Source organism: Homalodisca vitripennis, unplaced genomic scaffold, assembly GCF_021130785.1.
Source record: "Homalodisca vitripennis isolate AUS2020 unplaced genomic scaffold, UT_GWSS_2.1 ScUCBcl_2131;HRSCAF=6575, whole genome shotgun sequence".
In the NCBI taxonomy this organism is placed as follows: domain Eukaryota; kingdom Metazoa; phylum Arthropoda; class Insecta; order Hemiptera; family Cicadellidae; genus Homalodisca; species Homalodisca vitripennis.
In genome coordinates this window covers 27,434-149,559 of record NW_025778295.1, presented here as the reverse complement: position 1 = coordinate 149,559, position 122,126 = coordinate 27,434, and the positions used below count along the sequence as shown (strand labels likewise).

General features: G+C 37.7%; 2 protein-coding genes across 2 annotated transcripts; both read left to right on the top strand.

The window, feature by feature from the left end:
- Positions 1 to 4,565: 4,565 nt before the first annotated feature.
- LOC124371869 (kynurenine/alpha-aminoadipate aminotransferase, mitochondrial-like) lies at positions 4,566 to 66,933 on the top strand. The gene is made up of 11 exons (XM_046830235.1): positions 4,566 to 4,673; positions 26,979 to 27,148; positions 28,184 to 28,346; positions 32,694 to 32,883; positions 41,400 to 41,516; positions 49,483 to 49,630; positions 53,822 to 53,826; positions 59,612 to 59,782; positions 62,413 to 62,539; positions 63,202 to 63,413; positions 66,797 to 66,933. The coding sequence occupies exons 1-11, from the start codon at positions 4,573 to 4,575 to the stop codon at positions 66,848 to 66,850; spliced, it is 1,458 nt and encodes a 485-aa protein (XP_046686191.1). The 5' UTR covers positions 4,566 to 4,572; the 3' UTR covers positions 66,851 to 66,933.
- A 38,417-nt stretch (positions 66,934 to 105,350) lies between these two features.
- Positions 105,351 to 106,673, top strand: LOC124371867 (jerky protein homolog-like). Its single transcript, XM_046830234.1, has one exon. The coding sequence runs from the start codon at positions 105,351 to 105,353 to the stop codon at positions 106,671 to 106,673; it is 1,323 nt and encodes a 440-aa protein (XP_046686190.1).
- The last annotated feature ends 15,453 nt before the right edge of the window (positions 106,674 to 122,126 follow it).

Here is a 122,126-nt window from a genome sequence, read left to right as displayed (position 1 = left end):
TTTTTTACCAGTAATCTATGGAATGTAACAAGCTTCAAAACCGGTAAGCTCTCTCCATCATCTCTAATTCAAAAAAAATCATGGGAATAGGCTCACATCATGGGATAGCTGGTTCGTATATTATACTACCATCCTCTGCACGAAGATGTCAGGATTGTCTATCCATTGTGCATCTTCAAGTTCAATTGCACTTGTCGAGCCTTTTTCAGTCTTGGTGATCCAGAATGACTCCACTGGTATGATTGAGCCTTAATTTTGACGTCAAAAACCGTTAGTCCAGGGGTTCTCAACCTTTCAGCCTTTGAGCCCCCCTTCATACTTTGGTGTGAGGTCACGCCTCCCTTTATGGAATAAGTTAATTTAGGACTTATATATGATAAACTTTCTTACGTTATGTTTGCGTTTAAAATGACATTGAACTTAGGCTAGACATACTCTGGTAAGGAATATAAAATCACATTTATTCAAATACAAATTTTAATTACACAAATAATCGAAAAAACTACAACAAAATATCAATAATGTAACCAAAAAATTTTCGTTACTTGTGTAGTACTAGTGTGAGGGCTGGCACTGTTTCTCGTTAACTATTTTTTGTATGTTTGGTTGCAATGTTGACAAAGAACACCGCAGGTCACTTTCCACATCTAGTCTGGCTCGATATTTCGATTTTATATTAGCCAGGGCTGAAAATCCTGACTCGCATAGATAAGTAGATGAAAACTGTACAAGCAACTTGGCTGCCTCCATTGCTACTTCTGGGTAAATAGGAAGATATAGTAGCCAGAAATCTTCGAGATCCATGTTTGGGAAATCCACTTTAGCTTTTGAATCACATTGCAAGTCAATTGTTTGTTCTTGAATGTAACCAGGAAGTATATCAACGTTGATTTGAAAGGGGTCTCTTGTTAACTTGAATTCCCAGTTTTCCGAGCTTATATCTGGGAAATAAGCTTCGATTTTGTTCTTCAGAGACAACAAATGCTCAGATATTAGGTCCTTCATTTCATTTATTAGGACTTTTGGAAGACTTTGGGTTTCATCGAGGAGGTTGTTTAATTTTGGAAACGAAGAAAAGTTCGGCTCCGAATTCTGCAGGCGGCGTTGCCAAAGAGCTATCTTCTCAGTAAAACTCTTAATCGAATCATAATTCTTTAAAGTACTTTTCTGACCTTGTAGCTTTAGGTTCAGAAGATTTATTGTTTCAAAAAAGTTCTGATAAATATGCCAGGTAAAAGATAAATTTGTCATCTGTAAAATTTCTTGTACAGTTCTTCACTTGAACTCATCAAAAAGATTTCAACTTCTGATTTCAAGTTGAACAACCTTGCAAGCATATTACCTTTGGACAACCAAACGAACTTCGGTGTGAAAGAGAAGTGTTTCTTGATCACTGTTCAGTTCTTGACACAACACTCGAAAAAGTCTGGTGTTCAAAGCACTGGATTTGACGTGATTCACTACTTGAACTGCTAATTTCAAAGCAGTGTTAAGTGATTCAGGGAGAGTCTGGCAAGCCAAAGCTTGTCTGTGGATGATACAATGGGATCCAATTATTTTAGGGTTCTTTTTCTTAGCCAATTCAATAAATCCTGATCGGCAACCTGTCATCGCTTGAGCTCCATCAGTACATATTCCAATAACTCTCTCCCAGGGAAGGCCATTAGCTTCTAAAAATGTTTGAAGAGAAGAAAATATATTGACTGCTGTAGTTGTTGTTTCAAGATTTGTAGAAAACAGTATTTCTTCAAGGAATTTCTTTTCATCTATATATCTACAGTAAAACAACAACTGCGCTTGTTTTGAAATGTCTGTTGTTTCATCGCACTGCAATGCAAAGAATGGGGAGTTCTTTAGCTTTTGCACCAGTTGATTTTTTTAAGTCAATAGCCATGTCATCAATTCTACGTTTGACTGTATCGTTTGATAAAGAAATTTTTGCAACTTTATTGTAGCTGTCTTCACCGAGCACAGTGCTACAGGCAGTAAGCAAACAAGGTTTTATGAGTGACTCACCGATTGTGTGGGGTTTCTTGTCTTTAGCTATCAACAAGGCAATTTTGTAAGAAGCCTCAACGGCCTTTTCATTTTCCATTCGAAAACTTCCACTGGGGTCAAGTTTCATTCTCTTAAGGCAACGTTTCCTAGAAACGAAAAATTCAGTAGGTTTGTCCTTTAGAGCAGCGTGATTTGTATTCAAATGGCGTTCCAAACGTCCAGGTCGCATTGCATCGTTACTTAGAACTACATGACAAATTACGCACTGAGGTAAATGACTACCGTTTTTCTCAATAAATGTAAACCCGTATTTAATATAGGCATCACTGTAGAGTCTTTTCTTTGGCAGTGATTTAGCCATTTTAATAACAACTAACCACTAAAACACACAATATTTGTCAATGTAATGGCGATGACAATCAACAACACAATCGCTATAATAGTTACAATAAAACTACATTCACAGGCGAAGGCAAATGCGCGACTGGGACTGGATGATACTGTGTGACAAGTAGCGCTTGTGGTGGACAGTGGCAGACATGCGCACTACGCCCCGCGCCCGCGCTACAAATAAAGAAAGGCAGGGTGAGTCCAGACGGGGGGGAGGGTTGTATGCTGAGTCTAAGGCGCGTGGAATAGGTGGAATAGTCCTCTTCCACGCGCCTTGTTCTGAGTCAGCTAGTTTCTCACGCCTGGCCAGACGCTCACTTAAGCTTTGGTTTCCATGAACCCCGCCGGCGCGAAGCGTGAAGCGGTACTACGTCATCGCGCCAAAACTACTGCATGTTTTATTACGAGCGCGGTTTGTCATATCGGGCCGGCGTCCATTCCCGCCGGAAATTGGGAGCGCCAACACGACGACGAATCCCGTCAAAGTCTACCCACACTGGCGCATTTACCGCTGCGGCATTGCCGGTTCCGTGTGTGTATGAAATAGTGTTATCGAAGGAATCCAAGATTTTTTCACCAGAATTAGATGAAATGTTAATTGATTATGTGCTTGAGCACAGAGTGTTATTTGACCAATCAATGAAAAACTACAAAAATCTAGTTATAAAATAAAATGCGTAGAAACCATTTATTTGTGGCAGGAGTTGTAAGGTCATTTTGAATATATCCTAAAATTTCATAAAACAGTCCAACTTTACTGTAACTCTGAAATATTCTCTGAACTTCGTCTTGTCATCCATTAATTGTCTCAAAATTAAAATTTTAAAACACCTCTCTTTACTTCTTCTTGTAAATAAAGGTGAACGATCATCGTTAACAAATTCAGGTAGTATAACTTCTTCATCCGCATTTCCTTCGTCGAGAAGAAACACTAATGCTAACATCCTCACACCCATGTCTACAAATGTTGAATGACCGATCCCACGTTGAGAGCGTGGTTCACGCGGTTATAGAAACCACTTACTAACGGCAATCGCACTTGGCGCGATTCTCGTGAGCGTCAATCCCGCTTCACACTTCACGCCAGCGGGGTTCATAGAAACCAAAGCTTTACATTTTATTGAGTTAATAATTTAATAATTTCAATGATTGTGTGTTTTGTGTCCAGCATCAAATTAAATTTTGTTGTTGTTGTAAATATATATGAAAAAATAACTGTTTCAAAAACCACAACTTAAGTATTTTTTAAAAATTTGTTGACGCCTCCCCTGAAATTCTTCCACGCCCCCCCAGGGGGGCGCGCCCCCCAGGTTGAGAACCGCTGCGTTAGTCCATGTTTCATCACCTGTTATAGTAATACTGTTTATTAACATGTTTCAGTAATTCTGCATTGTTGTTGAATTCATTTAATGCCTCCTGAGCAACTTTCTTTCACCACTGTTTTTGTTCAAAATTCAACAATGTTGATACAAATTTTGCGCTACACATTTCATACCCAAAATGTTCAAAAAATGTAATAGCATGGGCCAATTGATATGTCAACATCATCAGCAACTTCTTTGATTGTAATACAGCAATTGTTCATAAACATGCTTCCCATTTTTTTCATATTTTCAGTGGTTATGGATATGCTGGGGCATACGGAGCGTTCATCATCTTCAATGTCTTCACGGCCATCTTTGAAATGTCTATAAGACTTGTAAGCCCTTGTTTTACTCATATCAGACTCATCATAAACCATTATTAACATTTTCCATACTTTGTTACACCTTATTTCATTTTCACACAAAATGTGATACAAATTCTTTTACCATTTTTTTAAAGCAAAATATTGCTAAGTTTATGAAACTTGTATAAATGATATAAATAATGATTACAGCTTTAAATTTTATTATACAGTACTTCAAAATCATGAGTACCAACAAAATCTTTTTAATCTTGACAATCAGACTCTCAAAACTTGCAAAACTTAAAAATGTCTGTTACTTTTTGAACACACCTTGTATACCTAAAAAAAACTTGCATTGCGAAAGAAAAATTTTAATTTTGTCTTCAAACTTATCCAGATAATTGTAAATACTAATTAATGTGAGCAATTGGAACTTATCAAGAAAAATTACGTATCAGACAAAATGGTGCTGAGGTCACAAGTTCATGGTGAACTTTGATCTGAGTTTTGTTTTCATGTTTGCAGTAGAAGTTCAACGTTCTTTTACTTACATTGCTGGTGAATTCAAAATGTCTTTATTATTCGTTAAAGTGGCAAACCTATGTAGTATTGACAGGTAAGTGGATTTACAGTATTCATTTACTGTGTAATTTAATGTTGCAGTATTAATCTTAGTTTCAGTGTACTGACTTTTGGACAGTGGGGATACTGTCAATGTGTGCCTGCTGCAATCATTGTTCCAAACTATGATACATCTCTAGCTATATTATATGTTGTTAACACCTTCCCTGCAACACGCATCATGTACCGACTTTTGGGAAATGTGCGTACTATCAGCCACAGCCAGTTTATTAATATAAGATAATAGCAGGAACTGAATTAGTATAAAATCTCTGATAATATTTTAATTTTTAAGTTTATGAAATTATTTATTATTATTAGCTAAATTTGTGATAGCTGTTTATGTGGTTGTAATAGTCATATTGTAAAATTAAATATATGATAGAACAAATATATTTATCATTTCTGTTATTGTAGCGACTTTCCTATATCTTTTATACATTATTTATGATCTTTTATTATGGATCCGGTAGGGCTTACTTAATACGTGTTTGTCCATTTTTATATCCGTCCATACATGACTGAAAAGTTCTAGAAGGTGGATATTTTGTACGTAGGCTCCTCCTGGACCAAGGAGGTCTATTGATATTGAGGGACAAAACGCCAAAATTAAAAATAACTCATGCCACATTAGTCTTTAGGGTAATTATGATGATAACAATAAATTCACAGAGTAAACAAATCTGTAACCAAAATGAGTTCAATCTACGATGTTTTATCTTGTGACATAGTAATATGTAATGAAGTTATTTTAATGGATTGGTTGGTAGGATTTATGTTACATTCTCAGATCAGGTTCTTTGATAATCCTTTTTATCAATTTATTCCATATGTACTTGTATAATATCCAGTTGTTAAGTTAATATTAATTTATTCGTAAACAAGTTGAAACTGGGGTTATTTGTAATAAATTTTTATTAGCAAAATAATAATGTATATTTTGTTGTTGCTTACAAAAGTGTTAGTTGTTATATTTAGATCATTATAGAGCAGATCATGATACTGAACATTATGTAATTAGAAATTATTGACAAACCTGATAAGATTTATGAACCATGTCATAAAATTTAATTCAACTACGTTTCTTTTGGAATAAATAAATAAACTAACTGAATTAATGAATGGGATTCATCTATATGCCAAATAGTTAAACAGAAAAAGAATTTTCACACCTTGTTAATTTCTTTTGGAATAATTCTAAGTACACAATCCTATTTTCGTAATCACTTCTATTTTAATACATTGTTATCATGACCTCTCATGAATTCTTTAGGTCACAGCCGGTTTCATTGACTACTAAATATAAAAAAAGTAGCATTTAAACATAACAAGTATGTTAAACATAGACAAGTTTATTCAATATCTAAACAATTTGTGGTGAAAATTAGGAGGAAAATTATGCTGAATAGAAATCTAGTTCAACTAAACTTCTTTGTACTTTAAAATGGAATTTGAACATTTATTTTAGAAAAAAATATTAAGTAAGAGAAAGTATAACGCAGAAAATGTAAATGTATTTTCTGTTCTCAGGCAATGTTTTTTATTAAAAGTAAACTGACTATTTTTAGAATGACTAGAGTAACTAACACTTATAAAATTGAGTGTGACTTTTAGTTTTTTATATTTTTATTGGTTATTCAGGAACAAATCTCAAAGCTTTATGTACTTTCCCCAAGTGTATAGAAGGCCTGGTTCTGTAGACAATGATGAAAGATTCTATTCATGGTTCTTGGGTTGTTATCTTTCAGGTAGTCAGGCAACTTGTTGGATAGCTTCATTCCATCATATGCCTTTTTTTCAAATAAGGCAGTTCAGTGAATAGGGAGTGTATAGTCTCCTGCTTGTCTGGTGAAGTAATTGTGCAGATACCTTTGTTTTAGGAGGATTCTTAAATCTGCAGTGCATAATGGTTTCCAGGTTGTAGATGGAAGTCATTGTCAATCATTTCCAGTATTTAAATAGGTTTCTGCAGCTCTCTTTGGGTCTTATTCCTGCCATTATCCTTAGTGCTTTATTCTGCATAATTAGGATACGAAGAAGATTTCCATCCAAAGAACCACTCCAGACATTATTCTATAGCCTAAGTAGCTTTCAAAAAGATTATGGTATGTAATTGTCATGGTTTAAGATCTGTTTAATTCTCTTCAGTGCAAATATAGCTGAGCAAGCTTAAGGCATATGTTGTCTAGATGACTTTTCCAGCTTAGGATTTCATCAAGTGTTATGCCTAGATGTTTAATATTGTCAGCTGCTTGGATACCTGGTAGATCATTTATAAGAGCTTTTTTACAGTCATTTATTTAGTCAGATATTTATTTTGTTTTATTCTCATTGAGAACAAGATTATTTTTAACTGTATATTCTTGGGCCAAACTGAAGACAATGAACAAGTCTATTTCTAGTTGCTTTGTATTCTTATTAGCACAGTGTCATCCACTTACATCAGCATTTTACAATATTCTCTGCATATTTTGGGAAGTTGTTAATGAATAATATGAATAGGGCCCAAGGACCGAGCCTTGTGAAACCCCTCTTCTGACAGGCAGAAGTTTAGACTGAATTAATACTTATGAGCCTGTTAACTGTTTGTTTTAGTTCCACTGTCCTGACTTCGTCCCTTGAGGTAGCTTTCAAACCACCAGAGAGATGTTTGTTGGATCCCATGTCTGTTAAGTTTAGTCAGTATGAGGTTATAACCTAGGTAGTCAAAAGCCTTGCCAAGCTTAAGGAGTAGAGTACAGTAGTTATGGTGTTACCAATTTCTATGTTGTCAATTATTAGCTCAATAAGGTCAATAATTGCAGTAGTAGTGGATTTACCAGGGATAAAACCATGCTGCTTGTCAGTTAGTAATTTGTTACTTTTTAAATACTCCAGAAGTCTAGTGGTTATAATTTTTCTGTGAGTTCTGAGAGTGATGGGAATAAAGAGATTGGCTTATAGTTGCTAATGTTTTGGGGGTCTCCTTGTTTGAGTTTTATATAGAGTTTACCTATCTTTAGTTTTGATAGGAAAATGCCTCGCTCCGTGGACATGTTTGAGATTTTAATGAGTGGGATTATTAGTTCATCTGAACAATACTTAAGGATCTTAGTTGATATCTTGTCAATCACTGCAGAAGTTAAGTTTGTCATAGATTTTATTGTCTTTATCACTTCATCAGCTGAAAATTGTTGAACATTTATAAGAGCCTCTGTAGGAACTGCTTGAAGGTTTTGAGTGGTTGTAGATGAAATGTTGCTTGTATTTGTTATGTAAATGTGTTCCTAAGCGCTAATCTCTGGAATGGCTGGGCCAATTTATGCTAATCATTTTTTTTTAATATTCGTTGAAATCTGGGGAAGATTTATATAAAGAAAAAGATCTAAAAAATTGATCTGGAATATTTTATAATTAGAAAACAATGGTAATATTTATGATTCATAATCCAAATTTAACTGACACTGAACAGCTATTGGCACTTTACAGTTGAAGTTCAACAAAGAGGTAGAAACATTTGATAACAATTTAAATTGTAGAGCATGCTTGATCATTAGTGATGCAGATAGCACAAACAAAGTTAGTCTAACTTTTACTCCAGATTGCATCAGTGACGAATTAAAAACACCCAATGCATTGTAAAATATGATTTAAACACTGTTATAAACTAACATTAATGAACAAAGCTGTAAAGGTATTTACATGTTCCAAACTGGTAGGCTTCCTTGACATGGTGATATGATATTTTAAGAGTGGCTTAAGAGAAAACAGTGAAATGAACACTAACACGCCTCAATGATTCATTCTTTCCCAAACTTAAGTCCAAAAAACAACATTACTTCACAACGTAAAACCTTATAAACAATTATTTTGGAAAGCTGCATAATAAGGATCCCCTTATACCAAAGGTAGATAGGAAATAATAGGATTCCCCCTAGACCGTAATAGGCTTCTCAGTCCTACATATGTACAGTGTGTATATTTTCTCTCATCAATTCTTCTTCAAGATAAACTCAACTATGGCATTGGAAATACCTTAGACCGAAGGTAGATTACAAGATCCGGAAGTAGTTACTTTTTTGACCAAAGTAGATTTTTAAGACCAACATGCGTATACAGTTTTTGATTGGGGCAATAAGGCAAACTCAATTGTGGCATTGTAAGTGATTTTATACAGTATACAACTTTTAACCGAAGTAGGCTTCTCAGACCTACGTATGTACATATTTTTCTTTGTTGGGACAACAAGGCAAACTCTACTAAGGCACTGGAAATATGTTAGACTGGAATCACATGACAAGGGCTAGAAGCAAACTGCTTTTGACCGAAATAAGGTTTTCTGAGACCTATGTATTTTGTATTTGTGATCGGGGCAACAAGGCAGACTCAGTTATGATATAAAAGTCAGGTTTTAACCTGACACTCTTAACCATGGAACACTGAAATAATATGTACCTGATATGTGCCTGCTTACGTTTGAAAAATGACTTCTATGAAATCTACCTCAAATATTTGTTATTCTAAATATACTAGTAGAAGCTCGGCAAGAAAACAAATATCCTTTCATTGACTGTTTGGAGCAATACGATGAAATGTTAATGAGTTTGTAATTGGAGAACAAATGAACACTAGGCAATATTTGAGAACATAGCACATGGTCTGGGTCTGAGAATCTCTAAAATACAACCATACAGTGTGAAATAGATTCCAAAGAACAATGGATATTGTAGTGTATTTAGTGTGAGAAGTACTAAGTTGGTAGGTATCCATAGTGATATTTAATGTCTGCACCAGTGATGTTGGCAGTATGTATTGTCAGGCGATGTAACATACGATGTGGTCTAAAAGAATAAAGAATGCTCATAGGCTGCTCTCCTGTGACGTCACATCACGCCACTACCCTACAACCAACGGTCCAAGCTGGCCAGCCAAGCAGTCCACCCGGAGTCCACCACCAGACACCGTCAATGTAACCTCCGCGTCCCGTCCGTTCCTTTACGAGCGGTCCTAGAGCAATGTTACTCTAAATGTGTAGTTTAATTATTCTTCCCGACCCATAGAGAGTACAGTGTCGACCCGCATACATTACAGTGGCGACGAGGAAAACAACTGCAACAGTGAATTACAGTGATTTAGTGCGGAAGGGCAACAAGCGTAATGAACACGTGCAAATAACCGCGAATGTGCAAGGACATTCCGGACATTCCAACGGTCGGGAGTAAGGTACGCCGATCGATATAAACTATTCTTGGTGTAAGCAGCGCACAAGCTGATTTTAATCGTTGCAATTAATGCCGTTAGACGATTATTTTTACCGGGGACATTTTAAACAGTTATTACGGAGTGTACAAGAAAACAAAATGGCAACTATCGGGTCTATGGGTTATTTTGATAGTGCGGAAGAATCGTGTGGCAGTCTTATATAGAGAGATTTGAGTTTTTTATTGATTGTAATGATATCGATAATTCAAAGAAACTAAGCACTTTGTTGACAGTTATGGGTGTAAGGACCTATACGTTACTGAAAGACTTAATTACACCAGACAAACCGTCTGACAAGTCGTACAAGGAAATTGTGGACACTATAGCGAATCATCTGCATCCCAAGCCTTCTTTTATCACGGAAAGATTTAAATTTAGTAGGCGGAATCAATTGGATCATGAAACGGTTAGCGATTATATTGTGCATTTAAAACAGTTATCTAAGTATTGTGAATTTGGTGATAAATTGCCAGACTACTTAAGGGACAGATTAGTCGCGGGTCTGCGAGACCAACAGATACAGAAAAGACTTCTCGGGGAGGAGAACCTCACTTATGAAAAAGCCGTGCAACTAGCTACTGCAATGGAATTTGCTGAGAAGGGGGCGGCCCAGATGACAACTGCAGGAGGACGTATTCACCGGATGCAGAGCAGCGGGTCGATACCGAAAAGGACACAGGCGGCGAGCGAGCATCGCAGCGAGACGGTCATCGGACGGCGGGAAGGCGCTGGGAGACATCACCTGCTATTGTTGCGGCAAGCGAGGATCACACACAGCATCGCAATGTCGGTTTCGTGAGTACACGTGTAATCATTGTAAAAAGAAGGGACACCTTGAAAGAGTTTGTAGATCGAAAAATTATGTTAACAAACCTAATGAGAACAAACCAAATGTTTTTACAAATAGGTCTAAGGAGCTTTCAGCTAAAGGGAAACAGTTTTACAGCAATAAAAAGCAATATGTTTATAAAGGTAGGCAGCACTATGTAGAGGAAAGTAAAGAATCAGCAGAGTCCGGTTCAGATAATCACTGGAAACATAAAGACAATGACGATGTGTATGACATTTCCAATCTATTTACGGTTAAAGAAATAGAAACTAAGATTAATAAAATTGAGCCAATAACGGTACAGTTATTAGTGGAAAGTAAGGAAATTGTATTTGAAGTCGATAGTGGAGCTTGTGTTTCAGTTATGTCAGAAAAAGATTGTAAGACTAAGTTAGGAAATATAAACATGTATCCAACTAGCTTAGTATTAAGTTCATATTACACATGAAAAGATCAGGCCTTTAGGTAAGGTTATGGTCAATGTACAACATAAAGGTAAAGAGAAACAATTAGCTTTATACATCGTAGCTAATGGGGCTAATCCCTTGTTAGGGCGTGATTGGATGCAAGCATTAGATTTAACAGTTAGAGTGCCTAGTAATGTAAACAATGTACAGTCAGCCGATCGCACGAGCATGGTGGGGGTTGTGCCAACTGCAGGCGGCAGCGCGGCAGACGCATGCACGCCTGTCAGTGGAAGCCACAACACACCTGTAGAGGTAAACAAACAAACATCTGTCAATCCGTCTGTTGTCAACAACAACAAACAAGTAGAATTACTGTACAATGAGTTTCCAAATGTATTTACGGATAAGTTGGGATGTTTCAAGGGTGCACCAGTTTAAATTAAAGTTAAAAGAAAATGTAGTACCAAAATACTTTAAACCTAGGACGTTACCTTTTACACTTAAAGAAAAAGTAGAAGCCGAGCTGACTAGACTAGAACAAGAGAACGTTATTTCACCAGTAGATACCAGTGAATGGGGGACTCCCATTGTACCAATTATTAAGGCTAATGGGAAAATAAGAATTTGTGGGGATTATAAAATAACTGTAAATCCTTTCTTGGAGGTAGACCGACACCCGTTACCGAAAATTGAAGAAATATTTGCCAGCCTACAAAACGGAGAAAAATTCTCTAAAATAGATTTATCTTCAGCTTATCAGCAGCTTAAACTAGATGTAGATAGTCAAACGTATTGTACAATTAGCACACACAAAGGATTGTATGCTTACAATCGCCTATGTTTTGGTATCAGTTCAGCACCGGGAATATTCCAGAGAATAATAGAAACGAACATTACAAGGTATCCCGGGGGTAACTGTATTTTTAGATGACATTCTAGTAACAGGTAAAAACAATGAGGAACACATGCATAGACTTAGACTAGTGTGTCAAAGACTTGAAGACAATGGGTTCACAGTGAGCAAGAAACAAATGTAAATTTTTCTGTGACAGTTTAGAATATTTAGGTTTTGTTATCAGTAAACAAGGGTTGCATACCGCACCTAGTAAGGTTGAAGCAATTGTCAAGGCACCTGAACCTCAAAATGTGACACAGCTTAAAGCCTTCCTTGGTCTTGTTAATTACTATTCACGTTTCATTCCTAGGATATCCACTATTTTAACCCCAATGTATCAGTTGTTAAGAAAGGATACCGATTTTGTATTTAATTTAGCATGTAAGAAGGCACTACAAGAGATTAAGCAAAAGTTAATCTCTGCTGAAGTTTTAGCGCATTATGATCCTGCATTACCACTAGTGGTAGCCAGTGATGCTAGTCCATATGGCATTGCATCAGTTTTGAGTCAGATTCAATACGACGGTACAGAAAGACCTATATCATTCGCAAAGTTGAGAGTGTTAAATAGCGCTGAGAAAAACTATTCACAAATAGATAAGGAAGCATTAAGCATTGTATTTGGTGTTAAGAAATTTAGTCAATATTTATATGGTACACAGTTTTTGTTAAAGACTGATCATAAGCCTTTAGTGGCTATTTTTGGACCAAAGAAAGGGTTACCTGCTTTCGCAGCCAGTAGGTTACAACGATACGCTTTGTTTTTAAGTGGTTTCCAATATGAGATTGTGTATGTTAAGTCCCAAAACCATGGCAATGCCGATGGTTTATCTAGATTACCTGTAAATAGTGAGATTAAAGATGAAATCTCGGATGATGACCTTAATATTAATGTCATAGGTACCTATTTGCAGTGTTTAGCTGAAAATGACATACCATTAAGCTATGTAGACATAAAAAGAGAATCAATGGTAGATAGTGAAATCAAAAAGGTAATATCCTATGTAGAATTAGGTTGGCCTATTGTAACTGAACCAGATCTAAAGCCATTTGAAATTAGACAGTCGGAATTAACCTTGGAGCAAGGAATCCTAATGTGGGGGTACAGGGTGGTAATACCTAAAAGGTTCAGAATAAACATTCTGAACGAATTGCATACTTCACACATAGGTATTGTTCGCATGAAGGCATTAGCCCGTGCATATGTATGGTGGCCCTAATATCGACCGGGACATAGAACAACTAGCTAACAGCTGTGCAGCCTGTTTGGAGGAACGAGCAAAACCGCCCAAGGCTTTCCTGCATCATTGGAATGTTCCGGAACGAGTTTGGTCTCGAATTCATATTGATTTTTTTGGACCTTTTCAGTCCAAGTTATTTTTGGTGGTAAAAGATGCGTACTCTAAGTGGCCAGAGGTGTTGCCCGTTGCTTCAACGGCAGCTATTCACACGATTGTGAAATTAAGGGAATTATTTAGTAGGTATGGTATTGTAGACCACATAGTGTCCGACAACGGACCACCTTTTACCAGTCAAGAGTTTAAAGAATTTTTGATGTCAAATGGTATCAAAACACACGTTTTCACCACCATACCACCCAGAAACCAATGGTTTGGCAGAACGGTCAGTCAGAACTATTAAAAATAAATTGAAAACAGCTCTTCATAATTCCAAGGATTTTAGAATTAGCTTTGAGTAACTTCCTGTTCACTTACAGAAATACAGTGCATTCTACTACCAATCTATCGCCAGCTCAATTAATGTTGGGCAGATCGCTAAAGTCTAGGTTAGATTTAATTCGCCCAAATGTTAAAGCAATAATGTCAGATAATCAAGAAAAACAACGATTGTACTATAGGGGTAGTAAAACTAGACAGTTAGCTATTGGACAACCAATCATAGCCAGAGATTACAGAGGTAGAAATAAGTGGATACCAGGTGTGGTAGTTTCACGATTAGGACCAGTCACGTATTTAGTTGAACTGAATACGGGCATGAGGTGGAAACGACATATCGACCAGTTGGTAGGTTTACAGTGTTAGTCCGGAAATGTCTGAGTTGACAACAATGCCTAGACTCCCAGACGCAAGCGTGGCAACAGAGCACACGCAGGAAACGATCGATATACAGTCGCGGGACAGAGCGAGCGCAAGGTCGCCAGTACTTTTAGCAACGACCTTGCCCCCCTCTCCGCAAAACCATAACAATAACAGAAACGCTCAGGGGCAAAGCCCCAGCCCACGTACAAATGTAAACAATAACAGTTCCAGCGTTTCACCACCAAACAAATGACACCTGTTAGACGATACCCACTAAGGGATCGTAAACCTTTAGTCAAAATGGACTTGTAATACAACCCAATTGTGACTTGTATATAATTAATATTGTTTAAGCATTATTATTATCGATTTGTTAATTGTGTTCATTCAATGTGTTATTAATTGCTATATTCTGATTTATTGGTTTTGATTGAAGTGTTTGTGATTTGTGTTAAATGATTATATTGAGTTTGTATTTTGTTCTCTATAATCTATACTTACAAAAATAAAAGAGTATAATGTCAATTTTCTTATTCATTGTAATTGATTTAAAATTGGAGAATTGTAAAACAAATTGTAATTGATAAATTTCTAAAATTGTAGGGGACTTATGTATTTTAAGGGGGAGGATTGTAGTGTATTTAGTGTGAGAAGTACTAAGTTGGTAGGTATCCATAGTGATATTTAATGTCTGCACCAGTGATGTTGGCAGTATGTATTGTCAGGCGATGTAACATACGATGTGGTCTAAAAGAATAAAGAATGCTCATAGGCTGCTCTCCTGTGACGTCACATCACGCCACTACCCTACAACCAACGGTCCAAGCTGGCCAGCCAGCAGTCCACCCGGAGTCCACCACCAGACACCGTCATGTAACCTCCGCGTCCCGTCCGTTCCTTTACGAGCGGTCCTAGAGCAATGTTACTCTAAATGTGTAGTTTAATTATTCTTCCCGACCCATAGAGAGTACAGTGTCGACCCGCATACATTACAGATATTATGAGAATACATGACTAAAAATCTAGACAAAAAGGTTGGTCTAAATTGTTAAATACATGATTATAGTATTTGATCCTAAGATTGTACCTCAAGGTTCCTGGCTAAACGGTGGTTTTCTAAGCTCGACTGTTGGCAAAGTGAGGTGTTGAGTGGTTGAGGGTCCAGAAATGCTGCAGGTTGCTGTTGTATACAACAGGACAAGGGTACAATGAGATTCTCTGGGGCCAGTTCTCGCAGTCGCCACCAAGATGCAGTGAAGTCATTGCCATTATCTATCCCACAACACTGAAAACTGTCCGACATTTCATTAAGCTTTCATCAACTGAGATATAATAAAGCAAAGTCTCTCTGTCTAACAGACTTTTATTCCTGGTATTGTAGTTTTTATAACAGGTTAATTGTTGAATCAAATAATTAATACATTATTTTATGAAACAAAATCTAGATTTGTGTTTGTGTCATCACAATAAAAACTTCAATGTCTGGTTGAAAAAGGAATAGGAGGAGACTAGGTACGTTAAAAGTTAATAATAAATTTAACAACAATTGAAGTGAACAATCTACAATAATATCTTTAGATAAATTATATTTTTGAGATCAATTTGACTCCAGTAGATGGCACCTTAGAGCGAAAGCCATTCTCTATCTAAATAAAATCTATGTCTGGGAGATACATGGATTTGAAAGCACTAATATGGATAAAATACTAACTCAGAATATTATCTAGATTTTTTTTGGAACAAAGTAGACCAGTGTGTTTGATATTTTATGAACTTTAACTAATACCATCAATGATGTATTAAGAATCAAATATTAACTCAGGGTTCAGCACCTTTAGAACAAATTGCTTGGAGCTTAATAATAACATAATCAATATTGAAACAGCATGTTTTGACTTTCAGTGACTGTTGAGGCAAGATCTGGTAACATCAAAAAGTTATTGATGAGTTTGGGACATACGATTTCATTTACCTCTTTGAGCCAAATTGGCCAAACTTGGAGATGTTTTTGTAAATGAGAAAAATATTCAAATAAAAATCAGTTAAAATTGTTTTTGTCTCAATTTTTCTTTTTTTTAAATCAGCCCATGATTACCTTAGTCTGTACAAGGTCAATGGCAGCAGTGTATTGTTCCCTGCCTGGCACTCCATACGTTCTCTGCCAGTTGTCCTTGATATCCTCCTTATCCATAGAAAGACCAAGATACTGTGGGCACAGTAATGCCAATACTCCCACTACACATTCAGCCACCAGAAGAATCAACAGAGAGAACAGATACTGTAACAAAAATTCCTAATGTAATACACCGGGTTAGGTATTGAAAAGAATGGCCTTCTTTATCAAGTTTTGTTGGAAATTCAGCAAAGTATGAGGCATCCTCAAACTTCTAAACCACTACTTAATCTGAAGTATATTTATGAATACTTCACTCCAATTGATTTCTGGAGACAGAGTGATCTAAAGATAATAAGATACATGAAAATTGAGCTAAACTACAGAAAAAAGTACTATTTGAATCCTTGATATCTTAAAAATTAACAATTAATCACTCAAATATACTTACAAAAGAAAGAATGCAATAATTATTAAGATGTGCAGACCAGCAGCCAAGCACGGAGAGCGCTGTAAGTATGAGTCCAAGTGACATGAGCAGCAGAGCTACGTAATAGAAGAGTGGCTGAGGCAGGGAAGTCAAGATAAGACGGGAGGTGAGTATACGCTCTGTGTCCTCCAGTAGCAATCCTCCACACATAACCAGGCCCAGTCCTCCACCCTGCATCAGAGAGAGACAGTGCTGTAAGTATGAGTCCATGTGACATGAGCAGCAGAGCTACGTAATAGAAGAGTGGCTGGGGCAAGGAAGTCAAGATAAGACAGGAGGTGAGTATTTTTTTTTCTGTTTTAGTAGTTTTTTCTGTTTATATAGTTTCAGCAAAAACTATATTTACTCTCTGCTCCTATACTAATTACTCACATGTTTTATATAAATATTTGATCGTAAATCTGTGTACACCTTATTTACTACTGGAGGTCAGGAATAAACATATCAACTGTTACCATTTCCTATTTTCCTAGAGTGTTGAAAAATAAAATGGATTGTTAATAGGATCAATTGTAAGATGTTTAATTGTAAAATGGATTGTTATTAGGTTGTTAATAATTCTTTAAATTTATGTACTCTGAGCCGTGAACTGATATCACATTTAAACACTCTTTCACAAGTAAACACAGTAATAGTGGCATAACCAAAATAACAATTTTTTGGGGGGGGGGAGGGAAGCGAAGGTCTTTTAGGTTACAACATTTTAAAGCAAAAAAGTGAACAAACAAACATTTTAAGAAACTCATATCATATGAAATAATTTATTGTCAGGACACTACAATAGTGTATAACAACGTCAACAAGTTATAACATGTGAAACAAGTTTAAGAAGCATACTATTACTAGTATTGTAAAATTTAATTACACTATATATAAACTTCTTAAGCAACATGTTTTTTTATGGAGGTTTCAAACCTAGGCCTAGATAATTTTTTTATATGTTCAGGTAAAGCATTGTACAATTTGATTCCCAGATACCTGAAGCTACTTTGCGTGTTTGTTATTCACACTTCATCAGCAACAGATCATTCCTATTTCTCGTAAAATAGTTATGGTTATCACAAAGGCTAACAAGGTCATTCAAGTTATCTTTAACATACATCAAAACACTTAATACATTAACAGATGGTAGGGTTAGAATATTAAACTTTGCAAACCAAGCTTTACAGTGATCTCTGTTAGGTACACCAGCAATAAATCTATCAGCCCTTTTTTGCAGAATAAAAAGTTTTGTTGCATAATGTGTATTGCCCCATAAGGTGATTCCATAAGTGATAAAGCTATAAACATAAGCATAGTATACAAGCAATAAATAATGAGTTGAAATTGTACCCTTTAATATATGATTACAACATCACTTCCGTGTTGTAAAGAAATGATTATTCAATTTAACCACATTTGTTTGATTTTGTTTTGTTTTCTCTCTTTATAAGCATATAACTATTGCTTTGCTTAGGGGAGCAGCTACTCCTTGCCTCTTGCTGGGTACACTCATGAACACTAACAAAACTGAAAATGGCATAAGTTCACCACAGCTAGAGAATGGGCATACTCATGTTATCAGCATTGTTTGACTGAAGTTACTTTCTGTACAGGGTTAGTTGAGTTACAATATTCTAGTTTATGAGAATTGATAAAGTTCAAGTTTAATGGAACTACACCAAAACCTCTTGTTTAATTTTTATGTATAAAAATGTGCTATTAAATTTATAGGCAAGTTTTAAAATCCACAAAACAAAACAAAAAGTAATTTATACATGGAAATTATTGTTTAATTAATTACCTGATATAGCACAGTCAGTTAGTCTTGTTAAATTTAAAAGTTCCATTATTACTTGGTTAAAATATAAAGCATTTTGTTCAATTATTGATGAGCACTTGTCTTGTGAGCATTTAAAATTTTATGCCACTGTTATTTGTTTACATTATTTGTTTGTATTATTTATTCACTGTTATTATATATAAATCGCAGTCAGAATTCTTAAACATTTTACTAAATATAACATTTTGTGTAAAAATCAATTTGGTTTTAAACCCAACTCATCAACAGCCTCAGCAGTTTTTGAACTAATTGACACAATTTTATATTCAATTGACAAAAAACATCATACTGCATCTCTTTTCTGCGACCTTTCAAAGGCTTTTGACTGTGTTGAACACAGTATATTGTTAAAGAAATTAGAATTTTATGGCTTAAGAGGCTCAGTTCACAGTTTATTATCTTCATATTTATTAAATAGGAAACAAAAGGTTACAATTAAAAATAGCTCTTCTATCAAGTTTTCTTCCCACTGGCAACTCAATGATCGTGGCGTTCCCCAGGGCTCGGTGCTGGGTCCATTACTATTTCTCATTTACGTGAACGATTTCCCACATAACCTAACTACTTCATCTGTAGTTCTGTTTGCTGACGACACCACTCTTACTATAAAAACAAAATCTCTTGATGATTTAGAGAATAAAATTAATCAAGCAACTGACGAAGCAGGACAGTGGTTCTCAGCAAATGGGTTACTGCTCAATGAAAATAAAAGCCAATTATTAATATTCTCAACACATCAATCGGCAAGCACATATACTAACTTTAACCTAACTAATATTAAAGTAACATCGTCATGTAAATTTCTGGGTTTAGTTGTGGATAATTCAATATCCTGGAAAGAACATACAGTCTTTATAGAAAAGAAGTTACATTCAGCCTGTTTCGCATTGAGAACTATCTCTCATGTGGCTAGTTTAGATACTGTGAAAGCAGTTTACTATGGTTATGTTTACTCGCATCTGAGGTATGGGTTGGTATTTTGGGGAAATTCTGTGTTATCAAAACAAATTTTCAAAACTCAGAAATATATCATTAGAATCATGTTCAAACTTAAAAAGAGACAATCCTGCAAACCATTTTTTTAAAAACCATAACATTCTCACTTTACCATCTCTATATATTCTAGAAATCCTATTACTATTTAAAACTAATAACAACTCTTTTCAAAAAAATCAAGTATTGCACCATCATAACATCAGAAATCAACCCTTACAATACCCCATACACAGATTAAAACTATTCGAGCAGGGTCCTTATTATTCAGCTCTTAAAATATATAATAAATTACCTCCAAATCTAAAGAAGGAGAATTCCATAAACGCATTTAAAACCTCCCTAAAATGCTACCTCATTAACCGGGCATACTATTCAGTTAATGAATACTTAAATGAATAAAAGTTGTTTACTAGTCCCTATTATTGAATTTTTTGACCAAGTTTACTAAGCTTTGCATATATGTAACTGTTTCTTGATTAGTTTAGGTTAGTTTATTAGTTTAGTTTATTTTTAACATTGACAATTCATATGTTTATCTTTAGCAATGCTGAAAATTATAAAACCTATGTGAAGCTTATAATAAATAAAATAAATAAATAGTTTTTAATTAGTGTTATGGTGAAGTATATTTCAATATTGTTGTTAAGTTTTCATTATTTATTGATTTTAGTTGTGTAATGTAATAATAGGCTATTGGACTGAGTTGTACCTTCTTTCTTATTTTTAAGATATGACACCATGTCAATAAATATCATATATACTTAATATATATATATATATATTGCTTTTTAATGAATTTTTATTTTATTACTACTACACCATTCTTCTTTTATAATTCATGAATCAACTGTTGTTTTATAATGAGTTTTAAATGGACAGATTTAGAAATACATATATTTTGACAGTTTACAATATTAGAAGAAAACTAGGACACAAGTGTAACAGACCAGAAAGAGCAGATTGGCGAGGACGAGAGAAACAATGTTGAAATCGATGGTGATACAGTGCATGGCTGATGATGACTGAACACCAGTGGACAGATAACAGGAAGTGGAGGAAGTAGGCTTCAGTGAGTGGAGCAACACCCCAGTCTGCACCTGTTGTTATCCACAGGCTAAATACATATCAATCATGGATCCCGTGGGAGCTTCTCTCTATCTATCTCTCTCTCTCTCCAGCATACAATGGAAACAATCTCTACAGTTCCTCTTGTGAACCAAACAGTGATAAAACGGTAAACAATATATGATGTTGTAAATTGAATAAAAATTATTACATGGTAGCAAACGATTTATTATAAGTTAATCAAATTAGTTATTATGATTAATTATCATTGAAACAAAAATAAAATTATGACCATTGATTTCAACATTACAATGAATATTTTTGTTTTTTCGTACAATTCCACATATTAACTTTATGAATTCTAATAGGAGTTTATTTTGTTAGACCGAAATCTTTAAAATTCCATAACAAATATTGTTTTTTTTTAACCTAGCCCTAAATTATCAATAAATATTAGTCTATCTGCAAAAGTGGGCTATTGTAAAATTTTAAATACCTGATACGAAATAATCAATACAAGTTGAAAGCGATTGAAGTTCAGAAATAAAAGTTTTATTTTTGTAAATACAGAAATGTCACTAAGCGAAATATGTAAAATAAAATTAATCACTTATGTAAGTTTCATATCACAACATACTATATTTTATATCAACATGAAATTACTCCAATATTATTGTTAACATCACCCAGCCCGTAAAAGTTTTGCATTATAATAAAAGTTTCCAAATAAAATTTATAAAGGAGTAATGAAAATAAATTCAAAGATATGTTACTTAGATGACTACTAGTACACACCAAAGTTAATTAATCTGAACTTAAATTAAAAAAACTTTTGCAGATATTGTGATGTTTATTTCACTTTTTTTATTTTGAATTTTAGATCAACTTTGTATTTTAATAACTAAATTAGTCACTATTGTTATTCCACTATTATCATTGTAAAAAATCTGTCAGTTAAATTTTAATAGTTTTAACTTTTTAAATACATTTCAAAACTTTGGTTAAAATAAATAAAATATTTATTTTTTTATTTCGACTAATGATTAAGAGCTCAGGACATTAGAATACAAACATTCACTAACATATAATTTTGAGGTCAAAAAAATTCATTTCTCTTTTAGCATCTGTCAAAAAAGCATTGTTGAATTTAGAACTATTAGTAATGTAAACTATATATAATGTGTTAAATAGTTATGTAAAAATTATGTTAATATGACCTGATGATGCCTATATAACAGTTTGAGATGAGATATGTTAAATTTTTTTACTGCTTAAAAAGTTATGGTTGCATGATATCAGCAAACAATAGAAAAAGTATTTAATTATTACTACAATACAGTATAATATTAAACATGCTATGTTGAAAAACTCTTATAAAAACAAAATAAAATACTCACCATTTAAATTTAATTAATCAAAATGAGAAATCATTAACAGAAGATTTAACAACTAACTATAAGCAAAGGACAAAAGATATAGCAGTTCTTCACATACCGTTCCGAAATTACAAAATATTTTCTATAAAATCTATATCAGAGATTTAACCAGGGCTGCTGAGCCATCGTAGCCTCTGGGGAAAAATACTGGCAAGAACCCCCATACATTGTAATCTACTCTTTTTATTTAACATTTCTTGTTCTACTGAAATAAGTGTACATACTAATTGGATATTAAAACTGTTTGTAAAGAACCGCAATTTCTTTGCAGAAGGCTATAGTTTTAATGTTAACCAATACTATTGGTGTAGCAGCTGAGAAAAATGAATTTAGCTTGAGCAGTCTGGCAGTTTGCTCGTTCAAGCAAATAGCACCGGCCGTGATAAATTGACATAATGTGTTTAAACTCAGTGTTAAAGTTTAAAGTTTTAAATTGTAATTATTACATTATGTGACTAAGATAATGACTTTAAACACTCCATAATGTGACCAATGCCGAACTTTGTGTGAACCATCCAGTCAAGAATAAAAGTTAAAATGGTAATTTGATATAGTAACAACTTTTTTCATATAATTCTAAAATTACATACTCAAAACAAAGTGCACTTGTATCTATCTCGTATAAAGACTTGGTGTTAATAGGATCAAAATTTTCAGAGTTATGCATTTTCATAGTTGCAGTTTGGTTGAAAAGTACAAAAACCTGTACCTATTTTCATTATTACCGATACAAAAACTTAAAAGTTACTGATTGTAAATAATTTTCTCTACAGGTCTATACTCACAAATAAATAAGCTAAATTTTAAAGTAACCATAATTTTAGCTTCACCAGTTATTATGTGGTTAACATTCTAACTCGTTTATCTATACTTTTTTATCTAAAAGCAGAACAAATCTTTACCTACAATCTTTAACATCGTGTTAAGGTTTGTGAAAGTGTGAAACATATAAAAATTCACATTACTAAACTACAAGAAAATTACTGTACAAATAGTGTGTCATAAAGTACATTATATATAATATATTAACATAACTGTGAAAAATGACAGGTATAATTTTTTTTACAAAACTAAAAAGTCAAAAACAACCTGGTACATTGTTGTTTACAACCTAGTAGATTGTTTTGCTTGCTTAATTCTTAAATTTCCATTGTCATAATTTTATTTTATTTAACTTTACAAAAAATTACTAGAAATAAGCATTGCGTTTCTTGCCAACTATAATTGTGTAGAAATTCACGATTACAGCACCTATTTGAATGTTTTTTTTATAAGAGACCAATTAGAACCCTGAAAAACCATTTATTTTCTAATTTTCAAATAAGACACACAAAAATTTAACTCACTAACTTGCACACTATATGAATACAGTTTACTTATAAGTAACTCATGAGATATTATGTCGAAGGCTTTAGGTCAATTATGGTTGCAAATGATGTTGTTTTATATTCAAAATTATGAATAATATTACCTTATGATCTTATTCTAGCTAAACTACAAAATTTAGGAATCCAACGAACAGCACTAAAATGGTTTGCAAGTTATCTAAAAGGACGAAGCCAAATGGTAGAACTAAAACACACAACAAGAGGATTTACAAATACTGTCAGATCTGAATTGGTACCGACTAACAGAGGAGTTCCCCAGGGCTCTGTCCTAGGGCCAATTCTGTTTGTGCTGTTTATCAATGATTTTCCAGAACATCTAGAGGAATACAGTAAGATGGTCATGTATGCGGACGACACTGTGCTGCTTACTGCAAACAGAAACGTAGATCAACTAGAAGTGAACACTTTTATTGCCTTCAATATGACACAAGACTACTGTATGAAAAATGACTTAGTTCTCAATGAAAGTAAGTCCAAGCAAATGTCATTTGGGAATAAAAAGTCTACAGTATCTGAAATGCCCAATCTGACAGCAGCTGACAAAATCAAACATCTAGGTGTCATACTTGATGAAAATTTATCCTGGAATAATCAAGTGGACAATCTTTGCCTAAAACTCGGGTCAGCTCTCTATGCCATAAAACGAATCAAGGCAACTAGTACCCCTGAGGCAACAAGGACTGCATACTATGCATTGTTTTGAAAGCCATTTACGCTATGGTATTACTGTCTGGGGTGGATCCACTATGGGCAATCTCAACCGCGTCCTGGGTATGCAGAAAAGGGCAATCAGAGTAATAGCAGGCTTAAATCCAAGACAAAGTTGTAGAGATGTTTTCAAGAACCTGAACATCCTGACGGTCACTTCCATCTACATCCTAGATACTGTCCTTTACTGTGTGACCAAAGAGCCCCCTAAACAAAGTGACGTGCATGAATACAACACCAGATATGCAGGAAACTATGTGCTGCCAGGTCACAGAACAGCCATGTATGAAAGGAAACCGTTGTATGCAGGAGTGAAGATGCTAAACAAGATACCAGACCACTTGAAAGCTGGAGGCCCTGTGCTGATGAAGAGGAAGCTACAGAGATGGCTGCTAGACAAGGCTTTCTACACCCTAAATGAATTCTTTACTTGGGGAGACCCCACATAACACTGAAGAAGCTTATCTATTATACTAATTTGACTTAAATTTGACGCTGTAACATTTCTTGAAGAAATTGTAATAAAGGATATTGTCTATTGTCTATTGTCTATTGTCTACCAACTAAAGTTTCTACAGCTTTTTTAGTATTCAATCCTGGTAAAAACCCAAACTGCTCTTTACATAAGAGACCATTCAGCATGAAAAAGGTTTGTAATTGGTTTTTAATACAGTATTCAAATATTTTGATAAAATAGGTATTAAAGACATGGGATGATAACTGGAAGGGTTTGTTTTATCAACCTTCTTATAAAGAGGAACCACTTTTGCTATTTTTAAACATTGACAAAATGTGCCTTCAATTAACATTCAATTAAATAGACAAGTTAGTAGTTCAGGTATGACACTGATAATCTGTTTGGTAATCTTATTCGAAAACCCATAGTAATCTTCACTACCAGATAGATTTAATTCAGAAACACACTTTAGGACATCTTCAACAACAATTATTTTGCTATATAACGTATTTCTTGGAGTACAACTATTTACATAATTATTTACTAAGTTAAGAGCTACACTTAAATCAGCAGGTACTTGTGTTTTATTCATATAAATCGATAAATTTATAAAATATTCATTCAAAACATTAGAATCAATAGGAGACTCATTAGATTGTGATCCTGTGTTTGTTTTAGCTTTGATAATATTCCATGCGGCTTTACATTTATTTTAGACATATTAATGTAATCCTCATTTGCCAATAGCTTTTCTCCCTTAATCAAGGTTTTATAGTTTTCTAACTTCCTTGTACACAGATTTAGCCAACAATTCTCTTTTTGTACCTTTATTTTATTTTTAGATTGTCATAACAAACTAAAATAAAGCTTCTAAAATTCTTAAGTTTTCTTTTGGAATTTTTAACTATAACTTCATTTAAATAACATGTTTCTTCATATAAACGAGTCAATAAATTAATAAAATGCCTCCTCAACTATATATAAAAAACTGAAGCCTAGTCCAGTCTAATTTAAGAAGTAGTTCTTTAAAAATTTCTATCACCACTCTTGTAAATGTTGTTAGTTTTTAGAGGACATTGTATATTTGTTAAATTAGATTTATATATAGGACTAAGATGCCAGCATAGTCAGACAGGTGAGGTTCTATTACTCTACATTTAAGATTTCCTGTACTTATATTAGTGATAATGTTGCCTAAACATGTCTCTCCTCTTGTTTTTTTCCACGTTCAAATCATACATATTGAATGTGCATAATAAATTAAGAAAGGACTCCTTTTCAAATGATTTTTTAATTATATTTATGTTAAAATCTCCAGACAAAAGAACAGTTTCTTTGTGTTTTTGATAAAAATTGTAAAAGTGTTTCTAGTAAACAGAAGACATTGTTAACATCGGAATCAGGTATACAATATACAGTAACAATAGGTATATCGTAATAGTTACAATTATGGAATTTTCTTTTTTTAGTAAAATTGCTGAAGCTTCAAAAACAATAGAAGAAAATAGTATTACAAACTAATTATCTGAAATTCTATCCCTACCCTGGCATATACACAGCTTACTCCTCTTATAAGGAGAGGGTTTCTGCAATAACTACTGACTAAATTAAAACCTAGTGGATGATATAAAAGTAATTCTTCTTCAACAAGCCAATTTTCATTACTTGTTATTATATCAATGGTTATATTAAGTTCGTTTATCCAAATATTTAACATATCTAGTTTATTTTAAATTGTTAATTCCAACCAGAGACTGAACATGATACTGGACTTCCTCAAATCTGATAAGATAAGAGAGGCCTGCCCTGCAGCAGCTGCAGGTAATAAATTGTAAAACAGGTTTGAGTTTGTAAGGAAAGTGGTTGTCTATCGAAGTCTATGTAAGTCAGAGTGTATCCTTACTTTTAACTCACACTGTATATCTATTAAAAAAACAATCCAGAGGCTTTTACTATAAGAAAAACAGAAAAAAAAATTAGTTGTGTGGGATCGGCAGAACTTTCTTTGATGAAAATACAAAGCCCTCGGAATATGTAGCCTTATTTTGAATGATGATCTGCTAGATCTTATTTGTAAAGAAGGTAATATGAATGGTAATGATACACAAGAAAGCGAGGCCCTATCTCCGTCTCAAACAGTCGATTCCAAATGGGAGCCTCTTTCTGTACTAAAACTCAGTAAGTTATAACTCTGCAGTACTCTGAACTATAGAACTCTGCAGTATTAAAAATAATACTTATCAAGGATTTAAAGGCAATCGAGATTTTAATTATCAAAATTCAATATTAATTTATAAAATGTTTTATTTTAATGAGAGTTTTATATATGGTCTAATATATATATATATATATATATATATATATATATATATATATATATAAATTGTTTTGATTTATTATATGTTATGTTTCAGAACGAATAAAAAATTGCTTCAAACACTTGTAAGTCTTTGGCAAAAATGTAACGATTCTTCAACCCGAATGGCGTCACATGACACTTCCCAACAGGGAAGGATTACTGACTACAACTATTTTTTCAACACTAAGGCCAGAAGAAGAATGCCTTCCATTCTAAGGGAGCTATGTAATTGCTTTATATAAGTAACTTTTAGTTTCTTGTTTATGAACAAAATATTATTTCTAGTGAGTGGTAAAATTATAGCAGAGTCAGGAGGAACAGCTCACTCTGTAGACTGTTAATAAGTATGTACTGTAAAAGGTGTTGATAAACTAGTTTAAAAAGAAATGATCATCGTCTACAACTATTCTTTCAAAACTAAGGCAAAAAGAAGAATGCTTTGCATTCTAAGAGAGAATTGCTTCATATGTACTAACTTTTATTTTCTTGTTTCTTTACACAATGTTCTAGTCAGTGGTAAGATCATAAATTACTTGTCAGCCATACTGAATTTGCAACAGCTTTTTAACATTCTATTGAAAAATATTGCATTCTGAGTTAAACTTTTTTGTTTGAAAATGGTAAAACATGTTTCTTTTATAACTGTTGAAAAAGACTTCCTGAAACTGTCAGTGCTTGTTCGATTTGCAACAATAAGTTTAGTATTGATGTTTTAGTCTGTTACAAACACATTTGGAGTTACGGCAGACTTTGTCAAAAAGTTTACTTTAGTGCTTCACTAAAAAATACTGTAGTTAGGTCAAATATCACTATTGCCATCTTAAATCTATCACCAGCAAGTGTAACATCTTTATTTCGTTTTGCCCTTAATGGCAACACTGTACGTATATAATAACTAACATAATAAGGTTACTGAACATAATGTATTCTATTAACATTAAAATGGTATGGATCCATACATTTTATGGAACGCTGTAGTCCATTAACACTTTGTTTTTGGACTGGATTCAAGATTCAAGATTCAAATGGCAGACCTCTATTCAGCCAGCTAAACAAAATGTAATAAACTTAAAATAAGTGTTGTACAAAGTATTTGTAAATTAGTCTATCAAACTTCACCAAACGATATTTCAGGACAAAATAAGTAAGACTGTGATATAAGTATAGTCTTATCTCACTTAGTTTTCTGTCTTTCTTTCTGCATGTGTTCTTTTTTAAATTATATCTTTGAATTGAGCTATATAACTATGTATATTTCAGTGAAGAAACCCCTTCCCCCTCAAGGTATTACATTTGGTGTTGGGGTGCCTAATGTTCAAACTTTTCCATTTCAAGAAATTTCTGTGAAGTTGAAGAATGGTTCAAGCTACAAAATTGATGGAAAAGATCTCGAGATAGCACTTCAGTATTTGCCAAGTCTTGGGTAAGGCTATTATTTCAACATTCACTACTAATATTGCTTTTAAAAAATTGGGAGGAATATATAAGTAAACATTTATTTAAGAGGGATATCCTCTCTTAATTAGGATAGAATGTAGTGTCTTTTGGTTTTAAGTTGCTTTGTTGTGCCCAAATTACAGATAATGAGTTGAATAACTAAGTATCCATACTAAAATATTACAATGAAATACAAAAATTTTCCATTGGCAGTTTTGATGTATTTCTATGGTAAGTCATAGTTATTTATTTGGAAATTAGTAGTCATAGCCATTTGCTATGAAAATTGTATATTTTCCCAATAATGAAGAATTATTGGTTATGTAAAAAAATGCAAAGACATAAAGATAACAATTTTTGGTGAAAATTTCAAAATAGAGTAATTTATTGTAAGTGGAAACAAATAAGTCTTCACAAAAATAAGACAACTATAAAAATAGTTAAAAACAGAGATGTGCAAGAGTGATCAAAAGTGAATGTTAGATTCATATGAGAGTTAGATATCTTCAAAAAACATGTACATTTTAGCAAAAACTAATACAGTGAGTAGGAATAACAAAAGTATCAAAGAAGGAAAAATATTTTTTTGGCAAGATACACATAAATTATGTGGCCAAATGTGCAAAAGAAATTTAGTCTTCAAAGTTTTCAATGTTTCTCAAAACCAGCAAGAGGCATGAACAAGTCAATGAACAGATAGACACAGTGTTTTGCCGTCTGTTTCAGACCATCTTAAACTTTGCTTTTGCTTTTCCATCAATTAACAGGTTAGCACTGATTTGGAGGTTGTTAAACAATGATTGAAAGGCCATGGCCTTCAATTCAATCCTAGCAAATACTCTGTTTTGAAAGTTAGCAAATCGGCTTATCTTCTAGGGAAGTAACAGCCATAGATAAAGATAATTCTGTGTTACTTGCTAGTGAACAAAGAAGTTTAAAATACAAACATAGTTCTTAAACAACTAAGCAAAGAATACTCAAAGAGGTCACTTGTAGAGGCAAGCAATGCTGAGCGACATTTACACACCCGCCATAAGTGTACCTGAATTGGTTGGGCAAGATGATTAAATGGCTTGCTGAGATGATCTGCAGGGTGGTGAGATGTGGTAGTGGTGCTCAAGCAATCTACCAAATCAATGCATATCATCTGATAATTCACTGACTCTGCATGGTTCATCGGCTCCTGACAGTTCGCCGGCCATTGTTAGTTCACCAGCCCGAGTAATCCATTACCACTTAGCAGAAAGCAGGGAAGAATTAAAAGGAAAATGTTGATGTCAGTAAACAATTCTTTTCTTTAGAGAACGCACAATCTCCCACACTGAACTAAAGGAACACACAATGTCAGCCCCTAGATTTGTATCAAATCAATATACTGTCCATCAGAAATATAGAAATGCCTTAGAACTATTTTAAAGTCTTAGTTGTAGTGCTATAACAGTAAACGAGCATTGGCTTAATATTTATAATATATTCCTGTGGGTTACTGACACTTTAGCTGGGATTTTTTTTATATAAGCCCACTACTTATCGGGAGAAGTTGTATTATTTATGAAAAGAATAGTATAGAGAATCAGAAATTTAATATAAAATAATTTTTTTCAAACATCAGGATGTGGTTATTATTAATATTTATCGAACTCCAGACTTATTTTTCAATTCTTTTTCAGTATTTGAAAGTCTTCTTGATCAACTCAATAAAAATTAATATTATAGTATGACAATGTTTGGAGATTTTAATATGGATATCAGTAAACAAACAAAATGAAAGTTATTCTTCTCTTAATCTACTGAGATCATTTAACCTGTACTGCTTAAATAAAGAATGAACCAGACAAAACATCTTATGTGATGTAGTAGATTCCAACTTATCTGACCATTGTGATGTGTTGCCTTTGATTATTTTATTGAGGTAATAACCTATTTTTCTTATATTCTACATTCTATTAAAAACTTCAAATTTACCTCACGGGTAGAAGATCATCACAGTTACTCCTTAAGAAAAAAAATTACTTATGTATACCTACACGTAGCTTTGCATCCTTTAAAAAGAAACTTACATTTATAAGAATAAAATATTTTAATAGACTTCCAAAGAATTAAAAAATACTATTACTAATACTGTTAAATATTATAAAAAAGTTTAAAAGAAAATTTGTTATCCAAGCCTCTTTGTTTGACAAATGAGATTTTTTATTAAAACTCCATTAGTTCATGATTGGTGACTAAAAATAAAAATTTCAACACTGGAGCTCAGTTATTTTGTATGTATTATATAATTTAAGTTTTTATGATGTAATTTGTGCCTTGTTATTGCAATTATGCTATTCACAAATTAATGCAAATTATGATGCTCTTCACTGTATCTATGTGTACAACCTGATGAATAAAGAGTGTTTTAATCTGAATACTATGATAATTTATGTGAAAAAATTAAAATAAAATCTACAGAAAGAAAAGAACATATAAAATGGTTTACACAGGATCTTAAAAATATAAGAGATTTTGTAATTATTTTATATGATTATATTAAGCATAAGTAATATATATGCTTAATATAATATGATTTTGAAATTAATCAAGTAAATGAAACAAACTTTCTAGGTTTGAAACTGGACCATAGCCTCAGCTGGGATGCACATGTCCAGAAGGTTATGTCAAAAATATCATCTGGTGTTTATGCATTGAGCAAATTAAGACACCTATGTGATCATAATACACTGAAAATCATATATTTTTCTTACATTCATTCAATTATCAGTTTTGGAATCTCCTTATATGGTGCAACTAGCCAAAAAAATCTTGATTATATTCTAAAAAATTCAAAAAAGTCTATTAGAATTATTCAGAACCTGAAACCAAAAACCTCAGTTAAAGAACACTTTTCAAAATTAAACATTCTTACAGTTTATGGCCTTTATGTTTACGAAGTAATTGTACCTTTAAAACAAAGATATCATGATCAAATATTTAATAGTGATTTTCACATGTATAAACACCAGACAAAGTAAAGATTTTTGCCATTCCCACTCATCATTCGGCATTTTTTTTTGCAAGAAACCTCAGTATGCAGGAATTAAATTTTTTAACAAAATTCCAGAACATATTAAGGCTGAACCATCATTCAATAAGTTTAAAAAAATACTTAAGGATTACCTAACAATCAAAGTATTATACTCTTTTAAGGAATTATAAATGCAATAAAGTAAAATTAGCTTAATTTTAAGAAATGTTGAATACTTAAGTTAATGACACTATTCAATGTATTGACTGTAATACCTATGAATAAAGAATTATCTGAATCTGAATCTGAATCTAAAGAGGAGTAAGATAACATTAAATATAGAGATTTGTATGTGAAAGTAAAGCATAATTATACATACAATGTTAGCCAGGGTAAGAAAATAGAAGTTGAAAATAATATAATTGTATTAATAAATTAGGATTATGTGTAGTAATATAAAGTTTTATACTTTAGTAACAGTATTCAATGTATTCTATGAGTATTTGTGAGTGGTGTGAATGAGTCATTGTTTAGTTAGACAGACAAGAGGCCAAGCTGAACCGATTAAAACATAGGAGCATTTTAACAAGGAAATCCCATGTAAAGGTGGACTCCACAATTTAAGTAAACCCAGTGTGTAAAACCGATCACAGCGCCTATTAAAGATTGATGTGACCGAACTAACCTACGTGTAGGTCAGCGATTCCGACCTGTGGCTTCCAGAACATAATTTTGTGAAACTAATATTTAAATGATGCTTTCTATGGAAACTATAACGTGACTGTGGCAGAAAGTCTGGAAATGCGGCAAATCGGAAGTCACAAGTAAAGTGGAGACTAAAGGTTGAAAAAAATTAATGTTTTAAATATCGAAATGAAAGCAACGCACAAACTCATGGTTAGTAACAGAATAAATATAAATCAAACATGGGGTGGAGAATAAAAGAACGCAAAAGTAAAGGTACTATTTAGGAAATGAATAATTAGGAAGAAGTTAGCTGCTACAAAATAATGGTGTTGATCGTATTTAATTAATCCAACCCCTCATGTAGTCCTGGCTATCGTGACTTATTACACTTACTATTCCTATAGCTGCTGCCTCAAACGATGATTTCTGTAAGCGTCTGAGATGAGAGACCCATGTTTACCAAGAACTCTAAACCAAATTTTGCCCTAGTATTAGTGCTTATTGTGTCATGTTATTAAAAAATATATGTCATTAACATAGAAGTAGCTCAAATACAAAGACTAAAACAATTTATTAAATAAATGTAATATAAATTTAATATTCAAATATTTACCGAGCGATCTCATAGTGGTATTTTTGCAGCTACCCTCCTCTCTTGAAGCAACTCCAGGACTTGCAGGACAAGATCCATGGACCGCAGGACTGGACCAAGCAAAGCCTGATGGTCACCTCAGGCTCTTCTGAGGCAATGGCTGCAGTCTTCGACATGATACTGACGCATGGCGACCCCATCATCATCGCTATCCCACTCTACAGTGGTGTGGCTGAAATGGTAAATGGACAAGATTGGTCATGTTCATGTATGTAACTCACAAAATATTCTAGATGGTTTTGCTGTATTATATTACGAGTAAAAGCTTTGTTTAACTTAACATTTGTCATCAATATTATCGTCTATATTCATCATTAATATATCATGCAATAGATGTTGTCAAAATTTATAATAAATAATACATTGAATTATGTATTATGTCATAATTATTTACAATGTAAAATTAGAGATCATCTTAATAAAACCATAAGCAATACCCTTACCAACAATAACAATTTATAATGACTTAAGCCTTAGACAGAAAAAACAGCCAAACAACAAAGATGCAACAACTTATAATAAACATTAAGACGGCAAGCAATCTGACCATAATATAACATTAAAATAAAAAATAAGACAATTTGACAATAAATACAAGACAATAAAATTTGTGTATACTGTAAAAAGGATTAAAAACCAACCACATATAAATTTTACACTTAAAGCTCTTAAAGTTGAGTTCTTTTATTCTCACAGGCAATCAATGTAAATATCAAGTTGTACCATGTAAATTTTTCAAAGAGGGTGAGGTTTTCTGTGGAATTTAACATAAAAGTTGGTAACCAGTCGCCATTTTAGACTTTGTTGTAAAACTTTTCAATTATAGGTCTTCATAAGTGAAAAGAATGAATTTTGGTTATAGAACCGTGAAAATAATATTTTAGAGGCTCGACTAAGAAGGACCACTTCACACTAGGCAGTGAAGACGCCGAACACACTGATTTTAACAAGAGTTCACTAGGTTACACATAATGAGTTTTATGAACAGTGCATATTCAAATAAAGTGTATAAAATAAACAGTTACCTTTATTTTCATGAGAGGTACCTAACCGTAGTCTGCTGTTGTTGAGGGCCAGGTTGTGATCAGTAAGTGTTGGAAATAGGCTGCTGTCTTGTAGGCAGGCGTGAGACGGAAGATGTCCTTCACGGATTCACTCACGCACAATACGACCGCAAACGAATAGTTCATAACACTGTGGCCAGTCCTGTAGAGCACGGTAGACGCGGGTGTCCGGGAGCAGAGACGTTCTGGTAGAGATTGCCAATCCAGAGCACTGACTTTAATGTTAATGTAAATGTACAACAAATAGAATAAACTAATATTTAAATGAGAGAGTAACCACATGGGGGAGAGAGTAAGTATGGTAAGCAGTGGCTAGAGAGTACATAAGTGCCCAGGCGGGATCGAGAGTATAAAGAGAGCAAGCGTGCCTACGCTTGCAAGGTGGGCAATTGATAAGTCAACCGTTGTGATTGGTTTGGTCAGTGTACAGTAAACAGCTGATTCGGGAAACAATGGTTCATTGGTCTGTCACTGTACGTTAGTGAATATTTTAATCCAGTAAGGAATGGTATTGTAGGCACTAGGCCGCAGAAAGAGATATAGGATTAATGTAAGTATATACAGTTTAGTAAACAAATTTCAAATATAGAGTATAAATTGCCCAAAAAATATATACATAATTATTATTCAATAAAAGTAGCCTTTTCATATTAGGCAATAAAAAACAAGTTATTTAATGCAATAATACTTAACATACCGGCCGCCTTGAATCACCTTGGGATTCAATGAGAGAAAGAGCAAACATAGGCTCAAATTACAAAGGTTATAGGCGGTGGTAGAGAGACAGTTAATTAATTGTAGAGGTGAGGTAAGAGAAACACCTTCACTGCTGGACGAGTGAGAGTTCCACTTGAGGTCTTGAGATGTACCACTCGAACTGTACCATCTTGTCCTGGAGTGACATCAGTGACCCGTGCAAGGGGCCATGAGAGAGCGGGAGTATCCTGATGCACCAGGACGAGGTCTCCAGGGTTGGAGGTTGCGGGAAGGAGTGCTCCACTTGAGGCGCTGCTGAAGAGTCTGGAGATATTTGACATGGACATGGTCAATTAGGAGGTCCACGACAGGGTGCTTCTTGGGCAGGATGCACGGGTGAGACATGTTCGGCGGGAGGTCAGCGTGGCGCAGTCTGCCGCCGACGCGGAGAAGTCCATCCGGACCCTGGAATGGGGCGAGGCGTTGAAGTCTGGTAGAACACGTCTTTCGGTCCCGCAGTAGAGCTAGATCTTCAGTGAAAGCTTCCTCTTGCACGGTCTTGAAAAATTCGCAGCTGGGTGGAGTCCCGTTCTGTCTTGGAGAGAGGTCCGAAGTGGCGGTTTGGTGAACGACAGTTGTGGATAAAACGCAAGACGTAGGCCATCACGTGCAACAATTTCCTCCAGGAAGAGTACTGGATGAGGAGGTCCCACGTAGGCGGTGCTGTGGCCAAGGCAATGGCAGGAGTGGAATGCTTCAGCTCCCCTAGCTCCTCCAGAGAGACCGAGTCCAGGCTGGAATCAGGATCTGGCCAGGCCGAGGAGGGGAGACGCAACCAGTCGGGTCCATGGCCACCAAAGGGGATGATCCACCAATTGAGAGGGAAGGATCCCACGGGAGGCGCAGTCAGCAGGATTGGAAGCACTGGGTATGTAGCGCCAGCACTCCACAGCAACAAGCTCTTGAGTTTGCGCCACACGATTAGCCACATAGGTTTTGAGGCGATAAGAAGGTGTTTTGATCCACGCGAGGGTCACAGTAGAGTCGCAACCAGCAGACAATAGAACCAAACTTGTGGGTGGGAGCTAATTGAGTAACACAATATTTCACAAGTTGGGCCAGGAGATGAGCTGCGCATAGCTCCAGTCGGGGCAGCGTCACTCTTTTGAGAGGAGCGACGCGAGTTTTAGCCATAACTTGGCTTACGTGCACCGTGTCATTGGAGGTAGAGCGGATGTAGACTACAGCAGCATAGCCTAGTTCTGAGGCGTCAGAGAAACCGTGCAAGTCCCAGTGAGTAGCAGCAGAGTAGGGGATAGCACGAGGAATTGTAATAGTAGCAACGTGCTTAAGTTCAAATAAAAATGCGTGCCATTTTTTGTATATTTCTGGAGGGAGCGGATCATCCCAATCTATGCCAGAAATCCATAGGAGTTGCATGATATTTTTTGCGAGCATTATGCAAGGCGCCAAAAAACCACAGGGGTCATAGACTTGAGAAATGAGACTTAACACTTTACGCTTAGTGGGGTTTTTCACAAGAAAAATTAAAATTAAACGTAAAACGTGTCAGTCAGAGGGGTCCATTTAAGGCCCAAAATAGAGAAATGAGGCTCCTGAGAGGGTTGCAGAAAAACTGGGATTTCCCGATGATCTTCAGGAAGGTGTTGCAGAGGTCTCGGAGAGTTCGAGACCCATTTCCGGAGCTCAAAGCCACCGAGCCGAAGGAGTTTGATGAGTTGATCTTGAAGTTCAGCGGCGAGTTCTTCAGTCTCAGCTCCGCAGATCAGGTCGTCGACGTAGCTCTGGTGCTTGAGAATCTCAAGCAGCATGGGTGGTAGCGGTGACCTTCGTCTTCTGCCAATTGATGTAGCGTTTTGATGGCCAAGTAGGGTGAACAGTTCAGGCCGTAGGTAACCGTCGTGAGCTTGAACGTGGACATCAAGTCGGTAGGGTTGATCACGCCATAATATCAGTTGAAAATGTTGATCGTCAGGATGCACCTTGATTTGGCGGTACATCTGTCTGATGTCGCAAGAGAACACTACGTTCTGAAGGCGGAAGCGCAGAAGAATGTCACAAATATTATTTTTCAGCTTAGGTCCGGTCAACAGAGTGTCGTTGAGAGAGAGTCCGGAACTGGTTTTGGCACTGGCGTCAAAAACGACCGCGTAGTTTGGTGGTGCTACTTTGTGCCTTAAAAACACCGTGGTGTGTGGCAGATAGTAGTGGGGAGTGCTTAAGTCAGGAGTAGGGCGCAGCCCTGCATATGGCCTAGAGAGAGATATTCATGTATAAAATCAGAATATAAATTTATAATACTCCACATTAGTGGGAGCGTGGAGCTTGCGCTCGAGTGAATAGAGTCTACTTTCAGCATGAACTTTGGAAACTTCCCAGATGAGTACTGGTGTCCTTGAAAGGGAGGCGGACCATATATCGACCCTCACGGTCCCTGGAGTGCGTGGTAGAAAAATATTCATCGCATTGAGTTTCCTCTGCAGACCTTTTACTGGGAGCAGGCAGTTCCTCTTGTGTCCAGAAACGCTGCAGAGAGGCGTGGAGGTCCACCTCAGCAGTCGAGAGAAGAGAGACAGCCATAGTAGAGACAGACTGCGTCAGTGGTGTGCAGGGAGCCGTCCCCATCAGCACGAAACCAAAACAGGTGCCCAGGGCGTGAGGTAAATTGAGACCAAGAGAGTAGGTCTCGTGAGTAAGAATATGTGGAAATAGCGCTCCACCAATAAGCACGTCAATGCCACCAGGGAGGTGGAAGGTTGGATCAGCCAGTGTAATGTTTTTAACCTTATTCATGACCTCCTGAGATATTTGCACTCGTGGGAGGTCTACAGTGATTTGTGGCAATATGTGGAACGACGTGCGGGGCGGCAACTGGGTGGCCAGCAAGAGTTTCCACGCCCAGAGTTTAAAAATCCGCGTGTGTGAGCAGAGGTTTGAGAAAGGCCGGCGACATTAATAGTGGCTGGACGACGCTGTGTACCCAACAGTTGGGAGGCTTTCTCGCTAATAAAAATTTAGCATGCTTCCTGAATCAATTAACGCACGAAAGACATAAGCTTGTCCGTTAGAGGCGGTGAGCTTGACAAGAGAAGTACCCAGAAGAACCGTGGTACTAGGGGCGAGGTCTCGATGCAGTGTGCCATGAGCATGTAGTGTGGTGTGTTCGGCCGGGGCTAGGAGGTGAGAGCGCTGTGGTCGCAGGCGGAGGGCGGACAGCAGGTGTAGGTGTTGCAGGCCGGCCGCCGTCACGGCCGTTTCTCCACAACGGGACGAACGCGGTCCGACGTACTAACACTGGACCGTGTTGGCCGATCAGTGAAGTGTAGCAAGGTATGATGACGACCACGACATGTTCGACACGTGAATTTAGACTGACATTCACTTAATCTGTGCGTCCCCAAACAAGAAGAACAGCGGTTATGCTGTTTAATAATCCCGTGCCGTTCTTGAGGTGTCTTTTGGCCGAAGCTGGGACAGCCATAAATTTTATGACCGCTCTGATGGCAATAAAAACATGATGGGCCTTGTTTATAGGCCGAGGAGGGGTAGAGAGGAAGCCGCTAACAAGCTCACGTTTTTAAGAGACGATTTGGGTTTATCAAATTTGGGTTTTGACCCAAAAATAAGAACTTGAAGCGTTCTTGGGGTCCACTATATTGTCATGTAGACTACTGTCCTCAATGTGGCTGCATTCCAGGTTGAGAAACTCAATTATTTGTTCAACCGAGGGGCAAAGTATGAAGCTCTTCCTTTTTTCGAAACTGTTCTAGGCGCGGTGACCATCCGATTATCAATCTTGCGTAATAACAAGGCTGAGAGAAGTGGGTTGTTACTAGTGATGTCATTGTTTAGTGCTTTAAGTGATTGCGTATGTTCGTGAAAAAGATTAAGGAAAGCACGGATATTCTTCACAGATGTGCTGGAGATGACAGGAAGGTCTAATATTTGAAATTCAAATGTAGTGTGAGTAGACGCCTAGTATTATGGTAGCGATCCTTCAGCAGCTGATAAGCGATTGCATAATTTTGCTCAGTTATATTTAGCGACTTTATCAGAGAGAGTGGTTCGCCTGAAAGCAACGCTCAAGAGATATTGAAATTTCATTACATCGCTTAAGTGCGCATTGTTGTGTACGGCTTGTTCATAAACCGTTGATGAACGTACAGAAGTCCAAGGCAGCTCCGTCAAAAGTTTTTAATTCCAATTTCGGTAGCCGGACGTTGACTTGAGGGGAGGCAGGCGGAAATAGTTTCGCTTTTATTAGCTTTAGCTTGTCTCTTGGTCTCAATCATAAGCACGTTAGCAGAAACGTAATCAACTAACTCGTCCACGCTCGCTAATGCGGAATAGTTAGGTGTATAGTCGGCATCTACTTTTAATTCCAACTCGTGGCACAAGTCTAATATTGCTGAAAATTCCTGTCTAAGTCTCTGAATAGATTTAGCTCTGACAAGCAACTGCTGAAGTATATTTGGATCGGAAGTCTTCTTAGTTAAATCATAGATACTTTGTATCTGAGAAAAGAAGGTGTTCTCGCTTTGCATTGGCCACTTTAAGAGACATCGCCATGTTGAAAGTGTTTGTAGAAAATTAATCAATTTCAGTAATACTTCAAAGGTGAAAAGTAAAACAAAATATTGTCCTCTTGAACTGAGACAGTGATAAAAAATAGAAACTAAATTATTTTCCTCTGAAGTATTTTCCCCAAGAAATAAGAAGTATCTAAACAATATAATACAATGAAAAACAATTTAAAAAATATTGTTTAGTTTTTTGAGGTAAAAACTCAATAATAATGCAATAAGTAGAGTAGGCTCGTATAGGCCTATAGTTATAGTTTTGTTTTGAGAAAATAAAATACACTGTTATTATGGCAAAACGTAAACAAGACAAGTTGTTATTAAATAATAAACAACAATTAAGGTTATTGTTGAGCTAAATTCAGCTATAATGTAGCAGAGGCTCTGGAAACATTATGCGCACGTACTACATGTAAACTGTCAGTGGTAAAGTATGGTAGTGTTGTGACAGTAACCATAAACCATGCATACATATGCGTGAGCAATGTTCAAATAGAAATTATAATAAACAATTGTGAGCAGTAAGTAGCTTTTTTTTCTTTTTAAGCTGAGACTAGAATATAGTGTTGACAAAATAAACACATTTAATTTTTGCAATAAGGGTGCAAGTCCTGCTCAAGGTAAAGTGTCAATAACCAAGATTGTTTTATATTTAACCTGCTTAGAATAATGCGTATTACAAGTAGGGCTGATAACGAACTAGTATTGAGAAGCGGTAACCATTAAAACACAGTAATCAGTTCACCTGTGCTGTAACAGTCTGAAGCTTGTTTGTCAACAAAACAATGCAGTCGACAGAGCACCACAGCTGATATGATCAGACGTCACAGCTGATATGATCACAGCTGATATGACTGGAGAGGGGATTGGAAAATCGATATGCACGGACTTTGCAATCGTGAAAGAACCTGAAACCACACTTTGAAATATGCACTGTATATAGCTTATAAGAGTTGAGATTGCACTGATATTCACCAATGGACTAAAGTTCTTATTATCCGGCTCGCTAAGGACCATGAAAAGAATGAATTTTGGTTATAGAACCGTGAAATAATTATTTTAGAGGCTCGACTAAGAAGGACCACTTCACACTAGGCAGTGTGAAGACGCCGAACACACTGATTTTAACAAGAGTTCACTAGGTTACACATAATGAGTTTATGAACAGTGCATATTCAAATAAAGTGTATAAAATAAACAGTTACCTTTATTTTCATGAGAGGTACCTAACCGTAGTCTGCTGTTGTTGAGGGCCAGGTTGTGATCAGTAAGTGTTGGAAATAGGCTGCTGTCTTGTAGGCAGGCGTGAAGACGGAAGATGTCCTTCACGGATTCACTCACGCACAATACGACCGCAAACGAATAGTTCATAACACTGTGGCCAGTTCCTGTAGAGCACGGTAGACGCGGGTGTCCGGGAGCAGAGACGTTCTGGTAGAGATTGCCAATCCAGAGCACTGACTTTAATGTTAATGTAAATGTACAACAAATAGAATAAACTAATATTTAAATGAGAGGAGTAAACACATGGGGGAGAGAGAGTAAGTATGGTAAGCAGTGGCTAGAGAGTACATAAGTGCCCCAGGCGGGATCGAGAGTATAAAGAGCAAGCGTGCCTACGCTTGCAAGGTGGGCAATTGATAAGTCAACCGTTGTGATTGGTTGGTCAGTGTACAGTAAACAGCTGATTCGGGAAACAATGGTTCATTGGTCTGTCACTGTACGTGAATATTTTAATCCAGTAAGGAATGGTATTGTAGGCACTAGGCCGCAGAAAGAGATATAGGATTAATGTAGTATATACAGTTTAGTAAACAAATTCAAATATAGAGTATAAATTGCCCAAAAAATATATACATAATTATTATTCAATAAAAGTAGCCTTTTCATATTAGGCAATAAAAAACAAGTTATTTAATGCAATAATACTTAACAATAAGAATAGTGTATGTTCAAAATTTCAACTTCTATTGGTTACCTAAAAAAAACACTATAATGTAAAAAAAAACATATAGACAGAATGATGTAACTGCTATGAGACAGTAAACTCTGATTATGATTCTTGACTTGAAAAAACTCACAATTGGAAACGGCTGAAAAAATAGTTAATTTTATTAAACTGGTTGAGTTTGTATTGTTAAAGAAGGGATTATAGAGCAACATTTAGCCATCATATAACATACTAAAGTGTACTTTGTTAAATGTATCATTTGATTTTTTTATGTATCACCAATTTATTCATATAGTGGCTACTGACAGATGCTAGCAGAATTTCATATAAGGTCACAGTATACCTTGTACAGTGTTTTATAATGCAATATGTCTGTTGTTATAGTTAAGGCCATATAATCCACAGTATATTGGCTTGGAACAAGACAAAGACGGAGTTCAACCACATCAACTCCGTCGTCTGCTAGAGGAGAGAGTTCAAGAAGACAAACCCCTACCTAAGGTATTGTATTAATAGTGTGTATATAACAACTTATGAATCCTATTATAAAAACATTTGGGGGGTTCTTGGTACTTCACACTATTAGTCCAGTGCTTCTGGTACTGTTAAAAAGTTTGGATGGCCTTTTTTGGTGTGTCACTTGAGTCATTGTGTAGTGCAAAGTATAATTTTTCTCACAAATTAAAAGAAATGGTAGTAAGAAAATATTTCTTTCATTAATAAACACAAACAGTGGTAATATCATCACTAAACAAGATATTGGTCAGTTGCTTCGTTGATCCGACCCGTTTATCTGACAGAAAAAGGTCCACTAAAGTACATCCATTTTTTAAATCATATCATTCCTCAGTCTCAGTAAAACCCTATTGGACACCTTTTTAATTTTCTGTATAGTTTTAATTCGAGAATCACCATGATTTTGGACTAAATGATGCAATATAACTGATTTAAATATTCTGTTACACTTGTTAAAATCTCGTTAAAAATGCGAGTAAATTTGTGATAATGTTTCCTACACACTCATGTACCTCATGAGTTCAGAGAAGATCCCAATACAAATCTGTAGTGTATTTAGTGTGAGAAGTACTAAGTTGGTAGGTATCCATAGTGATATTTAATGTCTGCACCAGTGATGTTGGCAGTATGTATTGTCAGGCGATGTAACATACGATGTGGTCTAAAAGAATAAAGAATGCTCATAGGCTGCTCTCCTGTGACGTCACATCACGCCACTACCCTACAACCAACGGTCCAAGCTGGCCAGCCAGCAGTCCACCCGAAGTCCACCACCAGACACCGTCATGTAACCTCCGCGTCCCTTCCGTTCCTTTACGAGCGGTCCTAGAGCAATGTTACTCTAAATGTGTAGTTTCATTATTCTTCCCGACCCATAGAGAGTACAGTGTCGACCCGCATACATTACAGTGGCGACGAGGAAAACAACTGCAACAGTGAATTACAGTGATTTAGTGCGGAAGGGCAACAAGCGTAATGAACACGTGCAAATAACCGCGAATGTGCAAGGACATTCCGGACATTCCAACGGTCGGGAGTAGTAAGGTACGCCGATCGATATAAACTATTCTTGGTGTAAGCAGCGCACAAGCTGATTTTAATCGTTGCAATTAATGCCGTTAGACGATTATTTTTACCGGGGACATTTTAAACAGTTATTACGGAGTGTACAAGAAAACAAAATGGCAACTATCGGGTCTATGGGTTATTTTGATAGTGCGGAAGAATCGTGGCAGTCTTATATAGAGAGATTTGAGTTTTTTATTGATTGTAATGATATCGATAATTCAAAGAAACTAAGCACTTTGTTGACAGTTATGGGTGTAAGGACCTATACGTTACTGAAAGACTTAATTACACCAGACAAACCGTCTGACAAGTCGTACAAGGAAATTGTGGACACTATAGCGAATCATCTGCATCCCAAGCCTTCTTTTATCACGGAAAGATTTAAATTTAGTAGGCGGAATCAATTGGATCATGAAACGGTTAGCGATTATATTGTGCACTTAAAACAGTTATCTAAGTATTGTGAATTTGGTGATAAATTGCCAGACTACTTAAGGGACAGATTAGTCGCGGGTCTGCGAGACCAACAGATACAGAAAAGACTTCTCGGGGAGGAGAACCTCACTTATGAAAAAGCCGTGCAACTAGCTACTGCAATGGAATTTGCTGAGAAGGGGGCGGCCCAGATGACAACTGCAGGAGGACGTATTCACCGGATGCAGAGCAGCGGGTCGATACCGAAAAGGACACAGGCGGCGAGCATCGCAGCGAGACGGTCATCGGACGGCGGGAAGGCGCTGGGAGACATCACCTGCTATTGTTGCGGCAAGCGAGGATCACACACAGCATCGCAATGTCGGTTTCGTGAGTACACGTGTAATCATTGTAAAAAGAAGGGACACCTTGAAAGAGTTTGTAGATCGAAAAATTATGTTAACAAACCTAATGAGAACAAACCAAATGTTTTTACAAATAGGTCTAAGGAGCTTTCAGCTAAAGGGAAACAGTTTTACAGCAATAAAAAGCAATATGTTTATAAAGGTAGGCAGCACTATGTAGAGGAAAGTAAAGAATCAGCAGAGTCCGGTTCAGATAATCACTGGAAACATAAAGACAATGACGATGTGTATGACATTTCCAATCTATTTACGGTTAAAGAAATAGAAACTAAGATTAATAAAATTGAGCCAATAACGGTACAGTTATTAGTGGAAAGTAAGGAAATTGTATTTGAAGTCGATAGTGGAGCTTGTGTTTCAGTTATGTCAGAAAAAGATTGTAAGACTAAGTTAGGAAATATAAACATGTATCCAACTAGCTTAGTATTAAGTTCATATACACATGAAAAGATCAGGCCTTTAGGTAAGGTTATGGTCAATGTACAACATAAAGGTAAAGAGAAACAATTAGCTTTATACATCGTAGCTAATGGGGCTAATCCCTTGTTAGGGCGTGATTGGATGCAAGCATTAGATTTAACAGTTAGAGTGCCTAGTAATGTAAACAATGTACAGTCAGCCGATCGCACGAGCATGGTGGGGGTTGTGCCAACTGCAGGCGGCAGCGCGGCAGACGCATGCACGCCTGTCAGTGGAAGCCACAACACACCTGTAGAGGTAAACAAACAAACATCTGTCAATCCGTCTGTTGTCAACAACAACAAACAAGTAGAATTACTGTACAATGAGTTTCCAAATGTATTTACGGATAAGTTGGGATGTTTCAAGGGTGCACCAGTTAAATTAAAGTTAAAAGAAAATGTAGTACCAAAATACTTTAAACCTAGGACGTTACCTTTTACACTTAAAGAAAAAGTAGAAGCCGAGCTGACTAGACTAGAACAAGAGAACGTTATTTCACCAGTAGATACCAGTGAATGGGGGACTCCCATTGTACCAATTATTAAGGCTAATGGGAAAATAAGAATTTGTGGGGATTATAAAATAACTGTAAATCCTTTCTTGGAGGTAGACCGACACCCGTTACCGAAAATTGAAGAAATATTTGCCAGCCTACAAAACGGAGAAAAATTCTCTAAAATAGATTTATCTTCAGCTTATCAGCAGCTTAAACTAGATGTAGATAGTCAAACGTATTGTACAATTAGCACACACAAAGGATTGTATGCTTACAATCGCCTATGTTTTGGTATCAGTTCAGCACCGGGAATATTCCAGAGAATAATAGAACGAACATTACAAGGTATCCCGGGGGTAACTGTATTTTTAGATGACATTCTAGTAACAGGTAAAAACAATGAGGAACACATGCATAGACTTAGACTAGTGTGTCAAAGACTTGAAGACAATGGGTTCACAGTGAGCAAGAACAAATGTAAATTTTTCTGTGACAGTTTTAGAATATTTAGGTTTTGTTATCAGTAAACAAGGGTTGCATACCGCACCTAGTAAGGTTGAAGCAATTGTCAAGGCACCTGAAACCTCAAAATGTGACACAGCTTAAAGCCTTCCTTGGTCTTGTTAATTACTATTCACGTTTCATTCCTAGGATATCCACTATTTTAACCCCAATGTATCAGTTGTTAAGAAGGATACCGATTTTTGTATTTAATTTAGCATGTAAGAAGGCACTACAAAGAGATTAAGCAAAAGTTAATCTCTGCTGAAGTTTATAGCGCATTATGATCCTGCATTACCACTAGTGGTAGCCAGTGATGCTAGTCCATATGGCATTGCATCAGTTTTGAGTCAGATTCAATACGACGGTACAGAAAGACCTATATCATTCGCAAGTAGAGTGTTAAATAGCGCTGAGAAAAACTATTCACAAATAGATAAGGAAGCATTAAGCATTGTATTTTGGTGTTAAGAAATTTAGTCAATATTTATATGGTACACAGTTTTTGTTAAAGACTGATCATAAGCCTTTAGTGGCTATTTTTGGACCAAAGAAAGGGTTACCTGCTTTCGCAGCCAGTAGGTTACAAACGATACGCTTTGTTTTTAAGTGGTTTCCAATATGATATTGTGTATGTTAAGTCCCACAACCATGGCAATGCCGATGGTTTATCTAGATTACCTGTAAATAGTGAGATTAAAGATGAAATCTCGGATGATGACCTTAATATTAATGTCATAGGTACCTATTTGCAGTGTTTAGCTGAAAATGACATACCATTAAGCTATGTAGACATAAAAAGAGAATCAATGGTAGATAGTGAAATCAAAAAGGTAATATCCTATGTAGAATTAGGTTGGCCTATTGTAACTGAACCAGATCTAAAGCCATTTGAAATTAGACAGTCGGAATTAACCTTGGAGCAAGGAATCCTAATGTGGGGGTACAGGGTGGTAATACCTAAAAGGTTCAGAATAAACATTCTGAACGAATTGCATACTTCACACATAGGTATTGTTCGCATGAAGGCATTAGCCCGTGCATATGTATGGTGGCCTAATATCGACCGGGACATAGAACAACTAGCTAACAGCTGTGCAGCCTGTTTGGAGGAACGAGCAAAACCGCCCAAGGCTTTCCTGCATCATTGGAATGTTCCGGAACGAGTTTGGTCTCGAATTCATATTGATTTTTTTTGGACCTTTTCAGTCCAAGTTATTTTTGGTGGTAAAAGATGCGTACTCTAAGTGGCCAGAGGTGTTGCCCGTTGCTTCAACGGCAGCTATTCACACGATTGTGAAATTAAGGGAATTATTTAGTAGGTATGGTATTGTAGACCACATAGTGTCCGACAACGGACCACCTTTTATACCAGTCAAGAGTTTAAAGAATTTTTGATGTCAAATGGTATCAAACACACGTTTTCACCACCATACCACCCAGAAACCATGGTTTGGCAGAACGGTCAGTCAGAACTATTAAAAATAAATTGAAAACAGCTCTTCATAATTCCAAGGATGATTTAGAATTAGCTTTGAGTAACTTCCTGTTCACTTACAGAAATACAGTGCATTCTACTACCAATCTATCGCCAGCTCAATTAATGTTGGGCAGATCGCTAAAGTCTAGGTTAGATTTTAATTCGCCCAAATGTTAAAGCAATAATGTCAGATAATCAAGAAAAACAACGATTGTAACTATAGGGGTTAGTAAAACTAGACAGTTAGCTATTGGACAACCAATCATAGCCAGAGATTACAGAGGTAGAAATAAGTGGATACCAGGTGTGGTAGTTGTTTCACGATTAGGACCAGTCACGTATTTAGTTGAACTGAATACGGGCATGAGGTGGAAACGACATATCGACCAGTTGGTAGGTTTACAGTGTAGTCCGGAAATGTCTGAGTTGACAACAATGCCTAGACTCCCAGAACGCAAGCGTGGCAACAGAGCACACGCAGGAAACGATCGATATACAGTCGCGGGACAGAGCGAGCGCAAGGTCGCCAGTACTTTTAGCAACGACCTTGCCCCCCTCTCCGCAAAAACCATAACAATAACAGAAAACGCTCAGGGGCAAAGCCCCAGCCCATGTACAAATGTAAAACAATAACAGTTCCAGCGTTTCAACCCAAACAAATGACACCTGTTAGACGATACCCACTAAGGGATCGTAAACCTTTAGTCAAAATGGACTTGTAAATACAACCCAATTGTGAACTTGTATATAATTAATATTGTTTAAGCATTATTATTATCGATTTGTTAATTGTGTTCATTCAATGTGTTTATTAATTGCTATATTCTGATTTATTGGTTTTGATTGAAGTGTTTGTGATTTGTGTTAAATGATTATATTGAGTTTGTATTTTGTTCTCTATAATCTATACTTACAAAAATAAAAGAGTATAATGTCAATTTTCTTATTCATTGTAATTGATTTAAAATTGGAGAATTGTAAAACAAATTGTAATTGATAAATTTCTAAAATGTAGGGGACTTATGTATTTAAGGGGGAGGATTGTAGTGTATTTAGTGTGAGAAGTACTAAGTTGGTAGGTATCCATAGTGATATTTAATGTCTGCACCAGTGATGTTGGCAGTATGTATTGTCAGGCGATGTAACATACGATGTGGTCTAAAAGAATAAAGAATGCTCATAGGCTGCTCTCCTGTGACGTCACATCACGCCACTACCCTACAAACCAACGGTCCAAGCTGGCCAGCCAGCAGTCCACCCGAAGTCCACCACCAGACACCGTCATGTAACCTCCGCGTCCCTTCCGTTCCTTTACGAGCGGTCCTAGAGCAATGTTACTCTAAATGTGTAGTTTTTCATTATTCTTCCCGACCCATAGAGAGTACAGTGTCGACCCGCATACATTACAAAATCCTAAAACATTAAATATAAAATATTTTAAACTTTTATTCTTGAGCTACTTGTGAATACTTCACATGGGACAAACAAACCTAACTTCTGACTATCTTATAACTACTTTCCCCTATCACAACCTCATTTTTAGAAATTTTGCTAGGGTTTACAAAAAACTCTTAAAGCTTCCAAATAAAGAGCTGTATGGAGATATATGAAACATAATTTGGAAGTGCATAATACATACAACTTTCCAAATTATCTTCTTGTCTTTGAACCACCTAAAAAATCTAAAAAAATATTAAATTTCATATTTTTATGTAAAAATGTAAATAAAGTATACCAGATATGTCAAATACCGTACATAATTTTGATCATGTAATACATAAAGAGCAAATTTGTAAATTAAAAATTTTATACTTCAAAAATTTCCCTAGCCTTACTATTTTTTTGTGAAGATGGATAAATCCATTTTGCAGAAATTGCCAGTTTTATAACCACAATAAAGTAAAGCTATCTTACTTTTATATGTTTTGATTACTTACAAAGAGGGCCGACTAGATGTAGCCTAGGGCAGAGTTTTGGATTGTGGCTCCCAAAAGTATTAAAATATGACTTTTGTCACAAACTCTACATTTCCAAATAAATAAAAGAACAATTTATCTGCAAACTCATGCTTAATATTCTACAGCATCATGTCATTCTCAACGAATGTTCTCTTATCATACAGACATGAGCATCCTTTAATTAAAGTTGAAGGGATATAATACTCTGTCCTTTTTATCAATTAAGTTGAGGAGATCTAGGTAAACATAACAAAATGACATACAAAGTTCAATTCAACTCTTTGTAAATTATAAAAAATAGAATTATTCACGAAGTGAATCCTTTTAAAAACAAGATAATATATTGGATTAGATATGTTTATAACATTCTATGCTTATTAAACAACCATAATAATGGAGCCAAACAAATTCTAGTTTACTTAGGTTCTCTTTCCCATACAATAAATATTTACCACCGAAATTCAAAAAGAGAAAATAAACTATTTCAAAACAAAAAGGGAAACGCACATTAACAGAAACACATTAACACACATTGACAGAAAGTCTATGCAAACTGATTTAATTATCCCTTAAAATTTCAGCCTGTGTTTCATTCAAGCTATGTATCAGGCTTATGAATGTTTCTATGAAAGAAGAAAATTTAAATGAAGAAAAACAAATAATAAAATACTAGACAACAAATGGATACAATCGTAAAATAATTGGTACATTGATTGATAAATAGAGAAATTAAAACCAAAGTAACAAAGGATTATAATTTGAAAAAGGAAACACAATATATTTGTGTTCCATACAACCCAGAACTACATAAACCAATCTGAAATACAACTAGTTGTGGTATAAAACACATAAATAAAAAAAAAACTTCTAACTTAGATCAATATGAAAAGCAAATATTTAGCTAGTATAGCTAATATATGATTTCTGTGTAGCATAAGTTTTTTTTTGTAAATTCTTAATCCTACACCATTTAAAAATATTATACACTACCTACTTAAAATTAGAAACATTTTCCTCTGCATTTAAATTTTGTTTTATTCCTGTAACTTTTAAAGTATATTTTGCTAAAGTATAGTAATTTAGGATGAGTTAAGAATTAATTAACTATATTGTATTTTGTAACTATAATTACTGTTTTATGTTACAGTTAATGTATATCAATCCAACAGCCTGTAATCCAACTGGCAGGAATCTTTCTCTTCAGCGCAGAAAAGAACTTTACAAAATAGCGAGTGAATACAATTTCTTGATACTTGAAGACGACCCTTATTATTTCTTAAGTTTAATGGAGGTAAGTTTTTTATTTACATTTTTATTAATAAATAAGCAAAATAATAATATGAAACTCAATTTATATAATGTAGAGCAAATATAATAGTTTTGATAAGAATTTATATTTTTATTAAATTGTAATACAATTTTGTAGAAGTAAAAAAATGTCTTCAATACTTATGAGACCACTTCCATCAAGTATACAATGCAGAAAATGAACAAAGCGTATTATAATGTATAACATTTCATCCATAATCAAACTGTAGCTGTAGTCATCTGACTGTTGCTTCCTCAGAAACTAGAAAATTGTAGAGGCTCTTTTGTTTATTCATCAGCTACATAATATAACACTACCTTGAATAAATTTTTATTAAACACATGATTTCTCTATCAAGGTTTAGTATGTTTAACAGAATATATTCTTTTACATACAAAATTACATGTTCCCTGTGGTTCTGCACACAATTTTCAGAAACAAAGTGATTTTCTTCTTAGTAAAAGCACTTATGGTGTAATTTGATGGAGCCTTATGATATTTTCAAAATGTAAGTAGGCATACATCAGGTACTTATTATTTCCCTGTTCATGTTTAGGAAGATCAGAGGTTAAGCGAAATTGTGATTGACCCTTATATTACATTTTAAGTGTGCAGGAGCACTTCTTGTTCTAATACACTCTATTTCTGATGCCACAGCTGAGTTTGACTAGACATCCCGATCAAGAAAATATGTACAAAAGTAAGTCTCGGAAATCTACTTAGATTAAAAGGTGTCAATTTCTGGATGTTTAAATTCACTTCCAGTCTAATGTATTTATGGTACCACAGTTGAATTTGCCTTATTGCCCTGATCAAGAAAATATATACATATGGAGGTTTCAGAAACCTACTTTTATCAAAAAGCATCTACTTCTGGTCAAAGATAATTCCAATGCCTTAATATAATTGACCTTACTGTCCTGATGAAGAAAATATATATAAATACGTAGGGCTGAAAAGCCTATTTCGGTCAAAAGTGTGTACTTCTGATTATTTAAATCTTAGTAATTTAATTTTGGTCTAAGATATTTGCAGTACCAAGATTGAGTTTGCCTTGTTGTCTCGATGAAGAATATATATACATATCAGCAAGAGACTACAAGTCCTGATTATGATTGTAGGAAGAAATCTACCACTAACTTTACTGAAGAGCAAAAACTAAAGATAGTTAATACGGTTTACATTGGTAGACCCAAAATGAGTTAATTATAAAAAGAGTATAAAACTAGAATATACGTACCATAAACCGGGGGCTACTTTGCGCCTCAGGTGGTTACCTTACCCCAGTGACGAAAATAGTTACCGCACAACCTGGTGGAAATTCAATGAACTGGCAGCCCGTTGTTTCTAGCTTAACCGGTAGGTAGCACCACTAGCAATGCCAAATATCATTTTCAGACCATTCTGCCATATTGGAGTTGATGTATGTGTTTGGAAATGTTGTACCAACATTTGCTGTGATTTTACTTTGATAAAAAGTGGTGTTTTCAACACGTTTTCACACATGAAAAGGTAAGCCAAAGTGTTTATTTATGTAGGGTAACTATTTGTAAACAAAATTACATCACAAAACACTTCCTACCAAGTGTGTTTTCTAACTTACATATTTTTAGTTTCCTAGGTTATGTTTCTGCTGAAAATGGGGTAACTTTGCCCCACAAACAAGAGTGGGGCAAAGTTACCCCATACTAAGATCTCACTTGTTTTCAGCAATGTTTAGCTTGTTTTTTTAGGATATGATAAAAATGTATATGTGCATATCTGTTACAAGTCTCTGTGTAATTATCAAGGTAAGTTTTAAAAACATTTATCCCTCTGCTTACTATATTAGAGCTTGTTTTTTTCAGATGGTTTGAGCTTACAAACGCAAACTTGGTGCTCGACGCTATGCAGATTATTCACCAGAGCAGTTAGAGGAATGCTTGCAAGCAATAAGGGATGGTTTATACAGCCATCGTCGAGCTGCAGAACACTTCAATATACCAAGACGAACAATTTTAAACAAACTTAAACAGAAACATACCAAACAAGTAAGGAAACCCATAATATTTTCAAGGGATGAAGAGGAATCCTTTGTGTCATACATTGAAACATTGAGTGATTTTGGCTTTCTGATAACTACGGAAGATCTCAGGTATGTCGTAAGAAGTTACTTAGAGAGAACTAGCTGTGTAATTAAAGATTTTCAAGAGAACAAGCCTGGCCTTGAGTGGATGAAACATTTCTTGAAATGTTACCCAAGATTGAAAGAGCGCATGGCATCCAACATAAAAAGAAGCCGAGCTGCAGTTACTGAAGATATACTTCAGGATTATATTAAAAACTTTGCAAGAAGTTGTCAAAGACGTGCCACTTGAAAATATTTGGAATCTAGATGAGACCAATTTGTCAGATGATCCTTTAAAGAAGAAAGTTATTTGTCGCCGTGGCACTAAATATCCTGAAAAACTTTGTAATTTTTCCAAATCAAGCACCTCTCTTACGATTTGCGGCAGTGCGGCTGGTGAAATATTGCTACCTTTCATTGTGTATAAAGGAACCCAGATGTGGGACGTTTGAACTGAAGGAGGGCCAAAAAACACTCGTTATTTGAGCACAAAGTCTGGGTGGTTTGACGGACGGGCTTTCAATGAATGGTTCGAGAGTTTGTACCTGCCACGGCTTAGGAAATCAAAAGGAAAAACAGTTGTGATTGCGGATAACCTATCAAGCCACTTAAATGTCAGTATTTTTGAGAAGTGTAGAGAAAACAATATTAGTTTTGTATGTCTCCCGCCAAACAGTACCCACCTAACACAACCACTGGATGTTGCGTTTTTTAGACCAACAAAGGTCGCTTGGAGAAAGATTTTAAGTAACTGGAAAGATACCCCAGACGGTATGAAAGCAGGAGTTTTGCCCAAACATGTATTCCCTTCATTACTGAAAAAGCTTCTAGAAGACATGGAGCCCAACATGAAAAAAAAGCTTGAAAGTGGATTTAGAAAAACTGGGATATATCCATGTGATATACAACCTCTTTTAGACAGATTAGGCCAAAAAGCAGTTGAACCCTCAGCTGTAAGCTCAGCATTTTATAGACCTTGTACAAAGAACCAAATCCATAATAGGCGAAACTTCCACAAACACTAAAAGAAGGAAGAAGATAGTACTTCCTGCGGGTAAAAGCCTCTCTAATGAAGAAATGCTAAATAACACTCTAATTTCCTCTGATACCGGCAGCAACAGCAAAGCCTTTAATAAAAGACTCAAAACCAAAACTAAGAAGCCACTTGAAAAGAGATGTCGCAGACAATATGAGGACAGTGGTACCGATACGGATGATGATATTTTAAGTGAAATGGAATTAAATTTCAGTAACAGTTCAGATGAAGACTGGGAATTATTCCGTAAAAAACAACTTGAATTGATGGATGAAGAAAACAGGAAACCAAACAAACCAACCATTCAACCAATAAGAAAGGAAGTGGACACCTTTGTGGTTGTGATTTATCAAGATGAATATTGTCCTGGCATTATTGACAGTTTTAAAGAAGAAGGTGCAGTAGTGAGTGCTATGTTTAAGACGCCAAAGGGAATAGGAAATGGCCAGAAAAAAAGGATTCAATAAATTACTCTTGGGAAGAGATTGTTGGTAGTATAAATCCTCCAAAACAAAATAAACAACAGGGACATGTTCAGGGTCCCCGAGCTTATATCTGATGTCAACTAACTTTTGAAGTTGATAGACTTAACTAATACCATTTTTTTATTTAATAACATGTTTTTATACTCTTTTCATGAGGTTTAATATAGACATCTGTACCTATACGATGTTTTATTTTCACAAATATTCCTAAAATGTATTTATTAAAACTCTTGTTAGTGTCAGCCACTTCTTAGGACATATTATAATACTCAAATCAAGGGTGTTTCTTTGCCCCAGTTTATTTTTTACTATGAGAAACCGTTAACTTTTCTGAGTGGGGCAAAGTTACCTGAACCCCTGGGTAACTTTACCCCACTTTTCAAAAAACTAAAAAAAATAGAAAAGCATGGTAAACTGGTCATTTAAGTACTCAAACATGTTCTTTGGATGGTTTAAGTCAATTTGAAACATTGCCGATAATTTATCTATAACAGCTTTTGTAAAAATTGTGAATTGTTAAAAAAAGTGCAGAAAAATGGAGCAAAGTAGGCCCGGTTTACGGTACTTGGTTTTAACGAGTGGTGGCCAAAATTAAAAAAAGGACTGTTATAGTGCACGAACAAATATTTTTAAATCAGTACATATAATCACCTGAACTTTTCTGCAGCTGAAAAATGATATGTGACGATATGAATATTGTCCATTGGTTTACAAAAGACAATATTTTAAAACTTTATAAAGGTGAAGTGATCCAACAAGTGAAAAAACTGTGATGTGAAGGTTACCATTAAAGTAGCAACACTGATGATATAGCTAAAATAAAAATTATGTGCCAGATAAATTCAGCCTCTTTTTTAAAACAACAGATTAATGTAAAGGCAAGTTTGAGGAAAAACATGCGTTATCCAACTGACTCTCTCTTTCAGGAATCCTCCCTACTTTCACTACGACAGTTACATATAAAAGAATTACTACTTCACATCTACAAAAATGCTAATACAATATTCCCAGAAATTTTGCACTCTCACCAAACAAGATATTCAGAACATGTTGGTATCTATGTAATTAGATTAGATAAATCGTTTTCAAAAACCAATTCTTACTATATTTCACATATTCTATTTAGAAACATATGTAACAATTTTCAGCATTTAAATTTATTTGAATCAGGTACTATTGCAAATTTTAAATATAATGTCACAGAACTGTTGTTACAAATTGGAGTTTAAGGATCCGAGACTTTCATTCATTCAGACTGGGGCCCAACCACCTAGACCTCTCTCCCTCCCCCCCCCCCCCCCCCGTACTCATCATACACGGTGTTGTGAATGTGGTCTTACTTCTACCGATGGTTATGTCTAATACAACAGTATTATCTCTTTATCCCCTTCATCACACATATTTTTACATATTCTACATTATATGCCTTAAAACACACCAACACGTAACAGTAACACGTTTTTTTTCGACATCTAGATAACATTAAACTTTTTAGTACGTTTATATGTTTATCTGTAATATATAGTTTAATAACTCATACTTAAATTATATAAATAATATTTATCCAACTACTGCACTTAAAATTAAACTGTTTTATTTTTATTGCCGTTTAGTAAGTATAGTAAAAGAGTAATTTACAATTTATCATCTGTATATAGGTGTATACACGTTTTGGAAATAAATAATTTTTCTCTTCCGTTCTGTTCAATGTGGCCTACATCACGATAATCATGAAGATGGTAATATGGTAATCTGACGATTCACAAATGTGTTTGTGAAGTGGGTTTTATGACTCAGTTTAAAAAGTATTTTCAATTCATTAAATGTTTTAATTTTATCACTGGTGCAATGGAGTTAAGGTTATGTAGAAACTTTGTCTTTATAATATGCATTACAATACCAAATTTGGCTTTAATATATAAGCAAAAATACAAATTAAGAGCTGTATAGTTGATATTCTCTAAAATTTTAATGTAAACAAATATTTTAGTTTCTTTGGAAAATTTCAGAAGAAAGTGTCAACAGGTCGTCGTGCAAGAGACATAGTGTCGAAACTACAAAATCGGCGATTTTGAGATAAGACTGCTTTTCCACTAATGTTGATGTGCTCTATTGAATAGACATACTGTCGTATCTGTATCTCTTGTCGTTTTTAACCAGTATAGCTACCTTAAGGTTGGTCGTAACTAACTTTATCACAATTATACAAGGAACATACTGACGTACCTGTACTTACGACACTATGTCTCTCAAGCGTAATATTTGTTATTCAAAAGACATAGTGTCGTAACTAACAAAACATATTACGCAATATGTTTCTCGTCAATCCCCAATACTCAACCTTTCAAAGGTTTTATAATTTTTTTAATACGAACAATTAATTTTCAATATTTATACACTTCATTACTGTTATACACTGTGACTGTGCTAGAAGAGAATTTATGTTTTGTTGTTGTTCAGAGTTGGCATCAGCTGTTTTGTGATGGGCCAATGCAAACTTGCAGTTGGCTAAACTGAATCTTTATGTAAACAAGGATAACCTCAGTGTAGTGAATGTTGTGTTTATCTGTTGTTCTAATGTTTTCAAGTGTATTTAAATGAAAAATGACTACCAACACGGACAGTGAAGATGAGATTTCACTGTCTAACTATTTGATTGATAAGTGTAACACAACAAACAATGAAAATGGTGAGTTAGATCCAGATTACTTTCCAACATGTTCCATTGAATGCTGCGGTAAAGACGTTTACTCTTTATGTGATCATTGCCTTTGTATTTTATGCAAAGATCACACAGCTGTTCCATGTGGTGATGGCCATAAATTACTTTTAATTCTCGAACCTGTTTGTCCTGAAGGCGGTTCATTAGTTAAAAAACTGAAGCCTACCCAAGGTTATGATGAACAACAATCTAACCCTAGACATGATCAGCAACTGAATAGCTGTGAGATAGGCATTTTTAAGGATGAGGTGTACGCTGCATGTCCATTGTGTTACATATATCTTTGTTTCAACCATCTCGATAAAAGTATTTGTCGCAATGATCACAAAATTGAAGAAACTGTTACAACTCCAAATGTAACTGATAGGCCTACTGTGAAAAACTGGTCAGAATGAATCTGTGATAATTTCAATCTGTCCTACCCCTGAATCCTTTGAAGTAGATGGTAGCAGGAAGGAGACTACCAAGAAACGCAAAAAAAGAATAAATAAAAAGAAAATTGCAAAAGAACTTAAAAACAAAGGTGAAAAATACAGTAGCGTGAAGAGAAACGTAAGCGTGCCTGCGAGAAATGAATTGAAAGAAAGGTGCAATGGAAAGATATGTGAAAAATTTTTGCATGAATGCTCAAAAATTACTGAAGAAGAAAGGGAACAAATTATGAAAGTCTTTTATGGTACTGGTAGTCTTCAGTTGCAAAGGGAGTTCATAGCCAGGTATGTGAAACAGACTAGAACGAAGAGAAAAACTAGTGGTAAAGAAGATTCGAGGAGGAAATACACCTTGAAATACTTTTTACCAAAAAAGGACTTAGAAATCTCTGTGTGTAAAAAATTGTTTTTGAACACACTGGGCATATCGGATAGAACTGTCAATACAACTTTATCTAAGGTAAGAGAATCAGGCGTAATTGAAAAAGAGAAAAGGGGACGGTCGCCCAACAGCTTTGAAAAACCGAGATACTACTGTGCGTGAGGCAATAAGGACTCATATTAATCGATTCCCGCGCATGGAATCACATTATTGCCGTGCATCCACATCAAAGGAGTATTTGCATCCTGACCTGAGCCTTTACAAAATGGTAGAAATGTTTAACAATGAAAATAAGAGTAAAGGAATAACTACTAGTTATTATACCTACTGGAAGGGGTTTAGAGACATGCATCTAGCGTTTCATCATCCTAAAAAGGACCAGTGCACCCTTTGCAATTCGTATAGGACCGGTGATGAAAGAAAAAAAGCAGAACTTGAAAATAGATATCAAGTTCATATAGCTGAAAAAGAGGCTGTGAGGGAATTGAAAAGGCATTTTAAGGCTAACCTGGCTGATGAAACTTGTGTATGTGCCGCTTTTGATTTGCAGCAGGTCATTCTACTTCCTATAGCACCAGATAGTCAACTTTTCTATCACAGAAGATTAACTAATTTCAATTTAACCGTATATGACATTGCAACAAAGGATTGTGCATGTTATGTGTGGCATGAGGGCCAAGGCCGAAGAGGGTCATCTGATATTGGCACTTGTTTGTTCAAGTACCTTTCAAGTCTTGATCGCAACAAAGTAAAGGAAGTATTTTTGTTCTCCAATGGATGTTGCGGTCAGAACAAAAACTCAGGCATTGCTACTATGCTACTAAATTTTGTGAGCAACTCACAAAACATCTCCTTCATTTCACTAAAATTTTTTGAGCCTTATCACGGCCAAAATGAAGGTGATTCCGCGCACAGTGCGATAAATTCGGCATTGAGTACTGCTGGTAATGTCTTTGTTCCAGCTGAGTTAAAATCAATCATACGTCTTGCGCGTAGGAACAAACCTTACACAGTACACAGCATGGAAAACTCAGACTTTATGGATTTTTTGGGACTTGGAAAAATGCTTAAGGTGCTCACTGTGCGATCTGATGATAATGGAGCTAAGCTGAACTGGCCGACAATGGTGGAGTACATGGTTTTGAAGAAGGAGCCAAACAAAATCTTTTTTAAATCTAGCCACTTGACTTAAGAATACAGAAGTTTAACAATTCCACATGATGCAACTCTGAAAGGTTTGAAGCCCAAACAACTTTACAAGAAAAACCAGCCGATGCTTAGTGGAGAAAAGTATGCCGACCTAATAGGACTTTGTGCTGGATCGACTCCCATCATAAAAGGAGAGGAAAATGTTCAGTTCTATAAAAACTTGCGTCATAAATGAACAGATAAAGTGGCTGGACATTGATGGATGAACAATGAATTATTGATATGCAATTTTTTCGTCAATGTAGTGTCTTTTTATTTGTAATTAGGTTTAATCATTTTATGTTTTTAGTAATGTAGTGTGATCTCACTGTTTGATGTTTCCCTAAACAAAATTTTCATTATAATTATATTGTATGTAGTCTGTGTTATAATTAGGCCTAACAATAAAATTAGCGCAAATTAATCCTACCTCTTTAGAATTTTCCTATTTTTAATGACATACTTAGTATTTTTTATTCTGTCACACTAGTTTAATTTTTACACAGTATTTTACTTTTTCCCCAAAGTATGGGTAGCTTGTTATATAGAGTTTAATATTATTTTTATATTATATTACAATACTATTTTATTTTATACAAAAATAATAATTATTCTTGTAAAATAAAGCAAGTTTTTATAATAATAACAGTGTTGTAAATGCATAGCCCTAAACCTTTTTTTGAGACATACAGTCGTATCTGCTTAAAACAGCTGTAGAAAAGAAGAAAAAGAAAAATATCAAATGTTAATGGTCAATAAACCATGGCAAGATATGTTTTAGAACATTGAAATAGTCTTGGTAATATTTTATTGCTCATTTACGCAGTTACAGCATAAGATGTGCTGTAGGTTTCTTTGGAGGGCTCTCCTGAAAAGTTGCCATTTCACAGTTACGACACTATGTCTCTTGCACGACGAGGTGTTTAGTGTCAATTCAATTTAGATTATGTTTCATAAATATTATCATCATTTTCTTGAACTAAAAATTACCCCACAAAACTTCTCTAATTTTTCTCTCCTCAAGAATCATCCTCAGACTTCAGCGAACATTAAAAAAGAATTAGCTAGCTTGGTTCTGCCATTCTGGAGATTTGCACTCAGCATCACATTTAGCGATTTGTTGTATTTTTAAGATATGGTCTGTTTACTGTACAAAAACTATTTTCTTCTACTGAAAAATTGCACATTCATAATTTAAAACACAACACCTTGTTTTAAACTAAACTAAAGGCGACAAATACCTGGTTGATTCTCTAATATTTATACCATTCATCATAATTATAATCGTTTTTTGTTCAACATCAGTTGAGTGAAAATGGCTCTTCACAGTGCTAAAATATTTCAGGAATATAATAAATTGTTAAGCAATGTTTTGACACAGTGTAAAACGGAAAACGCACATGTTTGTCGTGACACCGGCAGAGTAAGCCTAAGAACTAATATTACTATACATCCTATAAGTTTGTCACTTTGGTTTACTATAATAAGAAATGAACATTTTATTCCAAATAAAAACTGTTACACACTGAATATTAAAAGAACTAAGGTTGATAAATTATAGATATAAATATTTAAATGTGTTTCTGATGCTTTGGTTGTATGACAGGAGGACACAGGCCAGTCTGCTGTCGATGGACGTGGAGGGCCGGGTAATTCGAGCTGAATCTTTTTCTAAAATCCTCAGTTCAGGCCTCAGAGTGGGCTTTGTGACAGGACCATCTCATCTCATCAGACAGATAGAGCTTCACATCCAGGTATCCACTCTACACACCGCAGGTGTGCCTCAGGTATGTATTACATAGCCTGATCAATAAAGCTCAGAAACTACTGAACCAGAAATCAGTTTACAATCCTAATGAGGCATGTGATCTGAGAAATGATTTTGAAATCTGATCCTTTGAGCTCAATCCCACTGGCTTAAAATTTCAATAAAAATCTAATAGAAATGCTAAAAAAATTCAGAGTTTACATTGAACATTACTTTTACATTATCAAGAATAAAAACGCTATTTATTTACACAAATTTCATACTAATTATTATAGTATTAAGCAGATGTATACCATATGAACAGAGATTTTTTATTAAAATTTATTTATACAACTCAGTGGGGAATGATAATTTTATTATATAGCTAATTTAAACAGCATTATTTGAGCAAGAGAGGATGGAGGAGATATAGTTCCATCCAAGAGCCCAGAGTGAAAATGAAAACTGACTCAACACAAATGAGTCATCAGGTGGTAAGAAGATAATATCTCAGTCCCTCCCCTCCTGCAAGACTATATTTAGTCACATACAAGTAAAACACCCTAATTCCCTAATTGCTGTTATCGTAAAGATAAAATTCAAACACTTAAATTTGTAATTATGTAATCTAATGCATTCACACAACACATACACTTAATTATCCAATGCTTAAAATAACATACATTAGTTTACTTAAGTAATAAAATTTATGAATTTGGTAGTTACAAAATTGCTTATTGCAATATACACACAGTTAAACATTCTTACAATATATGATATTGTATATTTACTTGCTGCATATTTACTTGATCAGTTTTAAAATACCTCGGACTGTATTTCACAGCTCTAAATTTAAATTTAATTATGTTATTTCACATAAAATAAGCCAATTATTTTTGTTCACATAAAACTTGTCTTCCAATTCAGCTGTTCTTCTGGAGGCCTCAGTTAAAATTTAGCTTTATCAGCTTCCAATTCTTTGCTTTGTTTGTTTGTTTTTGTTTTGTTTTTTTTTTTTTTTTTTTTTTGTATAGTACACTTTCTTTCTTTTTCTTCCTGCTTCCTTCCTTTTCTTTATTTTCAAAAGATATTCATTGTAGATAGCATGGACATTTCTTGAGGACTGAATAAATCTTTTTGTGATAGTCAAATTATTCAACCCACTTACTGAATTTAAACTGTCGTAAATTTACCTGAATAAGTTTTCTTTGTGTAGATTTTCTTCTAAACATTCTTTGTTGACAGAAAAGCATTTTTGAAGCATTTCTGTGCAACATGGTCAATATGAAGAATCATAAAGCTTTTCAACTCCTTAAATTGCTCAGCTTCAACAATGTCCAGAAGTTCAATAAAGAATTTATCCAGCTGAGTTTGAGTTCTTATGTAATATTTACACATTTCTTTGATATCGGAAATAGAAAATAATCCTATATACTGCCTCATAGTATAATATACACAGATACCAGATAACCACCACTTCGTGACTAATTCTTTTAAACATTTTGTAAACCTTTTTAGGCTTACTCAGTCACTTCTAATGACATTAGGATCCAAACATGTGATATCATGTAAAAATGGATATTTCAAGGGGTGATTTTCCCGTCAGTTTTCTGGTTACCATTAGTATTCTATGTTTTTATGCCTTCCTTATATTTATCTTTTCTAAATCAGTTGAAACATGGCAAGTTCGCATACATCTTTATTAAAAAACCCTAAGTCAATATGATTGTTAGGAATGAACTTCTTAGCATTTCCTAAATCAACGTTAACAAAAATGTTTTTGATACTCTCTAGATGTTCTTTTCTAATGACTTTTTGTTGAGAATGTAACATGTTGTGTAGAAAAAAGACCATTGGTGCATCATCTTGAAATTATTTTATAAAGGGCTCAAACAAGTCAAACATGAATGATAAAAATGCTAATTTAGCTTGCAAGAGCTTATGCCTTCACAGTAACAAAACTGGTAGAAGACAATTCCTTTCTAGTTTCTACCATGATATCAACATATTTTTTTACAACATTCAGTATTAAAATGTCACATGTTAACTCGAGTTACATGTAAAAACTAAACCCCACATTCACACCCAAAGTTTCAAAAAGAATAACGCTCAAACATGTAACTACAGCATACCAGCTATTCAGTGTCTGACAAAAATTGTAAATAATTTTAAAAATAAAAAAGTTTTGAAATATCAGTTTGAAAATCAGTAACCGTGAGCACTGAAACCCAAATCTATCTCCAAAGTACAAACAGCAAAATCCTCCTCCTATCTTTGATAATTCAGTACTTCAGTAATAATTTTGAATTAGCAGTTTAAAATTTGTTTTTACTACTCATGCAATCCACTTCAGTCGAAAGTAGATCATAGCTATTTTGAAAGTATTAAGTATAGTATAAGTATACATACTGACACATATTCTGTACTCGATGTATATGAATAAAGTTCTCTTTGATTGATTGATTGATAGATTTTTTCTTTCAGTAGAAAATTAAATCCTACTGTTTTTGAGGAATGATTGTTTTAATAAAAATACAAACAAACAGCATAGCTAAATAAACCTATTAGTGTTAAAGTGTCTTATTTGTTTATTTTTACCTATTTAACCATATCCTAAAATATATCCCCAAATTATATGAATACCCTATTTAATATTATTCATGTGTTAAGGTAATAGTCAGTAAACTCCTGAAGTCTTGGGACCATGAGGGCTATCTACAGCACATTGAACAGGTGAAGAAGTTTTACCGGGAGAGGAGAGACCTCATGGTGGCTGCTTGTAATCGTTATCTCAAGGGTAAATTATTAAAATTATACTTGTTACTAATTTAACACAGAAATCCCTGCTCTAACTTCCCCAAAATTCTTCTCACATGTGATCCAAACAAGATCCTATTTTACCTTTGGAAAATTATGTGGATGGAGTGAAATAGTTTTTATAACCAAAAGTAATTTGCAAATAGTCTTATAAAATTGAGGTTATAAAATTACATATTATAGTACGAAACTGCCATGAATGGGATCACATTTACTGATAAATATTTACAATACTGCAAGAGAAAATAACAGGAAAAGCAATAGTCCCATCTCCAAAGAGGAAGGAATAAAACCTTATGTCTTCACTTTCATTGGATATCAGACTACTCTTCAAATGTCATCAGCTTGATATGAATTACAAAATGTGTAGTGCTTTGCTCAGTTTTCTGTATGAGTTTTCCTTGAAAAATGTTGTTATCACTTTGTATATTTTGTAATGTACAATAATATGGATTTATTAGGATGGGCTTGCAAAATCACATTTTGTCCTACAAACTTACATTACAAATACAGTATACGTAAAATACTAACTTAAATCCATCCAGTATGTTTTTTGAAGCTAATTAATACATTATTTACATCAAATATAAAACTGAGATGTAAATGATAGTAACGATCTTGACAGTTAGATTTACTGTGCAGATGTAGCAGAGTGGAATGTACCGACAGGGGGCATGTTCCTGTGGGTCAAGGTGCCTGTCCTGAAGGACACATGGAGCCTTGCTATCAAGCACTGTATGGAGAAACACCTGATTGTGGTCCCAGGACACCCCTTCACTGCCGGACTGACCCCACCTCAGTATAACTACATCAGACTTTCGTTCTCACTGGCCTCACCTGAGCAGATGGACAAGGTAATCATCACCTCAACAGTGCAGGGAAATGTAACCACAATGTGAGTCATGTTATGGTTTAGAAATAGCTACACATAACAACCTTCCGGAACTCACACTGCAGCACTTAAGTTTAGGTACAGATTTATTTATAATTATTTACGTGTAGTGTATGTGTTATACTTACTTCAAGTGTTTAAGTTTTACCATAGCCCAGTGTAATAACCTGGAGTCTGCATGACTATGTCAAAATGGCAAATATGCAAGTTAATACATTTTTTCATACTCTTCATTTTAGAATTTAAAGAGCTTAAAAACAAAATGTTTTAAAATCTTGTTTTAAAATTCAATTTTTATTATTGATTTAGGAAAATAAATCAACCATGCATAAAGATAGGAACGTTATCAAAACTTCTAGAAGAAAGTTTTCTTCAAACTTCACACCAGAAAAGATTTTATGATTGTTGATATACTCAGTAAAAGATATAAACTATACCACTGTTCAAAGAGACTGAAGGATCTCAATGGTACAAACACCTCCATAAATAAATTCCTATTCACAACAAAATCATGTACTAGGTTACTAGATATCTGGGGCACAAGCCTGACTGTTTCAGTGGCTCTTATAAAATGAAACTGGTGCTTGTAGTACTGTAAGACCAAACCAAAAGGACATGCCTAAAAAGATGAAAGGTTACCTTTTTATATATTGTTCTGAGAAAAACAAAGTTTTGTTGCTTTTATCAATGGACACCACAATATTGTGACAAATGAGGAGAAAGGAAACAAGAAACTGTTGCATATTACAACAAAACCAAAGCAGGAATAGACCTGCTAGATGTGAAGTGTGCTGTCTATACGTCCAGCAGCAGGACAAGGCATTGGCCTCTTACAATTTTGTTTCAAATAATTAATAGAAGCACTGTAGACAGTTTTATTTTTTAAAGCACATTCAATAAAAACTAACTTTTCACCAGTTTTGATTTTATCCTAGATCTAGGGATGAAGCTAATCAAACCTCAACTAGACAGATTTTCATTTCCAAATCTGGCCGTAACTTTTAAGATGTGGTCAACTCTAAAAACAACTTTCAGAACTAAATCTAGGGCTATTTCTTCAACTGATATGGAAAATTATAAGTGTTGATCTTAAAATACCCATTTGTTAAATGGAAATAGATTTATACAGGCTAAATTTTTTTTAGGAGAAAAACATTATTTTCAAGGTGTCTGGAAACAAGAACACATTTTTAAACTACAGCTGCAGATGAAGATGTTTGCTTGCACAACACATCTATTAGGGCAGTTGCTAAGAAATGTTCAGTCCTCAGAATAAAATTGAAATATAAATTAGAGGGTAAATTACCAATGAACAAAAAATTTTGCCCTGCTTCCATTCTAACAAAGAAGAGTAGGCTGATGATGGCTAGTTGATGGAGGAAATATTAATGAAGTTTCTCTAACAAAAACAGACGAAAACGAGATTAGTGACTTTGAAACAAATTGATTCAGACCTAGCTCAGTCTGCGAGGAATGAAGATCAGCCAAAAACAGAGTCATCCACCGGTCTCGCTGATGAGTCATGTGTACACCCTCAAAGACAATCCTGGAACATAAAAAAATTCAGAAATTTCATAGAATAATGGAAACGTTGCAGGTCGACTACAAGAGGAATATCAAGTCCATTCTAGAGGCACTTCTTTTATCCAGCATTTGAAGAAAACAAGAAAAAAGGGATTGTAAGCGAAAGAATGCTAACGATTGTCTCAGGAGAATTGTGTAAAAATATTTTGAAAAGAAGAAAGATGAAATTTGAAGCAATTTATTTAGAAAGAAACATCAAAAGACAATGAAAGATGAAGGAGAATGAGAGATTAAAGAAAAATATGATCCGACATTTGAAAAATAGAAAAAAAATAGTATCAAACATTCCTTCAGATAGCTCTGACTTAAGTATAGAGTTTCCTCTGGAGAAAGAGTGTCCCCGGAAGATGAGAACTGCAGAAACCTTATTCATTCTAGTAAGCCTTTACGAAAATAACTATCATCTTGACAAAATAATTAAAGTCACTAAATATACTCCAACAATTTCATTGATGGTACAGTGTGGTAGCTTGTGGAAATGTCCCGAAAGACTGAAATACCAGTGGAAGAATCTGAAATCCCACATAAATGAGCCTAGAAAGACCAGTAAAACTCGTAATGTTTACTCTGTTCCTGAGTTGGACTTTCTATGGAATTAACGTAGTTTTTAAAAGATATGTGTTATGTGCCTTCCAGTTTTTTGAGTTCATTACTGAATATTGAATTTTTCCCTTTTCAAATTACAGTTTTGACATTTTGGAAGTCAATTATTAATATACAACACTGTAAAGAATTACAAACTAACTTTACATGTTTCTGATTTTATTTACCTTAATCTATTATTCATATGGTCAACTACTGATGCAAAAACTCAATATTGTTGAAAAATATTTAAAGTGTTTATAGTTAGTTAAATTGAAATACTTATTAACAAAACTTAATCTGGAGGTTTTAATGAGTTCCTTAAAGTATTCACTGATTCTCAAAAACGTTAATGTATGTGGTCGTTAAGAAATTATGTATAGCAGCAGTAATTAATTGTAAGTGATCAACGACTGGTGCCCTTACCTTAGAGTAATTTATTGCTCTCATGAAAAAATGTAGAAAACTAAAACTTTTATTCTTCACCTGTGCCCTTCAAATATCAAGGTTTGATGGTGTATTTTTTATATTTTCACAGAATTTACCTTAACTGAATATGTTTGTGTAAGGTACATCATAACATGTTTACTTTTAATACTGGTAAGTAGATTTTTATATAGAGGGCCTCATTTTTACTTATATTATAATTTTGAGAAAAAACTAGAGTTTACAGTTTTTTCTTAACTGTTTTTTCTAATCAGTTACTCTTAACTGATTCATCTGTAGGTATATATGCAGATCCAGAATCCTGAAGAATTGAAGGCACAGACAAACTAGAATCACTCATACTCATCTTAAATACTGTGAAAATGTAGTTACTTCAGTTTAAATTGATTATTTATTAATATTAACAGAGACCACGATCAACTGTTTACTCACAAAACAATGGCTAGCTCTCATGGAATAGTGAAGTAAGTCACCTGTTTCCAGGGAATAGTGAAGTAAGTCAGACTTACACCACTGTTGTTTGCAACAATATCAGCTGGTATCCAATAAGTTACAGATACCAGTGATCTATGAAGAGAGAGGGAGGTTCTGCTGATATTAGAACCCCACACTGGGAGTTGAAATAAGATATTCAGCTGTTCGGAAGAAGAATATAATAAATGTAAGAAGAATTATTTTATTTTGTAATCAATTTCAATTATTTGATTTAATTAACCAGTTTGTGTGTTGCAGGGGGTAAAACTTCTAGCTGAAATAATTCAAGAAGCAGTCAAGAATGGAAACTAAAAGATAAATATACTTTTAAACTGTACTGCTCCTTTTTTATTGAAAAACTAAAATTTTGTGAATAAATTAAACTTTAAAAACTACACTGGTTTTAATTACATTTTTACCATTTATTGTTTATTAATTTGTTTAACAAATAAGTACAAATTACATCCTCCAATTTTAGTTCAAGAGTCTAGTACAAAGTGAACGTAAAGTAAATTATACAAGCATGTATCGAATAGTGTGAAAATATCCTCCTTCGATAAAGAAAACATTCCCAGTAGAAAACATAGTAGGTTAAAAAATAATAAACTTAAGTGACAGTGACTTGTTAGTAGAACTAGTTTCTGATGGTCTAGAATCAGGCATGCCTACCAGTATCAATCCCGGATCCAGATATTGGTATTGAAGAAGAGTTACTTGACTTTTACGGTGGTGACATCACTGATCTTGACTACGAGCCGTTTGATAAAAGTGATGAATCCCAGAATAGTAATGAATCATTTGATGGGAGCTTCGAACATTACCTTGGCTACAGTGTTGGCTTGAAAGTCCAGGTGTGAGCAGCGAACCTGCATCCAGGAATGACCAGAGGACGCATGATTGGTGGTTATGTGAGCGGCAGTTCTGCATCTGGTAGAACTATGACCAGCAAACCCATGAGCGGTGGCTCTGTGTGCGGTGGATCTTCAACCAATAGACCTATAACCACACAACCATGACCAGCACACTCATGAGTGACAGGCCTATAACTAGCACAACCATGAGTGACAGACCTATGAGTATCGGACCTTCTAGGGATGGTAGTTCTTTGACCAGCAGACTTTCAGGGAATGTTATACCATTAAGTGGCAGACTTGCTGGGCACAGTGAACTTGAGATTAGGGTTTATAGATGTAACAAAAATGGTATTCCATGATGTTTAGATCATTCAAATACACGCAGGTCTTTAACATTGAATGTAAATAATGAAATGATGCATAAGTATAATGAAAATAAGATAAAGGTTATTTTGGGGTGATATATTCCATACTTGAAAATAATTCAGATTCAGATCTGTACTATCCAATGAAACTTGCCAGCAAATTAGAAGAAAGATTACACAAACCAACGTGGAGGTGTTCTAAAGCCGGAACAGGTTCCCGACTGCATTTATGTTCGGTAACAGGGGAGATCACTAAGTAACGTCTTTATTTTTCCAAAATTTAGTGGGTATTTTAAAGACATATGATTTATTATCTGAAATGGATAACACATTTAGTTATGCTTGGCCATAGGTCGTGGGCCCAGTGTAGCTAAGATTATTTTATACATGGAATGTACTGAGAGCGGGGAGAAATAATTTGAACAAAATATAGCCGGAAGTAAGAAAGATCCTACTTTCAAAATTTTGTAAACTTTGCTGCAAAAAAGACATGTAAACACTTTTCACCTTATTGGAAGGAGTCTTAAAAAGTTGGGTAGTACTGTCAAGTTTTTAAGCTTTAGGCGTATTGCTACCGCATAAATACAAATATTTCAATAGTAAGTTTTAATATACATTTTGAAGTTTTGAAATATTTTTATCTGAAAGAAAAAACTTCAAAGGCTGGATAAAACCTTATGTGCTTACTGAACTTGATTAGAGGCAAAATTTTTAACGGCTTGATAAAGCTGGAAAAAGGTAAAGTCATTACAAAATTAAGAATTCTTTGAAGACAATATAAACAGACGTATGATATTGCTGACTGTAACATTGTTACACTAAAATGAATAGTAAGTTTTATATTAAAAAAACACAAGTATTTTATTCAGTAAAAACTTAAATATTTTAAATGTTGTATACTTTGTACCTACATTGTCATAACCTTACAACTCTATTCATAATAGATACAGTAATGTTGTTAGAATGACCAATACATATGCCCATGAAGTTTTCTTTAAAAACCAAATTTGATTAATTATTCAAGGACCAATGTGTGGAAAGATCTTACTCTTGAGGAAAATAAATTTAATTTATGCCTACTCTTATACATGGGAACCATTGTGATGGGAAAGCTAAATGACTATTGGAATACCCCCTTTGTTTCTGTCTGTTTCCCCACAATATGTGATGCGGAAAGCGAAAAGGGACCCAAAGTCAACAGAGTAAAATTCTCAGTACAAGCAAATAGTCGAGTAAAGGTTAAAAAAATCGATTTTCGGTTTTCATTAGATTATTCCTCACAAACTCCTGCTTTACAACGTAATATCGACTATAAAGTTATATTTAATTGGTAACATCGAAATAATCATTGATAAAGTGATTGTTGTCAGGTTATAAGAAAGGGACGCAAAGTCGTTATGGAGTTCACATGGAGTGACTTTGGGTCCTTTTTCTAGATACTGTGTAATAGTTAGTAAATCAACATTTCCCTGCACTCTAGCGCCATTTCAGGTAACTAATTGAACTTTCATCTAACAAAAGAACATTTTCTTCAATAACACAGCTGTCTGCCAAATATAACCAATCAGGTATCTGCTGTCTGTAACCAACCAATCAGACGCCTGACACGAAACAGCTGTTTTGTTGCTGTGTTTTATTACTGTTTCTGCCCATCTCCCTCCAGTTCCTGCGCAAACTGCTGATGTAAAACATGGATGAAAAGGTTTGTTAAAAATTCTTAATGTTTGGTGTTGATAAAGTCAGTGATGACGACTATAAAGTGTATGAAGAGTACTTTTGTCAACGTGATGTGTCCTCAAGTAGTGATGACTCTAGTGATGAACAAAGTGATGCTGGTGTCGGTAATAATCTAGCCTCTGCCGATCTATCTGAGGTTTCGCTGTTATCTGGTATAACAACTCTTAAAGATGTAGGTGAAAATATTAATATTAATGATATTATCATAGAAATAGAAAGGGATGTTGAGGAAGAAGTTGTCGATGAAAACAACGCTGGCTGGGCAGCCACTGATTGTTCCTGATGCATATGATAACCTCCCTCCTGAATTTGATGCAGATATTGATGTTAATATAACGGAAGCCTTTTTAGAAAACGGCTGTGGGTGCCAAAAACATTGTTGCCGCCAGTGGCAGGCCGATGAGCTGGTTGAAATGCGAAGAAATTATGCTGAACTTGATTTTTATGAGAACCATGTAAACAAACTCGAACAGGTAATTTTGGGCCAGTTACATTGTCTTACACGTGACTCATCAATGACAACTGGGTAACATAAAAAACAATCTCAGAGACAGAAATCGAGATGCACATACCTTCTTCAATGCTTAGAAATATGTCGAGAAACTTTTATGTTTGCCCATAACATAAAAATAAAGCGATTCAAACGCCTTACCAAGGTGTACAATAAAAGTGGATTAATATCTAAACCACATGGTAATGCAGGTAAAATGGCAAAAAATGTCATTTCTTATAACAGAATTGTCTTTGTTGTTAGGTTTCTAACCAACTAGCAGAGCAAAATGCCCTAACTTTACCAGGTCGTGCTAGTACAGTGTACAATGCGAATTTGAAACTTTTACCCTCAAATGAATCAGTAGGAACAGTTTATGAAAAATATGCTGCAAGTTTTAATGATGGTATCACTGAGAAACCTATTTCGAAAAGATTATTTCGGAACATTTGGCGTGAAACCTGTGGTGACATTGTTATAATGAAGCCAAGTTCAGACCTGTGTACCACATGTCAACAGCACTATACATCTGGTGCCAAAATGGCAATGGCAACAGATGAAGAAAAAATGGAAACCCTTAGAAAAATGACAGCCCATTTGGATCTGGTTGCAAAAGAGAGACAATTCTACAACAACATCATCAAGAAAAGCAAAGATAGCTTTGTTGGAAAAGAAAGTAGTGAACCTAACTCTTCTAGTGTTGATGCTACTGCGCATTACAGTTTTGATATGGCGCAGCAGGTCCATATTCCAAGCAATCCCCTTCAGCCAGGACCTATATATTTTTTGGTCCCTTTTAAGATAGGGATTTATGGTGTTATGTGTAAGACCATAAACAGACAAGCCAATTACCTGATACCAGAGAGTGTAAACGTTGGTAAAGGCTCTAATCTTATTGTGAGCCTGTTTCACCACTACCTTGAGCATTTCAGCCATGGTGAGAGAATTATGTACATCCATGCAGACAATTGTGTTGGCCAAAATAAAAATAATATTTTGGTTGGCTATCTAGCTTGGCGCGGGTGAGTAACAATATGAACCAGAAGATTGTTCTTTCATTTTTACCAGTAGGACATACAAAGTCTTGTGATTGGGGATTTGGAATTTTCAAGAAAAAATTCAAAACAACCTATGTTTCTTCAGTTGAAGAACTAGTACACACAGTTGAAGCATCTGCTCCAACATCCAAAGTCAACTTCAGTGTTGCTGTTGGAGATGAGGGAGGCAATACCAACGTACCAACCTACAACTGGCTAAGTTTTCTGGCTAAAAATGGCTCTAAGAAAATTCCCAATATCACCAAGTTTAACCACTTGGAATTTGAGAACTCCCACAAAGGTGTTGTCAAGTGCAAACTTGAAAATGATGGTAACGTTTATGTTCACCGGATTTTCCCATCTGATGATGGACCTACAGGGTTTCCTGACAGAGTGCTCCCTCAAGGATTGTCAGATGACAGAAAAAAATACCTGTTCAGTAATATCCGCCAGTATTACAAAGATCTGTTGTGCCCTGCAGTAACAGTCACTGATAACTCAAGGAAGAAGAGTTAGTTGACCACCCTGAACCGAGACCCGGACCAGGTCATCCTAACAAACGCAAGCGATCAATTTAATCACAAAGATTCTCACAAATGTAAATTAATAATTAATTTTTGTTCCATTGTTTTTTGTTTAGGCCTAAGAGGAATAATTTAACCGTTTTTTTCAGTTTCTAATTTTGTTACTAATAAAACTTGGTTTGATGGAACATGTTCTTATTGTTTGTGCACATCACTGATATGACATTGTCTCAATTCATTGCAGTTTTTAATAGGAACTGTTCATAAATTTAAAAACATAGTGTGTTAATACATTGAAGTCAAATTATTTCTTACTATAACGTTTTTATTATATTTATAATTTAATCAACTCATTTTCTTATCCTGCTTTTTCTTTGTATTACAAATAAGAATATTCTTGACATAAAATATAACAAGAAGAGTTTTATAAAGAAATAAACTTTTATTGGTGACTCAATCGATCACTAAATAAGTGTGTTTGAAATATCCTGCTAGTGTCATTGCTTACATTGAGAAATTGACAATCTGTGTTTAATAAACCCATTTTAAATCAATTACATTAAAGAGAAATGTTTTCAAATAACGAAGTTGTCTTTGCCAAAGTGAGGGGATATCAGGCATGGCCAGCTTATGTTTCGAAATTTGAAAACAACAAATACCAGATTGTATTTTTTGGTAGAAATGAAACTGCGTTGCAAGGAGGTAGATGTTCTTTCTTATAATAAATACGTAACAGAAACTTTATCAAACAAGAGAATCACACCTTCATTGAAAATTGCCTTGGAGGAAGCCAAGACTCATCTTGAGCTCAATCCAATACAGAATGAAGTTTCTAGCGATGAGAACATAGAAGAGATTTTCTTGTATAATCCTGCTGAACAAACTTTGATGGAGATATGCAAAATAAACAGCCAGCTACTACATGAAAAGGAAAAAATGGAATCATCCCTACGCCTGGCGGAGGAAGAAGCTGCCGAAATGTGTGGGAATTTTGAGAAAGAGATAGCCAGTCTCAGAAACCAAATAAAACTGCTAGAAACAAAATTATATGAAAAAGATAAAAAACTGTTGGAACTACAAACAAAACTGACCATTTATAATAGTTCAGAGGAACTAAATTACCTGTCACCAAAAGTATGCATCTCAACCAGCACACAGACAAGAGAGGAAGCTTTAGGAAATGAAATGAACGAACAACTTCTCATTAGACTGGAACAATATGAAAAAGAACTTAATAGTAAACAAGTACTAATTTTACAACTTAGAGATTCAATTGATGAGTTAAATGAATCGGCTGAAAACAAAAAGTATCTCCACTGCTACCCTCCTCTACAACACTCTGAGTTCACAGACGTTAAGGTGAAATCTCGGAATAAAACCAAAAACAACTCACCTCCTAAACAAAAATGTACTGTTGTAAGTGAAAATCCATTCAATAGTTTGGAATTGGAAGACAATGAGGACGATGGAAAACTAACAAAGGAAATCTCAAAGCCTCGTCATGGAACCACCAAGAAACCAAATGCCAAGAATAACACTCAAGCAAATATCAACGTTGAATCAAAGACCCCTGTGGTAACTAACACAAGACCCAAACTAATCATTTTAGCTGATAGTCATGGGAAAAACCTAAGTTCTATGGTGGAGCAGAGGTCGTCTTTGAATGTATGTTCATACGTTAGACCTGGTGCGAGGTTTCATCAGGTGGTGGAGGAGGTTGAAGAAATCACTAAGAACCTTACCAACGAGGACCTTTTTTTGTTGATAGCTGGAACAAACAGTGTTGAAACAACAGGTGTCAATCGGCTAATGATGGATGTTAACAATTTAATCAGCAATGTTAAGCACACCAACCTCCTCCTAGCTACACTACCTATGAGGCACGACTGCTGCGAATTGGATATAAAAATTTCCAGAATAAATGGTGAAATTGAGAGCATTATTGAATTGAACAAAAGTACTGTGAAACTTCTTCCTCTCCACCTGCTACCTTGTCACCTGTTTACGACTCATGGCTTATATATGAATAGAAGAGGCAAATACCAGGTTGCCAAAATGATAAGGGAACTGTTGCAGAGGAAGGATATTGAACCTGAAGCCGCACTTCTAACCTCAACCAGGTTGGTAGGAGGTTGGTAGGCCTGGTCCTACACTAATTGCTGTGTGGTATTTCGCTGCTTATTTAATTTTATATATTTAAATAATATGATCCGAGTGCAGAGTTTAAACGAGTTCAGCGTTTACTTGAACTGTGCCTGCGGCCGTCCGGCGCCACTAAATACTCTGGACTACCGTAAGTAGTAATGCTTGTCAGGATTGGCGTTATCAGTGAAGTGTCTATTCTTGGAAATATCGGCATGAATGGGTACCTGCAGACACGAAACGCTCAGTCGGCGCATGCGCACTAGAGTCTTCCAGCAGGCTGCCGCCGCACGAAATTCCCCTGCCTTACCTGCAGCTACAGTGCAATAGCCTAGCCACCTGTCCGACTACGGCGCGGTTTCACTTGCGCCTGCATTTTATGGACGGCAATCTTACTACATATCTACAGTGCTGATTGCCAATTTTCTTTTTCAGGAGTACTTGGAAATCCGGTATTCCTTCCTGACTGTAATAATAGTGTTTTAATAGGCACATTTATTATTTTTTTTGTTTTCTTCTGATTTTGTTTGACCATAAACTGACAATGGTGGTAACTCGTGCTAAGTTAGCTTGTGAAAATTTGGAAAGTGTATTAAATACTACAAACAATCTTGATGACATCTCTGCAAACATTGTCTCCGAACTCTGCCTAAATTGGAAAAAATTGCAAGCTAATTGTCCGGACCCTAGACTGCAGGAATTGGAAAAGGGTGTCTCCCAACTTATTAAAAAACTTGACGAAACTTCAAGCATTATCTCACATCTCGAGTCTTTGGTTGAAACCGGCAAATCAGACATTTTATCTCTCGAAAATAAACTGTTGGAGGTGAAAGGTAATAGTCGAGCTGCAATGAACGACTCTTTACACGCCCAAGATGTCATCACTGAAGAAAGAGACTCTATTTTAAAAGATAATATGTTGTTGAAAAATAGTTTAAATTCATGTAAAGGTACTTTAAATCAAATTATAGGGGAAAATCATTCTCTCCAATCTCTAATTATGGAGAAAAATGCCACGGCTGATGGTTTTATTCAGAAATTAAATATTTGTGAACAAGAGAATTTAGAGTTAAATAAGAAGGTAGTTAAGTTAAGAGCGCAGCTTAATAATGCTAATGACTCTGTATGGAAAGCTGGGCGTTGGCTGGATGACAGGATTCTGGATTCTTATTTTGATGCATTTAATGACAGCAATAAGGCAAAAGCCTTGTTTTTAGGTCCCTCTGTAACACAAATTATTAACCATGGTAGCCCTGATGTTGTAAAGCAACAACTGAAAGATCTTTCTTTTTACTCATTTGACTTTGCTTTTCTTTGTATAAATAATAATGGAGCGGAACTCAAGTCTGACAATGGCACTCATTGGAGTTTACTTTTTATTGATATTAATGCTAAGTCTGGTCACTGTCTTGATTCTCTTTCAAACACTAATTTGGGCATAGCCAAAAAGATTTTTGTACATAAATTGAATTTTGAAGAAAACATGTTTTTTTGTAACTAAATGTAGTCAACATAGCAAAGATTTTGAATGTGGTATACATGTCCTTGTGAATACCAAGCTTGTCTATGACGGATATTGTAGTGCTGTTAGGATAAGTAACACTTCTTTCAATGATTGGTGTATTTCTTCTCACATATTTGTGCCTCACCCAAGTGGTGTCAATGTAAATAATAATAAGGGGACCTCCTCTGACATTCCTGTGGTAGGCCTGGAACGAAATGAGGTTGTAAACTGTAGCTCAGTTGAAAGCATTAGTAATAGTAAATGTGACTCTGTAATGGGCAAAACAAAGGTTAAGGATAATTTTTGGACAAGGGTGGGTCCCAATCATAGCAAACAACTAAAGTCCAATAGAATACAAGCTCAAATAAAATCTAGTTTTGTCCACAAAAATCCGTATGATGTATTATTAGGTTCTGGTGACCAGGAGGAAGTAAACTCTGGTGTAGTTGGTGTAATAAGTAGTAGTTGTATAGTAGGCCTAAATAATGCAATGGTTTTGAGTGGTTTGTGTGCCACTGATGACATGTTACCGACTGTAGAATATGCAGGCCAGACTACTCTGGAGGACAATCACTCTCTCAAACCCGTTGAGCAAAGTAATGCTGATTATTTGCTTATAGGTGATTCAATTCTCCGATATTCGGGGAAGCTTTGTAAGGAAAATGGTTGTACTGTTAGGGTACACCCTGGGGCAAAAATCAAAGATGTAAAAAATAAGTTGATGGGTTTCTTGCAGCACCAACCTAAAATAATTCATTTTCATGTAGGAACCAATAACTTGCCTTTGAAATATAACGGTGGTGCTGGGTACAATGGGAGATGCTGCAAGCGCGACGCATTGCACTGTATGGCGGACCTGTTATACACAACACGAATCCGTTTTCCAAACAGTGTTGTTTTAGTTGACAGCATTTTGCCAAGGTCTGACATAAGTGAAACTGCATTAGCACAATTTAATGAGCAGTTGGAGCTGATGTCTGGAAACTTTGGTGTCGTTTTCTTGAACTGGAATCAGCTGGTGCGAAGGTACCATCTTGCTCGGGATGGCAAACACCTTAACAGAAAGGAGGTGTCTATGTTTGGAGCAGCACTTTTGAATGTCTACGAGCAGCTTACATCCTGTGAGATGGCTTCGGATGGGGTTTTGTCTAGCACGCTGTGACGAGTGGTGTGCTTCCGGTTGATGTTGTCGGAGGTTGCTTGTTGAAACCTGTGGCTGACGGTGTAGACGCCGTAACGAGGGGTGAGCTTGAGGTGGATGATGTTGAGGTTGGGTTGCTGGAAACTGTAGTTGACGGTGTTGAAGCCGTATTGAATGTTGAACTTCCGGTTGACAGTGACAAATCTGGCTTGCCAAGACTTGTGGATGATGGGAATGTGGTGCAGTCAAAAAACGGATGTGTAAACTTGATAAATTTATCAGGATAGCACATCTAAATATGAACTCTCTTTCCACGGGCTTCGAAGAGATGCGTGCCGTGGTAGAGGATTTAAACCTGGATGTTTTTGGTGTTTCGGAAACTTGGCTGAATGAAAGTAAATCTTCTGATGAGTTTGCGATGAGTGGATATTCATTGTTTAGGAGCGACAGAAAGGGAAATGCAGTTGCCTCCAGAGGTGGTGGAGTGGCACTATATGTGAAGAACTGCCTACAATTTTCGCTGAAATCACTTCAATTTGAAGATTGTAATTTTCCAGAGCATATTTGTCGAATATTGAAGTGTAAAAGTGAATCTTTCTGTATTTGCATTATTTAAATACCAGGAGATATGCCTTACACTTGTCTAGAGCCCGCTCTCCACTTTGTATTTTATGATATGGCCCAGTACGCAGATAATATTGTTGTAATGGGTGACTTGAATATTAACTTGTTAGATTTATCATCCCCAGAGACCCGCTTTGCAAATAAACTCTTTAAGAGCCTTGAGGTGACTCAGTTGGTTAAAGTTGCTACAAGGGTTACTAAAACCTGTGCAACTTTGATTGATCACATTATTGTAAATAGCAATGTTAAATACGTACAGTGTGACATCGTGGATATGTCAACCATCTATGACTCAAGAGGTGTTCGAGTATCTGATCACAAGATGACATATGTCGATATAAAAACAAAAAAAATCAAGAAGGCCTCCTAGATTTGTTACTTATCGTGACTTCTCCCGATTTGACATTGACAAGATGATACATTGTACGTCCAGTATTAGGTGGGAAGATGCTATGTCTATGAACAATGTAGATGACATTCTAGATTTTATTAATTCTGCTATTATTCAAGTTTTTAATGAAAATGCACCTCTAGTACATAAGAGAGTGACCAGAAAGAAATCTCCATGGAGAAATAAACAAATCATTCAACTAACCATAGAAAAAGATTATTATAAGAAGAAAATGCTATCTACAGGAAATGAAACTTGTAAAAAAACATATTGTAAGGTTAGAAATATGCTCAACAATGAAATAAGACGATCAAAACAAAATTATTTTAGAACTGAAATGGAGAAATGTAAAAGCTCTAGAGACTTTTGGACTAAAATAAGGACAAGTGGTGTCACTGATCCATTCGATCCAGCCATACCCAACTTTGTAAAAGATTTGGAAGAAATCAATAAGTATTTCGTTAGTATGGGCTTAGGTATCATGGCAAATGATGATTGCGTACAGTTCTATGAAAGAAACAAATCAGAAAGTGTCACTTGTGATTTCTATTTCAGGAGTGTTACAAGGAGAGAAGTGCAGGAGGCTTTGAATAGCATCACATCAGAGGCAGTTGGAGCTGATGGCATATCAATAAAAATGATTAAAATGATAAGTCCGTATTGTATTGATGCCATAACACATTTAGCTAACCAGTCATTGGCCACTTCCACTTTTCCGGATGCATGGAAGGAGGCAATTGTACTGCCTCTTCCCAAAGTCAAAGCACCTTCATCATTGCCTGCCCTATCGAAGATAATGGAGAAGTTGGTTGTTTCACAAATGGTACAATTTCTGGAGTCGGAGAATATCCTTCCAGCCTTACAGTCTGGGTTCAGGAAGGACCATAGTACTGCAACTGCGCTTTTGCTCGTTTGTGACGTTGCTTCACGCAAGGGCGGATAAGAAAGCATCTCTTCTTGCAATGCTGGACTTTTCACATGCATTCGACTCAATAGACCACAGGATGTTGGCTGTCATGCATTTTTATGGTTTTCGATCAGAGGTGGTTTCTTGGTTTGATTCCTATTTGGTGAATAGGAGACAAAAGGTCAAAATTGGGATGGATTTCTCCTCATCTTTAAGTAGAGTTGCTGGTGTTCCACAGGGAAGTTGCCTTGGACCCATTCTATTCACCCTGTTTTCCGCCACTATGGGCCCAGACTTGCAACATAGTCGCTTGTATTCATACGCCGATGATGCTCAACTGTGTGTTTCATATGTAGCCGGAAGAGCTGACTCAGCAGTTTCCATTTTTAATGCTGACTTGAGCATTGTTCATGATTGGTCTGAGAGGCATGGAATTAAACTGAACAAGGAAAAGTGTAGTGTGTTGTCGATTCCTTCCAATGTGGGTTCTGAGACAGTGGGTGAGGTGTTGCTTGGCAGTGTCAGACTGAAGGAGTGTGAATCCTCAAAGCTCTTGGGCCTCATGCTTGATAGTGGCCTCACACTATCTGGTCATGTAAGTGCTGTTTGTCGGCGAACACTTGGTCGACTGAGAATGCTATACAAGCATTGCCAAAGAATCCTTGTGGTAATTGTCTCAAGAATGTGACCAAGAACAGTATTGCAGTGTTATGTAGTAGCTGTTTGCAATGGTACCATCGTAAATGTCTTGATAACCTTTCAGATGAAGAATACCAGAAGGTTAAACTAAAACAACTAAAGTGGACATGCTATGAATGTAGTAAATCAAGTATTCAAAATGTTGAAAACAAAGAAGAGGATGAAGTGGTTACGGCTGAGCTAGTTCAGCAGATTAAAAACCAGGACTTAATAATAAAAACACTATCGAACGATCTTAACCAATCATGCGAAGAAATACAGCGATTGAAAAATCATAACACACAATTAGAAACTCTTGTACTTACGAAGGAAGAGACAATTATCTTATTAGAAAGAGAAATAAAAAAGTTTAAAAATACACTGGCCATAAATAGTGACAAGACAGGCAATGATAAGACCAAGCCTAGGCTAAGTTTGGAGGTAGGCCTACCAGAAACCTTCTCGTCAATATTGAAAAAAAAGTCGAATAGAGCTAGGCCTACAACCAAACCTATGGAGAAAAAAGGTTTTGAGACCCCTAACCGCTATGAGACTTTGTCTTTAGAAGATGAACCTAGCTCAACCTCCGAGAGCGAGGATATCTTAACTGAAGCTCAGACTAAGAAGAACAAAAAGCAAAAAAAAGATATGGATATGTGCCGACAGTCACGGTAGAGATTTGTCATGGGAAATAAATCAACAAGTATCCTCTTATGAGGCTGTTGGCTTTGTGAGACCAGGTGCTCGGACAAAACAAGTGGCTGAAATTTACAATAACCTAAATGAAGTTGAAAGTGAAGATGTAGTAGTTCTTATAACAGGTACGAATGATGTATCAAAAAATGAATCATTGGAAGCTGTTCAAGAAATTTCCAGTCTATTAGAATTTAATGGTAGGCCTACTTGCAATATTATACTTGTAGACTTGCCAAAAAGGCATGACTTAGTGAACTGGTCATGTGTTAACACTGAAGTCAACAATACAAATTTTGCTCTAAAAGAACTGTGTGACAAACATAAAAATGTTACTCTAGTTAAGGCTAGCACGGCAGAGAGAACACTACATACAAGACATGGGTCGCACTTGAATTTTAAAAGGGAAAAAAGTGGCTGGCTAATAAAAATTGTGGAAAGTGTTAGGCGTATGTTCAGTAGGCCTGGTTTGTCCCAACCCTAGTGAAACTACTCATTCGGAAAACTCCAGACATTCTGTAAGGAGGCCCTCTAAAATAACTTCAATTAATTTCTTACATCAGAATGTACAGTCTTTATCAAATAAAGTTCAGCTGCTTGAACAGATTTTATCTGAGTATGACATAGATTTTCTGTGCATAACAGAACACTGGATGTCGGAAGACGAGTTAAACGAGTACTTACTTATTAATGATAGGCTACTAGTGTCTAATTTTTGTAGAACAAAACTATTGGTCATGGAGGGACTGCTATTTACTCAAGATACTCTTCTCAACAAGTAAAAGGTTAAATCAAGCAATTAATAGTTTGTCAGTTGAATTGGACTGTGATCTGTGCTGTGTTGAAGTTGTTGACCTGGACCTAGTGCTGGTTACAGTTTACAGGAGTATGAATGGAGATTTTATTTCTTTTTCTCAATTACAATGGAAAAAGTACTATCATATAGTAATAGACTTGACAAAAAATCTATAATTTGTGGAGATTTTAATCTAAAATTTTTAACTAGTGATAAAGACGCAGACCAGTTTGTGAACCTGTGTCTTACTTATGGCCTACAACTGACCATTCACGAACCTACTCCGAGGTAAAAAACTGCTTAGATAAATTTTTTTACTTCTTTGACCTTACAAAATTGTACTGCTACAGTTATTAACTGTCATGTGAGTGACCATTTGGGGACAGCTATTAATTGTTAACAATACTTATAAGGAAAATAGCTCTTATCTTGCTAAAAAAGAACTGTCATATATGGGTCCTAGCTTAAAGACTGTTCCTATTCTAAGTGACTCTAACATCAATGTATTCAGATTTTACCTTGCCAAAGAAAAATGGGAGTGATATTTTATTTGCTAAAACTAGTGTAAATGAAATGTTCAATGCTTTTATGCTCACAGTTCGGTATTACTTTAATTTAAGCTTTAATAAACAGGTTAAGATTAAAAGGAAAAATACAGTAAATATTGGTTTCTAAGGCTAATGTAGAGTGGTACACTGATGAGCTGTGTGCTAAAAAAGATAGGCTTCACTTACTTTATGAACATTTAAAATCTTCAAAAGGGCATGAGTTTGAAATGTATAATGTATTGTACAAATCTGAAAAAAAAAGATTATCGCAAGCAAATTAAACCACACAAAAAAACAATATAATTCTAACTAGTAAAGGAGTCAGGAAAATCAGAGCAAAACCCTTTGGCAGATCTGTAAATAAAAGTAGGAAAGGTGAAACTTAAAACAAAAGACCCAAATATTTTTTTCATCAGATGAATATAACAGGTTTTTTATTAACATTGCCAGTAATGTAAAAGCCGAAATTAAACAGTGTTAGCAGCTAATGGGCTTTAAAGCAATGCAGTATGTAAATAATTGCAAGGTACCTGAGCATATGGTAGGGTTAAGTTTTTAGCTATGTAACTGAAAAAATTGTCTTGGATGCAGTTAGTCATTTGTCTAGTAAGTATAGTAAGGACCATTATGGCTTGAGTAACGTTTTACTGAAAAAAATAATAGATTGTATTTTGAATCCTTTGACAAGGCTAATCAATTTATGTTTGGCCCAAGGAATTTTTCCCAGATTGTTTAAAAAATAAGCAAGGTCATTCCTATATTTAAGAAAAGGTAAAAAAGATGACTTGAATAATTATAGGCCTATAACGGTAGTTCCTGTCTTTTCTAAGGTCTTAGAGTTAATCATAGGCAAACAATTAATGTTTTATTTTGAATTGAATAGGCTAATATGTAACAATCAGTTTGGCTATAGAAATGGGTTATCTACCACACATGCCCTTATAAAGCTAGTTGAGGGTATACATGATTGTTTTTGAGGGTAAGGACCTTGCTGCGGTCACGTTCTGTGACCTCAGCAAGGCCTTTGATTGTGTTTCACACGATCTTATAGTTTCTAAGCTTGAGTATTTTAGGGTAAAGGGTGTGGCTCTTCAAATCTTTCAATCCTACCTTGAGAACAGAGTACAATATGTACAAGACAGTAATGAATCCTCATGTCTCTTGCCTGTCACGTGCGGTGTTCCGCAGGGATCTGTTTTGGGTCCTTTATTATTTATTATTATGGTTAACGACCTCAGTAGTAATATTCTCTGCGGAGATTATTCTCTATGCAGATGACACTACTGTCTTAAATAGGCATGATAGTGAAAGTTCTGGCATTAGAAAATGCTAAATATAATCAAACCCCTCATTGAGAAAATTGGTTGGGCTGCTAACGAACTAGTGTTAAACAAGGAAAAAACCAAAACTGTACTTTTTTCTCTTAAAGAAAAAAAATATGAACTTAGATAGTCCAATGTTCTTAGGATTAACTTTAGACCCAACCCTTAATTGGCACCAACACATATCTGTCCTCAAAAGTAGGCTTAGTAAAAGCATTTACGCTTTAAAAAGGTTAAGTGGTGAATTGGAAAGGGAAGGCCTAAGGCAGGCCTATTTTTGGTTTATTTTCATGCCCATATGTCTTATGGTTTAATAGTATGGGGTGGTGCTCCCAAGTCAGAAGATATATTTGTTGCACAAAAAAAAGCTATAAGAGTAATTACTGGTTCCCATAGATTAGCCCATTGTAAACAATTATTTATTGAATTAAGAATATTGACTTTACATTCCCTATACATATTTCAGTGTCTAATGTACTTGAGAGCTAATTTAGACAAGGTACATACAAGAAGCTCCATTCATTCCCACAATACTAGATCTGCAAATTTAATTAATTTACCACAAAATAGGCTATTAAAAAGTGAAAGAAATCCCATAGTTATATCAAGCCGATTAATGAATAAGTTACCCGACCCAGTCAAGAATTTAAAAAATGATAAATTTAAAATCTGTATCATAAATTTTTTATTAAAAAATCCGTTTTATAAAGTGGAAGAATTTCTTTCTGAGAGTTGGTCTGAATTGGATTTTAGCCTGACCTGACGCTTTCAAGAATCTTTTGTCACTTTGTGCTAAACAAATATATGTTTAAGTAAAATAATATCTATTTATTGTAATGTCCAATGTGTTGTTTATTATAATGTTTAAGTTAGGCCTGTTGTAATTTATAAAATGCTATTTTGATTAAAATATTTACTAGTATTGTAATACTATATTGCTGTTATTTATATTATAGGGCCTACTGTAGTCTTAAAATAGTCCATTGGCTTAGGTTATATTTATGTAAACAATGGCTTGTGTGTAGAAATATTAATCTCATAGTTACATGACTTGCCTATGTATTCTATGGAATATCTTGTGGTGAATAAAGATTCTATTCTATTCTATTCTATTCATAGGCACATGTTTCCTAGAGAGACCAGGCTTCGCCTTGTCCGGGCTCTTGTGCTCTCTGTGATCGATTATTGCCTCCCTGTCTATGGCAACATTGTGTCTAAAGGAGATTTAGAAAAATTACAGAGGGTCCAAAATATGTGTAAGGTATGTATGTGGTTTAAGAAGGTTCGACCATGTTTCGGAGGCTTGACGATCGCTGGGTTTGTTGACTGTAGCTGATACTTGTACCCTGCGCTCCTCATGCCTGGTTTACAGAATCCTGACCACTGACAGGCCGGGATATCTGAGAGAAAAACTAAAAAGCAGGTCTCAAGTCCGATCTCGCAGTACTAGACAGGATCAAGTGTTGGAGATGCCTCGCGTTCGCCGTGAATTTGAGAGAAGGCGATTTGCGTACTTTGCTCCCAAATTATATAATGAACTGTCCTCCAGCGTAACAGGCCAGGGTGTATCTGAAACGACATACAAAGAAAATATATACAAGTATTTAATGTACAATACAAGGTGATATAGCCATATATAACTGTATGTCTAATATTATGTTTTATTTATTAATAACTATAAAATAAGCTTTTAATTTTTTAAGAACTATAATAAGACATGAGTCGTTTTGTAAACCAGCAATTATTGTTGAAAACCGCTCCAAAATAAAGTCCTTATTTATTTATTTATTTAACCACAGAGGCGACCCCCAGTGAGCAGTAACCACCAGATTCTTCAAACCCCAACATCCATCATCAAGTGATTGGCAACTTACTGGAAGAGATTGGAGCTGGTTCGGGACTTTCTTCTGGAACTGCCCTCCCAGCTGAAAGGGAACTATTGCCCTCAACCCTGGAGACATCTCCAAATACAACTATTATTAATGCTGAGAATATTAGGTTTTTTGAACCAAACAAATCAGTTAAAAAGCCTCATAAATTTATTATATTTAAATGTACAAGGATTAAAAAACAAAATAGAGGTCTTAGATAGTTATATTAGCGATAGTAAAGATAAAAATAATGATATTTCAATTATTTGCTTATCTGAACACTGGCTTAACGAAGGTACAACTGACCTAGCATGCCCAAAAAATTTCTATTGTGCCTCTGAATTTTGTAGAAAAGATAAGATTAGAGGTGGAACCTCCATTCTCATTGACAAAAAATTTGATTAAAAAAATAAATGTCTCCAGTTTTTGTTTCGAATTAAATTTTGAAGCGTCTGTGGCTGCTGTGGATAGTATTAAAGTTATAGCAGCCTCTATTTATCACTCACCTGCTGGTGACCCCAATGGGTTCTTGGAGACCCTAGAGAGATTTCTAACTTTTATTTCCTCATATCGTGGCTATTCAGTAGTTGTGGGGGGAGACATAAATGCCAGTTTTGATATAACCTCTTGCAAAAGAACGACAAAGGAATTTTTAAATATTTTAAGACAACATAATTATTTTTGCCTGAATAAAAAACCAACCCGGGGAAACCATTGTCTTGACAACAATTTTTTAAATTGTCCAGAACAAGTTATCTCATGTAACATCTTTGATTTTCCCTTTTCAGATCATAATGGTCTAATTTTAGATATTCAAAAACACACCTTTTCAAAAGTATCTGAAAACATTAAAGAAAATAAAGAACAAAACATGCCCTTTGTAATTAGTTTTTCGAAGTCATCAATGGCTGATCTGATTAACAGTTTGTCGTCACACGATTGGGATAATTTTACTTAACAACGAAAAAGCATTGTGTGCCCAACAATTTTTCCAAGCATTCTTTTCAGTTATAATTAATAAATTGGCATTTTTTCCACATTAAAAAAGCAATAATCCACAGTTAAAAAAGTCCAAAGAAAGAACGAATGGTACACAGGAGAATTGACCCAAATGAAAGAAAGACTTTTATTTCTAGACAAACTGGTGAAGAATTCTGTCTGTGACAGGATTCATGCTAATTACACTGATCTGAAGAGAGTTTATAAGAAGTCCATTGAAGACGCAAAATTAGCACATAATGCAGCAAAAATAGAAAATAACAATAATAAATGTAAGGCTGCTTGGAACTTGATTAAAGAAAATATAAACAGCTCATCGTCTCAACCAGATATAAATATCAGATCAGTTTAACAACTTTTTTGTCAATTCAGTAAAGCAAATAAAAGACGGTATTAAGAAGCCTAATATTGATAGTTCAAGCTTAGTTAAAAATTAAAAAATTGTAAAAAATGATTTCACTTTTACAGAGGTCTCAATTGTTGATGTTACCAAAGCAGTAAAAAAACTTAAAAATTCAGATAGCAAGGATATTTTTAATTTATCTAACAATATGATTAAGAAAATGTATCATACAATTTTGAACTCTTTAACTATATGTATAAATAAATGCATGGGAGATGGATTTTTTCCTGACGAATTGAAGTTGTCAAGGCTGTGCCAATTTTTAAGAAAGGGTCTAGAAATCTTACTGAAAGCTATCGCCCTATATCAATTGTTCCGGTACTATCTAAAATTATAGAAATTATAGTACATGATCAATTCATTACTTATCTGGAAAGTAACAACTATCTAAATTCAACACAATTCGCATTTAGAAGAGGAAAATGTACAATTGATGCAGTTGATGCACTAATTAGGGAAATCCTAAATACTTTTGAGAATAAGGCCTTTGTTCAGGTAACTCTCTGCGAGATCTGCCTATTATGCCTTTTTCCAATCTATAATTAGATACGGTCTTGTAATATGGGGCAATAGCACTAGAATTAATGACATTCTCATCCTGCAAAAGAAGGTGATCCAACAAAAATTTTCAAAACTAAATTGTATACTTGGTTTACTGAGGGAATAAAAAGGTTGCCAAGCTACAGAGACTACTGGTCTACCGACATCGACTTAAATGATCCCTTCATTAGCAGGGTTATGCCTGTAAACCGATTTAGCTGGCTACTAGGAAATCTTCATCTAAATTACATTTTTTTTTTTTTTTTTTTTTTTTTTTTTTTTATATATAAGGGGCAAAAAACGCTGAGGTTATCATTGCCCTAAGAAAGAATTGACACCTACTCGTATTTGGTGGTGTCAATTAGGCACATAAAGATTACATTGTATATAACAAAAATAGGAATTATGACAAGTAGGTGAGTAAATAATTTATACTTAAAACTAGATAACAATAATGTAACAAGGGAAAGACTATAGAGAGGTCTTAACCTATATATAGACTAAAAGATAAATAGAACATAAATAAGGACAAGGTACATGACATTAATTAAATAAACTGTAAAAACTTAACACAATTTACTGCCACCAAGGTAGCTGTAAAGGGGCTAATTTGGCAGCTGTCAAGATAATGATACATAAAATTAAATTATAAAATTTATAAATATTAACAACAATAGATAATCTTCTATTGTATCATAATATTCCATTGTATCAGCATTTTATATTATATTATATACTCGTATTTTATTTCGTGCTAGTTCATCGTAATTTTTTTTCTTTGTTTAGATACAGGACGGAAGTTACCTTGAACAGTTTGGAACTCTGTCTGCATCTCCAACTAGGGTCCTCAACCATATCATCAATAAGTGATAATTGGGAGGATCTGGACGAGGATGGATTAGTCTTTTTCACTAGGAATTTGGATCTATTTTCTGATTTTGCTTGTATGTTCTTTTTTAGTTTGTCGGCGAGTTTTTTCCTCTCTTCCAAAGATAAGGCGGGTTTCGTATTTTGTTGCACCTTATCTCTGAAAGTAGGAGTAACTGTTGGGCGAGCTTGAATCTGTGTATTGGACTTAGTATGGGGCGTGTGGACTGCTTGGGAAGGATTACTGGTGGATGCCAACGGATTTTGTCCGGTACCGGCTGCAAGCTGCTTAACCAAAGCGGCAACCTGTTCCGTTAAATTGGGTACCATGCCCTCCAAGACGGTACATGACGGGCACTGTGCGGATTGGACTGGGGCTGAAGCAGCTTCGGAGTACGAGACTCCCTTTTTAGGGGTTGGAGCGATTCTTCTCCTATACTCTTTGTGGGCTTCGTTAAAGGAAAGTTTGTCTAGAGTAACTATCTTCAAAACTTCATTTTCCTCTAAGTAAACTCTGCATTCCTTAGAGGTCGCCGCGTGTTTACCCTTGCAGTTCACGCATCTGACGTCGTTCTTGCATCCGTCTTCTTGGTGGCCTTCATCGCCGCAACGGGAACATGTCTCAGGTCCCGAGCACGTCTTAGTAGAGTGTCCAAATCTCTGACAACGGAAACACCGCTGCGGATTTTTGAAGTAAGGCCGTACCGTCAAGGATAAGTATCCAGCCTTAATAGTTTTTGGGGGTTGGGGAAATGCAAAGGTCAGAATTAGACCGGGAGTAGGGACCTTTCTCCCATTCTCCGTCCGAAGCATCCTGACCACATCGGTTACCATTTCACACTGCAGCTCGTCCTTGATTTCTTCCTCACTACACTCCATCAGGTCACGGCAGAAGACGATCCCCTTGGAGGTGTTCAGTGAGGAGTGCGGTTGAACGACGACTTCCACCTGATCGAAAAAACTCGTCATCTAAAGGAATTTTTTGGCTTGGATGTAGTTCGCAGCCTCCACCAAGATAGTTCCATTCCTTAATTTGCTCACAGCTTTAGGTTGACCGCCTGAGGAAACAAACGCTTTGTTAATAAGGAAAGGACTAACCTTCGTTAGAGTTTTGCCCTCATCCTTATGACTAACGATTAGATATAGTGGAGTTGGAACGTTCATATTTTCAGCTCTTACTTTTTCTTCCACTTTCCTTTGTTTGATATATGATTCATTTTCAGAATCTGACAACTGTCGCTTTTTCTCTGGATCATTAGGATCTCTTCCTCCGAATTCTTGCCCTAAGGGTGGGGTGGTTTGAATGTCCATAGATAAGGTCACCAGCGCATCGTGTTTAGTAGAGCGGGCCGATTCACCGGGAGCGGGCATGCCCTAGGGTGTCCCACAGACCGTAGCTTGGGGGACAACCCTACCTCAATTCCCTGAGGCCCGGTTTCCATCGATTACCAAGTCGGGAATACGCGCACAACTTGGACTCGCACGTGGCAACAGGGGCTCCGACACCCCTGCCTACTGAACACTTCCTGACCAAGGACCGAAGTGGCTGGCTTCTGAACCAGTACATGACTTACGCCTCGGCAGAGACAAGCTCACATCAGCTCTCACCGACACCAGATAGGGCATCTAGTGCTGGCTTAAGCACTCCCAGCGAGCCATGTACTGGAACGGTCAGAGGACGGGTACTTAAAAGACCCTGGAGGGGGATTTGGTAGGAATTAGGAAATGGTTAGGTGGGAAGAGGCAGTTTAACGTCATGGACGGACTGAGGAATCTTTTTTATGATCTGACGGAGTTTTTTAGTATTCATGAAGTGAATTTCTAGTTTTCCATTTCTTCCTGTTTATTCTTATTTCTTTCTTCTTATTTACTATACTTTGTTTCATGTTTTGTAAAAAAAAAGAGAAAAGGTTTATAGGATTGGAATATGTCTAAACATGTTAAAATTAAGGAACATATCTACATGTAATAATTTGGGTACTGGTAGGATATTGTTTTTGACTCTTGAGATGTATACACAACTTTCTCAATGCTCTTTGAAAAATGACAATAAATATTAGTTATTATTTATTTATTTTGATGTTTTAATTGTATAATACGAGGGCCATCCGGAAAGTAGTACCCGTTTCCGCCGTGTGAGGCGCTGACGACGCGAGTAGCCGCCGGACAAAGTCAGATCGCTTCAGTGGCTTGTCTGCCTTCTCTGTTACAAGTTCCGTGACGTTGCCTGTGTTGTTTCTGTGGCAGTTCATAATGTTTAAAAAAATTGAAAAAGCCGCCAGTTGTGAAGTGAGGGCTGTAATAAAATTTTAAACGCAAGAAACGTTCAACCTTGTGATATTCATCGCCAATTAAAGGAAGTGTATGGAGACAATGTGATGGAAGAGTCATCTGTTCGGCGCTGGTGTCGTAATTTCAACTTGGGGAGGGGGAACACACACGACGATGAGCGTTCAGGGAGACCATCTGTCATTACAGATCAACTGCTGAGGTCAGTAGACGAATTCGTGAGGAACGATCGGCGTGTCACAATTGATGACATCTGTGAACATTTCCCTAATGTTTCTCGAACAATTGTTCATGAAATTGTCAAAGACCATCTGCATTATTCAAAAATTTGTGCAAGGTGGGTCCCTCGCATGCTTACAGATGAGCACAAAACCAAGCGTATGGCTGCTGCATTCACATTTTTGGAACGTTATTCTGATGAAGCAGACACGTTCTTGAATCGCATAGTTACTGGTGATGAAACGTGGGTTTGTTATGCTTCACCTGAGAGTAAACGACAGTCAATGGAGTGGCATCATACTCATTCACCAAAGAAACCAAAAAAATTCAAGACTGTTCTGTCCACCAGGAAACTTATGGCACCATTTTCTGGGATCGACGTGGTGTACTGCTTATTGATTTTATGGCCCGTGGAGACACTATTAACGCTAATGCGTATTGTGAAACATTAAAGAAATTACGGCGGGCAATACAAAATCGACGGAGAGGTCTATTGTCTGATGGCGTCATTCTCCTCCATGACAATGCCAGGCCTCATGCAGCGGGGATAACACAACAACTTCTGCAGCAATTCAATTGGGAAATTTTCGACGATGGATGCACTGTATAGCCCGGACTTGGCCCCTTCAGATTTTCATATCTTTACAAAACTTAAAGAGTTTTTGGCGGGAAAAAGATGACAGCGATGAAGAACTTAAAGAAGGCGTGACTACGTATTTCAATCGGCTGGTGGCAGAGGAATATGACGCTGGAATACAAAAACTCGTCACACGTTATGACAAATGCTTAAATTTGCTTGGAGATTATGTGGAGAAGTAGTTTAAGGTATGCTCTTTTCAATAAAAATGTTTATATTTGTTAATATTTACTTCTGTGTCTTTATTTCACAAACGGGTACTACTTTCCGGATGGCCCTCGTATTTTAATGTTTTTAATTATGTAACATTGTAATATTTTTAATCGTATAATATTTTAATGTTTTAATTGTATAATATTTTAATATTTTTAACTTTCTAGATAGGTGCCAATATTATAAGTTATAGTTTTATTTACAATTTTACAGTCCATTTTAAATACTTTGTAATAGGGATTGATCAGGATGTTGTTTAGTACCTAAGTTTATTTCCGTTGTATCATTTATGAAATTGTATTATTTATTATGTATGAAGATAGGTGGAAGAGATTTTTTTTTTTTTTTTTTTTTTTTTTTTTTATAAGGGGCAAAAAACGCTGAGGTTATCATTGCCCTCAAGAAAGAATTGACACCTACTCGTATCTGGTAGTGTCAATTAGGTGCATACAGATTACATTGTATATAACAAAAATAGGAATTACGACAAGTAGGTGAGTAAATAATTTATACTTAAAACTAGATAACAATAAATATGACAAGGGAAAGACTGTAGAGAGGTCTTAACCTATATAAGGACTAAAAGATAAATAGAACATAAATAAGGACAAGGTACATAACATTAATTAAATAAACTGTAAAAACTTAACACAATTTACTGCCACCAAGTTAGCTGTAAAGGGGCTAATTTGGCAGCTGTCAAGATAATGATATATAAAATAAATAATAAAATTTATAAATATTAACAACAATAGATAATCTGAATAAATAAATTTAAAATTTAAATTATATTTTATTAATCAGCGACGTTGCATTCAGAAAACACAGCAATCTTTGAGTTACCGTCTCGTCGTCACAAAGAATATCGTTCAACGAAGCCGGCAGATTCGAGTTGCGCCTATGTACCGAATAGCGAGGGCAGTCAACAAGCACATGTTTGACAGTAATGACAGTGTCACATGTGTCGCAGACCGGAGGATCATCTCTACTCATGAGGAAGCCATGTGTGAGAAGCGTGTGGCCTAGCCGCAGGCGACACAACACAACCTCCTCACGACGACTCAGGCGGTTCGCTGTTTCCCAGAGTCCAACGCAATCTTTAATAAGCCGTAACTTGTTGTTGACGACTGCCCGCCAATCGCTATTCCATTTGGCTTTCAGTTTGGCCTTCACTACCGGGGTAATGTCGGAAGAAATCATCCGTGCGGTGTAAGGCTGGAGTTGTAATGCTTCCTTAGCTCCTCTATCTGCCAGCTCGTTTCCGGATACTCCAATGTGTCCAGGTACCCAGACAAGGAAGACAGCAACACCTTCGGACTGAAGGGAAGACAAAGAGTGCCATATTTCGCGGATGATGATGTGTTTTGAAAACATGTCGCTGATGGCTTGTATACCACTAAGGGAGTCGCTGCAGATAACCAATTTTTTAGTCATAGGAAACGTTATATTTAGGGCCTTTTGGATGGCTGTTAATTCGGCCGTGAAAATAGAAGAGTCGTTGGGGAGACGAAATCCGTATCGTCTTACCCCAGTGACGAAAGCACATCCAGTTCTACAACGTTCCTTTGACCCGTCAGTATAGACAACATCGCAAGGTGCGAGGCTGCCTAGTATTTGACGGAATTCTTGTTGGTAGACTGTTTCTGGAGTGGAGACTTTTTTAAACCTACAGAGATTTAAAATAATTTTTGGCATTGAGACGCTCCAGGGTGGGATATCACATTGATGAACGACTTTAAACTGGTAATCGTTTAGGCCTATTTCATAAGCGTAGGATTTGGCCCTAACGCCTAAGGGTGAAGGAAGATTTGGTCTCGCTAGGAAAGAATTATAGAGTGGATTTCGCAGGACCGGTTCAAACGCAGGGTTTTCTGGCTTCCCTGAAAGAGCGTGAACATAGTTTAGGGACAGTTGTTGTCGTCTATGCGAAAGAGGGGGTTCTCCCGTTTCTGCGAGAAGACTGTTAATAGGAGAAGATCGAAAAGCTCCAGTGGCCAGTCTTAAAGCAGAATTATGGACTGGGTCAAGCATTTTGAGAGCACTGGGTCTTGCGGACCCATATGCTTGACATCCATAATCTAGACAGGAACGGATGGTGGCTTTGTAGAACCTGAGCATGCATGTCCTGTCAGCCCCCCATTTTGTTCCGCTTAAAGCTCTCAGTATGTTCAAGCGCTTCACGCATCGATCTTTTAGGTCTTTCAGGTGAGGCACCCAAGTTAGCCGGGTATCAAATGTGAGACCCAGGAATCTGATATTGTCACAGGTAGTGATTGTCTGACCCAGCAAAGAGAGCGTTGGCTGCTCAACGGTACGCATTCTGGAGAAAACGATGGCTTTTGTTTTAGGTGGCGAAAAAGAAAAACCCGTAACTCCGCACCACTGCTCAAGCCTGTTGATGGTAAGCTGTAAAGCTCTCTCCCCCACCGCTAGCTTCTTTGTAGAGATGTAAATAGAGAAATCATCTACAAACAAAGAACAGCGCACAGGAGGGGTAACGCAAGACGATATGTTATTGATTGCAATGGCAAACAGAGTACAGCTTAGAACGCTACCTTGTGGAATACCATTTTCCAGCGTGAATGAATCGGAAATGGTTGTCCCAAGTTTGACCTGTATGGTTCTTTCTGACAAGAAGCCCTGTATGAAAGAAACCATGTGGCCCCCTACACCCCAAGATATTAAAGCATTTAATATCCCCCTTCTCCAAGCTTTGTCATAAGCCTTGGAAATGTCGAAGAATACCGCGATCAACTGTTTTCTTTCAATAAAGGAATTCAGGATTGCCGATTCCAAGGCAAGTAGATGGTCACTTGTAGACCGGCCTTGTCGGAATCCGCACTGGGAAGGTGAAAGAAGATTATTTTTCTCCAGAAACCAAACAAGACGTCTGTTGACCATCCTTTCCAGTACTTTGCAGAGACTGCTAGTAAGCGAAATTGGTCTATAGCTTCCTGGAGAAGTTCTATCTTGGCCCGGTTTTTGGAGAGCGATAATGTGTGAGCGACGCCAAGAATTAGGGAATGTGTGTTCTAAATATATTCTATTATATAATTTTAGAAGATCTTGTTTTCCATCCTCCGTCAGGTTCCGCAACATGGCATAATGTATGTTATCGGGACCTGGAGCAGAATTTGATGTCGCCTTTAGTGATGAATCGAGTTCATCAATGGTAAAGGGAAGGTTTAAAGGAGAGTTGTTATTAATATTTAAATTTAGAGCATGTCTTTCTGTATTTGTTTTGAAATTTTGAAACTTCCTATTGTAAGATGACGTTTTTGAAATTTCCGCAAAATGTGAGCCGAGTAAATTAGAAACTGTCAAGGGATCAGTTACCACATCGGTACCATTTTTCAGAGCAATAAGAGCAGGTGGGGAGGTCTTACAGCAAACAGATCGAAGCTTCCTCCAAACATCAGATGCAGGAGTAGTACGTTTTATTTGATCTGTGTAGTCCAGCCAGGACTGCCGCCGTCTTTGTCTAAAAACCTGTCTTGCTTTTGCCCGTGCTCTTCTGTACCTACTTAAATTTTCTTCATTCGGTGATCTGTTGAATTGTCTTAAACATTTTCGACGTTCCTTTAGAGCCGCCGAACATTCTTCAGACCACCAAGAAACCTGGCGTTTGTTTGGTGAACCCGAGGATTTTGGAATGCTTCGCTCTGCGGATGTTATAATATTAGATGTAAATAATTCAGTGGCTGTATTTATGTCGTTTAATTCGATATTAGTAGTTTGAGAAACTATGTTCTTTTTGTACTCGTTCCAGTCAGCCCTCTTAATTTTCCACCTGGGACACTTGCCTGTCAAAGACGGAAAGGATTGAAAAGCCACGGCAATGGGCGCATGGTCACTCCCTGACAGGTCGGGAAGTACGGACCAATGCACTCGAGTTGCCACGACCGGACTGCAGATTGACACGTCAATTGCCGACCATATGCCAGTCCTAGGGCACATGTAAGTGGCCGACTCGTCATTGAGAATGACCGCTGCCACTTCATCCCACAATCCCGCAACCATGTTACCCCTCTGATCAGAATGGCTGGAACCCCAAGAGCGATGGTGTGCATTGAAATCACCAACCATCAAGAAAGGAGAAGGGAGTTGGCTGTACAGATCACGTAGATCATCAAGAGATAAATCAAAAGGGGAAGGTGGAATATATATGGAGCAGATGGTTAATTTAAACGGAACATCGATTGATACTGCTACTGCCTGGAGGTTTGTGACAATGTTCAAGGCTCTAGCATTAACAGAAGAATCTGCTAGAATAGCCACACCTCCACAGGCAATTTGTTGGTGATGATCTAGGCGAAAGATGTCATAACCATTTTGTTTGAAACGAGTATGAGGAGACAATTTTGTCTCTTGTAGGCAAATAACTTTAGGTTTTTTTGTCTTTAGAAGTAATTTGAAGTCTTCAAAGTGGCTTCTCAAACCATTAATATTCCATTGTAATAGCATTTTATATTATATCATATATTTTATTTTGTGCTAGTTCATCGTAATTTTTTTTCTTTGTTTAGATACAGGACGGAAGTTACCTTGAACAGTTTGGAACTCTGTCTGTATATCCAAAGGGTCCTCAACCATATCATCATCAAGTGATAATTGGGAGGATCTGGACGAGGATGGATTAGTCTTTTTCACTAAGAATTTAGATCTATGTTCTGATTTTGCTTGTATGTTCTTTTTTAGTTTGTCGGCGAGTTTTTTCCTCTCTTCCAAAGATAATGCGGGTTTCGTATTTTGTTGCACCTTATCTCTGAAAGTAGGAGTAACTGTTGAGCGAGCTTGAATCTGTGTGCTGGACTTTGTATGGGGCGTGTGGACTGCTTGGGAAGGATTACTGGTGGATGCCAACGGATGTTGTCCGGTACCGGCTGCAAGCTGCTTAACCAAAGCAGCAACCTGCTCTGTTAAATTGAGCACCATACCCTCCAAGGCGGTACATGACGGGCACTGTGCGGATTGGACTGGGGCTGAAGCAGCTTCGGAGTATGAGACTCCCTTTTTAGGGGTTGGAGCGATTCTTCTCCTGTACTCTTTGCGGGCTTCGTTAAAGGAGAGTTTGTTAAGAGTAACGATCTTCAATACTTCCTTTTCCTCTAAGTAAACTCTACACTCCTTCGAAGTGGCCGCGTGTTTGCCCTTACAGTTCACGCATCTGACGTCGTTTTTGCAACCTTCCTCTTGGTGGCCTTCATCGCCGCAACGGGAACAAGTCTCAGGGCCCGAGCACGTCTTAGTAGAGTGCCCGAATCTCTGACAACGGAAACACCGCTGCGGATTTTTAAAGTATGGCCGTACAGTCAGGGACAAGTACCCAGCCTTAATAGTTTTTGGAGGTTGGGGAAAAGCAAAGGTCAGAATTAGACCAGGAGTAGGAACCTTTTTCCCATTCTCCGTCCGAAGCATCCTAACCACATCGGTTACCATTTCACACTGCAGCTCGTCCTTGAGTTCTTCCTCACTACACTCCATCAGGTCACGGCAGAAGACGATCCCCTTGGAGGTGTTCAGTGAGGAGTGCGGTTGAACGACGACTTCCACCTGATCAAAAAAGCTTGTCATCTGAAGGAACTTCCTGGCTTGGATGTAGTTTGCAGCCTCCACCAAGATAGTTCCATTTCTCAGTTTGCTTACAGATTTAGGCTGACCGCCTGAGGAAACTAAAGCTTTGTTTATTAAGAAAGGACTAACCTTCGTTAGAGTTTTGCCCTCATCCTTATGGCTAACGATTAGGTATAGTGGAGTTGGAACGTTCATATTTTCTGCGTTTACTTTTTCTTCCACTTTCCTTTGTTTTATGTATGATTCATTTTCAGAATCCGACAACTGTCGCTTTTTCTCTGGATCATTAGGATCTCTTACTCCGAATTCTTGCCCTAAGGGTGGGGTGGTTTGAGTTTCCATAGATAAGGTCACCAGCGCATCGTGTTTAGTAGTGCGGGCCGATTCACCGGGAGCGGGCATGCCCTCGGGTGTCCCACAAACCGTAGCTTGGGGGACAACCCTACCTCAGTTCCCCGAGGCCCGGTTTCCATCGATTACCAAGTCGGGAATACGCGCACAACTTGGACTCGCACGTGGCAACAGTGGCTCCGACACCCCTGCCTACTGAACACTTCCTGACCAAGGACCGAAGTGGCTGGCTTCTGAACCAGTACATGACCTACGCCTCGGCAGAGACAAGCTCACATCAGCTCTCACCGACACCAGATAGGGCATCTAGTGCCGGCTTAAGCACTCCCAGCGAGCCATGCACTGGAACGGTCAGAGGACGGGTACTTATAGACCCTGGAGGGGGATTTGGTAGGAATTAGGGAATGGTTAGGTGGGAAGAGGCAGTTTAACGTCATACCCAGGACGGAGGTGGAAGAGAGAAATTCTTGGCAACTTTTGGTAAAAATGTTTATATGTTGGATTAATAATATTGCCTCCAGACTATACCACTTAGGTGTATATTTGACTTTGCTGATGCAATTTTGTAAGATGGCAATAAACATATATTTATTTATTTAACCTTATAAAAGCTACCATTTTGAAATTCCAAATTTTTATTTAATTTAATAAATTACAGAACTGACCCAAACAATTAACAAGTATGCCTAGTATAAAGAGCATGTTGTAAGCCAGTCAGTGCTCTTACTGACTTTTTCTGGATTACTAAGATGCGATATAGGTTGCCTATTGAAGAGTTTCCCCATACTAAGACACCATAACGGAGATGAGATTCTAAAAGAGCATGATATGCTATTTTAGCCGTGGCAGTGTCTGTAATTTTTGTTAACCTTCTTATGACATAGATCCCAGTATTTAGTTTCTTACACAAACTGTCAACATGAGCTGTCCAGCTGAGATCCTTATCTATTGTGGCTCCCAGGTAATTTGCTTCTGAAGCCACCCGAACATTCGGCAGGTGAGCTGTTTGTTTCTTTTTGCTGCCCATAATTATCTGCTGGGTTTTCAGTTTCATTTACCACTAGATTGTTATTGTGGCAATACTATACAGCCATATTCATAGCAATATATGACTGGATCTCTAAATGTTCTATAGATTTTTCAGACAGAAGCAGAACAGTATCATCAGCATACATCAGGGTTGTGGCAAATCCTTCCAAATATTTAGGCAGGTTGTTGGTAAAAAGTGTGAATAGGACAGGCCCCAGGACAGATCCTTGTAGAACACCTCTTAAAACTGGTAGTGGGCAGGATCTAATCCGCTGAACTTTATTATGTTGGGCATATTTAATTTCAACCACCTGTTCTCTTTGGTCAAGTAGCTCTCCAGCCATTCTGCTGCAGTGCCTTGTACACCTAAGGACGATAGTTTGGTCAAAAGTTGTTCATGGTCAAGCGTGTCAAAGGCTTTACTTAAGTCAAGTAGTATTGCAGTGGTTGTGTTTTTCACTTCTATTTGGTCTATTATATATTCAATGAAGCTAATCAGAGCAGTTGACGTTGATTTGTTTTTTGTGAATCCATGCTGTTGTTCTGTAAGAAGATTATTAAGTCTGAAGAAGTCAAAAAGTCTAGAGAGCATACTTTTTCAAACACTTTTGAAAAGGTTGAAATAAGTGAGATTGGCCGGTAGTTTGTAGCTTCAGACTGATCGCCTTGCTTAAAAATAGGAATAATCTTAGAGAGTTTTAGTTTACTGGGAAGTTGGTAAGCCAGATGGCAGGCCAGACTCCTACAGACCTTTATGCCTACTAAGCACAGTAGGTAAGCTGTTTGAGCAGTTACTGGTAGGAAGACTCCAGGAAGAGCGAGGTCTAATGCTCTGTCAGAGAACCAGTATGGATTCAGGTCGGGATGCTCGACAGTGGACGCAGTGAATGCAGTTGTCAGACTGGTGCAGCATGCTGTGAGTGGAGGTCAACACCACCGACAGATTCCTGCTGTGATTCTCTTGGATGTGAAGTGTACTATCTTGTACTACTCAACGGGAACTGGGTGAATGAAACTACTTTTAGTATATAATAACGGCCGTGGGAATAACACACTGGACCGGAGTATCGAGGTTACGGTTCATGACTCAGGTATTTAGAGGTGGTGGTAGGACAAGGAGGGGGGAGCGTCATCCCTTGGCCAATAGGATTTATTCATACGACATCCATTGCCAACATATTACATACACTGTAAGAATAGATATAGTCCTGCACTATATAATATACCACAGATATCACATCCCTCCCTTCTTAATATTAGACACACAATTTTGTTACATTAAAAAACAATTACATAAATTGAACATAAATTCTTAAGCACATAACCTGTAATACCCCTTTTTTAATAGAAAATGAGAAGAATATTGTTATATCAACTATTGGAATAATTATATTAATAAAATATTGGAATAAAACACATTATAAATTCATTATCCGTAATACACTTCTAAACTACTATTACAAATCTAGCCTTGTAATTGGCTTTCGCTCTCGTTGAGGATACCTGCGAACAGGAGTGGAACGAGCAAGTGGTGAACGCTGAGTAATAGGACTGGTGTAGGTAGTGTGAGTATGAGAAGCGTTGGGTGACATAGCTGTACTGGGGCAGACAGAAATAGAATGCCGCGGCGCATCAGCTGTGCGGTTACTGCCTACTGGATTGTCGTCGGCACAGTCAGAGCGCGCTGTCTGCTGGCTCTCAGCTGTTTGATCTGTCACTGGAGCAGTGTCGACTTCTATCAGCTGGCCAACATGACGCTTGTAAACAATACCAGACGCTAACCTCACTAAATACATTGTTGCACCTAGTTGTTTTACTACACATCCTTCTACCCATCGCTCTTGAGATCTACTGTAATCTCTTACTAACACTGTTTGGGTTATTGGTAAATTACATGTTTTACTACCTCTAGCATAGAACTTTTGTTTACCTTGTTTTTCTTCAACAACCTTAGATAAATTAGGTCTTAAAATGTCTAATCGGGTTCTAAGTGGTCTACCAAACATTAACATTGCTGGTGATTCATTTGTAGTCATATGAATTGAATTTCTATAGTCAAATAATATCCTACTTAAAGCTACTTGAATATTTACATTTTCTCTGAAAGCACATTTCAGTTTAGACTTGGCATAAGCCACCGAGTTTTCTGCTTGGCCGTTACTTCTAGGGTAAAACGGGGCACTAGTTGTATGTTTGATACCATTATGTTTGAGGAAATTATTAAACTCAATTGAACTGTACGGTGGACCGTTGTCACTATGCAAAGTGACTGGTATTCCGAACCTTGAAAACAACTCACGAAAATCACTAATAGTCTGACTAGCGGAAGTTGAACTTGTCTCAAAAACTTCCAACCATTTTGTGTACGCATCTATGACAATTAAATACAATTTATTCTTATAATAGAAATGATCTGCGTGTATTCTCTCGAATGGTTTACTAGGATAGTGCCGATGGTGTAACTCACTTTTACTTGGATTCGGTCTTTCAAGAAGACAGGATGAACAACTGTTAGCAAGATTTTCAATATCTTTATCCAGATTTGGATACCACAGATAAGCTCTAGCTACTGCTTTCATTTTTGTTATACCGAGATGAGAAGCATGGAGCTCGTTTAAAATATAATTACGTAAACTATTTGGAATTATTACTTTGTAACCCCACATCAAGCTCCCCCATGCTCAACAGCTATTTCCTCTCTCCTTACAAAGAACGGGTACAATTCTATATTGTCTTTAGGAATATGGCTTGGCCATCCATACATAGCATAGCCTAACACTTTTCTTAGTATTGGGTCTTTTTGGGTTTCAAGTTTTACTTGTTCACATGATACTGGCAAAGAACTCTCTTTTACAAAATGTAAATAGGTCCCTAACCCTAGCAATTCAGAACTGTCTTCTGATTTTGACACTTTCAATGGTAATCTACTCAGAGCATCTGCGCTGTTGTCATCTGATTTAACATATTTTATGTCAAAGTCATAACCACTGAGGTACAAAGAGTAACGTTGAAGTCTACTTGCTGCGAACACTAGCAAACCCTTTTTAGGTCCAAAAATACTGACTAATGGTTTATGATCACTTCTTAACGTAAAGTGTCGTCCATACAAATACTGGTGAAAACGATTGACACCAAAGACGCATGACAATGCCTCTTTGTCAATCTGAGAGTAGTTACGTTCTGCTTGATTTAACGTACGTGAAACATAGCTTACCGGTCTTTCCTGTCCATTGCTATCTACAATACTTAATACAGCACCTATACCGTATGCACTAGCATCGGTCGTTAGTATTACTGGAGCTTGCGGATCATAGTGTGCTAACACTGGAGCTGTACACAATAGCTCTTTGATTTGCTTAAAGGATTTTACACATTCTTTATCAAAGGAAAATTCTACATCTTTTCTTAACAGATTGTACAATGGTCGTAGAACTGTTGATATATTTGGTACAAACTTGCCATAGTAGTTGACTAATCCTACAAAGGATTTTACTTCTGTTACATTCTTAGGTTCTGGAGCCTCTACAATAGCTTTTATTTTGGCTTCCGAGGTGTGTAGTCCGGTTTTGTCAATTGTAAATCCGAGGAACTCTATTTTAGAAGAAAAGAATTTACACTTGTCTTGTTTTACTGTAAAACCGACCCTTTGAAGTCGTTCACAAACTTCTCTTAGTCTACTAAAATGCGTCTCATCATTTGGACCGGAAATGATGATATCGTCCAAAAAACACTTCACACCTTGTAAGCCTTGTAAAGTTTGCTCTATTACTTTTTCAAAAATTCCTACTGCACTAGCTATTCCATAAGGAAGTCTTTTATAGGCAAACAAACCCTTGTGAGTTGAAATTGTACATAATTTCTGTGAAAACTCATCTAGTCTCAATTGCATATATGCTTGACTCAAATCGATTTTGCTGAACAATTCACCCTTTTGCATTTCTGCGAAAAGATCCTCTACTCTAGGTATTGGATAACGATCTATCTCTAGCTGAGAATTTAAATAACGAAAGTCGCCACAAATTCTAATGCTGCCATCTTTCTTTGGTACTGGAACTATAGGAGATCCATACTCTGAACTACTTACAGGCATCAAAACATCAGCGTTTACTAGACGCTCTAACTCTTGCTCTACCTTAGCTTTTAATGTGAAAGGCAATGGTCTAGGACTAGTATATTTGGGTTTACTATTTTCCTTCAGCACCAGTCTGATAGGATCACGATTACACTGACCTAACTCTTTAGAGAACACTTCTTGATACTCTGAAACTAACTTCTTTACTAAGTTATTATATTTTACATCATCGTCATTTTTAGCTACAAATAACTCTTCTTTATTCTTGAAAGAAATTACAACCCCTAACTCCTTGATCCAATCTCTTCCCATGAGTGGATGTGCACCATTTTTAATTACAAATAAACTCAGGACTTTATTTTGACTTTCATACTTAACATTTACTTCTAACCTACCTATTGGAAGTATGGGTACATTAGTGTAAGAAGTAAGCTTTACATCAGTAGGTAACAAGTTAAGGAACTTTAGATTCTCGTGATAAAAGGATTCACTGATTACGCTTACAGAAGCACCTGTGTCAATTTCAAAAGATACTACTTTATTTTCAACAGTTACTTTAGTTTTTAAGGGATCAACCCTACTAGAGACTTTGCCTAATTCAAACAAATTACCGATACACTCTACTACATCTGTTTCATCGTCATTATTGTCTGGTACACTTTCGACAAAATGATGTTTACCCTTATTGAAATTACCCTTATTGCTGTAATGAGAATAATTAATTGTTGCCTGACTTACCCCTAGCCTGAGATCGGCATACCTTCTTTAAATGATTTGTTTTGCCGCATTTATGGCAAACACAACCGTAATATTTACACTGCTTACTGAAGTGACCTACGGCGCCACAACAGTAACACTTCACTACACTAGTGCTGCTGGACTGATGTGCGTGTGTGGTACTCAGCGTGGCGTGGTGACGCGAAGCGTTGGTGTGGTGGCGCGAAGCGTTGTCTCTCCCGCTCGGCGCTGACTCACGTCCGTTGTAGTGACGCCTAGCCGATGACGTTGCTAGTCGATGGACGCCGCGAACGGAGACGGCTGGCGTGTCATGGCTGCCAGGCGGCAACGTTGCCGCGCTTTTCTCTGCCATCTCAATCTGCGATGTCAGTTGAACAGCCTTGTCGAAGGTCAAATTAGCTTCTGACAAAAGTCTTTGTTTAGTAGATTCTGAACGGATTCCACAAATAAGACGATCTCTCAAATAGTCATTTAGACTAGCACCGAACTCACAGTATTTAGATAAGTTTTTTAATTGAGCAATGTACTGAGCTACACTTTCACCGTCATGTTGGTTACGTAAACTGAACTTATATCTTTCACATACAAAAGATGGAGTCGGATATAAATGGTCCTTAATTAGCTTCACTAAATCATCGTACGATTTTGTAGAAGGCTTATCGGGTGTACACAAATCCCGTAATAGCTTGAACGGTTTTACTCCTACCACTGTCAGCAAGGTACACACTTTCTTAGAATGATCGATATCATTACAACTTAAAAATAGTTCAAACCTCTCTATGTACGTGTCCCACGTTTCTTCATTGGAGTCGAACTCACCCACGCTACCAATAATTCCCGTCATTTTTCTTGGTGCAATGTCACTGAATAACGAACTAATATCGAATTCGTACATTCACTTCCCTTCCTCCTAGGCTGAAACACTCACTTTGTTTACTGACGCCATTGAGGTGCATGCGGTCGCTGACCCGACCGACGCCTACACGGTGCAGATCGCAATTGTAACAATAACTGCCGAACTGACCACTAAACACTCTGATTGTCTCGTCGCCACTTTGTACTATCTTGTACTACTCAACGGGAACTGGGTGAATGAAACTACTTTTAGTATATAATAACGGCCGTGGGAATAACACACTGGACCGGAGTATCGAGGTTACGGTTCATGACTCAGGTATTTAGAGGTGGTGGTAGGACAAGGAGGGGGGAGCGTCATCCCTTGGCCAATAGGATTTATTCATACGACATCCATTGCCAACATATTACATACACTGTAAGAATAGATATAGTCCTGCACTATATAATATACCACAGATATCACATGAAGAACATTTTCAACAGTGCGTCGTGGCAAAAAATCCTGCACTTGGCTGCCACTTGGAGGAACTGAGACTAGTATTGGCCCCACAAAAGACAGAGGCAATCATTATGGCTGGAAGGAGGAGATTTCACCCAATCACCTTTTTGGTGCAAGGATCAGGTATCACACCTAAGACCAAGGTAAAATACTTAGGTATTTGGTTGGACAAATCAAGGACCTTTATTCCTCATGTTGAGGAAACCACAAAAAAGGCCTCTGTGATGACAGTAGCTATAAGTCGAACAATGAAGAACATTCGAGGCCCAAAGGAGGAAAAAAGACGACTTATATTCTAAGCAGCTCGGTCTCTGCTTTTGTATGGAGCACCGGTCTGCTTTTGTATGGTGGTTTGTAAAGTGCCATGCAGTTTGCAAAACCAAGGGATGTGACTCTCAGGGTGCAATGGAATGCAGCAATGAGAATAACATCTGCCTACAGAACAATATCTCTGGATGCGGTTCTGGTGCTGGCCAGTACTCCACCTGTCCACCTTCTGGTGAAGGAACGAACAGGCCTGTACCAAGGCGAGAGGGACAGGACGATGTTACAGGAAAGACTGTATGACAGCTGGCAGCGGGAATGGGAGGTTTCAGCTATAAAGGCGCCTGGACAAGAAGGCTCATCCCAGACGTAAGAAGATGAGCAGAACGAAGGCACGGAGAGGTAAATTTCCATTTGACACAGATTCTGTCTGGTCATGGATGCTTCCGGTACTACCTTGAAAAAATTGGAAAAAGCGAATCAAGCACCTGTCGTTACTGCAAGGAGAAAGACACCGCAGAACACACCTTCTTCCACTGTGAGAAGTGGGCAGAAGCACGAGCAAACTGCTTTGGTAGATCGGTTTCTCCCGCCATGACTTTGTTGGTGGGGGTGGCAGCAAAGCAGTTTGAGTCAGAGCGACCTTGAGAGTGGGCAAACAATGCGTCCATCGTTTTGACTGACTGTGACTAATGGTGTGTGGTTTTTTTATATTAAATTGTTATTTCTTTTATACATTTTACTAAGTTACCTATCCACAATGGAGCTAAACGAAGAAGAAAGATTCGCAGCTCTCCTGCTTAGTGTTGAGCGGGAAGAAAGACAAAGAAATGTTGAACTTGAGCAAAATTTGTCTATAGTCCGAAGACAACTATTTCAAGATGTGCAGGATGAAGTTGTTATAAGTAATGATGACGAGGAAGTTGATGTTGTACGTGAAAGTGAACATGATACCGATTCGGAGGAATCAGTCAGTTCTTTTTCTGAGACAATACGCCAGATACTGCCATCCACCACGTGGAAAAGCAATAGGACTACTTCGAGGAGCAGTCTTAGGTATACCTGGAAGAGGATTAGGTGTATTTAGAAGACCAGCGGGTCTCTCTGCAGAAGGAGTAGCGGGTCCATCTGCGGAACGAGCACCCGGTCCATCTCCAGTAGGAGCAGCGGGTCTCTCTGCGGAAGTAGCAGCGGGTCCATCTGTGGAACGAGCACCCGGTCCATCTCCGGTTGGATAGTATTGTGACGATGGGTACCCCCTCCCATCGTCGGGGCCACGAAAGGAGGGATAGAGTGCCGAAAACGAGTGGACAGCAGCGGCAGTGTGGTGCGAATGTAGACGACAGCGAGAGCCACACCAGGGGTCCTATATGAGCCGCCTTCCCCGAAGTGAAAGTGCGTGCACTGGCTGATGGTACGCGAATAGATGAGTCACCAGCGAGTGTTATTGTTCTAGGCGGGATGTCTCTCTCTACTGGCTGCTGTTAGATCGAGCCGGCCGGCCGGAGTTCGTCACCATGTCACCCGTCCGTCAGTTCAGTTCAGTTTGAGTCATCACTGCAACCTGTTCGTTTCGTCCCTCTTCTCGTTTCGTTATTGTGCCGTTGCTTAGTGTTGTTTTTATGATAAGTGCATCATGAGTTTAAAACGTAAACGGGTAGTGGTTAGTTTAGAAACAAAGTTAAGTGCAATAAAACGTTTAGATAAGGGTGAGTCGTTAAAGAAGGTTGCCGCTGACCTAGGTGTTGCAGAAGTGACTGTTGGAGATTGGAGACGTAAGCGGAAAGATATTGAACAGTGGGTTAATAAAAGTGTAAGTGATGGAAGCGATTTGTTGCGGAAAACTATGAAGAAAGGGGAGTACGAACAGACTTCTGAAGCGTTGTTTTTGTGGTTTTCTAATCTTCGAGGGGTGGGAAGTCCAATAAGTGGTCCCATGCTTCAAGCTAAAGCTGTTGAGTTTAACAAACGGTTTAAGGACGGTGAGGCTAATTTTAGTGCAAGTGATGGTTGGCTTGACAGGTGGAAGAAGAGGTATGGCATCCGACAATTAAATATTTCTGGTGAAAAACTTTCTGCTGATTCGTCTGAAATTGAGTCGTTTAGCTTAAGAATGAAAGAACTTATTTTAGATCATGGGCTCACATCAGACCAAATATTTAATTGCGACGAAACCGGTCTCAATTTTAGAATGCTTCCTAACAAAACATTGGCAGCCCAAAGTGAAAAAACTGCGCCTGGGTACAAAAAGAGCAAAGAACGAGTAACTCTTTTGATGTGTAGCAACTCTTCTGGATCCTTAAAATTGAGACCTCTCCTTATTGGAAAATCAAAGAACCCAAGGGCTTTTAAAAATATCCAAGTTAACTGCCTACCCACCATGTACAGGCATCAACGAAGTGCATGGATGGATGGCCAAACTTTTAAAGAGTGGTTTTTTGACGAGTTCGTTCGTGTTGTTGAGGCCTACTTGAAAAAGAAGAACCTACCAAGAAAAGCTATTCTTCTTATGGACAACGCGCCATCTCATCCAGATGCAAGTGAATTGGTTAGTGGTGACATAAAAGCTGTTTTCTCGCCACCAAATGTCACATCTCTTATTCAACCTCTGGACCAAGGCGTTTTAGAGGCTATGAAACGGCACTATCGACGAAGGCTTCTCCAAGTGTTGTTGACATGGTTGGACGAGGGAATCACGGTAACTGCAGCACTTAAAAAGATCACCGTTAAGGACGTCTCATACTGGATAGTTTCAGCGTGGGACGATGTGAGAGTGTCAACTTTGCAAAAGTCATGGCGAAAACTTTTCCAAATTCAAACAAGAAGCAATGAAAATGATAACGACAACTGTGTCGCTGAAATAGTAAACCTCGCTAATCAGTTACCAACAGAACTGCTGATAAATGATAGAAGACGTCAACGAGTGGTTCATGCAAGACCAGCAAACGGAACTTACTGATGATGCGATTGCCGATATGGTTACCAACCCTCACAACGTCGCAGATGATGACACCGACGAGATAGTGGAAAAAATATCTCACTCCGATGGATTGAAGGCGCTCGAAGCTGCTCTCGCCTACATTGAGCAACAGGAGGAGTCAACCCCTGCCGATGTCCTTCATCTTCAGCGTTGGCGCAACAGCGCAGCCTCAAAACGACAACAGAAGTTGACGCAGAAATCAATAAGAGACTTTTTCAAAAAATGAAAATCATTCAGTACGTACATATTTTTCTATTTAAACTATGCTGCATTATGTTTACTAACTTTGTACATAATAAATAATTTACGTCATACTTTACGATTTTTCCGTTCATTTTAGGTTAATACCCGATCTCCGCGTTATCCGAGTTTTGCGGTATCCGAGGTATGCGCGGTCCCAATTAGCTCGGATAATCGCGAGTCTACTGTATTCATGGTTTAATATGCGAAGAGGGAGATATGAGTATGTAACATTTTCAGAGATATTGTTGTTAATAGTTGAAAACAGTTGGTTTCACAAGTTGTATGCTCTGGAAAGGAAAAGAAGAAAACGTGTAAACGGAGGTGGCGATATTTGAAAAAAAAGTTTTAGTGGTTATAGTGCAAGGAATTTATTGGTGTAGTGGAGTTTTGTGTTAGTAGTAGTGGGATAAAAAAATGTGTGTTGTTTTTTCCCTTAATATCGTGGAACAACTTAAAGTTATTGAAAATAGTGATAGGATTGTAATGCTGGTAGTGAGAAAAGTTTACCCAGTTAAGTGAAATTTTTGAAAATTTCTGTGTTGATATTGGAAGTGTAAAGAGTGCGTGGATGTTTCCTGCTGTGAGGTTGACGGTCAAGACGAGGAGCCAAAGTAGAAACGAGGCGCGTCCTGAAGAGGAGTTTCGGAGCTTAGACACGATAGAGGAAGAACCGCCCATCGTTGAGGAATGCTGGACAGCACAAAGTAGCCCAGAGTACGACTGCGCGCAAAGACCAAGGACCGGTAGTGAAGACGAGACATCACTTCAGGAGGAGTCGTCGGAAGAAATCTTTATTGAAGAAGCTGCTATTAGACCAGGTTCAGCTGCATCGGAGGCTCAGGCAGAAGAAGAAAACAACGGCACCATGGCAGAAGCACGAGGACTTCACCATCATTTCAGGGAGGTTCAGAGGAGGTATTGAAGAGAACGTTGAAGAGTATCTGATGATCTGATGCAATTTGATCGAGTTGCCAAAGCCAATGGATGGGATGAGAACAAGAAGAAGGTCATCTTGCCTTGTTACCTAGAAGCTGCTGCACTTAAATGGTATGAGAACATGGAGGGAACGATGGGAGATGGCCCAACGTGGGCACAAATCAGGGACGGCCTTAAAGAGACTTTCCAAGGAATAGCCTAGGAGGAGCAGGTAGAATATCGACTACGCATGAGAATGCTAGGTGAGATGAAGCTGGTCGAAGCCTATGTGCAAGATGTGCTAAACCTGTGCCATAAAGTAGATAGCGATATGTTGGAAACAAGCAAGATAAAATATGTATTGCGCGGATTGAAGCCATCCTTGCTAGAAAAAGTTATGGTGATGACAAACGACTCGTTGGCAAATTTGATGACCAACATCAGAAAAATACCGCTACATTTATGGACGGGCAGAGAGTGGATCATTTAATGACTGAACCGCAACGAGCCAACAGTTTAGGACCAGCCATTACCAATATCGTTAGGGAAGGGGCTACAGTGAGAACTCTGAAAAACAAAATAGAGAACCTTGCATCCGAATTTGCGGAGCTTGGCATGCAATGGAGCAGTGAGAGAACCAACAGAGGTCGAGGGCGAACGAGAAGACCGGACACGTGACTGGAGGGAGTGAGCAGTCAACCGGGACAGCGCTGAGGAGAGAGCCACTGGATGGATGGAACCAAGAAAGAGGTAGAGGTGGTTACCGCCAACCCGGAAGAGGAAGGACAGCCGACGGAAGAGTTATCTGCTATCAGGGTAACCGTCCAGGTCACTTTGGCCTAGCCGCAGGCGACACAACACTAATGCTAATTAAGAGTTCTAACGCTTCTTTAGCTCCTCTATCTGCCAGCTCGTTTCTGGATACTCCAATGTGTTCAGGTACCCAGACAAGAAAGACATCAACGCCTTCAGACTGAAGGGAAAACAAAGAGTTCCATATTTCGCGGATGATAATGTGTTTTGAAAACATGTCGCTGATGGCTTGTATACCACTGTGGCGTTTGCCACTTTATTTTTGTTGGCCGTTGGACGGGCCGGCAGCAGTTTCCCTACAGCTGGTCGAGTCGTCTGCTTTTCCAGATGGTTAACCTCTTCTTCTAGATGTTTAACCTCTTCACTCTGATACTCTTATTCTTCCTCTTTTACAGTACATATACACGGGGGGATCGGGGTTAGCATTGGCTGTTTAGAGAATATTTTTGCTTCGGCAATTTTTCTAGGGACTGGACTTTATGTTTATTTATTTTTAACATTCCCGAACGCAGTCGCGCAGCCTGCTATCCTTGGTTCGGCCAACCCATTACATTTTACAACACAAGCTTCCATTTTATTTCCCCTTTCCTTTTAGTTTTTCTCTTGTAGAGTAGGGTTAGTCCCTTGGCAGTAGGTGGCATTTCTTAATTATTATTTAGCAAGGTTAAGCAGCGATGGATATGTTTAGTTTTTGTTGTTGAAAATATTGTTGAAGTTTGTAGTTTGTCTATATATTTTTTGTAGTTGGTTTTTTTTTGTCTCTTTGTGTCTTTAAGACTTTATAATTTTGTCTCTGAAGCTGCTAGATGTTCCAGCGGCTATATTTGTTTTTGCTATTTAGTGTTTATATTGGAAGTGTTTTTTACTGTTGTTACTGTGATCCTTTGTAGACTTTAATATTGTTAAAGATTTAGAGGTTTATTGCTTGTTAACCTAGTTTTTTGGGTTTTGGTCCTGTTAGTTTCTTGGGTCTCTTTTCCATAGGTTTCGGGATATTTTGCCATTCCTGGCCAACACTTAAGAAGCTTTAGTTTTTTTTATACAGTTCCTAATTAAACCACTTTACTAGGACCAAATGATTTCCTTACTCCGTTAAGCTTTTGCCGTAGCTCTACAAACTTTTTTCATTCACGCCTTTTAAGAGCCTGATATTATGATGGGTGTAACTTTCTCATATTTGTAATTTCGCTTTGAGATGGTCTCTTCATCCTTTCTGATCCCCCCATCATTGAACAAAATACAGAATTTATGTCTGGAATAATACTCTCCTGGTGATTCAAGGAGTTCCACCAACCGTTCGGAGTTTCCATCCGGGTGCTTAAGTGGCCCTTGGGTTCCGGGGTGGAGATAACCGGATGACGGAGACTTAGGGAGTGCTTTGGCTAATAAGTGTACACTTACTCAATTTCCTTCCCAACCTTACTGGAACATCCTCTTTGAGCCTTTTGACCACCGAGCATATTAGTAATTTGGAAAGAAATGAATAAACCCATCCTTGTGTCAACACTTCAGACCTTTATTATTGCCAACTACCACTGAAAGCACTTAACATTGTTTGAGTTTTTTTTACTACCACAAGGCTTTTCATGCCTCTTTAAATTAAAATATTTATCCTTGACTAGTGTGGTCAGTCGGAATGGATTCTAGCCGTTAAGCTTTTGGAGCGCCACACGAGCGTGCAGGAGATCCATACTAGTGCAATATCTAGCAGATTGCTAACGACAGCGGTAATAGTTGTAGTCTCCAATCTTTCCGTCTTTGACTTCCTACCTTATCCTTTTGAGTTTTTTTCCTTGTCGCTCCCGGGGTAGAGGGGGATGATGTGGCGTTTGCCACTTTATTTTTGTGGCCGTTGGACGGGCAGCAGTTTCCCTACAGCTGGTCGAGTCGTCTGCTTTTCCAGATGGTTAACCTCTTCTTCTAGATGTTTCTGTGGAATTCTGCCTGTTTTGATTTGAGTGTTCAGGTTTCTAGATATCTGGAATTAGGTTTCTTGCTCTCTTCTCTTCAGGCTTCCGTAGGGCGAGGACGTCTTCGAGTTTTAGTGGTCGGAGTTTAATAATCAAAGCTGGCTGCCCGCTCCCTCGACGAAGCGGCACGGTGTTTTGGTGTTAATATCGTGGGGCCTACCTTCCAATCAACGTTTCACAACCTCATTTAATTAATTAGGGCCCAGTCGTTCCAAATTCAGTGTACAAATTGTCGCACCACTAAGGGAGTCGCTGCAGATAACCAATATTGATTATCATGGATAACCATGAGTCCCATATTTCTCTTCAGGCCATTGAACTAGCAAGGGGGAATGGTATTGTTATGTTAATAGCCACAAACTCCAGCCTCTAGATAAGTTTTTGGTCCTTTTAAGACATATTACAACGATTCTTGTAAAAGTTGGTTTTTGTCAAACCCGGGGAAACCATTGACAATTTATAACATTGCAAGTATCTGCGGAAAGGCCTACCCATTGGCTTTCACTCACACAAACATACTATCTGGGTTTAAATCACCTGGTGTGTGGCCTTTTAATATGAACATATTCCTTGACCATGAATATTCAGCTTGTCTCGTAAGTGACAGGCCCAGTCCAGAGTCCAGAACTTGTGTCATCTCCCCTCAGACTAGCACTTTGATAAACACTGAAGAAATGTTTGATGATCCCCCCTTATTATTCTAGCTCAATGATTGTCTCTCCTGCCACAGGTCCTACTAATATAGGCCTAGATGTTTTCACTCATGGACCATCATCGTCATCGGATCCCGGTCCTTACAGTTTTTGTAGCACAATGGTTTCCACTCCAAGCACTTCCACTGGCAAGCCCCTAACCCCTAAATCAGTAGAGGAAATAACACCATTTCCTAAAGCAGAAAGAAATCCTGCTGTTAAGGGTAGGAAACCAGGTTGATGCAGAATCTTATCTGACACCCCAGAAAAAATGAAGTAACAACTGAAGCAGAAAAAAAGAAGAAACTGATCTTGAAAAGAAATATCAACGTGAAAAAAATCAAGTTTAAATCTAAGATTTCACTGTTTGATGATTAACTTGAAGAGTGTCAAAGAAAATAAAAAGAAAGTAGGCCTAAAGAAGAGAAAAATTGAAGATTCGCCATCAGACAGTTCATTAGCCTCATTTATATCAGAAGAAAGTAACGTTGGAATAAAAGACCTAATTGAAAGTTATGACCTACAGGAGAAGGAAGAGGCAAAAGATGAAGACATATTTGGGATCTAGGAGACGGGCTGACCTTAGTTCGGGTGAATCCCAATGAACTGGGAAAGTACCGCTCCAGGGACGGCACCGCCAAGGTGTAACCAATGGTTGGGCTCGGATAAACGCTTACTTAGCGTCCTGCGTGAGGTGGCCCTGCTGTCAACAAAACCCCAGGATCTAGGGTAGTGCCTCAATTGTGCACTCTGTGCGGTGACGGCCCTTGGCGCCGCGCAGTAGTGGTGCCAGTCCGAGTCCGCCTGGAATCGCACCACACAAAAACTTGTTTTTGACTGAGGGCACCCCAATCCCACGGTGTGAGGCGACCCGTGCATAAGGGATGCATGGCGCAGGGGTTGTGCGTCGTAAACGGAGCCCTTGGGGGTTGGGCGCCCCCCAAGCGTAAATAGCCTTACCTAGTCATGCGGGGCTCTGGCTGGGTGGACCGTTATTTCCTCGGTACTCGTGGGACCTTTTATGGATTCTTTCAATAAAAACAAAAAAAACCAACAGATTTAGATCTGGAAGAACTGCAACGGGCAGTTGCATCCGGCACCCAGGCCTTGGATGTATCTGCCTGTTCCTCTAGCGCTACCACCATCGACGACAATGTAGTACTCGATGATGCAAGCGGAAGGGTTGAGTCCATGGACACAGACACTGGAGCATGTGTAATGGACTACAACCTTAAGCTCCCCTTTAAACTGCGCAAGCGTTGGGCGATGGAGCAGAAGAAGGCCGACGGCACCTGGCTTCCGGACAGTCAATGGAGGAGGCAAACGGGCAAGATGTCGGCCAACGAAAGAAGGAAGATGAGGAAACAGAGGGAGGCAGCACCGGAGGCAACTGCAGGTGCGGTCTCTACTCCTAGTGGGAAGAGGGCGCTCGGGCGGTTCTTCGGCGGAAAAACCCCTGCCGAAGAGGCGCCCGACCGCAACTCCTGAGCAGGCAGAGCGTGCGAGGAGTACCAATCCCTCAACGGAGGAGGGATATCTGTCAGAGGAGGAGGCTATGGAGCTGCGGGGGCGCATTCTCGACGAGGTACTCTCAGCAGAGGGTGTGTGCCTGCAGTTTAAGAGGTGTTTCCCAGAAAGGGGGGCTCTCGTCATGCTGTGTGGCAGTGACGAGACCAGGGATTGGCTGCGGGGTCTGGCTCCGGGGCTGGGGATCGGTGGCCCTGGGGGAATAGGGGTGATCTGTGGGGACTACAAAGACCTTATAAGATCTACCAAGGGCACCCTAAGGGTTGATGGTCCCATGGCCGAGAAGGACTCTGCAACCATTCTCAAGGCCATAAATAAACAGAATGCTGGGATCACTGTGTCGGACTGGAGGGTTGTTGGAGATGTCCACACGGGAGATTCCAGAACACTCGTAATTTTAATAGATGAACAATCTTCAGCCACTCTTAAGGGGAGGGGCTGGAGGGTGTTCATTGGTGTGGAGCAAGTCCAGCTGAGGGCGCGGGGTGGGGCGGCTGATCATGGGGATCAAGGTTTTTCAGATCAACCTGCAGCACAATAAGGCTGCCTCGGCTGCATTCTGCAGACGCTTCCTGTCGGAAGATTTTCATGTGGCTCTGATACAGGAACCTTGGATCAGCAAGGAAAAAATATCAAGGTTTTCAATGACAGGGGTGAAAATAGTTAGTGCCCAGGTTGAAAATGCCAGGACATGTATTGTTGTAAGCAACAAGGTGGACAGCATTCCTGTTCTGGAATTTTGTTGCAGGGATCTCGCCACAGTCAGATTGATGGTGGCTGGTACTGGACGAGCCCTGCTAGTTGCATCATCATATCTACCGTATGATGATGCGGAGTCCACGCCCTCCAGGGAACTGGCTGCCTTGGTGGACCATGTTGGGAGGAGTGGAGCGGAACTGGTGGTGGGATGCGACGCCAACTCGCACAACGAGGCGTGGGGCAGCACCAACACCAATAACAGAGGTAAGTTACTTCTAGAATATATAATGTCCCGTAGTCTAATGATTGCAAATGTGGGAAAAGAGGGAGGTGCTAGATGTGACCATGATGTCGGAGGGTATGGCTGCTCGGATGCATGGCTGGCATGTGTCTGACGAGCCTTCCCTCTCTGATCATGCTCACATCTGTTTTAAGATCGGTGAACAGATGCTGGAAAAAGTTCAGTATAGGAATCCGAGGAACACAAACTAGGTATCATACAAGGAAAACCTCAGGGCACAGCTGGCCTCTTTGAAGAAGAGGGTCAGGGCTCTATTCAGGAGAGCCAAAACTTGGGGCACTTGGGACACCTACCATGAGGCTCTTGCACTGTACAACCGCAAGGTTCGTACGGCCTGGAAGAAGCTCTGCACCGATATTGACAGTGTGCAGGGCTGTGCAAGGCTGCAAAAGCTATTGGCAAAGAATCCCATCTCGCCGCTTGGTAGTCTCAAGGACGATCAAGGTGTTTACATTACTGAGCCGGAAGGAGTTCTGAAAGTTATGATGGGAACACACTTCCCGGACTGTATTGTTCATGAGGGTGAACAACTACCCGAAAATGAGGGGAGACATGCGGGTCGCGCCACCCATTTGCAGTGGAGTCTGGCGCACCGTATTGTTACCTTCAGTAGGACTGAGTGGGCTATTAACTCATTCAGTCCTTACAAGGCTCCTGGGGGCGACGGGGTGAGACCGGTTTGCTTGCAGCGGGGATTGTACATTCTCATTCCCCAGCTGTGCAGACTGTTCAGAGCCTCCGTGGCTCTCAGGTACATCCCACTATCCTGGAGAGTGTCCAGAGTGGTGTTCATACCGAAGCAGGGGAGGGCGGGCATGGATCGGCCGAAGTCTTTCAGGCCGATATGCCTGTCCTCCTTCCTTCTCAAAGCCATGGAGACAATGGTTGCCAGGTTTGTTTGGGAGGGAGCTCTTCTGGAGCGACCTCTGCATCCTAACCAGCATGCCTACACTCCAGGAAAGTCATGCGACTCGGCCCTGCATCAATTGGTATGCAGGATTGAGAAGACGCTGGCGGCAAGAGGTAGCCATAGGAGTCTTTTTAGACATTGAAGGTGCCTTCGATAATACAGCCACTCAGGCGATTATCAATGCGGTCTCAATACGTGGCGTTGATGGTCAGGTGTGTGAATGAATAGGCTCTGGACTGTTGTCTTAATCTCGCCCCCCTGGACATTGTCATTCGAGCTATGGCCAGGAGGAATGCCTACTGTCTTCAGCAGATGGGACTCTGGTCGGGCTGCAGCGGTGGGCAGTGCATAATTAGCACTCTGATACAGGAGGACGTTTTGCACATGATCTCTGATCAGATGCCACAAAAGTTTTCCTTTGACAAACCCTTTAGGATTATTTTACCCTCAAGGGATGATTGGTCAGAGGGGAAGAAACCTCTTCCACCAGCGGAGCTCGAATGGTACACAGACGGCTCCAAAACAAAAAGTGGCACAGGCGCTGGAATTCTGGGAGTGAGACCATGTAGGGAGCTGGTGGTTCCTATGGGTCCGTATCCGACAGTCTTTCAAGCGGAGGTCGCAGCCATCATGGAATGTGCTCGTGAGAATCTTCGTCTGCGATATAGGGGCAAGACGATTAACATTTTCACGGACAGTCAGGCAGCGCTGATGGCGCTGGATTCTTGCGCAATCAAATCCAAACTGGTTTGGGATTGCTATCAGACCGTTTCCTCCCTTGCCAGAATCAACAATGTATCCGTTTGTTGGGTTCCTTGTCATGAGGGGATTCTTGGGAACGAAAGAGCTGATGCCCTGGCCAGCCAGGGCTCAGCAACAATTATGACGGGCCTTCAACCGTTCTGCGGTGTTCCAAGGTGTGAATCCTCTAGGGTTGTCTCGAAATGGATTCGCGCGGAGCCTGGGAGAAGGTGGAGGTTGCATACGGGTTTGAGAGTGAGTAGAATGGTATTACAGTCACCTTCCTCCAAGGTGGCTTCGGACCTTCTCTCATTAAACAGATCAATGTCTCCTAATGTCATTGGTCTCATTACGGGGCATGGTCACCTGAGGAAGCATCTACACAGAGTTGGTATCCTTCAGGAGGATCCGCTCTGTGGAAGGTGTAATGAGCATGAGGAGACTGCTGAGCACCTGCTCTTTGATTGCCCTGCAATAGCAAGAGAGCGGTATGCCATCTTTGGTAGCTTGGACAGGGGTGGTGAATTTTCCCAGGAGGACTGGACAGGTTGTTTTCGGCGGTTTGTTGAACTGCTGAAGTTGTAGACTGGTAGGCCTCATGGTGTTTCCGGGGTGCGCAAAAAGCCCTTGAGGCTTAAGTGCATGGCAGTAGGCCGCCCCAAGGGAAAAAGACATTTTTTCTGAGGGGCCAATCAAAAACCAGGTTAATAAATAATGGGTTCTCGTAAAGTTCCAGACAAAATCTCAATCAAACATTACGTTGGTCAAATAAAGAATCTAGTCGAAGGTAGTTAAATTTGCAAGGCGTATAAAGAAGTCTTCTGTTTTTGTATGGCCTCAAGAAATTGATGTGGGGAAAATTCAAGAAGAAGACTTAGTTGTTATTCTTCCATCCCCAGTTGTTGGTAGAAGGGGACAGCTGTCATTCCCGGTGTCGTTTTCTCGGCTTGAAGTTTGCTAAATTGAGCAAGATACAGAATGTAAATTTTATGTGACTGAAATGAGTCCTTATTTTACTAGTGACTGTTAATTACATGAGCACAGAACATAATTAACTAGGCTGAATAATTAATTTACTTATTTATAATAAAGACACGGTTTTATAAGTATTAGGCCTATTAACATAAAATTAAAGAACCTGATTTAGGTATAATATACTTTGTATTGAATCTTAAATACACTTTGTTGTTTGATTTGTTTTTCATTTTTACCTCTTCACTTTGATGTAAAATGTTTTGGCCCAAGGTAAACGAAGGTAGCCCAAGGTACACCTACCAATATTTATTTTCAAAATTACTTAAAAAATAGTAAATACGAAAATTAAGTATTTAAACAAATTCCATAAGATCCTAATAACATGTTTAATTCATTGAACTCGAAGACATGTCCAAAATATAAATAACTTTTGAGTTACGGGCGAGAGAACGAAACTGGCCCAAGGTACAAGCATCTCCCATACAGTATTATTTGTGTTTTGAATACAATTGGGTTTTTCAAAAGACATAGCTTCCCATTTTTTAATGTTTGGATTTCCTCTTCCAAGGTCTTGATGGTAGTCAACATGTTTTGCATTTACTTTTCAAAGATTGGACACCTCTCTCAAGAACGGTTGAATGAGTCTGTGGTCGGACAATCCTGATTTTTGGCATGAGGTGAAGAAGTAGACACGTTCACAGAAGAATGTGCCACAAAAACCTGATCCATGTACTCGAGGAGCGTCTGATCTGACTCTATCGAGTGGTCAAGGATGAATTTCATCTGCTCCTGATCGAGAATCTTCTGATTGAGAACTTGGTTTTCTACAAGGAGTTGAGACGAACACGGTGTGGGCGGGTCAGGTGTACCAACGGCAGCCCAAGGTGTCGAGCCGGCTGGTGTTACAGCAGTAGGTGTGGTAGAGGCTGTAGGTAACGATGTTGTGGCGTTCGGTGAAGAGTGTAGGCCGAGCGTGGAGCAGATAGCCGCGGGTGCTGCAGGCGGCGTGTGGGGCGCCGAGGATCCGGGTGACGCGACAGCGCGGGGCAACGGTGACAGGAGCGACCGCACAGTGACGGGGTGTCCCAGTATGGGTTTGGTTACCTGCAGTCACTAAGGCACATTGAGACGCAGTCGGGGCAGAGTAGAGCAGAGCAGAACGGCGCAGTTTTTGTGAAACATGTGTTTGGTAGAGAGCGCGCATGTTGCCGCACAGGGTGGTGGCCGATGTCTGTCAGCGAGGTGGTTTGCAAAGTGGTGCCAGTTGGTGGGACGAGTAGGAGAATAGGATGGCGCTCCGTCGTCCGGACCAGCTAGACCGACAAGTACACGACTTAACTAACACCCTCCAGGAAGCTATGACGGCCTCGTCACCCCCTCTCTCCTGGACCGACATCACACCACCTCTACCCGAGGGGTTGAGAGAGGAGATTCGCCTTCGTCGCAGACTGCGAAGGGAGTATCAGCAGTCCCTACGCCAAGCAGACCTTCAACCGCCAAGCCAGGAAGTGCTCTCGTCTCCTGGCGGACCACAGATTTTTTTTTATAAGGGGCGAAAAACGCAGCGGTTATCATCGCCCTCAAGAGAAAATTGGCACCTACTCGTATTTGGTAGTGTCAATTAGGCAAACATAGATTACATTCTATAATAAAAAATATAAATAGGAATCAAGGCAAGTAGGTGAGTAAATAATTTTAAATAACCTTATAACTAGATAACAATACATGTAACAAGGGAAAGACTGTAGAGAGGTCTTAATCCATATAGGAGCTAAAAATATAAATAGAACATAAATAAGGACAAGGTACATAACATTAATTAAATAAACTGTAAAAACTTAACAAATTTTACTGCTACCAAGGTAGCTGTAAAGGGGCTAATTTGGCAGCTGTCATAAATAAAAATTAAATAATAAAATTAATAAATGTTAACAACAATTAATAATCGGAATAGATAAACTTAACACAATACTATATTTTGTTTATCAGCGTTTATCCATTGAATAAGCATGTTTTTATTTTATTATTATAATGCATGCAATATTTTACTTCTTTACTACATAGTGATTTTTTTTCTTTGTTTTGTAACAGGGCGGAAAGTTCCACGTAACGTTTGGAACTCCGTCCGGAGCTCCAAAGGATCCTCAGTCGTGTCATCATCATTGATGGACAGTTGAGATGACTTAGATGATGACGTGTTAGGGTTCCTAACAGGTACTTTTGACCTGTTATCGACTTTAGTTTGAATATTCTTCTTAAGCTTTTCTGACAATTTCTTTCTCTCTTCTAAACTTAAGGCAGGTTTCAAATTTTGCTGAACTTTATCTCTATACGTAAGACCTCCTGGTGAAGGTTTAACATAAGACTGTGCATTAGGTTTAGAGGAGGTCTGAACGTCTCGGGGAGATTTACTGGGCAAGACCACAGACTGTTCCCCAGCACCTGCAGCGAGGTGCTGAACCAGAGCAGCCACCTGCTCAGTCAATGCACGCACCATACCCTCCAAGACTGTACATGAGGAACACTGTGCAGTCTGAACAGGGACAGATACAGCTTCAGAGTAGGAAACTCCTTTTTTTGGAGTTGGGGCGACCCTCCTCCTGTACTCTTTACGCGCCTCGTTAAATGAAAGCTTTTCGATAGTCATAATTTTTAATATTTCTTTTTCTTCTTTAAAGATGTTACACTCTCTTGAGTATGCCGGATGTTTTCCCTTGCAATTGATGCATCGCGTCTCATTTTTGCACCCCTCCTCTTGGTGTCCTTCATCACCACAGCGGGAACATGTCTCCGGGTTCGAACACACTTTACTGGAGTGCCCGAACCTCTGACAGCGGAAACACCGCTGGGGGTTTTTAAAGTACGGCCGCACAGACAAAGACATATAACCGGCTTTGATGGTTTCTGGCGGATGGGGTTTTGCAAAGGTTAAAATAAGACCCGGGGTAGGAACCTTTACCCCGTTTTCGGTCCGAACAATCCTGACCACATCAGTCACCATCTCGCACTGCAGCTCAACCTTTATTTCCTCTTCACTGCAGTCCATAAGGTCTCGACAGAAAACGATTCCCTTGGAAGAGTTCAGAGAGGCATGAGGCTGGACAGTAATCGCTACCTGGTCAAAAAAACTCGTCATTTTAAGGAACTTCTTGGATTGGATGCAATTTGCAGCCTCCAACAGGATAGTTCCATTCCTCAGCTTCCTTATAGATTTAGGTTGCCCTCCACAGGCTACTAAAGATTTGTGGATAAGGAACGGGCTCACCTTAGTCAAAGTCTTTCCATCTTCCTTATGACTTAGCACAAGAAATAAGGGAGTAGGAATATTTATCTCATCGTCGGTTTGTTCTTTTTCCATTTTTCTTTGCTTGTTTTGATCGAGCTCACATTCTGAGTCAGACAACTGCCGTTTCTTCTCTAGATCACTTTGATCTCTAGTTACTACGCTTCGCCCTAGTTTTGGGGTGGTTTCAGTTTCCATAAGTATTTTAACCAGCGCATCGTGTGTAAGGGTGCAGGCCGAGATACACCGGGAACGGGCACGCCCTCGATAAAACTGGGTCCCGTGGGAGCCCAGGTTAATCTACCCCAGATCCCCGGGGCCCGGTGTTGATTCGTTTAACCAGGCTGGGTATACTCGTACGGCCTGGGCTCGCACGTTGCAGCAGGAGCTCCGACACTCCTGCGCAATACACACTTCCTGACCAAGGACATCGAAGTGGCTGGCTTCTGAACCAGTACATGACTTACGCCTCGGCAGAGACAAGCTCACATCAGCTCTCACCGACACCAGATAGGGCACCTAGTGCCGGCTTAAGCACTCCCAGCGAGCCATGCACTGGAACGGTCGAACAGAGCGGGTACTAATAGACCCTGGAGGGGGATTGGGTAGGAATTAAGGAAATGGTTAGGTGGGTGTGGGCAGTTTAACGTCATACCCAGGACGGGCGGACCACAGAGCGGCTGCGTGGGATGACTTCGTGGAACATCAAGCTGACGGTGGTTTCGGCGGCATCTGGAAAATCACTAGGGCTCTCCGAGGGGAGAAAACCAACCGACCACTTCATGGCCAGCGTGGCATTGTCTACTCCCCTGGAGATCGAGCGGAGGCCATCGCCGACACTATGGAAGACCAATTCTCCCCACACGCGGATGTCTACGACGAAGACACCTGCGAGATGATCGAAAACTTCCTGGCGGGATACCATCCTGACGAAGACGACCCAATGCCTCCTGTGACTACACTTGAAGTGCAAGACCACATTCGCCGCCTTCGCCCGAAGAAGGCCCCTGGCCCGGACTCCTTAGGAACTCCAACATTGAAGAACTGCCGACTTGGGTGATCGTCACGATCACCTGCATCTTCAATTCATGCCTACGCCTGGCTCACTTCCCGACCACCTAGAAGGATGCCAAGGTGATCATGATACCCAAGCCCGGCAAGGAACCTCTCTTTCCGGAGAAACACAGGCCGATCTCCCTCCTGCATATATTTTCCAAGATCCTGGAGAAGATCGTCTTAGCGAGATTCCCTGAGGAGTTCTTCACGTCTATCAGGACCGAACAGTTCGGCTTCCGCACCGGCCACTCCACCACCCTTCAGCTTCCAAGAGTCGTGAATAACATCACCGGAGCTGTAGGGAGGAAGCATCACTCCACTTCGGTCCTGATAGACGTGAGCAAAGCCTTTGACAAGGTGTTGTATGAGGAACTGCTCTTCAAGCTGACATCGTCTCCGTTGCCTGGCAGGATCTTCAGGCTGCTCCGCTGCTATCTCCACCGCCGGATCTTCTCCGTCAGCGTTGCCCGATCCACCTCTACGACCCGTCCAATAACATCTGGTGTGCCGCAGGAGTCGGTCCATGGCCCGATCCTGTACCTGTGGTACACGAACGACTTCCCAGTGGCTCCGAGAGTACAGCTGTCCCTGTACGCCGACGACGCACTGCTCACGGCCAACTCTGCCAACCTGGGGATGGCCGGTTTCTACATCCAGCGGCAGCTGAATCTACTGGAGCCCTGGTTGACCAAGCGGCGGATCAAGGTCAACGTTGACAAGTGTGAAGCCATCAACTTCACAAGGACAAGGAGGCAAGCGGACGGCCGTCACCTGTCACTCAACGGTGACGACATACCATGGAAGACGACAGTAAAGTACCTGGGGGTACTCCTGGACTTCAAACTGACCTTCAAGCTACGTTTTCCTAGCTCCGCGACTGGGTTTGCTCCGTGCTACGTAATTAAGGCCAAATGCGCAGCGTGTTTAGTTGAAGCGCACTTAAATACTGCGCAGCGCAAATGTGTTTTCCTAGGATTTGTCATTTTACGCAGCGTAACGCGCGACTTAAACTCTCTCCTCATCTAGTTTCATCTTTTGAAGAAATGTACAGTTTTCATTGATATGGACCGGAAAAGGAATGTTTTGGCAAAGTCATTGATCTTCGCAGACGAGGAAATGGACGAGGATGTCGACATTGCTGTTACTCTTTTATAATAAAGTTTTATACAATTTTTTTTCAGGTTTCTGGCTACGGGAGAATCATACCGATCATTGGCTTTCAAATACAGAATTTCTGCATCTACAATATCAAATTTTGTCCCAGACGTTTTGACAGTTGTCAAGGACAAAATAGAACATGTGCAATT

Bases quoted from the DNA above. Each gene is read 5' to 3' on its own strand.
- LOC124371869 (XM_046830235.1), top strand. From the start codon at position 4,573: ATGTTTGCAGTAGAAGTTCAACGTTCTTTTACTTACATTGCTGGTGAA. The intron at 27,149-28,183 runs GTAATTGCTTTA...TGTATATTTCAG, and splicing joins TTCCATTCTAAGGGAGCTAT to TGAAGAAACCCCTTCCCCCT. The intron at 63,414-66,796 runs GTAATCATCACC...TGTGTGTTGCAG, and splicing joins CACCTGAGCAGATGGACAAG to GGGGTAAAACTTCTAGCTGA.
- LOC124371867 (XM_046830234.1), top strand. From the start codon at position 105,351: ATGAGTTTAAAACGTAAACGGGTAGTGGTTAGTTTAGAAACAAAGTTA.